The sequence below is a fragment of the Aotus nancymaae genome, unplaced genomic scaffold (assembly GCF_030222135.1).
Source record: "Aotus nancymaae isolate 86718 unplaced genomic scaffold, 86718_ANA_hifiasm-v0.15.2.pri h1tg000108l, whole genome shotgun sequence".
Taxonomy (NCBI): domain Eukaryota; kingdom Metazoa; phylum Chordata; class Mammalia; order Primates; family Aotidae; genus Aotus; species Aotus nancymaae.
The window spans coordinates 29,560,713-29,701,878 of record NW_026988523.1 but is presented as its reverse complement, the minus strand read 5'-3'; the positions used below and the strand labels follow the sequence as shown (position 1 = coordinate 29,701,878).

At 44.9% G+C, this 141,166-nt stretch overlaps 5 protein-coding genes and 1 non-coding gene across 15 annotated transcripts; 5 read left to right on the top strand and 1 right to left on the bottom strand.

The window, feature by feature from the left end:
- Positions 1-2,510: 2,510 nt before the first annotated feature.
- TRNAA-AGC (transfer RNA alanine (anticodon AGC)) lies at positions 2,511-2,582 on the top strand. The gene has a single exon. It is a non-coding gene; the product is annotated as a tRNA-Ala (tRNA).
- A 32,377-nt stretch (positions 2,583-34,959) lies between these two features.
- Positions 34,960-100,484, top strand: OTUD7B (OTU deubiquitinase 7B). 2 transcript variants are annotated; one of them, XM_064370626.1, is made up of 12 exons: positions 34,960-36,317; positions 68,985-69,135; positions 74,929-75,117; positions 78,997-79,224; positions 80,927-81,028; positions 82,407-82,534; positions 86,031-86,143; positions 88,367-88,494; positions 88,804-88,953; positions 89,506-89,620; positions 90,615-90,699; positions 92,871-100,484. In XM_064370626.1, the coding sequence occupies exons 2-12, from the start codon at positions 69,051-69,053 to the stop codon at positions 94,077-94,079; spliced, it is 2,532 nt and encodes an 843-aa protein (XP_064226696.1). In that variant the 5' UTR covers positions 34,960-36,317; positions 68,985-69,050; the 3' UTR covers positions 94,080-100,484. The 2 variants fall into 2 exon arrangements, with proteins under 2 accessions (XP_064226696.1, XP_012317976.1); XM_012462553.3 differs by lacking the exon at positions 34,960-36,317 and having other exon boundaries at positions 67,462-69,135.
- Positions 100,485-101,355: 871 nt separating this feature from the next.
- MTMR11 (myotubularin related protein 11) lies at positions 101,356-109,916 on the top strand. Its single transcript, XM_012462551.3, is given in 18 exon segments — positions 101,356-101,660; positions 101,989-102,079; positions 102,528-102,649; positions 102,875-102,935; positions 103,104-103,246; positions 103,709-103,787; positions 103,908-104,043; positions 104,593-104,680; positions 104,835-104,923; positions 105,008-105,132; positions 105,537-105,603; positions 105,839-105,909; positions 106,424-106,590; positions 107,029-107,202; positions 107,766-107,948; positions 108,386-108,679; positions 108,985-109,116; positions 109,118-109,916. Coding segments are annotated over 18 exon segments (2,148 nt in total). The 5' UTR covers positions 101,356-101,594; the 3' UTR covers positions 109,178-109,916.
- Positions 109,917-111,029: 1,113 nt separating this feature from the next.
- SF3B4 (splicing factor 3b subunit 4) lies at positions 111,030-116,734 on the top strand. The gene is made up of 6 exons (XM_012462552.2): positions 111,030-111,137; positions 111,570-111,698; positions 111,941-112,483; positions 112,816-113,022; positions 116,038-116,211; positions 116,323-116,734. The coding sequence occupies exons 1-6, from the start codon at positions 111,104-111,106 to the stop codon at positions 116,508-116,510; spliced, it is 1,275 nt and encodes a 424-aa protein (XP_012317975.1). The 5' UTR covers positions 111,030-111,103; the 3' UTR covers positions 116,511-116,734.
- Positions 116,735-120,342: 3,608 nt separating this feature from the next.
- SV2A (synaptic vesicle glycoprotein 2A) lies at positions 120,343-134,906 on the top strand. Of its 6 annotated transcripts, none has more exons than XM_012462549.3 (13): positions 120,343-120,448; positions 124,354-125,148; positions 126,382-126,562; positions 127,380-127,531; positions 127,654-127,787; positions 128,460-128,549; positions 128,778-128,888; positions 129,067-129,155; positions 129,827-129,991; positions 130,500-130,633; positions 131,470-131,676; positions 132,274-132,433; positions 133,084-134,906. In XM_012462549.3, exons 2-13 carry the CDS (start codon positions 124,527-124,529, stop codon positions 133,265-133,267), a joined length of 2,229 nt encoding a protein of 742 aa, XP_012317972.1. In that variant the 5' UTR covers positions 120,343-120,448; positions 124,354-124,526; the 3' UTR covers positions 133,268-134,906. The 6 variants fall into 6 exon arrangements, with proteins under 6 accessions (XP_012317972.1, XP_012317971.1, XP_012317970.1 ...); XM_012462548.3 differs by having other exon boundaries at positions 120,431-120,448; positions 124,177-125,148; XM_012462547.2 differs by lacking the exon at positions 120,343-120,448 and adding an exon at positions 121,537-123,751 and having other exon boundaries at positions 124,177-125,148.
- A 2,433-nt stretch (positions 134,907-137,339) lies between these two features.
- Positions 137,340-138,571, bottom strand: BOLA1 (bolA family member 1). Of its 4 annotated transcripts, none has more exons than XM_012462543.2 (2): positions 138,404-138,571; positions 137,340-138,131 (listed from the first exon to the last, which is right to left on the bottom strand). In XM_012462543.2, the coding sequence occupies exon 2, from the start codon at positions 138,079-138,081 to the stop codon at positions 137,668-137,670; it is 414 nt and encodes a 137-aa protein (XP_012317966.1). In that variant the 5' UTR covers positions 138,082-138,131; positions 138,404-138,571; the 3' UTR covers positions 137,340-137,667. The 4 variants fall into 4 exon arrangements, with proteins under 4 accessions (XP_012317966.1, XP_012317968.1, XP_064226982.1 ...); XM_012462545.2 differs by having other exon boundaries at positions 137,340-138,084; XM_064370912.1 differs by having other exon boundaries at positions 137,340-138,373; positions 138,473-138,571.
- Positions 138,572-141,166: the final 2,595 nt, after the last annotated feature.

Genomic DNA, 141,166 nt, shown 5'->3' with positions numbered 1-141,166 from the left:
GCTTGTTCTTCCTTCTTTAATTTTGGTTAAAGCATTTCTGAAAGTGGGAGGATGTATCTCCTTCTTTAACTCCTGGTGGAGGGGTATGGAATTTATCAAACTTTTGAGGAAGACTGCATAAATGTAGGGGCAGAGTATATTAACATGACCTTGCTTTCTTCTGTGGGATAGTTAGGAACTATTTTTTTTTTTTTCCTGGAAGTAGTGATGGCATCAAGGCTTAAGGTAGGAAATAAGTAAGGAGAATGTTTGTGTAGTTGTTATGTGAATGTTTAATTTAATGCTGCGATTTTAAATTAAGATGTTTAAATTAAATGAAGTTATTTTTCTATGCAGTTCTTAGAGGAAGCGTCTGGGTCACCTACATAGGCATGTAGTTCTGGACACTGGTTACTAGAGGATTTAGAGAGGATGTTCACATATTCGACAAGCATTTGTTGAACACCTACTACGTGATAGCCATGGAAATATAGGATTGAAGAAAACAGACAAAAATCCCTAATCTCAGGAACTTACAATCTAGTGAGGACAATCAGACAGTAAACAAAATAAGCAAAACATATGGTAATCTTGTGGTGGTAAGTTCTACGCAGCAAAAACAAGTTTAAAGAAGAAGGTTAGGGGGAGTGTGGAGATGCATAAGGTTTGCAGTTATAAATGTGGTTGTCAGGGAATCATTTGCTGAGAAATGAACATTGAGCAAAAACCTGAAGGATGTTAAAGGAATAAGATACATGGAATCTAGATGGAAACATTTTGGATAAAGGAATGAGCAGTTGCTAAATCCCTGAGGTGGGAGTGGCCGGTTCATAAAACAGCAAACCAGCCAGGGTAGCTGGAGCTGAGTCATTGAGAGAGAACGATGGAAAATGGGGAATAGTTGGTGTGGGACCCAGTTGTGAGGATATTGAGTTTTTGTTGTTGTGTGATGGAGTCTTGCTCTGTCACCCAGGCTGGAGTGCAGTGGCATGATCTTGGCTCACTGCAACCTCTGCCTCCTGGGTTCAAGCGATTCTCCTGCCTCAGCTTCCCTAGTAGCTGGGATTACAGGTGCCCACCATGCCCAGCTAATTTTTGTATTTTTACTAGAGATGGGGTTTCGCCATGTTGGCCAGGCTGGTCTCGAACTCCTGACCTCAAGTGATCCGCCTGCCTCAGCCTCCCAAAGTGCTGGAATTAGAGGCGTGAGCCACTGTGACCAGCCTTGGATATTGACTTGTATTTTGAATAAGAATGCCACTGGAGAGCTTTGAGGAGAGGATTAGGTCTGGCTATTGGGTTAAGAATTAGTCACAGAGGGCAAAGGCGCAAAAGAAGTGAGGTTAGTTAGGAGCCTTTACGACAACCCAGGTGAGAGATGGGACGTTTTAGCCAGGGAGATGGAGATGTTGAGGGAGTAGCTGGACTTGAGATTGTGACAGTAGACTGAGGGAAAAGCCGGTTTTGTGGGGAAGATTGCATTTCTCCCTTCAACTTCAGTTACGTAGATCACTCATATGCCATACAACTGCAACTCTGTAACAGTCAATTTTTAACTTCTTCCTTATCTAAGCCATCCTGTAGGCCACAGGAATTAAAACTAGGTTGGATGGAAGTAAAGTGAATCCTACATCCATACAAAACTATTTGGATATTTGCCTTTGTATTTTATTGTTTTGAAATTGTTTTTAATGGTTCAATATACTTTTTTTTTTTTTTTTTTTTTTTAAGTTTTGTTTTTGAGACAGAGTTTCACTCTTGTTACCCAGGCTGGAGTGCAATGGCGCGATCTCGGCTCACTGCAACCTCCGCCTCCTGGGTTCAGGCAATTCTCCTGCCTCAGCCTCCTGAGTAGCTGGGATTACAGGCACGCGCCACCATGCCCAGCTAATTTTTTGTATTTTTAGTAGAGATGGGATTTCACCATGTTGACCAGGATGGTCTCGATCTCTTGACCTCATGATCCACCCGCCTCGGCCTCCCAAAGTGCTGGGATTACAGGCCTGAGCCACCGCGCCCGGCACTCAATAAACTCTTAATAGAACTACAAGCAATACAATTATTTCCTCTGCTTTATTAGAAATGTTTTTGTAATCATGTTAATTATATTACTTTTAACTAGATAAGGCTTGCGTCTCTTTTTTTAAATTGATGTTTATACCCTCTGTAAGATAAATACAAAGCCTTTTTGTTCCCATGAGGATGTGTAATAAGATTGCAGGGAGTATAAAAATTGGCAGTGGAGTAGATGATGTGTATTACTAGTCTGATCTTATGTTGTAACATACTAATCATGCAAAATATATAATTAGTTTGTTTTTGTTATTTAAAATATGCAGGACTGTAACAAACACACTAGAGAGATGACATAAGGTACAAGAAAGCAAGTAAATTACTATCTAATTAACTAGCAAAGTTCTGTCTAGAAAATGAATTAACTTTCTCTATGCTTTTTTTGTCTCAATTTTCCAAAAATTTCCCTTAACTCTGATAGTGTCTGTTGAATAATATTTCTGATGTTAAGAATTAAAGGGGGTGTAGCTCAGTGGTAGAGCGCATGCTTAGCATGCATGAGGCCCTGGGTTCAATCCCCAGCACCTCCATGAAGGTTTTCTGGCTGAATGCGGGGGCTCACACTTATAATCTCAGCATTTTGGGAAGCCATACAAAAAATTAGCTGGTCACCGAGGCACACACCTGTAATCCTAGCTACTTGGGAGGCTGAGGCACAAGAATCACTTGAACCTGGAAGGTGGGGGTTGCAGCGAGCTGAGATCATGCCACTGCACTCCAGCCTGAGCGACAGAGTGAGAATCCATCTCAAGAAAAAAAAAATAATAATTTAGTTTAAGAACAAACAATGTTATTTATTTTCATATGGGATTTGAAATCTGAATCTAATCATTCTTGGTATTATTGCTAATTCCCTTGCACTACTGTACAATTTTCTGTTTAGGGACATTGGCTATAACAAGTATACAGACATAGTGATATATAATTTTTCTGTTTTAAAACTGAATTTCTTTTTTTTCCCCTGCCAACTTACAGGCACACAAGTGAAGAGTTATTTTCACAAGTAACTAACACATCTTATCTCTGCTTCATATTTTAAACTCTTATTTTTTACCCTTATGAAGTTGTGTTTATTTTATAGACAGATTATAATATTGGGTTGTTGTAAGTAATTTTCTTTGCTACATATCCTTCAACTTTATTATTTATTTATTTATTTATTTATTTTTGAGACAGAGAGCAGTGTCACAATCTTGGTTCACTGCAACATCCACCTCCTGGGTTCAAGTGATTCTCCTGCCTCAGCCTCCTGAGTAGCTGGGACTACAGATGTGCAACACCACACCTGGCTAATTTTTGTATTTTTAGTAGAGACGGGGGTTTCACCATGTTGGCCAGGCTGGTCTCAATCCCCTTACCTTACAATCTGCCCGCCTCAGTCTCTCCAAGTGCTGGGATTACAGGCATGAGCCACCATGGCCAGCTGAACTTTATTTTTATTTATTATTATTATTGAGACGGAGTCTTGCTCTGTTGCCTAGGCTGGAGTGCAGTGATGTGATCTCGGCTCACTGCAACCTCTGCCGTCGGGGTTCAAGTGATTCTCCTGCCTCAGCCTCCCAAGTAGCTGGAATTACAGGCATGCACCACCAACCCCAGTGGTGAGCTCATGCCTGTAATATAACAGATGGCTCATGCCTGTAATCCCAGAACTTTGGGAAGCTGAGGGGTGCGGCTCACCTGAGGTCAGGAGTTCAAGACCAGCCTGGTCAACATGGTAAAACCCCTTCTCTATAACAAATACAAAAATTAGCCAGGTGTGGTGGTGGGGACCTGTAATCCTAGCTACTTGGGAGACTGAAGCATGAGAATCACCTGAACCTGGGAGGTGGAGGTTGCAATGAGCTGAGATCATGCCACTGCACTCCAGCCTGGATGACAGAATGAGGCTCTGTCTCAAAAAAAAAATTATACTGTACAGAAAGTGGCATTCAAAAGAAAATGTATAGCTTTAGAAATGCACTCAAAAAATATAAAAGATTGAAAATCCATCTCAAATAAAGTGATTTCTGTGCTAGAAAGAAAAAGGAAAGAAAGAAAAGAAAATCAATGACCCAAACATTAAACTCAATAAGCTAGGCAAAGAACATCACAAACAACTCTTATAAAAGCTGGGAGATGGAATTAAAAGAGATTAAAAAAGCATAAATTAATGAAACAATAAAAAGCATACTCAATTGGTGTACTAAAAATCTGATTCTTTGATAACCAATAAAATAGACCAATCTTTGGCAAGTCTGATTAAAAAAAGAAAGAAAGATGGAGAAGGAGAGAAAATATAAAAACAGCACTGGGGCCAGGCACAGTAGCTCACGCCTGTTATCCAGAGGCCTGGAGTTCGAGACCAGCCTGGCCAACATGGTGAAACCCCGTGTCTACTAAAAATACAAAAATTAGCCAAGTGTGGTGGCATGTGCCTGTAATTCCAGCTACTCAGGAGGCTGAGCCAGGAAAATCACTTGAACCTGGGAGGCAGAGGTTGCAGTGAGCTGAGATGGCACCACTGCACTCCAGCCTGGACAACAGAGTGATATTGTTATCAAACAATAACAAAGCATTGGAATGAAAAGAAGATATAATCACAGAAATAGTGAAGATTTTAAAAGTATAATCATGTATTGCATATTACCTTATAGTAATAAATTTAAAATTTAGGTGAAACAGGAATTTCTAAGTAAATACAAACTAAAATTGACTCAAAAAGAGGTAGGGAATCTAATAGCCAATGACTATAGAAGCAATTGAAAAGATAGTGAAAAAAAATTGCTGGCCAAGTGCAGTGGCTCACGCCTGTAATCCCAGCACTTTGGGAGGCTGAGGCGGGCGGATCATGAGGTCAAGAGATCAAGATCATCCTGGCCAACATGGTGAAACCCCGTCTCTACTAAAAAAATACAAAATTTAGCTGGGCGTGATGGTGCGTGCCTGTAGTCCCAGCTACTCGAAAGGCTGAGGTGGGAGGATCACCTGAGCCTGGGGAGGTGGAGGCTGCAGTGAGCTATGATTGCATCACTGCACTCTAGCCTGGGTGACAGAATGAGACTCCATCTCAAAAAAACAAACAAAGCCTCCAGTTTATAATTACATTTATTTGTTAGATTTAAAAAGGGATATAAAATAAATATTTTATTTAAAAGATGGCAGAATGATTCAAAGTAAAAGTATAAGAAAAGACATAGCAGGAAAATACTAACTGAAAGAAAGGTATACAATGCTTTTTAAGGCAAAAAGAATTAAGACCTGAGGCCTGGTGCGGTGGCTCACACCTGTAATCCCAGCACTTTGAGAGGCCGAGGTGGATGAATCATGAGGTCAGAAGTTTGAGACCAGCCTGGTCAATATGGTGAAACCCCATCTCTACTAAAAATACAAAAATTAGCTAGGCATGGCAACGTGGGCCTGGAGTCCCAGCTGCTCGGGAGGCTGAGGCAGGAGAATCACTTGAACCCGGGAGACGGAGATTGCAGTGAGCTGAGATCGCACCACTGCACTCTAGCCTAGGTGATAGAGTGAGACTCTGTCTCAAAAAAAAGTATTAAGACCTGAATGGGGGAGAGGGACTTTGAAATTTGAATTCAAGATTGGGAAGACGTTCTTTTATTTTATTATTATTATTTTTTGAGTCTTGTTGCTCAGGCTGGAGTGCAGTGGTGCAATCTTGGCTCTTGGCAACCTCCACCTCCCGGATTCAAGCGATTCTCCTGCCTCAGCCTCCTGAGTAGCTGGGATTACAGAGGCATGTGCCATTACGCCCAACTCATTTTTTGGTAAAGGACCACAAGCTTAACTAGGAGTCAATAATGTGATCTGGCTTGCAAAAAAAAAGTAGAGGCTGGGCGCGGTGGCTCACACCTGTAATCCCAATACTTTGGGAGGCCGAGGTGGGTGGATCACTTGAAATCAGGAGTTCGAGACCAGCCTGGCCAACATGGTGAAACCCTGTCTCTACTAAAAATACAAAAATTAGCTGGGTATGGTAGCATGTACCTGTAATCCCAGCTATTCAGAAGGCTGAGGCAGGAGAATTGCTTGAACCTGGGAGGCAGAGGTTGCAGTGAGCTGAGATTACGCCATTGCACTCCATCCTGGGAGACAGAGTAAGACTCAGTCAAAAAAAAAAAAAAAAGAAAAGTAGATACACACTTCATTTGTTTTTGTTGTTGTTGTTGTTGTTTGTTTGTTTTGTTTTGATTTGTTTTTATAGAGATGGGCTTTCTCCATGCTGGCCAGGCTGGTCTCAAACTCCTGACCTCAGGTGATCCACCTACCTCGGCCTCCCAAAGTGTTGGGATTACAGATATGAGCCACCGCGCCCAGCCCACACTTCATTTGTAGTGAGAGAACGATGCTGTTCATATACCAGAGTCTTGAATTTTTTATAATTAGCAATTTTTATTAAAAATGGAAAATATATGAAGAGGCTTTAAATGTATATGATAAGGTGTCATCTGCTAAAATAGATACTTTTTTTTTTTTCGAGACAGAGTTTCGCTCTTGTTACCCAGGCTGGAGTACAATGGCGCGATCTCGGCTCATCGCAACCTCCGCTTCCCGGGTTCAGGCAATTCTCCTGCCTCAGCCTCCTGAGTAGCTGGGACTACAGGCACGCGCCACCATGCCCAGCTAATTTTTTGTATTTTTAGTAGAGACGGGGTTTCACCATGTTGACCAGGATGGTCTCGATTTCTTGACCTCGTGATCCACCCACCTCGGCCTCCCAAAGTGCTGGGATTACAGGCGTGAGCCACCGCGCCCGCTAAAATAGATACTTATTACCCAACTTTCATAATTTTATTCTTGTTGTATCTTTTCTCCCATTCTGTTTGTTTAGTGGGGTTTATACAAGGCAAATGCTTGCATTTGATCCACTGTCTATAAATAGTCCTTTTCTTCAGATTAAGGGATGGGCAATAAGATGAAAAGGTTGTACTTTAAAAAAACAAAAAGAGGGTGTTTTGTGCTGCTTCTTGAACATTTTGTGATCTCTCCTATCAAGGACAGTCAGCATGCTTTCTTAGGAATTGATCTTCAGCATCACTTCCATTAGATAGAATGCTGAGTTGACTGGACTGCATCTGATCTAATTTTTGCTAGCTCTTATTTTCTCATATATGCTTGAAAATGGCCATAAACAAAGGACAGGCCTTATTTAAGAATTAACAATTGTCTATAGGATGAACAGGAGCAGTAGGAGAGTAGTTTACCGTTATTTTTAAAGGCCTAGACAGTTGAGTTTCTATACATTGCTTCCATTTAGATCTTACCAAATGAATAATTCAATTATAAGAATGAGTTAATAACATACATGAGTTCACATTATTCAATTTTGTGTGTGTGTGTGTGTGTGTGTGTGTGTGTGTGTGTTATTGTTGTTAAGCTGTTGTGGAACAAATTTTTTTTTATTAAGATAAACTAATGGTTTTAATCAATATGGAAATGATCTTAAAGTATATCTTGATTTCATGATGTTTCTTTCTAGATTCACTCCCTTGTGGATCATCCTATTAAAATAAATTTTTTTATATTTGCAGTAGCTTTATTTATGATCATAAACATTTCAGCCAAGGGAAAATGATTGATCACATAATAATGATAGCTTCACTCTTTCTAATGTTGAACTTCAAAAAAGTTACAATGGGCCAAGGGTGGTGGCTTAGCCTGTAATCCCAGCACTTTGGGAAACTGAGGTGGGTGGGTCACTTGAGGCCAGGAGTTTGAGACCAGCCTGGCCAACATGGCGAAACCCCATCTTTACCAAAACTACAAAAATTAGTTGGATGTGGTGGCGCGTGCCTGTAATCCCAGCTACTTGAGAGGCTGAGGCAGGAGGACCACTTGAGCAGGGAGGTGGAGGTTGCAGTCAACCGAGATGACACCACTCTACTCCAGCCTGGGAGACAGAGCAAGACTGTCTCAAAAAAAAAAGAAAAGAAAAGAAAAGAGAAGTTACAATGAGCTGGGCCCAGTGGCTCTTGCCAGTAATCCCAGCACTTTGGGATACCCAAGAGGGAGGATTCCTTCAGCCCAGGAGTTCGAGACCAGCCTCGGCAACATGGCGACACCCCATCTCTACAAAAAATATAAAAATCAGGCCGGTGTGGTGGCACATGCCTGTGGTCCCAGCTGCTTGGAGGGCTGAGGTAGGATGATCGCTCAGGTTCGTCAAGCTGAGTTTGCACCATTGCACTCCAGTCTGGGTGACAAAGAGAGACTGTCTAAAAAAGAAAGAGAGAAAGTTACAATGTTAAAGTCTCACAAAAGAACAATGTATGAGTAAGTAGCAGGCAAAGATATTTTATGGGAGAGGCAGTGTCAGTGTGATGTTATTAAAAGATACTGACTTTGAACCCAAAGCAACCAGGGTCCCCATCTTAGCTTTACCCCCTCACCATACCTAAACCCTGTGTTCCCCTCTCAGGGCATCATTGTCCTCATCTGTCCCATGAGGATATTGTTAGCTACTCTGCAATTTTGGTGTGAAAATAAGAATTAACCCCCTACCTAGCACTGTCCTTGGCACATGGTGGTAATATTAACTGAGTACCTACGATTATTACAACTGTAAAAATGACTTCAACTTAAGGGAGACAATAGAAATATACATATATGGCAACCCTCGAATTAGGGATGCGGTCGGCATATTGTTTTTCTCTTTTCTAGAGGCTGGAACCCAGGCAGCTGACAGTTCTGTGTTACAGGACATCAGATGCTCTAAACAGCACTGTATTTTGTCAGTGAGGGTACCCATGCTACCCATATCTGAACCCTGTGTTCCCCTCTCTGTCTCTGAGGCTTAGGCCTCCCAGATTCAGACTGCCTTTTTCTCTCCTGCTGTTATGCCCACTCATTTCTTGGGCTCAATTTCTCCCAAGCCTAGCTCTGCACTGGAATACTCTTTTACCAATATATCACTCGTTAGAAAATATTTAAGTATTGGTAAGCTGTCAAGGGTTGGTCTTAGGAAAAAAGCTGTTAAAATGAGCTATGCAGTGCACTGTACTAGTACTCTAAATCATAATGACTTTTTTTTTTTTTTTGAGACGGAGTTTCGCTCTTGTTGCCCAAGCCAGAGTGCAATGGCACGATCTCGGCTCACTGCAACATCTGCCTCCTGGATTCAAGCGATTCTCTTGCCTCAGCCTCTGGAGTAGCTGGGATTACAAGTGAGCCACCACGCCTGGCTAATGTTTTGTATATTTAGTAGAAACGGGGTTTCACCATGTTAGCCAGGCTGGTCTTGAACCCTGACCACAGGTGATCCGCCCACCTCGGCCTCCCAAAGTACAGAGATTACAATCGTGAACCACTGCGCCTGGCCCATAATGACATTTTTAAAGGCCCATAAGTAAACATAAAATAATAAAGCTGCAATGTTCAAAATATGCTATTTTGAATAAATCAAAGCCTATGCGTATATTTGTATTTTTGCGCAAATCTAATGGTGGAACAACAGCAAAAAACAAAAACAAACAAACAAAAAAACCTAAAAATGCAGGCATTTTAATTCTAGCATCAGAAAACAGATTTCTAGATTATTCTGACAGAGTCCTATTCTGCGAAATGCCAGAGGGTTGAGCTGCTTCAAATGTTTGCAGAAATGATTTCTTTTTTTAAAGTAGCGCTGTCAGCTGGGTGCAGAAACAGAGAAAGAACAAGCTTGCTGAATGAGGATGGGTTGGAGTTGGCCAGAACTCCTGTCGTAATTCTGTCATTGGCATTCCTACTGCAGCTAGGAGAAACTATGGGTGTGGGATATCTATAGAGCTGTCATCTACATCTAACTTGAAGTATTTATGTGAGTAATTTTGAGTTCTAACTGCAGGTATCGTACTGATTACAACCCTAATAGGCAGCAATGGGCACGTGAGATTTTGTGTTTATTATTATATTGCAGTAGACTTTGCCTTAGTTCCCTATCTATGAATCGATCCTAATGCCTTTAATTTATATCCCACAGGCTTATTAGGGCCAAACTATGCATATGAAAGTCTGAGGAACTAAAATTGCTAAATGAAACAGATTTATTAGTAATAACATGCTTAGAGATATTCTGATGTCATGGTTTTGGAGTTAAACTAGCTTGGGCTTGAATCCTGGCTTTGCCATTTATCATGTAACTTTAAACAAATCTCCTTAACCTGGGTGAACCTCAGTGTTGTCCATTATAATTCTTAAAATATTATTAATATGTATACTACATACAAATATTGATAAAATGTCATAATATTAGTATGTATGATTGTGAGGATGAATGAAGGCAAAATGCTTGCTTCAGTGCTTAACGAGAGTAAAGTGAGCAGTAGATGATAACCGCTGCTGCTATTAACAACCACATGGCAGGGATCAGCAGAGACTAAAAATATCCCACATCCTACTCCTCCTTTTTACCACTGGCAAGTTCTTTGTGGCGTAAAGACGCTGGGTAATATTGAAGTGTTCATGTTAAGGATAATATCACTGATGGCTATAGCTAGGATTCTTGCCTTCCTCCAACTATTTCACTTAGTTGTCTGGGCAGCAGGGAAAAGAATGAGTTTGGGAGGTTGGAGGGAAGAATAATTTTGTCCTCAAAAAGCCATATTTAAAAGATGTGTATTATTTTATTTGTAGATTTTGGGGGGTAAAAGTTTTTTTTTGTTTGTTTGTTTTTAGTTTAGTTTTTTTTTTTTTTTGAGACAGGATTTTGCTCTGTTGCCCAGGCTGGAGTGCAGTGGCAAGATCATGGCTCACTGCAGCCTTAAACTCCTGGGCTCAAGCAATCCTCCCACCTCAATTTACCTAGTAGCTAGGACTATAGGCATGTGCCACCATACCTGGCCTTTTTTTTTTTTTTTTTGTAGGCAGGTTCTTGCTATGTTGCCCAAGCTAGTCTCAAACTCCTCGGCTCAAACAATCCTCCCACTTGAGCCTTCAAAAGTGCTGGGACTACAGGCTGAGCCACCATGCCTGGCCTCATGGTGTGCTTTTAAGTGACAAAAGCAATAAGAAAATACAGGTAAAGAATGATTCCAGGCCGGGCGCGGAGGCTCACACCTGTAATCCCAGCACTTTCGGAAGCCAAGGTAGGCGGATCACGAGGTCAAGAGATCGAGACCATCCTGGCCAACATGGTGAAACCTCGTCTCTACTAAAAATACAAAGATTAGCCAGGCATGGAGGCACGTGCCTGTGGTCCCAGCTACTTGGGAGGCTGAGGCGGAAGAATCGCTTGAACCCAGGAGGCAGAGGTTGCAGTGAGCCGAGATTGCACCACTACACTCCAGCTTGGCAACAGAGCAAGACTCCGTCTCAAAAAAAAAAAAAAAAAAGAATGATTCCAGTATTTTTAAAAGTACACGTGTTTATAGTTATATCTCTTCTCTGTTGGTCTGTCTTATCTATCTGGAAGGATAGCTGCCAAAACAATAATAGCAAATACCTAACATAGCTGGGTGTGGTGGCTCACGCCTGTAATCCCAGCACTTTGGGAGGCCAAGGCGGGTGGATCACAAGGTCAGGATTTCAAGACCAGCCTGGCCAAGACGGTGAAACACCGTCTCTACTAAAAATACAAAAATTAGCTGGGCGTGGTGGTGGATGCCTGTAATCCCAGCTACTCAGGAGGCTAAGGAAGAGAACTGCTTGAATCCGGAAGGCAGAGGTTACAGTGAGCTGAGATCGCACCACTGCACTGCAGCCTGGGCAACAGAGCGAGACTCTGTCTCAAAAAAAAGAAAAAGAAAAAAAAGGAAACAACTTAATCTAGACCTTATTATGTGCCAGAGATTGTTTTAAGGAACTCTACATATGTTAGCTCGTTTAAGTCTCATAGCAATAATAGGTACTATCACTATCTCTGTTTTATAGATGATAAAGCTGAGACATAGACAGGTTAAGAAACTTGCCCAAGGTCAAATAGCTAGAAGGTGGTAGAGGCGGGATTCAAGCTTAGACAGTGGAGTCTGGGCTCTTAACTAGTATGCTATGTTACAACCAAAATGTTATGACTCGTCTGAATTTTGTGTGTGTGCTTTTTATTTTCTATTTTTTGGTGCTTACAATTTTTTCTATAATAAAAAGTGTATTTTATAATTAGAAAAAGCACAGTGTTTTATTAAAAATACACATTTATTGCCTAGGCATGTGCTCCCTTTGGCTTCTCCAATTACTGTTCTCTATTAATGAAAATTAGTTTGTCTGACTTGCTGGCTGAAATCTTAGACCCTGAGGAAATAAAAAATAGGACAGGTAATTTTATGGCAGTTGAAGGGAAAGTAACAGGCTCTGTGGGACAGCAGAAGAGCACTGAGCCAGAAACAACAAGACGAGGTTAATGAGGACTATAATGCAGGTGGCTGTCACCAGAGAAAAGTTTTGTTTAGGCCAAGCCTTGTGCCTCATCTAAAATATGGTGGCATCCTGTTCTTTCATGTTACTTACATTTTTCTTTAACTTATTTAACAAATACTGATTAGATTTCTCCTTGCTAGGCACAATCAAGAATACAATGAAAGATAAGGAGATAAAAATAAAAATACAGCTGGGTGCGGTGGCTCACTCCTGTAATCCCAGCACTGTGGGAGGCCGAGGCAGGTGGATCACGAGGTCAAGAGATCGAGACCATCCTGGTCAACATGGTGAAACCCTGTCTCTACTAAAAATACAAAAAATTAGCTGGGCATGGTGGCACGTGCCTGTAATCCCAGCTACTCAGGAAGCTGAGGCAGGAGAATTGCCTGAACCCAGGAGGCGGAGGTTGCGGTGAGCCGAGATCGCGCCATTGCACTCCAGCCTGGGCAACAAGAGCGAAACTCTGTCTCAAAAAAAATAAATAAATAAAAATGAAAATAAAAATACAAGAGAGAGGCCAGGCACAGTGGCTCACGCCTGTAATCTCAGCACTTTGAGAGGCCAAGGCAGGTGGATTATCTGAGGTCAGGAGTTCGAGACCAGTCTGGCCAACATGGTAAAGCCCTGTCTCTACTAAAAATACAAAATTAGCCAGTGTCATGGCAGACACCTGTAGTCCCAGCTACTCTGGAGGCTGAGACAGGAGACTCGCTTGAACCTGGGAGGCATAGGCTGCACTGAGCCAAGATTGTGCCACTGCACTCCAGCCTGGGTGAGACAGAGAGAAACTCCATCTCAAAATAAATAAAAAATAAAAAATAAAAATCAGAAAATTTAGTAAAGAAGAAAGCACTAGAATATAATGATTACCTGTGAAAAGATACAATGCACCTTGAGAGGTCAAAGTGGGGAGAGCTTCATTCATTCAACATTTTTCTGTCCCCTGCCAGGTGTTATGCACTGTTCTAGATGCTGGAAAGATAGCACACAATGACACAAGCACAGTTCCTGCTCTCAGAGAGTTTACATTTCAACATTGGATACAGAGAAATAATTATAACTCAGCCTAGCATAAAGACAGAGAAAGAAAGAAAACAGTCCATCTCAGTTTATAACCTGGCAAAGCCAGCCTACCAAAACCATGTGAAATAGCACCAGAGGCTGGGCGTGGTGGCTCATGCCTATAATCCCAGCACTTTGGGAGGCTGAGGCAGGTGGATCATGAGGTCAAGAGATTGAAACCATCCTGGACAATATGGTGAAACCCCATCTCTACTAAAAGTATAAAATTAGCCGGGCATGGTGGCACGCGCCTGTAGTCCCAGCTACTTGGGAAGCTGAGGCTGGAGAATTGCTTGAACCTGGGAGGCAGAAGGTTGCAGTGAGCTGAGATTGCACCACTGCACTCCAGCCTGGCGGCTGGCGACAGATCTGTCTCAAAAAAAAAAAAAAGAAAAAAGAAAAGAAATAGCACCAGAAAAGAGAATTATAGGCCATTCTATTTATGAATACAAGTGCAAAGTCTTAAATATTAGTAAATGAAGCCAGAAGTGTATTTAAAGGATAATCCACCATGACCAAGTAGGATTTATTCCAGGCTTATTATGGTTTAATATTAGAAAGTCTTTAAATATAATTCACTAGATACTTTAGATACTAAAAGGGGAAATATATATGATCATTTCAACAGATAAATAAAAGGGATTTGATAAAATTTAACATCCATTCCTGAACAAACAATGAAAGTTCTTAGCAACCCAAATGCCCACCAATGATAGACTGTACAGGAAAAATGTGGCACATATACACCATGGAATACTATGCAGCCATCAAAAATGATGAGTTCATGTCCTTTGTAGGGACATGGATGAAACTGGAAACCATCATTCTCAGCAAACTGACACAAGAACAGAAAATCAAACACCACATGTTCTCACTCATAGGTGGGTGTTGAACAATGAGAACACATGGACACAGGGAGGGGAGCATCACACACTGGGGTCTGTCAGAGGGAAATAGGGGAGGGATAGCGGGGGATGGGGAGTTGGGGAGAAATGCCAGATATAGGTGATGGGGAGGAAGGCAGCAAATCACACTGCCATGTGTGTACCTATGCAACAATCTTGCATGTTCTTCACATGTACCCCAAAACCTAAAATGCAATTTAAAAAAGTTCTTAGCAAAAAAAAGGAAAGAAAATGTCTTAACTTGATAAACATTCATAATGTACAAGCAGACATTACAATTAATAATGCATCTTCAGAGGAAGTCCCAGACAAGGGGAGATTCATGCCACTATTCCACGTTTACAGAAGTCAAACCCACATAATAATATGGGAGCAAAAGGAGATGTGCTAATTGGAAAGAGAAAATTATCTTTATTTGAAGATGACACAATGACCTACATAGAAAAGAACTGACAAACTATTGAAACCAATAAGAGCAGGCTGACAAGATCAACATACAAAAATAATACGTGTTTTTCTATACCAGTAGCAACCACTTCAAAAATGAAATGGAAAAAAGCTTCTTTCACTTCAGAGATACAGGTATAATATAGTAGCCTAATCTAATAATCTAAATCTATATAATTTTTTTTTTTTTTTTGAGACGGAGTTTCACTCTTGTTACCGAGGCTGGAGTGCAATGGCACGATCTCGGCTCACCGCAACCTCCACCTTCTGGGTTCAGGCAATTCTCCTGCCTCAGCCTCCTGAGTAGCTGGGACTACAGGCACGCGCCACCATTCCCGGCTAATTTTTTTTACTTTTAGTAGAGACGGGGTTTCACCACGTTGACCAGGATGGTCTCGATCTCTTGACCTCGTGATCCACCCGCCTTGGCCTCCCAAAGTGCTGGGATTACAGGCATGAGCCACCGCGCCCGGCCCATCGGTAGGTCTTAACAGACACTTGTCTGAGGGTTCAAAGCCCTCCACAGAATCTTTCTTTGGAGCGGGTTTGGTTTGACCGTCATCCTTTTTCAAGGTGATAATAGATGGTTCCCAATGTCCAACACTTCTGGAAGAGTCTGGTCAGCATCGTCAGGAACTGCTCGTTCTCCAACAACACTGTGGCAAAGACGCTCTAAATCTTTATTTATTTATTTTCTTTCTTTCTTTCTTTTTTGTCTAAAGCTTGTTTTGTTTTGTTTTTGAAACGGAGTCCCACTCTGTCGCCAGGCTGGAGTGCAGCGGCGCCATCTCGGCTCACTGCAACCTCCGCCTACCGGGTTCCAGGGATTCTCCTGCCTTAGCCTCCTGAGTAGCTGGTACTACAGGCGTGAGCCACCACATCCGGCTAATTTTTTGTATTTTTAGTAGAGATGGGGTTTCACTGTGTTAGCCAGAATGGTCTCGATCTCCTGACCTTGTGATCTGCCCGTCTTGGCCTCCCAAAGTGCTGAGATTACAGGTGTGGGCCACCGCGCTCAGCCTGATGCTCTAAATTTATATAATTTAATGGCTAAGAAAACTGCAGCTGTCAGGAGTTTGAGACTAGCCTGCGCAACATGATGAAACCCCCGTCTCTACTAAAAATAAGAGACTTACCGGGCGTGGTGGCAGGTGCCTCTAATCCCAGTTACTCTGGAGGCTGAGGCGGGAGAATCGCTTGAACCCAGGAGGTGGAGGTTGCAGTGAGCCGAGATCGAGCCATTGCACTCCAGCCTAGGTGACAAGAGTGAAACTCTGTCTCCAAACAAACAAAAAACTGTGCAGTAACTGCATAGACAGAAATTTAAAGCTATATTCAATGAAAAAACAGAATGCATAGGTAAACAATAGGAATCATGAAAGGGGTGACAAGTGCAGCTGCTACAGACATTTGCTAGAACAGTTGCAGTGAACTGGTGGAAACGGAAGTCCAATTCAAGTGGTTTGAAGAGCAAATGGGAGTTGAGGAAGTAGAGAGGAGAGATTTGGTGTATAATTCAAGAAGCTCGTTTGTGGGGAAGCTCAGTTGCTTAAAGGAGATACGGGTTCCAAGGAAGGTTTTAGGAAGCTGGCTTTTGTTTTGTTTGTTTTAAAATAAGGGTACTGTGGGCTTCAGGGAGGAATCCAGGAGAGAAAGAGAAGTGGAAAATATAGAAGATAAATGAACATTAATGGCCCAAACTCCCTGAGGAAGCAGAAGGGGATGGAACTATGTACAATAATGGGGAAAATTAATCTTGAATAGAAGGGGCATTTCCTCTATGCCAGAGGGAAGGGCTTTTGTTCAGAAATGTGTGTGAGATAAGGATAGATTCAGCTATACACAGGCTTATGAATGCAGGGCCTGAAGGGTAAGGGAATTCCTTCCCATTTGTACCAAGGCCTCAATTTTCTAAGTGAACTGGGAGATTAGGCATCTTTTGAGAAGCAGCAAGTGTCCAGGTGTGGTGGCTCACGCCTGTAATCCCAGAACTTTGGAAGGCTGAGGCAGGTGGATCACCTGAGGTCAGGAGTTCAAAACCAGCCTGGGCAACATAGTGAGTCCCTGTCTCTACTAAAAATACAAAAATTATCCTGGCGTGGTGGCACGTGCCTGTAATCCCAGCTACTCGGGAGGCTGAAACAGGAGAATCGCTTGAGCCAGGGAGGCAGAGATTGCAGTGAGCCAAGATCGAGCCATTGCACTCCGGCCTGGGTAACAGAGTGAGACTCTGTCTCAAAATAAATAAATAAATAAAAATAAGGAGCAAGACAATGGTCATAAAGTAAGACGATGGTGAAAGTTTAGAAGAGTGACTGAAGGAATGAGAGAAGCATTTCCAAACTTAAATTTGATATTTAAAATTTTGTATTGTTATCAATCCACAGGTGTAATTTTCCCCAGCTGTACTTAGAATGTAGTGGCAGAGAAATCAGTCTGACTGATCCAGTATTTAGCACTTCATGGATTATGTATGTAAGGGCAAGAGAGAACCAGAGCTCCAACCGTTTGACTGGGACTTCGGCCCCCCTAGATATACTCAGGAAAAATTAAGACATATAGAACTTGAGCTGGCTGTGGTGCTAAAAGAGGGGTGTAGAGAGTATGAGGGGTAAACAGATGGAAGGATAGGAGATTGGTATAGGTTGTAGATGACGGGACTTTTTTTTTTTTTTTTTTTGAGACAGAGTCTTGCTTGGTTGCCAGGCACCAGGCTGGAGTACAGTGGCGCAATCTCGGCTCACTGCAATCTCTGCCTCCTGGGTTCAAGTAATTCTCCTGCCTCAGCCTCCCGAGTAGCTGGGACTACAGGCGTGCAACACCACGCTCAGCTAATTTTTATACTTTTAGTAGAGACGAGGTTTCACCATGTTGGCCAGGATGGTCTCAATCTCTTGACCTCATGATCCGCCCACCTCAGCCTCCCAAAGTGCTGCGATTACAGGCGTGAGCCACCGCGCCAGCCAGCTTTAGTCTTTTAAATTGCGGTCACCATATCTCAACTATAGCCTTAAGTAGCCATGGGCTTATATACTTATGACCTTATAACCCAAGAAAAATTCAGTTAGAAAATCCCAGGAAGGGGATCTGATAGGTCAAATTTGGACCTTTGCACAAATCACTGAGGTCAAGGCAGACGGGGGTATTATGCTTGAAACAAGCTGAGTTGGGAACTTTACCGTCAGGGAAGTGGAATACTGTTATTGGCAAGTCCCTGCAGTAGGAGACAACCATTCCCCACAAAGAAGAAGAGGTACTATTATGTTCAGACAAAATAATAAATGAATATACATTGCATAGTCTGTGACATATGTTGCCAGTGTTCTTCTAATTTCCATCTGGCCTTTCTTAGTAAAAGAATTTCTAATTTCAACTTGGCAAATGGCCACCCAGAATAAATAATACTTTAAATAAATAATAAATACTTTAAATAATAAATAAACACTTTAAATACTTTAAAATAATGAATACTTTAAATAAATAATAAATAACACTCAGCCTCCTTTGCAGATGAGTGTGGTCATGTGACCAAGTTCTGGCCAAGGGATGTAAGCAAAATGTTGTATGCACCTTCCAGGAAGTGTTCTTAAACTGAAGGGAAATGGACTTTCTCAGTCCTTCCTGCTCCCTTTAGCAAACACTGGAAGGTCGGCCGGGCGCAGTGGCTCAAGCCTGTAATCCCAGCACTTTGAGAGGCCAAGGGGGACGGATCATGAGGTCAAGAGATCGAGACCATCTTGGCCAACATGGTGAAACCCCGTCTCTACTGAAAATACGAAAATTAGCTGGGCATGGTGGTGCGTGCCTGTAATCCCAGCTACTCGGGAGGTTGAGGCAGGAGAATTGCTTGAACCCGGGAGGAGAAGGTTGCAGTGAGCCGAGATTGCGCCATTGCACTCCAGCCTGGCGCCTGGCGACAGAGTGAAACTCTGTCTCAAAAAAAAAAAAAAAAAAAAAAAAGAAAACACTGGAAGGCCTATTTCTCCATAAAATTCTAGGAATCTCCAAGAAATGGTTTTTCTTTTCTTTTCTTTCTTTCTTTCTTTTTTTTTAGACAGAGTCTCGCTCTATTGCCAGGCTGGAGTGCAGTGGCGCAGTCTCGACTCACTGCAACCTCCGACTTCCTGGTTCAAGTGATTCTCCTGCCTCAGCCTCCCGAGTAGCTGGGACTACAGGCGTGCACTACCCCACCCAGCTAATTTTTGTATTTTTAGTAGAGGCGGGTTTTCACCATGTTGTCCAGGCTCTGGAGTTGATAGTCCCTCTTGGGTGGAAGCAGTCAGTCTGTAGTGAGACAGAAAAATGCTCAAATGCAGAAAGAAATTATAATAGAGGCTGCAGAGAATTCTGGAAATATTTCAGCTCTAGGTTTCAGTCTTTCCTGAGGTCTGTCTTTTTTTTTTTTTTTGAAACGGAATTTCACTCTTGTTGTTCAGGCTGGAGTGCAATGGCACGATCTTGGCTCACTACAACCTACGCCTCCTGGGTTTAAGCGATTCTCCCGCCTCAGCTTCCCAAGTGGCTGGGATCACAGGCATGTGCCACCATACCCGGCTAATTTTGTTTGTTTGTTTGTTTTTTTGAGACGAAGTCTTGCTCTTGTCACCTAGGCTGGAGTGCAATGGCATGATCTCAGCTCACTGCAACCTCCGCCTCCCAGTTTCAAGTGATTCTCCTGGCTCAGTCTCCTGAGTAGCTGGGATTACAGGCACCTAACACCATGCCGGGCTAATTTTTGTATTTTTAGTAGAGATGGGGTTTCACCATGTTGGCTAGGCTGGTCTTGAACTCCTGACCTCAGGTGATCTGCCTGCCTCGGCCTCCCAAAAGGCTGAGATTACAGACATGAGCATCCGTGCCTGGCCCCTGAAGCCTATCTTGTACTTTATCTTCTCTAATTCAGTTCTGATAAGGTTGTGCTGGGTTTTTGTTGTTGTTGTTTTGTTTTGCTTTTGTTTTTGAGACAGTCTCACTCTGTCACCCACGCTGGAGTGCAGTGGTGTGATTTCAGCTCACTGAAACCTCTGCTTCCTGGATTCAAGTGATTCTTCTCACTCAGCCTTCCGAGTAGCTGGGATTACAGACATGCACCACCACATCATAATTTTTGTATTTTTAGTAGAGATGGGGTTTAACCATGTTGACCAGGCTGGTCTCGAACTCCTGACCTCAGGTCATACACCCGCCTTGGCCTCCCAAAAAGTGCTGGGATTATAGGTGTGACCCACCCTGCTGGCGGATTGTTGTGTTTTCTAAAACCTCACTGAAGACTTTTAAAGGAAGCATTGTTGAGAGGATTGAGTGAGAAATCATAAATTCTGTAGCTTTCCATGTGCTACACATATAGTACATTCTAAAATGGCAGCTGCTATTAGTTCTATTTATTGAAGCATTTGTTCTCCAATATCTGTATTTATATCTTTACAATTCTTGTCATATATCTTAGGCTAAACTCCTAAAATGTTAATTTCTCCAGTTTTTGAGAAGGACACTAAAAATAGCATGCAGATCAATATCTTTAACCCTATTTAACATTCTTCATCAAGCCATCTGTTCCTGGGCTTTATCACCTCCTACTCAAATCCCTTATCCTCTTTATTGTTCTCTTCCTAGTTAAGCTAATGCCCCGTCATAAGCCTGTGAGATCCCTCATTCCCGAGTGCAGTGGCAATAATGAGGAACAAGCTCCTGCCAGAAAAACTGTTACCTTGACATTATTATTTGCCCTGGTCTCATTCTTAACAAAAATGAAAATGGCTTGAACCCGGGAGGCGGAGGTTGCAGTGAGCCCAGATCGAGCCACTGCACTCCAGCCTGGCGCCTGGCGACAGAGTGAGACTCTGTCTCAAAAATAAAAAGAAAGAAAATGGTTTTATTGGAAAGGACTTAAGAGTTGGTGACCTAAAGCAGATCACGGGCTCTTAGGAAAGCTAAGCAGGAACTAGATTTAACTTGTGGAATGGAATACTTGTTCCACCTTGTGCAGATAAGCGCTCGGAAAGTGTTTTTGTTAATACGCTAAATAGTGGCACTCTATTGAGAAGTAATTGTCTCTCATATCCCTAGCACTGGCGGCTATCTGATGTGTCAAAACGAGGAAGGAAACAGTATTGCTGCCAATTAAAGTGCTCTTTCAATTGTGTCATCCTCATTAACGTGTGTAGGAGGAAGCTGGAATACCTTTAAACCTTTTTTAATTGACAAATAATGATTGTATACATTTATGAGGGTAAAATGGGATGTTTTTATATATGTATACATTGTAGAAAGATTAAATCAAGCTAACCAACATATCCATCACCTAGCCTACAAATGTGTAGCAAGAACATTTGAAATCTACTCTTTTAGCAATTTTGAGATACACAATACCTTATTATTAACTGTGGTCGCCATGCTGCACAACAGATCTCTAAAACTTACTCTTTTTGTGTAACTGAAAATCTGTATCCTTTGAACAACATCTCTGCTTTCTCTATGCTTGCACCACATCCTCTGGTAACCACCATTCTACTCTCTGTGTCTATGAATTCAACTTTTTTAGATTCAACAGATGAGTGAGATATTATCTGTCTTTCTGTACCTGACTTACTTCACTTAGCTTATGTCCTTCAGGTTCATCCATGTTGTAAACAAGATTACCTTCCTCTTCAAGGTTCTCTGATATTCCACTGTGTATACATGCCACATTTTCTGTATCTGTTTAGACACTGATGGACATTTAGGTTGTTCATATATTTTGCCTATTGTGAATAATGCTGCAATAAACATGGGAGTGCATATATCTCTTTGATGCACTCATTTTGATTTCTTTTTTTTATATATATATAGAGATGAGTGTCACCATGTTGGCCAGGCTGGTCTCAAACTCCTGACCTCAGGTGATCCACCCATCTCGGCCTCCCAAAGTGCTGGGATTACAGGCGTGAGCCATGGTGCCCAGCCCATTTTGATTTCTTTGAATATGTACCCAGAAGTTGAATTGCTGGATTTTATGGTAATTCTATATTTAATTTTTGAGGCACCTCCACACTGTTTTTCAAAATGGTTGTACAAATTTACATTCCCACCAACAGTGGGTTGGGTTCCCTTTTCTTTTTTTTTTTTTTTTGAGATGGAGTCTCGCTCTGTCACTAGGCTGGAGTGCAGTGGTGCAATCTCGGCTCAACTGCAACCTCTGCCTCCCGGGTTCAAGCAATTCTGCCTCAGCCTCCTGAGTAGCTGGGACTACAGGCATGCGCCTGTAGCTAATTTTTGTATTTTTTAGTAGAGACGGGGTTTCACCATGTTGGCCAGGATGGTCTCGATCTCTTGACCTCATGATCCGCCCGCCTCAGCCTCCCAAAGTGCTGGGATTACAGGCGTGAGCCACCGCGCCTGGCCGGGTTCGCTTTTCTCCACATTCTTGGAAACACTTACCTTTCATCTTTTTGATAAAAACCATTCTCTGTAGTCTAGTGACAGAGACTCACCCTTGTGCATTTGAAGCCAGTACTTCTTATGTCTGCTTTCAGAACATATACCAGGTGAGAGGGATTTCTGTCTTTTCTAGTACCCAGTTCCCCACTGCCAGCGATCATTTAATTGTGATAAACCTCTTGCCACCATGGTGACAAACACTACGACCTTACTGCATGCTAATGCTGTTTGTTGCTGTGGTTGCTGAGTAAAGAGACTCCTCGGGCTCTTTAGTAAATAGGGCACTTTGAGATGTTTCTTTTTTCTCTTGAATTCTTAAATACATACCATTGGATGTAAGATAAATCTGGTAGGATACTAAAGAGCTGAATCAAACTGAGAGTAAATGCAGAGTGACTCTTAACTGATCTACCCAGGTAGATTTCCAGCTGTCGAAACAGCTTGCAGAAGCCTGTTTTAGAGACATAGTGATAAGATGTCATTACACGGCCTGTGGTGTCTCTTTATGCCCACAAATCTCCTGTCTGCCTTTCCGGTGGACTCCCAGGTGAGGCACTACCGCTAGGCTGGGAAACACACTCTGAAACCATGACATGTGTGCTGTGCACATGCGATCACGTGTGGGTGTGGCTCTTTTCAGCAATCACAGTTACCAAGGGCTGGAGTTGCTCTCTCAGCTGGATCAGCTGCCACGGACCTTGAGCATGAAATTTTACAGTATTTGTCACAGGTGAAGACTGTGGAACTAACACTGACCTATTACTTCCATTGTAAGTTCAGAATCAGGCTGGGAAGCAGAAAGAATGATTAAGGAGAGAGAGAAAGAGAGAGTTTAGATTATTCTTCATTTTGGAATAAGTAGCTGTTTCCTAAATGACTGGATTAGATGTTGTTTTGGTGGCAAGAGGAAGTCTGGAGTAACCGCTGCATCTGTAGTGTTAGTGAATTTTAAATGTTAACATTCACATCTTTTATCTCTCTTCTGCCTCTCTTTAGGAAAGCTGCTAAATTTGCTGGTGATATGCACATTTTAATGAATCTTTTTTTTTTTTAAAAGACAGGGTTTCACCATGTTGGCCAGGCTGGTCTTGAACTCCTGACCTCAGGTGATCCACCTGCCTTGGCCTCCCAAAGTGCTGAGATTACAGGCGTGAGCCACCACGCCCGGCCTAATGAATCTTATATATGCTTCATAAATCTTGTTGACTTATTAGTAAACCCATATTCACTGAGCACTAGAACTTGGATTGCATTGAGCTGGTGCTGTCGTGTCTTCTCTCATTAAATCGACCTGGGCTTAGCTCAGGTTTGCTCATCCGGTAACAGGGAGTTCTGGGGCTCCGCCTGTTACACTCTGTAGCACTACTTCCTTTCACCTCATACCTGCTTTAACTATGGGACTTGGGTTTACTGATTTCCTGATCTATGACTTCATCTCCTATTTTTGGCTGTGAATCTGACCCTTGAACTTGGTAAAATGACAAGATCTCGTTTCTCCAGATTAATATTAACCTTTGCCACACCTTCCCAAATATAGTTTTACCTTCACCCTGTGGCTTTGTTTCCTCCCAGCTGCTGTGCATGAAAACCTGACTCCAGTCCTCCCAGCCTCTAGGACCCTGCCCAGACCTGGTCTGCCTTCTTCCTCCCACCACTGGAAAAAAAACAGACATGAAAAGCCTTAACAACATACTGTCTGACATAGCAAAGTAGAATACGTTTCCTACTAAAAGTATATGACCCGAAGGGGAAAAATCTGACTCATTTAAAAAATAATTGTTAGGGATGGGTGTGTCATGTGTGCATGTTTTGAGAGAAAGAAATATAAAAGGGCCAATTCATTTACTATTAAAAAAAAAAAAAAACTCGGCCGGATGGGGTGGTTCATGCCTGTAATCCCAGCACTTTGGGATGCCGAGGCGGGCGGATCATGAGGTCAGGAGATCGAGACCATCCTGGCCAATATGGTGAAACCCTGTCTCTACTAAAAATACAAAAATTAGCTGGGCGTGGTGGCCCGTGTCTGTAGTCCCAGCTACTTGGGAGGCTGAGGCAGGAGAATTGCTTGAACCCCGGAGGTGGAGGTTACAGTGAGCCAAGATCGGGTCACTGCACTCCAGCCTGGTGCCTGGCAATAGAGAGAGACTCTGTCTCAAAAAAAAAAAAGAAAAAAAAAAATTCAAAATAACAGAAAAAATTTAAAACTATGTACTCAAAAAATAAATTACTTTTGTTTTATTAGAAGTCTGGCCAATAGAAGTAGGGGGATGGAGACTGAACCAACCAGAGGAGAAGAGGTGGGAGGTGCTGCCCCAGCAGGGACCAGAACACGCCCAACCCACTATTCCCTCCTTCTTCCAATTCTATTAGGAAGCATAGTGAAGAATTCTTTCCTTGCTATATGAATGACATCACCTCCCTTAAAAGTAGGCAGCTACAGTTGGGGTTGATTTTGTTGTTGTTTTGTTTTTTTTTTGAGATGGAGTTTCGCTCTTGTTACCCAGGCTGGAGTGCAATGGCGCGATCTCAGCTCACCGCAACCTCCGCCTCCCGGGTTCAAGCAATTCTCTTGCCTCAGTCTCCCGAGTAGCTGGGACTACAGGCATGCGCCACCATGCCCAGCTAATTTTTGTATTTTTTTTTTAGTAGAGACGGGGTTTCACCTTGTTGACCAGGATGGTCTCGATCCCTTGACCTCGTGATCCACCCGCCTCGGTCTCCCAAAGTGCTGGGATTATAGGTGTGAGCCACCGCGCCCGGCCTGTTGTTTTGTTTTTGAGACAGGGTTTCACTCCGTCACCCAGGTTGGAATGTAGTGACACGATCTCAGCTCACTGCAGCCTCAAACTCCCTGGCTCAAGTGATTCACTTGCCTCAGCCTCCTGAGTAGCCAGGACTACTGGCACATGCCATGATATCTGGATAATTTTTAATTTTTTTGTAGAGACAGAGTCTCACTATGTTGCCCAGACTGGTCTTGAACTCCTAGGCTTAAGCAATCCTCCTGCCTCAGTTTCCCAAAGTGTTGGGATTATAGGTGTGAGCCACTGCACCCAGCCTGATTGGGTTCTAAATAACAAGATTTTCTCTCTCAGTTTCACAGTGATCCCAGAGCAATCTATGAGCTCTCTGAAATCATTAGTCCCCTAGGGATGGATCATGCCAACCACATGAATAGTGATGATAAAGATAATAATGTTTACTATTATTTTTATTATTGGCAGTAGATAAATTTCTCTTTAAGGATGATTGGGCTGGGTGCAGTGCTTTGGGAGGCGAAGGCGGTAAGGCGTTTGAGGTCAACGTGGCCAACATGGTGAAAAAATACAAAAATTAGCCAGGCATGGTGGCGCATTCCTGTAATTCCAGCTACTCAGTAGGCTGAAGCAGGAGAATCACTTGAACCTGAAAGGTGGAGGTTGCAGTGAGCAGAGATTGTGCCACTGCACTCCAGCACTCCAGCCTGGGCAACAGAGCGAGATCCTGTCTCAAAAAAAAAAAAAAAAAAAAAAAAAAAAAAGGACAATTGGAGGCTTTTGAGCTGGGAAATGATGTGACCAGATCTTAGTTTCAGGCAGGGTGTGAAGAGTAGATGGGAGAAGAGAGCCGTTAAAGGCAAGAGAGAGTTGTGGAGTTATTTTACAATAGTTTAGGTCAGAGGTAATGAGCTAGGGGATTGTGGCAATGAGAATTGAGACTGGAATAGATATAGTGATTCAATGTAGCGTTACGGACAATGGATCCAGACATGAAAACAAAAATGCTAACCTAGATTCTGAGCAGAGACACTAGTAACAACTGTGTCCACAGTGTAACCTAATTATTGTAGATGTGTGTAGGTCTAGTATTGGGGTATTCTGTAGGAATAGGCCAGAGCAACATCAACTCACAAGGCTGTGCATTAATTCTAAGAGTAGCCACCTACTCTCTTGCTGAGTGTTAGAAGCTGTTTGCTGCATAAAGGTCTGCAGATACTATTCACATAGAGAAAAAGGGGAGGAGGAAACCAAAGACCAAAAGGAAAGTCTCATAGGAAGCAGAAAACCAAGAACAGAATATGCTGTGGGGGCAGTAAGGCTCAGCCCTTTCAGTTCCTTTCAGGGATGAATGTTTGCAGTCAAAGCCTGCCTTGTCCTTTACACCTTTTGTCTTTTTTCCTGAATAAGATGAAAGTATATGTCAAGCAGAGACGGATCTGGACTTTTTTTTTTTGGAGACAGAGTCTCACTCTGTCGCCAGGCACCAGGCTGGAGTGCAGTGGAACCATCTCAGCTCACTGCAACCTCTGCCTCCTGGGTTCAAGCAATTCTTCTGCCTCAGCCTCCCGAGTAGCTGGGACTACAGGCACGCGCCACCACGCCCAGCTAATTTTTGTATTTTTAGTAGAGATGGGGTTTCACCATGTTGGCCAGGATGGTCTCGATCTCTTGACCTCGTGATCCGTCCGCCTCGGCCTCCCAAAGTGCTGGGATTACAGGTGTGAGCCATCGCGCCCGGCCAGATCTGGACTTCTAACTCCTAGTCTTGCTTATGAAAAATTCTTAAGGGCAATGATTGCATCTTTGCATGCTTTACACATAGCGGGTGCTAACATACATCAATAGAATTCATGTAATTGTCATTAATTCTCATTTTGTTGAGTATTTTTTTGCTCATGTAGAGAGTCTAGATAAGGAGGCAAGCAGGATGATGGTCGATGCAGCATCATTTGCTGGCCAAGAAGAGGAAAGCTGCCACTTGTGTGTGATTTGCAGCCCCGGGAAGGAGTGGAAGGGCACTGCCTGGGGCAGCTAGCCTGGTTAAAAGGTGTTGCAGGTCCAGCATCCTTGATCAGCACTTGGGCCCTCTTTCTACCAGTTTTCATTATTTGGCCCTTCAGTTTCCCTTCCTCTTTCCTGCTATAGGCAGTGTTTTCTTTTTAAATGTGCGTCAGTTCTTGTATTTTTCCCTTGGGTGCTTCTAGAGTAGTTTACTCGCATCCATGGATCCTTTCCTACCTTTTGGTCTTGTTTCACTGATTTCTTTGGACCTCAGGATTTTATCTCTTTTTAACCTAGGAAGGTTACTTATGTAATGGTGACACTTTTCGATTCTAATTTTTTTCCTAACTGAAAGAAATGACTTTTTCCAACTGGAAAAATTGATGTCTCTATGAATTATTGCTATGATCTGCAGATTTGTTCATAGACCATAAGCAACATGGGAATAGCCACAATGCTGATCAGTTCAGTAATATGGAGACAGAGGGCACATCAGTGAGAGATTCTAGTAGATACCAATTAGATATAGTCCTCAACCCCAAAGCTCCCTGATACAGAAAAAAAGCATGTCTCTATAATTTAGGAAACGTTAGTGTGTGGTACCTATTGGGGTCAACCTGGGCCATTATTCACATAGAAAAAAGGGGAGTTAATGAGAACGTCAAGTAAATGCCCCAAAGCAATAAGCAGAGCCTGATGTAGTCTCAATCTTCTATCCCCTGAATGCTCTGTCAGTTTCCAGTAGTCTGAGCTTGGCCTCCCTCCCAGCACTTACCTAGTCAGGGGACAGAGTGACTCAGTCCTTCCATTCCCAGGCCTCTCCTCATTGCCTCAGCTCAAGTGTTGGTAGTCTTAAGTACATGCTTCCTCCAAGTCTGGGGTGTGTCACCTGTGAGGTGGAGATGAAGCTGACCTACCTGACCTGCATTCCAATCAGCACAGCCTAAGGAACTGGCTTCTTTTCTTTACCTACCTGTTGCTAGACCTGTAATGGTCTTAGAAGCTCATTCTTACATCCTCAGGGGATTTGTCAGGACCAGACTAGAAACATACCCAATCTTGCCAAGGGTGATTTTTAGTGTCTTAACCCAGCTCTCCTGGGAACTGTTACTTGCAATAATTGAGAGCTGATAAATCTTATTTACCATAAAGTACCTTCAGTGATTTTAGGGCCTGGAGGCAGGGATTTTCTTTTTAGGAGTTTTCCTAATGCCTAATCCTAGGAATACTTTAGGAAGTGCAGGAAGGTAAGATGGTGTCACTAAACTCCTCTCTTTTGACATTTTTATTATTGTTAAGTTTTTTCATTCATTGATTAAGTGGTTCGCTTATGAGCAAATACTTATGAAAAGTAACAATTCAAGGCAATTGCTAAATTCCAATTAATTGATAAAGACATTTATGGGTTAGGATTTAACATGAAGTCTTTAAAAGGAGGTGATACAGATTGGGCCTTGATAGAGAGCCAGGGAGAAAACTTAGAGACGTGGGAGACAGTTGGGTGGTGGTGTGGTGGTTTGCTGGAGTTAGCTCAAGCTGTCTCTTACTCACTTGCTAGAGCCCAGTGCACATTTCCCAGCTCCTTGTTCAGCAACATCACATTGGTAGCAAGAAATTATCAGTGGTAGAAATATTTGCACGATGAAAATTAGTAAATGCTACAAATCAGGGCTTTTTCACCCTGGAGAACTGGTTGTTAATATTTACTAGCACACCACTGGTGGTCAAGGAAATGGAACACTAATGTAGAAATGGAAATTTAGATGTGGAGTTAGGACCAGGCTGGACTCCCTCTTACAAAGGAGATTAAGGAATTTTCACTTTATCCTATAGACATTGAGGTGTTGTTGATGACATTTTATTAGTAGAGATTACTTTGGTTACAGGTAATAGAAAAACTAAATTTGAAATGACTAAAAAAATAAGGAAGATGCACTTATCTCATATAACAAGAATTTCAAGTTGGACCACGCCGGCATTAGTTAATTTAGCAGGTCACCAAAGACCCAGATTCTTTTAATATTTTTGCTCTGTCATCCTTAGTATCTCAGTCTGGCCTCTGACCAGCACAACATTTCCAAATCCAACAACTTTCAGCAGCAGAAGAAAATAGTTTATTCTTTTTGTCTCTTTGTAAGAGCAAAGAAGTTTTTCCCAAAAGGCTCCAGCAGATTTTCTCACATCTCACCTTGGTCAGAACTCTATCACCTGCCTAGACCAAGCACTGGCAAGACCAAGGTGAATGGAGCCCCATGACCCATTAGTGTTTCACTCATGTTCCTCCCACTCAGCCCCCACCTCCTCTACTGAGGCCAGTCTACCCTGAAGCAGTGTAGAGCAGGATGGCGACCTGAACCTAATCAAGGTTCTGTTAGCAAGGAGAAAGAAGGAGGATGGACATTGGTTAAGCAACCAACATGTTTGCTAGAGTTTTTGAAAAGAGAGAAAACATCCATGAAATAATTTAGGAAGTGGCCAGGCGTGGTGGCTCAGGTCTGTAATCTCAGAACTTTGGGATGCTGAGGTGGGTGGATCACTTGAGGTCAGGAGTTTGAGACCAGCCTGGCCAACATCTCTACTAAAAATACAAAAGTTAACTGTGCATGGTGGTATGTACTTGTAATCCCAGCTACTCGGGAGGCTAAGGCACAAGAGTTGCTTTAACCCAGGAGGTGGAGGTTGCAGTGAGCTGAGTTTGCACCACTGTATTCCAGCCTGGGTGACAGAGCCAGACTTCATCTCAAAAAAAAAAAAAAAAAAAAAAAAAAATCTTAGCAATGGCATGCAAACAGATAAATGACTTGGGAACAGGGAAGCTCAGCTATACTGTTACAAGAGGCTAAATATGAAATGATAATCTACCAAAGCAGTGCTTTCAACTGCCAATTGGCTGACCATTCATTCATTCATTCACTTAATAGATATTGAATGAATGACTGCCATGGGTCAGATACTATGCTAGATACTATACATAAAATGGTAAACTTAGCTAATGGAGCTTCAGAATCTAATGGATGAAGCAAATATCAATCAAATAATCCACAAGTAAATGTAAATGTAAGTGTTTAACCTGGTTAAATGTCATCCAGAAATCCTGGATTTTTTTAAACTGAGGTAAAATTAACATATAGTGATACAATTTGATGTGTGTGTGTAACAGCCATCCTTATCAAGATATAGAACATTCTGATAACCTCAGAAAGTTCTGTCATGTCCCTTTCTATTTGATCGTCACCTCCCCCTAATTAACCGCAGTTCTGATTTTTATCTTCAAGATTACGTTTGCGGGGCCGGGAGCGGTGGCTCACGCCTGTAATCCCAGCACTTTGGGAGGCCGAGGCGGGTGGATCACGAGGTCAAGAGATCGAGACCATCCTGGTCAATGTGGTGAAACCCCGTCTCTACTAAAAATACAAAAAATTAGCCGGGCATGGTGGCGCATGCCTGTAATCCCAGCTACTCAGGGAGGCTGAGGTAGGAGAATTGCCTGAACCCAGGAGGCGGAGGTTGCGGTGAGCCCAGATCGCGCCATTGCACTCCAGCCTGGGTAACAAGAGCGAAACTCCGTCTCAAAAAAAAAAAAAAAAAAAAAAAAAAAAGATTACGTTTGCCCGTTCTTTAATTTCACACAAATGGCTTTTTTTTGCAGCACAAATGAGTCCGAGACTCGTTCATATTGTTGAGTTTAATGGTCATTTATCTTTTAAAATCATATTCCATTGTAGAAACAATACAAGTAACAAATTTCCTGTTGATGAATGTTTGAAATGTTTCTAGTTTGGAGCTATTACGAATAAAGCTATAGTGAATATTCACACGTAAGTTTTTTGTGGACACATATATTTCATTTCTGTTGGGTAAATTCCAAGGGAGTGGAATTACTAGGTGTTTAATCTTATGAAACCTCCCCACCCACCCAGGATTCTTTCTTTCTTGTTTTTTTTTAAGATACATCTCGCTCTGTCACCCAGCCTGGAGTGCAGTGGTGCAATTCTGGCTCCCTGAGCCTCCATCTCCCAGGCCCAAGTGATCCTCCAACATCAGCCTCCCTAGTAGCTGGGACCACAGGCATGTACCACTATGCTCGACTAATGTTTTTATTTTTGTAGAAATGCAGTCTCCCTATGTTGCCCAGGCTGGTCTCAAACTCCTGAGCTCAAGCCATTCTCCTGCCTCTCAAAGTGCTGGGATTTCAGGCAGGAGCCACCATGCCTGGCTGAGCCCCATATGTATATGTATATCTATATATCTATATCTATATCTATTTTTAAATATGGATTCATGGTCTTTAGTCCCAAGAATTCTGAGTCAGTTCCTAGGCATGTGTAGTATGCAGTTTTTTCAAACTCCCCAGAACCAATGGTCTAAATTATATTGGTGGCAGTGGAAAGGAAGTTATTTTACTTTGGTTTTCTTTTCCACCACAAAAGCATATAAATGTAAATAATCTGTTTCCCCCGCCTAGCTACAAGCTTTCTCTGAACGTTTTCACCAACTCTAGCCATTAGCCCCAGTATTGAAATAGTTTCTCTTTTTTTTTTTTTTTTGAGACGGAGTTTCACTCTCCTTACCCAGGCTGGAGTGCAATGGCGCGATCTCGGCTCACCGCAACCTCCGCCTCCTGGGTTCAGGCAATTCTCCTGCCTCAGCCTCCTGAGTAGCTGGGACTACAGGCACGCGCCACCATGCCCAGCTAATTTTTTTGTATTTTTAGTAGAGACGGGGTTTCACCATGTTGACCAGGATGGTCTCAATCTCTTGACCTCGTGATCCACCCGCCTCGGCCTCCCAAAGTGCTGGGATTACAGGCGTGAGCCACCGTACCTGGCCAAATAGTCTCTTTTTTTAGTTTCTCTGGTGAAATGCAAAGCTCTGGTTTTTCTGCTCTTGCTTAAAGTGATGTAAAAGCTCAGGGAGCTTCTTGAAGCAGCCCTTAGAATAAGTGAACAAAAACAGATCTCTAGAGTGGAAGAGAACTTTGGACAGAATAGCAGTTGAGGGTGTGCGGCCCTGCGTATACTGGTAGGATTTTCTCTGCTGCCTTTACCTTTTTTCCCTTACTATTCTACCTGGCAGCAAAATATAGTCAACCGTGTTCTGGCTGCTGCCAATGTCTATGTCAGACAGCTGCCTCTGAGCATCCAACCTAGTGCCAGCCTAAATGGCTGCATATCACTAGAGAAGAAGCCTCTAGTTTCTAGGCAGAGAAACTGACACATAGGAATGAGAAGGGAGTCACTTAATGGATTAGAGGCTGGCTGAGCTGGGACCAGAACACAGGTGGCCTGGCTTCCAGCCCAGCTGACCACACTGCTACCCACACAGCCTGGGCTGACCAAAGACAAGCAGCCCATTGAGCAACTGCATAAACAACAATGAATGATGCATGGTCAGAGCAAGAAACAGGCACAAAGCAACTGCGACCCCATCACTTCCTGGCCCCTAAATTTCCAGGCAAGCCTATAAAGTGTGGTCACTTGAATGACTTTGACCAGCAACTTGGCCCAGCTCTCAAATCCAGAGACTTTTTATGGTCACTGCCAAAAGAAAAAGCCTGTCTTAGATTGAGAGTAGAGAGTTCTGATAAGTCTGTGGCAGTGGCATTAAGACTAGAAAGACATACTTCTATGGGTATGACCTGGTTCTGGATAGCTGTGGTGAAACAAGGCAACTTTCAGATTGTGAGGCTCCTCTTCTACAGATCTGTGCTCCCACCTCAGATTTATCTAGCAAAGGGTAGGTGTGATCAGTGATTGTTGTCACAATCATTCCAGAATGATTATGTAGAGTTACTAGAATTTCAGTCCTTTCATTCTAAAGTATTTTCATCCCTCTCACCTTTCTAGAACTACACCCCTTTCAGCTCCTTCCCAACAGCTGTAGCCAACTGATTCTACCCAGAGTCCTAAGAGTCCACCCTGTACCCCTCCAGTTCAGTTCTGTTAGAGTCAATTTAGGTGACCAAATCTCATCCTGCTCTTCTCCTCAAATTTGCCACTAAATGGCAGCTAAAATTTGTGGTCCCCAAATGCTTGAAGCCCAAGCCAAATGACTTTACTTGTCAACCTGTATTGTAGGTCCCGGATATGACCCCATGCAAGGCACTCGGACCTGTTTGGCTTTGTCAGCTTAGTATGTATGGACGCCCTTGGGCCCAGCCCTAAATTTTCAATTCCAAACCCAGGTGTATCCCTAAGAGATACAGATGTTTAGGAAATTTCCTGTTTCAGGTGTTAGTTTCCTATTCTGAGCTAGACAATTCTAAAATGTGTATTCCCCACGCCTCCCCTTTAGAAACTGAGGCAGAAGTGAGGGGAAAGAAAAGTTGACTAGAATATTTATTTTTACATAGGAATAATGGGCCCAATTAGACAATAAACATTATTTTGAATATGCAGACCAGGTGCTACAATGTTAGGAATCTGAATTAAAATTTCAGATGTCTTTGGCATCGTTTTGTGTTTCTCATAAAGACGTATTTATTAAATGGCCTTTCTTTCTAGAAACAGTCCAACCAGGCCTAATATTTATTCATTTCACAAATAGGGAAGGTCTACTATGTGGCAGGGATGGCTTATGTTCTCATAGCCACAGCTCATTGTCGCTTACATAGGACACATACAAGTTCTGCTACATCTAATATAGTTTTATGTATTTTACTAAATTGTAAAACCTTGATGTCTGGGACTCTGCTTGTTAATTTTCGCATCCCCGTATATCACTGAGCACAATGATACACATCACAGGGACACAATACATATTTGAATGATGCCACAATGTTTTAAAAGACATTACAAACACACTATGTAACTTTTTTTTTTTTTTACTGTGTTAGCAAGTCTAAAGCAAATGCATCAACGGGATCATTATTATGCAAGTAAATAAGTGTGTTTACAGAGAAGGGTATGTTCACTTCAAGAGTGAAGGAACAAGAGAAATACATAACTGGGTGGAGACTGGTCTGGAAGAAGCGAATTTTCCTCCGGTCGTTCCAGAATGATTGTGTAGTTACTAGAATTTCAGTCTTTTCATTCTGAGGTATGTTCATCCCTCTCACCTTTCTACAACTACTCCACCCCTTTCAGCTGCTTCCCAACGGCTGTAGCCAACTGATTCTACTCCAGAGTCCTAAGAGTTTACCCTGTACCCCTCCAGCTCCGGTTCAAGAATGCTCCAGACCAGGAGCTTTAGGAACGCGGGTCAGGAAAACAAGGGGTCACGCAAACAAGGGGTCACGCGCGGGGCAAGCGCCAAACTGGCCGCAGCCGGGGGAGCGGCGCTAAGGGCGGGGCTGCGACGGGGCGGGGCGGGGCGGGGCGGGAGGAGGCCCGGGGGCGGCCTGGGTGTCACCACCAACCCGCTCCGGCCGGAAACTGGCGCTTGTTTCCGGCCGGACAGCCGAAAGCCACCGATCCTGAACCAGCCGCCGGAGCCGGAGGGGCGACCGGGTGTGGAGCGGGCAAAAAGCCGCTGGGGGAGGCCAGTCCCGATCAGTCCCTTCTGGCTCCAGCTCCAGATCCTGTGCGGAGCAACAGCTGCGGTCGCAGTCTCCACCACCGCCTCCGCCTCCATCGCTGTCGGGGGAGGGGCCGGCCGGACCCCGGGGTCACTGCCGAGGAATGAGGAGAGGCGGCCGGGCCCCGCGCTCCGCCCCGGCCTAGGGCCTTGCCCCGGGAGCCGCGAGGGTAACGGAGCCCCCCGCCCTGACACCGTCCCCCGTCTGCTCCCGCCCCTCCCGGCTTCTCAGACTCCCAAACTCTGCTCCTCTGATCGCCACTGCCCCCGTTCTCCTTTCTGAATCTATTTCAGCCGAAGCCATCTCCCCTCGGCACTCCCTCCTCGCCCTGACTGCTCCTTGCTTCGTCCCAACCTTTCCTCCGTTTCCTCCTCCCTTTCACCTGCGTCCTGCGTTCCTACCCCGCGCTCTCCAGTTCCTGGCCTCCCTGAGCTGTGCTGGGCAGTTTGGACTCTCCCCGCTTGTCGGCTAGACTTTTGGGAGGGATGGTGGAATTTTAAGGTGATTAAGATGCAGTTTACTACCCCTACAGTAGGATGAAGTTCATTTAAAAATCTCAATATAAAACTAAAATGAAAAGCAAACAAGCTTATTCTCCCTATTGATAGCCATACTAAGGTGCATAGGGTAATGGAGGAAAGGCGAGAAAAAGGTGTGTGTGTGTGTTTGTGTGTGTGAGAGAGTGAGAGACTGAGGCTGACGTATTCTAGGGCAGTCTTAAGAACTTTAGAAAAAAGAAAAGTTGCCATGAACCGATGGAAACTTTAGAAGCTGATGATGAGTAAGCCGGGGGCTGCGTGATCTCACTCTTCTCATAATTACTAGGTTAACGGTGTGGCTCTGGTCGGGATGGAATGGGATTTGTTTACTGGGCCGGCGTATTTTTAGCTTGTCGGCTCACAAGGACCAGCGCTCAGAGCCTCTCTCTCCCTCCTCGTGGTAGTCTTTCTGTCTAACCTAGGTGGCTTCTCTGGGTACAATACAGATGTAAAAATTTGAAAGTAGAAAGAAGCTGACTGATGGAATTTTATGGAAGAGGTTCCCCACAAACTTTTCAGGCAGCTTTTCGTGAATGCAAAGTCAAGAATTAGCAGTACGTTGACTTTTATTTTCCTTATCTTTTTATACGTCCTACGTAACGCTTTCCTTAGAAATTCACAGGCTGCTAATTTTTCAGTCTTTGGCCTCTAGTACTGTATATTTAGGAGATTTTCGAGGCGGCTGGATCCCTTTGTCTTTCAGAATCTAGTTCAAAGGTGGAAAAGAACAGAGTAAAGAAAGAGGTGGTGGTAAGACTGGTCCAAAAGAGTAGCTAAGCCCTAAATATTTAAAGAATAGCTTCTATACTATGTAACGTTTTTTCCCCCTCCCTACCCGCTATGTAACTTTCGAAAACATTTAGAACATTTTCTTCCTAGTAAATGAGATTGCATTTCTGATGGGGAGAAGACTTCAGGGACGGAAGCTGGGTGGCTAGGGAGAATCAGAGGTAGTTAAACATTTGCTGTGCATAATTTACAAATGAATACATTATGCGCAAACAATGAAGAATTAATTATACTCTCTGTCTTCATTGTTTTTCAAGTAGTTCTTTTAAAGTTTAGTAACCAACCTGCTGTGCTAGTCTATCGATATTTTGAAGGCCGAACAAAACTGTAAAATAAATGAACTTGATGTTGTTCCTCCGCAGGCTGAATACCCGACCGCTCTAATTTCCACTATTGACCCAGCTTGCCTCAGAGCACCTCCCTGACAAAGTGGCCAGTTACTATGTACTTAGAGATTGCAAGCGAATGCAAATATTAGCTCATACTAGGAATAATTAAGAAGGTAAATATGCTGAAAACATATATTCCAAAACCAAAATAGGTTTTTTTCGATTTTACCCCATTTTTTATTATCAGCACCTTTCTGCCAATACTTATCCATTAACATGAATAATTTAGAATTGAACCGATATCTGCTTTGGACATTACACATTCAAGATGGAAAGAAAGATGGAAGGAAGATAGTTTCCAAACTAATTTTTTATTGTTGTTGCCTTATTTGACTTATTCCTTGCTTTTAGTACCGAAGGCTTCCTCAGAAAAAAATGTAAAACTTTGCCAATGCAAGAGCTAGCTATCTGATAACTTGTATAAGACAGGGTGAGCAGTAATGAATGCTAATCGTTAGGTAGCCTTTAGTGGCCTTTTGTTGTCAACAACTTGGAAAATTTCCCAAAACTTTGTTTCATCTCTTTCTTTTGAGACTCCTATTTTAAAAAAAGATTTAATTTGGAGATGAAAATCTAATCTTTAAAAACCACATGAGCCTTCCCAGAATCTGCTATCAATAATTGTTTTGATCTATGTGAGTTGGTTGCTGCCAATATTAGTGATGATTATCTGGGTAAATTCTATTTATATCTGCATCTAGCAACTCCCCAGAGTTGAACTGCGTACTTGATTCCAGGGCATGGGGATCGAAGGGGTTGAATAAGCCTGGGAGTGAGTGGAGAAGTGCCTGGTAGTCCACCAATATTCCTAGTTCTCAGAAGGTTTTATTTGCAATTTTGAGATTCAGTGTATGTAACCAAGTGAACTACAGTTGAATAATTCAGTATTAAAAATAAGTTTTCTGGGCTGGGCGCGGTGGCTCAAGCCTGTAATCCCAGCACTTTGGGAGGCCGAGGCGGGTGGATCACGAGGTCAAGAGATCGAGACCATCCTGGTCAACATTGTGAAACCCCGTCTCTACTAATACAAAAAAAATTAGCTGGGCATGGTGGCGCGTGCCTGTAATCCCAGCTACTCAGGAAGCTGAGGCAGGAGAATTGCCTGAACCCGGGAGGCGGAGGTTGCGGTGAGCCGAGATCGCGCCATTGCACTCCAGCCTGGGTAACAAGAGCGAAACTCCGACTCAAAAAAAAAAAAAAAAAAAAAAAAAAAAATAAGTTTTCTGATTGTTATGAGGGCACTAAGTTCCACTTGTCAAAGTTTTGGAGCTCCTCAGTATCTTAAGCATGTTGTAAGATACTGGCCATTTTAGTGTGTGTGTGTGTGTGTGTGTGTGTGTGTGTATGCGTGTGTATGCGTGTATGAGTAGGCCTCTCCTTACCCTAAACACTCATCCCACCAAAGGGAAAAATCCTTAAACAATGCTTTGATATGTGACCTCAGCAGTATCTTCCCTATGGGAACTTAGGACCTGTGAAAGAGCAGACTGTGGACTCTTTTGTAGCCTTTGATAAATTCAGGTAATTAAAAATTTGTGTAAGTGGAATATAGATGCAGGGCAGTTTTCACATGAATGCCTGAATTCAGCTGACTTCTTAATATAATAGAAGGGAGTTGTTTGGTTGTTTTTAAATAAGACATCCTTGCTGAGTATTGATTGAACACTTCTGTGGATAAAGCAGTCTCCATGCTCCAAGTGACAGGCTTTAGGGAGGTATAAAAGATGTAAAGACGTGTGTCCTTGATCTTGGGGTTGAGGGTGGAAGGGAAAGGTGGTATATAAATGGGAAGACAGACTATTGTAAGCTTTAACATTTAGGAAACATGGACAAAAGCAAATTTAATGTGCTGAGAAATATGTAAAGGCTGAGAAGACTTGAAGTAATAAAGTAAGAATCAGTGAAATAAATTAGGAGTGGTTTCTGAATCAGTAAACTTTGAAATGAACTTGGGAGGCTATGGATTAGTCATGAAGAGGTATGGGTTATTGAGTTAGATGGGCCTTCATTCAAACCTTGGGTCTACTTTTTACCATGTGACCTTGGACAAGTTACTTCTCTTATCTGTAAAATGTGGGCATTCAAGTAAATGAAATAGTTATTGTGTTGGGAATAAAAGAAAAGAAAGGATCTTCCAAACAGAAAGTATAGAATGTACAGTGTGCAATGATGGTATGAATGACTAAGTTGTGTGTGGGGGGAATATATGAGAGTGACTGTAGAGAATGTGGGTTGGGCAAGTCATGGGTAGAGCAGGCAAGAGGGTGGAGGGGACTCAGAAGCTAGACTCTGTTGGGTGTTGATAGAAGGGTCAATAGAGTTATTGTAGGTCCTTGAACAAAGGATGGATTTAATGAGAAATATCGAGCCCTGTGGTTCAGGAACTCAGGGACAAGGAGTCAGGCAGGCACCCGTACATTGTGACTCTTCTTTTCTGTATGATCTAGCCTAAGGGGATACAGCCAGGAGACATAAAATTCCTTGCAGAAGGTTTTGTGTTTACACACCTTACTTTGCTGAGCCTGCTTGTGCCTGTCTCATAGTGCACCAACCTGTGGGGACGTCTCAGGACTATGGCTGGATTCTCCTCAAGAGCTTATAGTAAGGACAGCATTATGTTTCAAGTGCATTTAACTCTCAGTTATCTCTGCTAACGTAGGAGCGCTGTTGTAAGTAATTCAGAACTTCATAAAGACATTTCTTGGTTTGAAAATACATTATTTTTCAAACCAGATTTATTTTCATGTTTGGTGATCATACTGATATTGAAACAAATTTGCATTTCTAAACTTGTATTACCTGATGGTGGGGAGAGAGTACACTGATGATGAAGAACAGTCAATCTTGTATTAAAGATTTGGCCTCAGAAATCCATAAATGAATAATCCATTTGTGGATAATTAAGACTAGACTACACTGAATATGTTGATAGACCAATTTCTTTTCAAAATCTGTACGGATCCGTCCGGGCATGGTGGCTCATGCCTGTAATCCCAGCACTTTGGGAGGCTGAGGTGGGCGGATCACCTGAGGTCAGGAGTTCGAGACTAGCCTGGCCATCATGGTGAAAACCTATCTCTACTAAAAATACAAAAATTAGCTGGGTGTGGTGGTGGGCCTGTAATCCCAGCTATTTGGGAGGCTGAGGCAAGAGGATCGCTTGAACCTAGGAGGTGGAGGTTGCAGTGAGCCAAGACTTCGCCATTACACTCCAGCCTGGGCAACAAGAGCGAAACTCTTGTTTAAAAAAAAAAAAATCTGTATGGATCCAATGTGTCCTCAGGCTGTCTGTCTTATGTCTGAGAATGACTGGTAGGTGATGCTTATGTTCCAGCCAGAATGAGCCTTCATTCACAGTATCTGGAAGAATCCCACTGCATTATGTTGCATTGTTGAAGATTAAGCTGGCTTTCTCAAAGGACTTGTGCTTTGTAGAGGTTCTTCCAGATACCAGCTTCACTGAAAATCTGTCAGATTTTTCCTCCTGTAGAAAAGTCATTTGAAAATATATCCAATTAAAAAAAAAATGGGCAGAAGTATCCACATTTAAGAAGTAAACAAAATCACATGCCATTCTTTCATCCTTTTTTTTCTAGTTTACTTGCTTTCCTCCATCCCTGCCACCCTCTGCCACCTCTTTATAATCATTACCAAACTGTTTGCGATGTCACCAGCACAGGATTACTTACTTCTTGAGTCAGGAGATTATAGTATTTCTGAGGGTGTGTGAAGTGATAAGTCCCCGAGTTAGAGTTTTGGAGGTTAGGTTAATGAGAGGAAAGAGTGAAAAAGAGACTGTGAAGGCAAAATTGAAATTAATGGGGACTGGATGTGGGAGATGAAGAGAGCTGATGAGTCAAGTATGATTATGACACATTAAGCCTGGGTGTGTGAGACACTGACTGAAATAAAGAAGTTAGGAAGCTTTCCTCATTTTAGGGAAATATGAGTGTAATTTGGGATGTGTTGGATTTAAAGTGGCAATGAAATGTCCAAGTGAAAGCTGTTCTGGGTGTGAGCTGGGGTAGTGATGAGGGTAGGTTCGGAAATGCAGTTTGCAGTTCATGGCTAGACATGGTAGCTGTAGCCAAAAGAATTAAACTCTCTGGGGACTAGAGTTTAGGAAAGAGCAGAAGGGCAAAGAAAATGGTACTGATAAACCTAAACATGAACATTCCCTGCATTCCAGTCGTGGTAATTGGTTCTTCCTTCTCCTTTCCTGTTTTTTGTTTTGTTTTGTTTTTTTGCTTATTTGTTTGTTTTTTCTACTCCTTACTACATTCAATATATGTTGAATGTCTCCTATCTTGTAAATACTGTCCTAGGCACTGAGATGGAGGTAAGTCAGACAAGGAACCCACAGGAGGGTATGGGTTTAGTGGGAGGAGACAGATGTGTAAATATATAGATGGAATGAAGTGTGATAGATACTGTGATAGAAGTATGTGGAGGGGAGAGTGGGAGCCCAAAGGTCAGTTCCGCCTTGGGCATGCAGAGGTTGGAAAGAGCCTCCCAGAGGAGGTAGCATTTGAGCTGAGTCTTGAAAGATGAAGTAACGATATACTCTACAGATGACAGGGAGGATTACATTCTAGTCTGAGAAAACGCTATGAACAAAAGCTTAAAGGAATGAAAGCCAGACTTCTTCAGGTAACTTTTACTTAACCAATATGGCTGGAGGATGGGATGGAGGGCAGGCTGAAGAGGTAGGGAAGGCTGAATAATACAGAGCTTTACCTTATACTACGGTATAGGATGAGGCATTTAAGGATTTTAAGCATTGGGTGGTAAAAAAAAAGTTTCACATCCTAGAAAGATTATGTCAGTGGTGTGTAGGGTGGATTGGAGATGAAGAAAGCAAAAGGCCTTTCAGTAACTTCATTATGCTGAACTATAACACGTTTATTGAGAGTGATCATATTTATAGAATCATGGAATCAGACAACTAGAGGGACAGTTATGCTTTCTTAGTTTTCCTCATTCATTTTCAAATAGAATACCTGAGGTTTACTCAGGACCACAGTAGTTTAGTGATAGTTTGGTCTAGAATTCAGTCTTCAGTGGCTGGTTATGTACTAGGTGATTAATAAAGGTGAGTTCACCTCTTGTTCTCCCCCGAGTCCCATTCCAGTGTTTGCGTCATTCTGCCACATTGCATTGTACTAGAAGGCAGAAGGACTTAATATTATTCCATCCCACTGTCTTTTTTTGAATCCGTCCAGTGTGAAGAGTGGTATTTTCCTAGGTCTGACCGAGAAGATGTGCCCTCAGAGTGCTATTGGGAAGAGGGGCAGTTTGGTGCCCTGAATTGGGATGAATAAGGCGTTAGGATTTTTCAGCTGTAATGATTCAGTTGTAGAAGAATGTCAAGGTATTTGTTTTGTTGAGTGTCTTTATCTCTGCCACTAAGTTCCCTTTAAGTTGTTTTCTTTTAAACTTAGTTTCAAATTGTGCCAATGAAACTTGTTAAATAAGCTGTGATAAATTGGGCACTGATTAAAAGAATATTTATCTAAAAAAACATATTTATTAAAACAAAATTTAGAAAAGTTCAGGGAAAAAACCCAGACAATTTTGAGCCTATGACCCAAATTCGATGCACATTAACATTTTGTCATATTTGTTTTAGATGTCTTATTCTCTTTAAAATATTAAATACTCAGATTCTGTATCTTCCCTGCATTTTAATTTTCATTGGATTTTTTTGTGGAGAGAAATTGTTTGGTTTGAAAATGCTAAGCAAGAGTTTGGACTTTGTGTTTTAGTCATTTTTGCTGGAGGAGAATAGAACAGAATAGAGGGCATCCTCTAAGTCCTGAGATTCCCCTGGGAGAAGTTGGGACTTAAGGACATGTGGAAGGATGGATACGTTCCATCGATAGGCCTTCCTCAAAACTTGTCCGAGTTGTGATTTTTAAATTCTTTTCTCTGGGCTCTGTCAGCATCTTCCGCAGAGAAGGGCCTTAGTTTGTTTGGAAGCTGTCCACTTTAACAGAGCTGCCAAGTCTTAATTCTTTCTCAAGTGGGCAAGGGTACATTTTGTTTTTGTTTGTGAGTATTTGGGAAAGGGGAGGGGTGGGAAGAGAGGAGACACAGTGAGTGCTTATCTGAATTCCTGTGTAACTGGAAGTTTCTTTGGCAGTTTTAGGGGAGATAACTTGGTTACACTGGCATTTAAGTTATGTGGGAAGGTGATTTTTCACTCCCCTTTGCTATCTGATTTGAGATGGCAATAAATCTTCTTGTCCATTATTGTCACTCTACCCTGTTCTAAGCACCTCTTGTGCAGACTGAGGGATGTGAAGGCTCCTCTTCAGTCTAAAACTGAACCAAGTCAAACATCTCCTTAGAGTTTCAGGCAACCATTGTGCTCCTGACTGTTTCTCTGTTGACTCCTCTATCCTTCCAGTCACCTGGTCCTTTTCATTAATTTTAAAAGTTTGCCTAATGAGGTATTTCAAACATTTAGAAAAACTCAGTGAAAAACCCAAACAGCCAATTTTGAGTCTACAACCCAAATTTGATGAACGTTAACATTTTGTCATTTTTGTTTTAGATGTCTTACTCTCTTTAAAATATTAAATGTTACAAATATAGCTGAAGTTCTGCCCTGCATCCTTTCCTCCTTCCTCTTTCTCAGGAAATGACTACTGGCCTGAATTGATGTGTATCATTCCTTCATGTTTTATACTCCTGCCCCCACATCTTTATTTATTTATTTATTTATTTATTTATTTATTTTTGAGATGGAGTCTTACTCTGTTACCTAGGCTGGAGTGCAGTGATGGGACCTTGGCTCACTGCAACCTTCGCCTCCCGGGTTCACGTTATTCTCCTGCCTCATCATCCTGAGTAGCTGGGATTACAGATGCGTGCCACAATGCCCAGCTAATTTTTGTATTTTTAGTAGAGATGGAGTTTTGCCCATTGGCCAGGCTGGTCTCGAACTCCGGACCTCAAGTGATCTGCCTGTTCTTAGCCTCCCAAAGTGCTGGGATTACAGGCATGAGCTACTGCGCCCAGCCCCACATATGTATTCATAGACAACATATAGTTTTGTTTTGAAATCTTACATAAATAGAATCACGTATCCTTTTGCAACTTTTTTTCTCAACATTGCTTTTCAGATGTATCTGCAGGTAGATCTAGTTCATTCAATCACCTAAGTTTTAAACTTGTTTTCTCCATTGCCCTCCCCACTTGCCCTGTTTTTTTTGTTTTGTTTTTGTTTTCTTTTTTTGAGACAGAGTCTTGCCCTGTAACCCAGGCTGGAGTGCAGTGGCGCCATCTTGGCTCACTGCAGCATCTACCTGCTGGGTTCAAGTGATTGTCTTGCCTCAGCCTCCCAATAGCTGAGACTATGTGTCCCATGTGAAGCATTAAGTTCGAGTCAGCACACCCGGCTAATTTTTTTATTTTATTTTATTTTTTGAGACGGAGTTTCACTCTTGTTACCCAGGCTGGAGTGCAATGGCGCGATCTCGGCTCACCGCAACCTCCGCCTCCTGGGTTCAGGCAATTCTCCTGCCTCAGCCTCCCGAGTAGCTGGGATTACAGGCGCGTGCCACCATGCCCAGCTAATTTTTTCTATTTTTAGTAGAGACGGGGTTTCACCAGGTTGACCAGGATGGTCTCGATCTCTTGACCTCGTGATCCACCCGCCTCAGCCTCCCAAAGTGCTGGAATTACAGGTGTGAGCCACCGCGCCCGGCTGCGATGGGGTTTCTGAATGTTGGCCAGGCTGGTCTTGAACTGCTGACCTCAAGGGATCTGCCCACCTCAGCCTTCCAAAGTGCTGGGATTACAAGTGTGAGCCACTGTGCCTAGCCCCACCTCCCCTTTTTTTTTTTTTTAAACACCTACCCGTTCTTAAAGTCCTAGTGTAAACTATCTCTTTTACAAAAATGTTGCTGATATTTTTTTTCTTCAGCAGGATATGATCTTTCCCACAACTGAATCTTCCTCTCATTTTGCTGGTACTTGTCATGTGGTAGCTGTGTATTCTTATATTTTGGTTTATTTATGCCCTTGGCATGCCTCTTACTATACTGTAAGCTCTTTGAGAGCAGATAAGTAGTCTCTTTTTCTTTGTATCCCTTATGAGGCATGCCATAGAAACTTACACATAGTAGGCATTTAGACACTGTTCGTGACTAAATAGACTATGACCAAGAACAACAAAAGACCATCCTTTACGTTGGTGAACTATTAATTTGGCTATTGGGGTGGACCCCCTGAAAAATAAAGCTTATAAACAAACACTTGGCACTGAAAATTACATTAAAATGTGCATAAATAGTAAAAGTAATCAAGACTAACTTCCTGCAGGGATGAGGGCAAACATTACTTGGAAAATGAAATGGGAATTGATAGGTGATAGCATCTCAATTGGATAACTCCTGAGAATCGATCCTGGTGGCCTTTTAGGCAGTGTGTTCCTGCAGCCAGACTCATTTCACTAGCTATCAGATTCTGCTTTTGTCATCAAGGTCTTGACACCTTCACTGGAGATGGAGATAGGCTCTAAGAAAAGGCAGCCTGTCTGTTTAGTTACTAAACACTGTTGAGGACCAACGTGTATATCCCCACTTGGATACACACATTCTCACATAGATACATACATGTACTTTTAACCATACTCCTTTTTTTATGATGAGGTCAGGTTGTGTATCAGCATATTTTGTGTTTAATTCTGTAACATATAGTTCCGATATAACATTGTTTTTGCCTGTGGAAGCTCCTCCCACCCCAAGTAAGAGATTAATACTAAGTTAAACTATATGAAATTGCCATTTTGAAGGTAAAAAGCGATCAACTCTTGATAGTTTGGTTAAACCGTCAGGTTGTGATTTCCTCTTGGCGTTCTGAAAAGCAATATCATGGATCTTTTTGAAGTAGATAATCCCAAATCCATTTTTTTTTTTCTTGAGCCAAGTTCTCACTTTGTCACCCAGGTTGGATTGCAGTGGCATAATCACAGCTCACTGCAGCCTTGACCTTCTGGGCTCAGGTGATTCTCTCACCTCAGCCTCCCAAGAAGCTGGAATCCACAAGTTTTTGACACCACACCTAGCTAATTTTTTATATTTTTTGTAGAGATGGGGTTTTGCTGTGTTGTCCAGGCTGGTCTCGAACTCCTCCTGCCACTTCGCAAAGTGTTGGGATTACAGGTGTGATCCACCACGCCCGGCCCATTTAAACATCTAAAATGCATTTCTGAACATTAATTTGCAGGACATTTTCTTTTGCAGTTATCTTTAGCTTAGATTTTTAATGAATGCGTTTCTGAGCACACGTTTAGTATATTTGAGAAGGTGGATGGGAAATGTATGAGAGTTGTAGGCCACAATAGGCTCTGGGAAATAAGCCTGAGATAAACATTTTGCTGTAAATATCTCCGTGTAATTGATTGAGTTGTCTTTAATGAGTATAGTTCCTATGAGTAAATGACTTATTTCCCTCCTTTACCTGCTACCCCCACGTCTCCCCTCTGATCTTGATAAGAAGATCTGGTTGGGGGGCAAAAATCACGGAAAGAGAAAATTGCCTGTGTCTCTTTGATGTTATTTGGGGACTTAAAAGGGTAGAGGGCAAGAGCCCTAGTTCCTAGCACCAGATTGTTTACCTTGTGGCTCCCAGAGCTGTTCTTAGGGTAGGAGGGAGGGGAATGCAGAAGACGGGAAAACAGAGTAGGTAAGAGTTAGCAGATGTTATAAAATAGGCTTGAGGAATAGGAGCAGAAAGGGGATAGGTATAAACATTTAAAGGGCTTCTGTTTCCTCTCATTCTTCAAAATCTGGCTTAGATTTCTTTATAAACCTTTTACCTTAACTATATCAAAGTTGTATCCAGGCTACGCTCTAAAGATACCTACTTGGAGAATATTATATATAGAATGGAGCTTTGAAAGTACCAGTGCTGTGTTCTAAAATAGTTCTTTGAAAAGTCAGGGTCATTTTAAATGAGTTGGTCTACTAGTGCCTTTTGAATCATTTCTAACATCAAAAGAAAAGGAGGATTGAATTCCTCTGAAACTTTAGTGTTAATAAATGTTGACATTTACATGAAGGTTGTTGCATGTGAAGAATTAAGGCAAGACAATGGGAAAATACAATGCTGCTAGCTAACAAAAATGTAGTTTGTTTATTTATTTAGTAGAGACACGGTCGTACTATGTTGCCCAGGCTGGTCTTTTTTTATTTTAGTTATTTTGTTTTTGTTTTTGTTTTTAATCTCTGCCCAGGCTGGTCTTGAACTCCTGGGCTCAAGCCATCCTCCCACCCCAGCCTCCTGAGCAGCTGGGACTATAGACGTGTGCCATCGTGCCTGGCTCTAACAAAAATGTATTTTAGAAACTTATCTCCTCTTATGTGTTCCATTGTGAACATCTGCTTTTGCTTCCCTTGAACTGGTAGCTCACCTGGCTAAGTGTTAAACCATCCATTTCCTGAAATATTCTATCAGTTCTAAGGGACAGGATTCTTTGACATGAAGAATACTTGGTCCCTGTTGTTTACTGACCAAGGTCAGAGACTTTCCATACCCCTTCTTAGAACACTGAACATAGAATTTGAGAGTTAGACTTAAGAGTTGCTGTGTTCTAGCTTCTTTGCTTGCCTAAAATAAATTCCTAGCTATTTGGCACAAGGTGTCCTGTCATCTTAACAACTTTAAGTTCCTTCTTTCTCACATCTTTGTAATTTTTTATAATATACTAGTTCATTATGAAAATTGAGATTTAAATGATCTATGCAGATTTCCCTTGATGTTTGCTGCCTGATTGAAACTACAAATTCCTTTCCACCGAACACCTGTTGTGCACTGGAATCTGGGCAAAATGCACTAAGGAGATTCCAAGGAGGTGTTACCCAGTAAATAAATAAGCAGTAGGAGAATTGGCCCCTTGGAAATATATATTCTGGGTTACATAGGATGTGGTTACATGTAGATAAATGCGTATACAGAAGAAAAAGAAACGTGAGAAATACAGGCAATATAGCAATATATATATAGTATATCACATTTTAGAACTGAAAAGAGATTTACATATCATTTTCTAGGTGAGCAAAATCAGACCCAGAAAATGTAAATGTCTTGTCTAAGGTACTAATTACTATCAACAGTTTATTGGCTATCTGCTCTCTGAAAAATTAGGCCTCCAGTATATTGTAGAAACAGTTGAAGTCATTAAGAACTCACAAATTATTTATGAACACTGAATATTTTGCTGAAGAGATAAATAGTAATACAAAGTCCTAGGCACTACATACCAAGTGAGGAGTATGGTTACATAGCTATATAGAAGTTTAAAAGGAATAGATAGGGAAACATTTTACTTTTATGGTAATCTAGATGTTAGAGAAGAGAAGAATACAGCGGGGAAACATTCAAGGCAGAGGACTAGTGAGCTGAGCTCACCTTGTTTTGGGGGCAGAACAAGTAGTTTGTAGCACAGTATTTTACCTAGGAGGGCAATAAGATCAGTAAAATTAGTAAAGTTAGAGAGTTAGATAAATTGGAGTGAGACTTAAATCTCAGCCAAAGGAATTTGGTTTTTATACTTATAGTGAAAAATCTCTGGGCAGGGAATTGTATGAATTAGTACTTTAGGACAACTGATTCAGATTCGTGGTATAAAATATAGGAAAGGATACCAGTTAGAGGATTGTTACAATAGTCCAGGAAAAAGACTGTCTACAAGGCTGATGGTAATGCAGGAAGGGGGAGAGAGTTGAGTAATCTGAAGAGAGATAAATAGAATTTGGTAACTGATTATCGTGAAAAAAGGATACATAAGAATGATGCACACACATTTTCAGTCTGGGTAATAGCAATAGGGGGAGCTGGGTTTGGTGGGTTTCTCATTTCTCTCCAAAGTGGGGTACCTTGGTAGACAACTTTGAAAAGTACTGAGTCTGGCTCAGCATTCTCAGTGAATATTGAATTCAGGGTTTAAGTAACTGATTTATGTTTGCATGCCTAGTAGGTAGTAGGACTTGGTGTATACAGCCCATTCTTTTGATTGTTGTTTAGTGCTCTTTCTACTAGATCATATTGCTTGAGAGGAGGTGGGTCAAGTGGTTAAAAACACAGAACGATGCCTGGAAAACGAAATGGGAAGTTGAAGACCACATTATGATGAGGTTTAACCACAAGCTGTTTCAGTTCTGTGTCGGTTTTCCTTATATTTATACACAAAATGTGTGTACTATGTCTATTAGGCTCTTAATGCAACAGTGGCATGGATTTCTTAGAGCTCTCTTCTGAGATTCAATTCTTCATATTCAAGGGGAAAGATTTCTTCAGATTTTGGATTTAAGTGCATATTCTCTCTGACTCCCAATTTGAAGATACAATAGTTTCCCCCCACTCTCCCCTACAAGAAGATAGGCTTGCCTGAGTTGAAAGCTGTGGGAGAAGTAAAGCCTCAAAGGCCCATTAGTTTTTTTTTTTTGTTGTTTGTTTGTTTGTTTTTAGTAAAAGGAAGAGAGCTTTAGACCCAAATCTTTCAGGCTTATTTACCCTGTCAGCAGTTAAAAACAATTTACTTACATAGATCTTATTACCTGAAAGGGAGAGTAAATACTATAAATCAATTGAGTGTTTTTGCTATTAGGAGATTTTTTTCGGGGTTGAATAGCCTTAAATCTTTTGTATTTGCTTTTAAAATACTTAGTCATGTATATTTAAGGTGTGACTCATTCCTACCCCTTCTTGTTTTCTTCTTTTGCCAGATTTTTATCTATGTGATAAAGATACCTGAGGATTCAAAATATAATTTTCTCAATCAGCTAACATTTGTTATTCACCTACCATAAGGGACTGAGACTGATATTTAATTTGACTGACACTGTTATTTAATTTCATCTTCCAAGACTAAATGTTCTCAGATTTTCTGACTAGCAACTCAGCTGCTTCCTGGAACTCAGCTCCTTGCTCTCACAGTCTTAAGCATTTTTAAATACTTTCTACTAGGTAATGCTCACAAGAAATCCTTGTACCTGTTCTTAAGCTGCTAACTCCAGAATAAGCACCACTCATCTTAGGTATGGCACATGGTGATAGTAGTAAACATCTTCTAATGCTTGGCTTCTACCATGTTTATCCTGTCTTATTCCTTGCCACAGCTCTTCTGTCATAACTTCTGACCTGGCTGGAGAATAAAGGGAAGTAAACTTTACTGTTTAATAGCGAGATCCTAGCCTGAGTTGTATTAAACACTTTATATAACATCTCATTTATACTCATAAAAATTCCATAAAACAGATACTCTTATGCTCCCTTACAGATTAATTCATCCAAAATATGTATTAGTGTGATTTAGGCACTGTTTAAGTTTCTGAGGATACTATTGTGAATGTCAGCTGAAGTCTCTGCTAAGCAGTAGATTAAATAATTTACCCAAGGTCACAAATCAAGAAAGTAACAGATAGAATTTAGGTATAGCTCTGATGGATTCCAAAAGGAATGTCTGCAGCCATTATTACATTGTGCCACCATTTACATATATTGGATTGTTCTCTGTGAATATATAAAGTCATAAAAATAGTGGAACCCCAGTTTTTTGTTGTTGTTAAAAATGTTCTTGATGAATCCAAGAAAGAAACGTGTTTTGAGGCTGTAAAGCACACCTGCTCAATAATGCTTTTCCTCTCTTCCCCTTGCCTCTCCCTTCTCCCTCTCCACCCACTTATACATGGGTATAAACTGGACAGTGTGACCTGCTTTGGCATTTGAGGACTAGGAGAATTTTGTTTGTTTCTTTGGCTTCCTGAAAGTTCCTGCCTACTTGCAGGTTCTTTCTTGTAGCACAATGGTGAGTAATGTGTTGTTAACATTGTAATGTGGTCATGCTAGTTGGAATATTTTTTGTTTTCCCCTAGTTCTCTCTGATGAGTATGCAGGTAGGGACCCTTGAGTCAAACTTACCTGCTCAGTTCATTCAAATAGAAAAAGCTTTCTGTATTCAGAGGACTAGAAAAGGGTTTTGAGGCTGGGAATAATACCAACATCTAGTGTCTTTCACCCAACTGAAATTCAGTTTTGTTAGCATTCTAGGTTTATTCTTTAGCTTGTGCTGTCTAAGAGAGGACTTATAGATATGGGCACTATCACCATGTGCCCTACCTGGGATGAGTGATCTTTACTCTGGAGTTAGTATCTTCAGAACAGGCACAAGGATTTATTTTGAGCAATATCTAGTAGAAAGCATAAAAAAAATTGTTTAAGACTTAGAGCAAGTAGTTGAGTTCCAGTAGGAGCTGAGTTCCAAGGATTAACTAGGTGGGATCAAGGTTGCCAGTATTTTTTATTTTTTTTGAGTCAGAGGTTTGCTCTGTCACTCAGGCAGGAGTGCAGTGGCGTGATCTCTGCTCACTGCAGCCCCTGCCTCCCAGGTTCAAGCGATTCTTCTGCCTCAGCCTCCCAAGAAGCTGACAGGTGTATGCCACCATGCCCAGCTAATTTTTGTATTTGTAGTAGAGACGGGATTTCACCATGTTGGCTGGGCTAGTCTCAAACTCCTGTCCTCAGGTGATCCACCCATCTCAGCCTCCCTAAGTGCTGGGATTACAGACATGAGCTACCCTGCCCAGCCAAAGTTGCTAGTATTAGAACCATCTGGTATTTGAGATCTAATCAGTTTAGTACTGGGAATCCAAGAGGATCTGGTCATGGTTCATGAGGTTAGTGAGATGATTTATGTAGATGCATCTAACCCACAAGTAATGCATGGTACTTGAATTAAGTGCACAGTAAATGTTAGCTAAATCTTCAAACGGTACTTGAGTGCTGGATGTTGTGAGTTTGTCTTCATAGAGCAGCTTCTTCACTGTTAGTATTCCTTCTGTAGAAGAATATTTATTAAGCATTTAACTGTGGGTAAAGCATTTGGGAAAGAGATTGAGGTAAACAAAGATTTATAGTGTCAAATTCTTGCTGAGACTGTAATCTTAACATTTATACATTGAATCAATTAGACCTAGCATTTAAGGGGAATTTTTTTTTTAAATTTGTATTGCTAGAGTCAGTCTAATGCTTTTTTGATAGAAATAAGTTCTTGAATTGAAAATGCTTGTTCTTCAGTTTCAGTGAAATTGAGTTTGATTAGCCAGGCATGGTGGCATTCGCCTGTAGTCCTAGCTACTCAGAAGGTTAAGGCAGGAGGATTGCCTGAGCTCAGGAGTTTGAGGTTACAGTGAGCTATGATTGTGCCACTGCACTCCAGCCTGGGTAATAGAGCAAGACTCTGTCCCTTAAAAAAAAAAAAAATTGGTGGTTGGTTTTTGATGGTTGAGATAATTGCCTTTGATATTTCCTTTTATCCCTTCTTCATTATTTTCAGTGAATGAGATAATATATTTGAAAGTATTTTATGAACTGCAAAGTTAGCACTTGTTATCACCACCACTACTACCAATAATAGTGTTAAAAATGATAATGGGGGCTAGGCGCAGTGGCTCATGCCTGTAATCCCAGCACTTTGGGAGGCTGAGGCAGATGGATCATCCGAGGTCAGGTGTTCCAGACCAGCCTGGCCAACATGGTGATACCCTGTCTCTACTAAAAATACAAAAAATTCACTGGGCGTAGTGGCAGGCGCCTGTAATCCCAGCTACTTGGAAGGCTGAGGCAGGGAGAATCACTTGAATCTGGAAAGTGGAGGTTGCCGTGAACTGATATGGTGCCATTGCACTTCAGCCTGGGCAACAGAGCGAGACTCCATCTCAAAAAAAAAAAAAAATAATAATAATAATAATAATGGGATAGGACTCACTCTTAGAAAGGTTGGTTTCTTGTATTAATTTCAAGAAGGCTCAGAACACGTTTACCAGGCGGCTTGTGTACTAATTGATAGCTTTTGTAGTTTTTGTGGAAAGGAGAAGTAAAAGCAGAAACCTTCACTCCGAGAACTTGGCCTATGTAATTGTGAAATCCCATCTCTGCGAAACCCCATCTCTAGAATTGCTTGAACCCAGGAGGTATTAATTGTGAAGGGTTGCCTATACTACTTGTACTCACTCAGTATGGGGCAAGAAAGTTTAACAGGATTTATAATTTATGTGTTTGACCCTAGAGTCTTAGAGTACATTCTATTGGAAGCTTCTGTCTACACAGGAAACAACTCATCCCAGTTTTGGTAATATCAACCACATTCGTGCAATATAGATATTATATAATAGATATTTTAAAATGTTTCAATGTAGATCCGTATCTAATTGGTTTCTCAGATTAGTAAGATTAAGGAAATAGTGCCTTTGACCAAACTATTTGGTTAGATATTATCATACATAAAAAACCTTTACAGTCAATTTCTGATGATTGACATCCTTGAAGAGGAGCATACGACTTTAATACTCTTAGGAGCAAGTTATTTCGTAAATTTGTTTAGTAAATTGAAAAATCCTCTCACCTTTTAAAATTTCCTCTTCACCTTTTTCTGTCTATGGTCTGGCACTTAGTAAACCTTTTATTAAATAAAGGAAGTTGGCTGGTCTCTATCTTGGGGTTTTCTCTGGAACCAGTCCATTAGATGAACTTTTGGAAAGCAGAGATGATGACTTACTGGCTGATGCATCCTCTTCACTTAGCAGCCTGCCTGGCATTAAGAGTGAGTCCTTATTAAGTGCTTTTTGAATGATTGAGTCAGGATGTTAAGGTTTTCATCAGGAGAGAATTGGGCATTACTGTACTGATGGTGGGCCTTCCTCAGGGGAAGAAGAAATGTTGCCTTCCTGCAAATCAACTTGAATAAATATGAATGTGAGGAAAGTTACTGCTTTGATGCTTTCAGGCTGTATACTTTTTTTTTTTTTTTTTTTTTTTAAATTGAGACAGTGCCTTACTCTGTTGCCCAGGCTGGGGTACAGTGGCGCAGTTTCAGCTCACTGCAACCTTTGCCTCCCTAGTTCAAGTGATTCTCTTGCCTCAGCCTCCCTTGTAGTGGGGATTATAGGCGGGTGCCACCATGCCTGGCTAATTTTTGTATTTTTAGTAGAGACGGGGTTTCCCCATGTTGGCCAGACTGGTCTTGAACTCCTGACCTCAGGTGATTCACCCATCTCAGCCTCCCAAAGTGCTGGGATTACAGGCGTGAGCCACCATGCCTGACCAACACTTTTGGGTAAGAAATAATACAGTATGTTAAAAGTTGCTGGTTTATTTCTCTCTTGGTTTTATGTTTTGTCCTGTTCAAAATTGAGCTATAGGCTAGGCCTGGTGGTCACAATTGTAATCCCAGGACTTTGGGAGACCGAGGCAGGTGGATCATTTGAGGCCAGGAGTTTGAGACCAGCCTGGCCAACATGGTGAAACCCCATCTCTATGATACAAAAATTAGCCAGGTGTGGTGGTACATGCCTATAATCCCAGCTACTTAGAAGGCTGAGACATGAGAATTGCTTGAACCCAGGAGGCGGAGGTTGCAGTGAGCCAAGATAGTACTATTGCACTCCAGCCTGGGTGACAGAGTGAGACAGTAAAAAAAAAAAAAAAAAAAAAAAAAAAAAAAAAAAAATAGGTATAGCTGTGATTTCTGAATGGTGTATAAGAAGTAGCTTCAAACTATCAGTAGAAGAGAAAAATTATCCCGATGTCATACATAATTTTGTCCTACTGTCTTGGTACAAAATAGTTATAACATTAGAATACTTCCAAATTCAGTTATATCTTTAGTGGTGATGAGCAAAACATAAATGGAGTCTTGCTCTGTCTCGAGGCTGGAGTGCAGTGACGAGATCTTGGCTCACTGCAACCTGTGCCTCCCAGGTTCAGGCGATTTTCCTGCATCAGCCTCCCGAGTAGCTGGGACTACAGGTGTGTGCCACCATGCCCAGCTAATTTTTGTATTTTTAGTAGATATGGGGTTTCACCATATTGGCCAGGATGGTTTTGATCTTCGTGATCCACCCACCTCAGCCTCCCAAAGTGCTGGGATTACAGGTGTAAGCCACCATACCCAGTTCCATGATTTTCTTTATAGATGATTTCCTTCCCTAAATATGATTTGCTTAAGTGATTAAATTTCCTAGGTACATACCTTTTTCTTTGGTATGCATCTGCAGGAGTAAGAGATTTAGCTGAGTGGCCAAAGAAAGGCAGTTTTTGCTAATAAATCCACAAAGTAGATCCCATGGAAAATTGAGGGCTAGTGATACATGTGAAGTCAAGGAAAGATTACTGGAATGGGAGTAAGTAGATTTATACAGTGTGCTCATTTTGACCAGAGCTAGCTCTTTGAATATGGACAAGTCACTTAATCTCACTCTCCTGGTTTTCTGTTTTGTCATCTGTAACTTGAGGGTATGGAATAAAAATAATCTCTGATGTTCTAGTTCTAAAAGTTTATGATTCTGAAGTGCCAATCAGGAAAACAGACTGACTTTCTGAACTTCACCACCAGTTCCATGTAAGACCCAATTGTGAAAAGTTAATTATATAAATGAAATATATATTCTACATTCCCAGGTAAACTAGAACTATCAGATTGTGTTATATGCTTGTAACTAATTTTATGTGCATAAATAAAAGAGACTTGGTTTCTTCTAAAAGAAAAATTATTATTACAAAAGGTACAACCAGTAGAAATGAGAAACCAAAACAGTGCCCAGGATATACTGGGTTAGAGTTTCTGCTTCTTCACACCAACTTGGAAATGTGTGTGTGTTTGTGGAGTTGGTGGTGGGTAGGGAGGATGGTAGTGGCTAGGAGACAATGTGTTGAATAGGGATAGTATTTTAAAAAACAAAATAGTAAGAGTTATTTAGGGCTGTGGAGTTTGCATGTCTAGACTGATCTGGTTTTGGTATAAATCCCTAGAAAACTGATATGAGCCCCACATTCTGAGTCAGAATGCATAGGCCCAACCTCTGTGCTATCCAGGTATCATTTAAGCTCTGTAAACTTTTCTATGTGTATGTGTTTTCCATCAGAATATGGGATTAAAAACCTAAAAAAGTATTTAATTTAAAAATGTTTATTATGAGGTTATATTTATGAAAGTGCTTTAAAAACAAAAATCTAGGGCTCTTAAGTAACACGGAAATGAGTTTGATGGAAAATATCAGTTTTTAAAAATAAAAACAATAACAGAATAGAAGCTATTAGTGAGCAGACAGCTGTACAAATACAAGTTACATTTATTCATATAGATCTATTTGTTTATCTTGATAGGGCAAATTTGAAACCAGTATATAACTCACAAGCCTATTTCAGGTATAGATAACTCTCAGTTATCCACACATATGGACTAGCATGAATAGTTCAGAACCACAAATATTTGCTAGGCATCTACTATGTGCTAAGCAATGTGTTAGGCCTGTTTAGAATGTTTTCAAGTACAAAAGAAAGGTGCAGACTTCAAGAATCTTAATTCTGTCTTGAATATACTCTTGTCCTCCATCTTGGTGAGCTTTTACATGTCCTTAAAGACTTGGCTAAAAGTTTGAGAAGCTTCCCTGACCCACCTGGGTAAACTGGTTGCTTCTATACCTCTTCTTACCCCAGTGGCACTAATAACATGTTTATATTTCTCCCATCAGATCAGAGTGCCTTGAAGGTAGGACTAGGGTATCTCCAGGCCCCATAGCAGTACCTGGTAGATGGTAGACCAACTTTGTAAATTTTGAATGAATGACTCAGTCAAATTGGAGAGTTAGGATGTGAGTTTCTGGAAGGTCAACTAGTGTTACAAGACAGTAAATGATAACAGCAGATGTGAGGTGGATGTTTTGAATACTGGGCCTATAGATCAAATGAGATTTAGGTATGGCCAGGAAAGATGGAACTATGGAACTTAAAGATGGAGAATTTTTAAAAACGACAATAATAATAAGTATTCTTCTTTTAACTGAATTATATAATTTTATAAAAGACAAATTTCCTTCATTCCCTCCCTTCTTTTTTTTTTTTTTAGACAGGGTCTCACCCTGTCACCCAGGCCAAAGTGCAGTGGCACTATCATAGCTCACTGCAGTTTTGAATGCCTGGTCTCAAGTGATCCTCTTGCCTCAGCCTCTTGAGTAGCTGGGTCTACAGTGTATGCCAACATGCCCAGCTAATTTTTGTGGGGGTTTGTTTTGTTTTGTTTTTTGTAGAGATGGGGGTCTCACTGTGTTGTACAGACTGGTCTCAAGCATTCCTGCCACCTTGGCCTGACAAAGCACTGGGATTACAGGCATGTGCCACTGTGCCTGGCCCAAAATTTCAAATTGTTTTGAGGCTTTTTAAGAAATTAGTTAGTACTTGTATGCTGAGGGAAATTGATTTACCAGAAGAAATTTATGAAGTGGATTAATTTCCTGTGGATAACCAAGAGCGCATAATATAGTAATTTGAACCTTTCTTCTGTTTCTCCCCTTGAATGGAATTTACAGTGAAATGACTAAAGAAATCAAGAAAGGAAGAGAAGATTGTCAGCTACTGAATGTTTGAGAATTGATTCTAGAGAGTGTGTTTTGCTATTAGCTCGTCTCTTGATTTGTAGTGTTTTTTTCCTCTGTGTCAAAAATTCAGTAATTAGAATCTTTAAAGGGTCAAGTAGAACTTTTGTTTTTGCAGATTATTCTTTTAAAAGTTGAATTTGTTGAGAACCCAAACCTTGGACTATCCTTGGCCTTAGTTGAAAGGAAGAAAACAATTCATTGTGTGTGGTAAATAGACATGCTGGTCTGGGATCTAAAAAAATAAACATTAACATGATTCTTGTTTCTATTTAAGCTACTATTATTGTGCCAATATTATAATAACAGATTTTCTGTATGACTCTCCCTGCCCCCATTTTCCCAAAGATCACTTCCCTTCTGCAAGCCTTCCAAATTATTACATTTCCCAAAATAACTGTAATTTAAGGAGCCTTTATCAGTAGCACTGAAGAGACAAATGGCAGTTTCCAAGTTCTCTGTTCACTAGCCGCTGATCTTTTTATTACCCTTTGGTTGTTAATGGGATTTGTCTGATGGAGTTTTTTTTTTTTTTTTTTGGCTCTGTCGCTGAGGCTGGAGTACAGTGTGTGATCTTGGCTCACTGCAACCTCCGCCTCCTGGGTTCAAGCAATTCTCCTGCCTCAGCCTCCTGAGTAGCTAGGATTACAGGCATGCACTACCACACCCAGCTAATTTTTGTATTTTTAATGGAGACGGGGTTTCACCATGTTGGCCAGTGTGGTGGCCAACATGGGCTCTGACCTTATGATCTGCCCGCCTCGGCCTCCCAAAGTGCTAGGATTACAGGCATGAGGCACCATACCTGGCCATCTGATGGAGTTTTATGTCAGGCCTGCTATTTGTAGGCGTGTTATAAAACTAGAAATTCTTTAAAAAATAGTTAAATTTTGTTCTGACACACACATACTAGTGGTGGTAATGAAACCATAGGGCTAGCTCCTGAGACCTTAATGTTGTGTACCCACAAGAGCATATGATAAATACATTGTTTCAGGTGTGATTATATGATTGAGTTTGTTTAACTCCATGTTTGACTTAGGAGGAGAAAGTGATGTTCCCCAAGTATATCCTGCATTAGAGGTGGAAAACAACCCAGCAGTATGCAGGGTGAGTAGGTGATGCAAACATTTCCTTCCAATAATCAAAAAAATAGGCAATATACATGAGATTAAGACACTATTACAAAATCTTTGAACCTGGAATGAGTAAAAGTAATAAGAGGTAGGTACAGGTTGGGGAGGTAGGATTGGTAGATTAAGACATTGGGATTCCAGTAAATATGTAAATCTGTTCCTGGAGATTTGGGAATGAATGAGCTATGTAGCTATGTCTGCACATCTAGGAAAGGACAGACACTTTTCTTTTGCTGTTATTTTTGAGGGACCATCTAGTGGAAGGTACAACTAAGGGACCCCTTTTACGATATTTTCTTGAAGGCCTGAGTTGAAAGACACTGGATTGGGAATGATAGACTGGGCACTGTGTGTATGTGTCATGACTCTGTTTTAGAAATGGTCGTGGGACTGAAGGGTTGGTTTGGGAGGAGTAGAGGAAGCTTTTAAAGGAAAGATATAGGGAGGGGGCTGTGTTGGGCACCAGTGAAGTGACACAGAGTGTGTGGGAGGGAATTGGGCACAAAGAAGGCAACACAATTTTTGAAGATTTATTCTGTGTCAGTAAGCTTCTCTAAGGCTTTACATATGTTACTTAATCCTAACAGGTGGGCTGAAATGCATACATTTCCCCCATTTTATACATGAAGAATCTGAGGCACAAAATGGTTCTATTACTTACCTGTGATTACACAGCCCTTAGGTAGTAGCTCTGGGTTTGGAACCTAGATCTGTCTGAATCCAGAGCCAGTTCTTTCTTTTGATGTGGCATTGAGAGGAGTTGAAGCAGTGAGAGTGGACTTCCACGTGGGTGGACTGCCCATGTTTTCTTGTCCCTGGACGAAATGTGGCATTGTTTAAGTGTATGGTCTCTGGAGTCAGCTGGGGTGGGTTCATAAAAATCCTGGGTCTGCCACTTTCACCTGTGTTGCTTTGGGCATTTTACCTAACCTGTGTGAGCTTTAGTATCTTCATCTATGATGTGGAGTAACAATACAGACCTCTTAGAGTTGTTTGGAAGTTTAAACAAAATAATATCTAAAGCTTTAAAACTGTTTCTTTCACTTCTTTCCGACTCATCTTGTTACCTCTGGATTGTAACATTTAGTGTTGCATAGGTCCTTTTAGAGTAGGGGTGGTCTGGATTCAGGACTAGATTTACAAATAAAAGAAAAAAAAAGAGTATAATTGGTCATATTTTCTTTCTAAAAAGGTTATATTTTGTTTCTTTGACTTGAAGGATCCATATTAATAAAAAACAATCCGCCAAGACAGTCATTCATTTCTCCCTCCCACCTAATCAAGAATTATGTGAAAGTTCTAAGTGTCTCTGTCTCTCCTCTTTCTCCCTGCCTGGATTCCTTGGGACTGACATCATAGATGTGGAGGAGTCTCTGACTTTTGAAAATTTTTGACAATCTTGAATGTTGTGGTTTTGGGAAGAGTGAGAGAGGACTCAAATGCAGCTCTAATGCTTCATTGGAATCAAGGGATAGGTAGAGAGTGAAAATGTGGAAGCTTTTGGGGACGTTGTAAATGAAAGAATGTAGGGCCAGTGGTTTCTCTGGCATTTTAATAGAGCTTTATTATCCATGGTCTTTAATTTTGAGTCATTTTTCTCTGTTATTAAGTAATTTGGACACTTGGAGCATGCAGATTGATTTTAATATTATTCTGAACTAAACAATAGGAAGAGAAATTTGCTGCATATAGTCATATAACAATCTTCAGCAGATGTCTTTGAGATGAGTTACTGCTTTAGACTTGTCTGTGTACAGCACTGGTAAGACTATCAACAGTACTGTGTGTGTGTGTGCGTTATGGGGTACCATACAAACATACTCCAGTTTATCTGAACAAAAATTGAGTGCCTGCTGGGTGCTTGGGTGCTAGGGAATATCAGATGAACAAGCCAAGATTCTGCCCTCAAATCGTTCCAGGTTTAGTGGGGAGACAAACATGTGAATAAACACAACTACCATGCAGGGTGATAAACATTATGATAGAAGTATAGAGTCCAGGGTGCAGCAAGGGTACAAAGAAAGAAGTGGGCAATTTAGGAAGTCAGAGAAGTTTTGCAAATGAGGTCGTATTTAAGTTAGTTTTAAAGAAGAGGTAAGAATTCACCTGCTACACCTAGGAGTTACTCCAGGTAGAGGGAACAATATGTGCAAAGGGACTGAAATTTGAAGAACATAGTACACTTGGGGGAATCCCAGTACAAGGAAGGGCATGATGGGAGGTAGGTAAGGCTGGAGAGATCGGTAGAGCCAGATCGTGAAGGGCCTCGTTTGTCCTGTATAGAATTATTATTATTATTATTTTAATAAAGGGTCTCACTGTCCCTCAGGCTGAGTGCAGTGGTGCCATGGTAGCTTACTGCAGCATCAACCTCCTGTGCTCAAGCAATCCTCCCACCTCAGCCTCCTGAGTAGCTGGGACTACAGGTGTGCACCTCCACACCCAGCTAATTAAGTTAATTAATTAATTGATTTTTTTGTAGAGATGAGTTCTCACTACATTGCCCAGGCTGGTCTTAAACTCCTGGACTCAAGTGATCCTCCCTCCTTGGCCTTCCAAAGTGCTAAGATTACAGGCTCAAGCCACCGTGCCCAACCCTATATAGGAATTTATTTTTGTGTGTTTGTTTTGAGACACAGTCTCACTCTGTTGCCCAAGCTGGAATGCAGTGGCACGATCTTGGCTCACTGTAACCTCTACCTCCCAGATTCAAGCGATTTTCCTGCCTCAGCCTCCTGAGTAGCTAGGATTAAAGGTGCATGCTGTAAGGTTTGTTCTTGCCGAATTTAAAAGGAAGAAACAGGCCAGCACAAGAAGATCAATGCGAAGGGTTTATTCAGGCTCCCGGGTGAGGTTCTGCAGTCTGACAGGAGGGGCCGGAGAAGTCGCACGGACTCCTCTCAGACATGGGTGTTTATAGGGCGTGAAGGCGTTCGATTGGTTGTAGGAGAGCAGGGTGTGGACAAAGCAGGACTACTATTAGGTATGGTTACAAGCCTTTGTTTGAAGGCCAGGCTGTGCGAGAAGGCAAAGGGGAACATGTCCGGGCATGTCCGAGCTTGCCCGAGTTTGTCCGAGCTTGTCCGAGCTTTCAGAAAAAAGGGGTGGGGGTGTGCGTCCGAGCTCCCGGTGAGGCAGCCGGCCTTACACATGCCACCACACCATACCTGGCTAATTTTTGTATTTTCAGTAGAGATGGGGTTTCACCATGTTGGCCAGGCTGGTCTTGAACTCCTGACCTCAAGTGATCTGCCCACCTCAGCCTCCCAAAGTGCTGGGATTACAGGCGTAAGCCACTGTGCCTGGCTTCTGTATAGGAATTTGAATCTTAGGCTTTAGCCATTGAAAATCCATTGAAGAAGAAGAAAAAAAATCCATTGAAGAATTTAGAGCAGTGGGATATAATAATATCATATTTGCATTTTAAATTGTTCATAGTGTTTGCCTGTGGAGGCCAATCAATGGATGGAGAGGGAGAGAGGGGTTAGGGAGCTATTTCCTGGGGTCCAGGTTGTGAAAACCTGAGGGTAGAATAAAAGAGCTTTAGCCTGTGGAAGGTTTTAGATGGATTTGAGAGATATTTAAGGTAAAACTTAGTGAAAGATTATTTGTGAGGATAAGGCAAGAGAGAAGTCCAGGACGGCTCCCTGGCTTGTGACTTGGGTGATTAGGGAAATGGTAGGACTATTTGCTACAACAGGCAATATTGGAAGAGGAATAGTTTGAAAGGGTGGGAGACAGAGATGAGAGAATAAGCTCATGTTTTTATGTATTGAGTTTGAAGTGCCTGTATGATTCCCAGGTGAGGTGGAAAGAATTTGGGGCTGCAGATACATTTGGAGTCATGAAAATTTGGGTGCTTAAGTCTGTGAATGAAGTTTCAATGAGAAGATGGAAGGCCTAAGGCTAGAATGGTGGGTGCACTAAGTTTGATTCAGGCACGGAAATGGGAGTCCACAAAGGTGACCAAGACACAGGGCTAGAGAAGCAGGAAGAGTAGTCAGTGAGTATCAAATGCTACAAAGAGATCAGAAGTGAGGATGATTGTGGTGATCTTATGTATAAGCCAGTGCCATTCTGTTTCTGCAGAAGCCTGCTTTTGTAGGTTGAGGATGAGGAGTTTTGCAGGGAAGAGTCGAGTAATAACTAATAAGTGGGAGGAGCGGAGGAAACCTAAAGGAACCCCTCTTGCTTTGTTTTGTAATTTTTGTGTGTGTGTGTGTGTGAAGTAGAAGTCAAGTAAGGAGTAAGGAGAGGTGATGTGAATTGGGTGGGAGGCTCAAGGAGCATGGTGAAGGTATGGGATAGTAGCTCAGAAGATTGATTGAAGTACTAAAGTCAAGCAAAAGACAGCAGTGTTTCAGTAAAAGGAAGGTGACCAAATAACATATTTAGTAGTCATATTGCTCTGCAAGGTTAGCAGGGAAGTTAGAATGTGGGATCTATCCAAGTTGGACAGATGAAATGGATAAGGGACCTAAATTTTCACAGGAAAGTAAGTTAGGTGATCCATTATTGGTTTTACTTTGTTAGGCAAGAAGAAATAAAGTGGAATCTATCAATTTTTCTCAATCTTCACTGCTATTATCCTGGTTTAGTTCACCATCATCTATTTTGCAACAATTTTCTAATCAGTTCTCTCCCTAAATCCACTGTGCTTCTTCCAAACTCTTCTCACTGTAATCAGGGTGACTTTTAACAATTCAAATCTGATTATGTTCTACCTCTACATGCAACCCTTCAGTGGCTTCTATGATGTTTAAGATCTCAAATCTTTAACAGGGTCCACTAGGCCCTTTCTTCATCCTCCTGTAGCACCATTTTCACCTTTATGCTCCTTCCTGCCTTAGAACTTTGGTGTACGTTTCCTCTGCTTGGAGCATTCTTCCTTTCCCAATTTGTCTCTCCAATTGCTGCTTAATCTTAATTAATCTTAATTCATAGATGGACCATAATTTCCTTGGGGAAGCTTTTCTTGAATCTCTGTAGGAGATAACACCCTTCTATAACATTTCTTTATTATAATTGTGAAATTATTTGAAGAGATATGAAACTAAGGCAGAAATGTTAGATGAATTGTGCAGGTGGATGCTGAAATTGCTCAGGAAGATGGTAGGATATTGTGGGTTTTTTCCTCCCTGCTGGAAGCTTTTGAGGATAGGGATTGTGTGTAGTTCACTGTTGTGTTTTTAGTCCTAAGCATAGTGCCTCACACAGAGACACTCCAAATACTTTTGTTGAATTAATGAATAAGGTGGGTAAGAGACTAGATGTCTTAGTGAGCAGGGAGGTTTAAAAGTAGAGAGGAAAAGCTGGAAGGTGGTGAGGTTGTGGCCAGAGTAAAATGTTTGAGTTTAAGATTTAGAGGTGGAATGGTTTCAGGAAATGGCAGGGTCCGGGTTTGAGTTGTTGTTATGGAGATGGAGGTGTTAGTATTAGAAGAGATTATGAAATTCTAAAGCAGAAATGTTAGGTGAGTTGTGCAGATGGCCTAAAATTGCTCAGGAAGATGGTAGGATTTAAAGTCATATAAGTGCCTTTGGTCCCAGCTACTCGGGAGGCTGAGGTGGGAGGATTGCCTGGGCCTGGGGGGTGGACGTTGCAGTGAGCTGAAGATCGCGCCATTGCACTCCAGCCTAGGCGACAGATCGAGACGCCATCTCAGGGAAAAAAAAAAGTTAAAAAAGGCAGGTGTTTAAGTCTTTGATAAATATGAGGAATAGGCACAACATTTTCCTATGGTGAACGAATTAAATGAGTAAGAATCAGGGCAGTTTCACGGATCAGTAATGCCCTAGTGTGGTACAGTGAAAGAGCATGAGTTCAGACTATCTAGGTTCAGACTTTGGGCCACCTACCTGACTTTTCAGGTCTTTTTTGTTTCTGTTTGTAAATTGGGAATAACGAGACCTGCTGCAAGAGTTTTGTCATTAATGAGTAAGAGTGTTTTTAGAAGTGCTTACCTAATATTAACTTCTTCGTTTTTAATCTTGACTGCTGTCATTCAAGATGGTATGGAAGTAGGGGTGATAGGCACAGATAGCAGAAGCCAAATTTGAAAAAGATAATTTATTCAGCATGTTAAGTTTATATGATGGGGTCAGCACAAATATTTATGAATGAATGTAGGTACAAGCAAGTACTGATGTAAGAAAGGATTTTGTAAAATAAAGGCCACTGTTTGGCTTATAACACCATCATGATATTGTTGATCTACAACAAATGTTTATGTAAAGAAATGCTTTGTCTAATAGTTTTCCGTGAAAATTCCATCATGCATGGGAAGTAGGTTTTATTTTCCTGGAGAACAGAATAAAGATCGTTATGTGAAAGTTACGGTGGGGGTGGGGGACTGGTGATAGCTTTTGCTTTAGTTTAGAAAAGCATTTTCTAACAGTTCAAGCTGTCTAACAATAAAGTGGACATTATGGCAAAGTAATGAGGTCCTTATCAGACCTTGTATTCAAGTGGAGACTACATGATTTGTGTCAGAGATGTAATAGAAGGATTCTTGCATGGGAGCAGGTATTTGGATTAAGAAATTGCTAAAGCCCCTTTCAGTTGGAATATTTTGATGCCAGATGAGAATTGTCTTTTACACCATTCAATTAAATAGTTGAGAGCCTCCTGTGTTTTATTTGAAAGGTTGAAAGCCACTGTTTTTTTTCTTCTTCTTCCTCCTGTGTGCTAAGACAGAGCCAGAGACTGTGTGTGTGTATGTTTTTTTTTGTAACAGGGTCTCACTCTGTCACCCAGATTGGAGAGAAGGGGCATGATTGTTGCTCACATAGCCTTGATCTCCCAGGCTCAAGCAGTCTTCCCACCTCAGCCACTTGAGTAGCTGGGACTATAGGCACACACCACCATGCTTAACTAGTTAAAAACATTTTTTAGAGACAGGGTCCCACTATGTTGTCCAGGCTGGTCTCAAACTCCTGGGCTCAAGTAATCCTCCTGCCTCAACTTCTCAAAGTGCTGGGATTACAGGCAGGAGCCACCGTGCCCAGCCCAAACTTTTTCTTTTTTTTTTTTTTTTTAAAACAGAGTCTTGTTCTGTTGCCCAGGCTGGAGTGCAGTGGTGCCATCTCAGCTCACTGCAACCTCCACCTCCGTAGTTTAAGTGATCCTTCTGCCTGAGCCTCCCTAGAAGCTGGGACTAGCCACCACACCCAGCTAATTTTTGTATTTTTAGTAGAGACAGGGTTATACCATGTTGGCCAGGCTGGTCTCAAACTCCTGACCTCAGGTGATCTGCCTGCCTCGGCCTCAAAGTGCTGGAATTACAGGCGTGAGCCACCATGCCTAACCAAACACTGTGTTTTAATCATTGGCTTTGATATCTCCATTTGGAATTTGAAAAGCTTAAGCCAGGTCTTAGTGGTGATGTAACAAAAGCTGTTGTTCTCACTTGTTGGGGTTAGGTCAGGGTCCACAGTGTACACCTGGAGACATCAAATATAAGAATGTGCTGTTAAGAAGTTTGGCTTAGTGCCTCAAATTTTTGCTAAAGAGCAGGGCATTCTAGAGAATGTTTAACCTGTAAATTATTTTGTTGAAATGTTTTTTGAAAAGAATGGCCTGTGTGCTATGTTGACATGTAAGCTCTATGATGCCATAACACTGGTTTTCATTCACTTCTCTCACTCAGAAGTCTGTGTCTGGCTGTGAAATTGCCTACATGCCTATGGCTTAGTCAACTCTTTTCCTTTCTGCTGAGCACCTGTTTGTGATTGCTATTTTGTGTACTTATTGTATATTTCTCACACTCTCTCAGAACGTTATTAAAATGGCTTTACAGTTGCATTACTTGTTTTTTTTTTTTTTTTTTTTGGACAAGAGTCTTGCTCTGTCACCCAGGCTAGAGTGCATTGGCGTGATCTCGGCTCACTGTAACCTTCACCTCCCGTGTTCAAGCGATTCTCCTGCCTCAGCCGCCTGAGTAGCTGGGACTACAGGCATGCACCACTACCCCCAGCCAATTTTTTGTAGTTTTAGTAGAGACAGAGTTTCACCATGTTAGCCAGGATGGTCTCCATCTCCTGACTCCACTTCATGATCCGTGCGCCTCAGCCTCCCAAAGTGCTGGGACTACAAGCGTGAGTCACCACGCCTGGTCGCATTACTTTTTTTTTAAAGAAAGAAGATTAGTGAGATCACGCCACTGCACTCCAGCAAAAAAAAAAAAAAAAAAAAGAAAGAAGATTAGGCCGGGCGCACTGGCTCACGCCTGTAATCCCAGCACTTTAGGAGGCCGAGGCAGGTGGATCACGTGGTCAAGAGATTGAGACCATTCTGGTCAACATGGTAAAACCTCGTCTCTACTAAAAACACAAAAATTAGCTGGGCATGGTGGCAGGCGCCTGTAGTCCCAGCTACTCGGAAGGCTGAGGCAGGAGAATTGCTTGAACCCAGGAGGCGGAGGTTGCGGTGAGCCAAGATTATGCCATGGCACTCCGGCCTGGGTAACAAGAGCAAAATTCCGTCTCAAAAAAAACAAAGAAGATTAAAATTTATTTTGCAGCTATGCACTTGGTTTTGAATTATTCATGTGTATAAGTTATTTGAGCTACTACCACTTCCTGTAACCTAAGGCTGTGGCTAAAATGGGTTTGGAGAAGAAATTCTTGCCTGTATTGGGGAGGGGGGAATTTATTCATCTATTAATTCTGAAGGTATTTAATTTCTAATTCCTGAAGGTAAAGGACTAATTTACTTTGTATCTTGACATTTTGAATTTGAAGAATCTTAGACCAAAAATTCTTTATGTATTAGTAGTTCTTTCTGATAATTATGGTATTGAAACTCTGGTAAATTTAACATTAATAATATCTAGACTGATAGTCAAAGATAATAGATTATGAGGCTGTACTGAACTGAAGAAGTTTATTTTTTAAACCTTGAAAGTATCTTAGGAGTCATCTAATCCAAGTCTAGGTTATAGAAGAGGCAACTGAAACCCTGTAGGTAATTTGACCAAAGTCACCTAGTTAATACATATAGGTGTATGTAGGTAAACTCACATAATGTGAGGGTGGTGAGAGTAATGACAGCATGGTTGACGTCCCTTTAGAAAGGAGAGTTTTTAAAGCTTAGAAATAGAAGGGTGATAAGAAGCGCCCTAGAATTCCTGATCTGGTAAGCTTCAAATTGGTTGGTTTTTTGGTAGCTGATGTGGAGGTTGGCTTAGTTATTGAATCATTTATTCATCAGGCATTTGACTACCTACTATATTATAGATGCTACACTAGATGTTGGAGCTACAAAAATGAAGAAATCGTGTCCCTGCACTCACGGATCTGTTGTACTACTAGAACAGGACAAGAGAGAATACTTTCTATTTTGCCATCTCTCTCTCTCTCAAAAAAAAAAAATCCAGTTTTAGCAAGTTACTGACCTGCTGATTTTATAACCCACAAATCTTTTTTATTTGCCTTGTCACTTAGTGCCTTCAAGAATTATACTTTGACCTTTCCCAAAAGGCAGGGGATTGGTGGGTAGGGTAGGGTAGGGCAAGTGTACCTGGCAACTTTATGAATGACTCTTCTATAGAAAGCTGAAAACCTGGCAGGATTTGGTCAGAGATTTTTCTTCACTCTATTATTGCTTCCCCAGTTGGGACTTTTAACCTCAGAGGAATGTTGGATTGGTGCCAGGCTGTCAGGTCAGGGACATAGTTCTACCAGAGTCTGAAAGAGGAGATCTTGCTTGGCAGTCATCTGTCTCACATGGAGAAAGACGTGTTTTGGAGTAGACATGTTTCCTAGATTCATAAGGTTAATAGAGATTGACTCTTGTTATGAACCTTTGGGGTCCCCACTCTGCTTTGTGGAATAGCTTATTTTATTTTATTTATTTATTTATTTATTTTTTTGAGATGAAGAGTCGCTCTTTCACCCAGGCTGGAGTGAAGTGTCACAATCTTGGCTCACTGCAACCTCTGCCTGCTGCAGGTTCAAGTGATTCTCCTGGCTCAGCCTCCCGAGTAGCTGGAATTACAGGGGCACGTGACCCAGCTAATTTTTGTAGTTTTAGTAGATACGGGGTTTTGCCATGTTGGCCAGGCCGGTCTCGAACTTCTGACCTCAGGTGATCGACCTGCCTCAGCCTCGCATAGGACTGAGATCAAAGGTGTGAGCCACTGCGCCTGGCCTATTCATGTATTTTGAATAGTTTTAGCTATCAATTTACTCCTCTGCTAGCATCAAAACACTAGTTAACTCTGAAATTATCCAGTGTATAGTAATTGTTCATTCATTCAAGAAATATCTACTGACGGCCAGTGTGCCTCGCACTGTGCCAGGTGATACATGCAGAGGATACATTAGTGAAGGAGACATACAAGTTTCCTGCCTTCAAGAAACTTATATATTAGAGGAGATGGCTAGACAGCAACTAATTAAAATGATTTGAGAGTATTCAAGTGCCAGGAAGGAAATAAACAAGGTACCTACCATGTTAGAGACTATTGCAGGTGGGGGGTTCTTTTTATTTTTATTTTTAATTTTTTTTGTTTTCCTTTTTTAAATTAATTTCTGCCTTTATTCCATGGTTAAGTGGGAGTTCTTTAGGGTTGGTAGCCTGTTGCTTCCTTCCTTTACTTTGGATAAGCAAACTCATGGTAGAAAAGCAGTACTCAGGAAAAGTACAGGGAAAGCATTATTCAGAGTGGCATTATAGGTTACTGGTTAATGCAGGCTTTAAGATATTAATGTTGCCCGGGTGCAGTGGCTCACGGCATGGTAATCCCAGCACTTTGGGAGGCTGAGGTGGGTAGATCATGAGGTCAGGTGATCGAGACCATTCTGGCCAACATAGTGAAACCCCGTCTCTACTAAAAATACAAAATATAAGCTGGGTGTGGTGGCGCATGCTTGTAGTCCCAGCTACTCTGGAGGCTGAGGCAGGAGAATTGCTTGAGTCCAGGAGGCGGAGGCTGCAGTGAGCCGAGATTACATCACTGCTCTATGGCCTGGCCCCTGACAAAAGAGCGAGACTCTGTCTCAAACAAACAAACTAACAATCAAAACCAGATACTAATGTTAATGAAGAGTTAGGAAATAAAATGTTACTCTTCGTAATTTTAAACTATCAACTGAAATGAATGCGCTAGGATAGTTTCTCCATTTGATTAGAAAGCTGCTGACATGGGGCTGTGATTATCCTGTTCCAGTGCAATTTGAGCCTTATGTATTTATTTCTTCCTCAGGTAGAGGCCTGAATTTTGATCTTTGTTCTACCTACATCCAGCTGCCTGAAAGTACTTAATGATCACATGACCCTGGACATGGATGCTGTCCTGTCGGATTTTGTCCGTTCCACAGGAGCAGAGCCAGGGCTGGCTCGAGATCTCCTAGAAGGTGAGGAGTCGTAGGGGAGAATGAGAAAAGAATAAGTAAAATGTGGTATTTATCATTAGGATGATTTGGAACATTTAAGGTGATTAGAAAGATACCCTGTGTATGGTAGGCCTTACAGTTAATTCTAATGATGTACTTTGTGTATAACCCGTCATAATTTTAAATTTTAAAATCCCTTTTTCACATTGAACTTCCTGGGGTAGCTTTTTCCACTTGATGCTCAGGCAATGCAAGTGAAAATTTATATTAGTCCATTACAAACATTATTTTATTTTATTTATTTATTTTTTTGACACAGAGTCTTGCTCTGTTGCCCAGACTGGAGTGCAGTGGCGTGATCTTGGCTCACTGCAACCTCTGCCTTCCAGGTTCAAGCAATTCTCCTGTCTCAGCCTCCCGAGTAGCTGGGATTACAGGTGCCCACTACCACACATGGCTGATTTTTGTATTTTTTAGGAGAGACAAGGGTTCACCATATTGGCCAGGCTGGTCTTGAACTCCATACCTTAAGTGATCTGCCTGCCTTGGCCTCCCAAATTGCTGGGATTACAGGCGTGAGCCACGGTACTCGGCCTAAAAACATAATTTTAGATCAGTAAGACTTCCTCTTTATATATAAGTGACTTTAGGTTTTCATGCTTGGGATCATCCATGGTTTTGTTCTTTCTTTATGTAACATATATTACGGGTAATTCTATGTTAAGTGAATCAATTTAATGTTTTCATTTTGCTGCTTTTGTTTACTTATATCTTTATATACGTAAGTTTGAATGTTCTAAACTTTAAGGTCCTAAAGTGTTAGAATCATGTCCCTAGGCTTCTTCGTTTAGAGTCACAAATAATAGATGAAAATGTGAAAATATATAATGACACAAAGAGGCAGGCCTATGGAGAAGGGGCAGGTTCTTAGCATACATAGGTAATATTTTAAATTGTCAGCCCTTAGCAAGATGTCACAATTTGACATTTGCTTGGCTACCTGTGAGAAGAGCATGAATTTGGAAACAGAAGATCAGGGTTTACATTCCAGTTTACTAATTCAGTACAACTTTGCCCTTAATTTGCATTTTCAGTTTCATCTCCTACTACTTTTCCCTGTACTTCCTGTGCTCCAGCCAGGCCCGACTTGTGACTTCTCGGTGATCATGTCAGGTTACTTCCTCAGTCTGCAACATTTCTTTCCTCTATTATTCTCCTCATCCTTCAACATTCAGCTCAAATGTTTCCTCTTTCATAAAATCCTTAACCTTTCTGCATTCCTCTTACAAGATATGTTGAACACTTAAGACTGTTCAATATGTGCATAGTACTTGAAGATACTTTATTCTCACAACCACCCTAAAATAAAGTTTTATTATCCTGGAGTTATAATTTTAAAACCTGAGGCTCAGTGAAATTAAGTAGGATTTGAACCTAGGCAATCTAGTTTTGGAGTATGACTCTAAACAATTACATTACAAATTATTGCTAGCATGCAGGCGCGTGCGCGTGCACTCTCTCTCTCTCTCTCTCTCTCTCTCTCTCATGCTGTGAAAGAAATGTTGAGGATGCTCTGAGAGTGAAGCAAGAACGCTAACTTAGATCTAGAGTGCAGGAAAGCCTTTTCTGAGGAGTGATTTTTAAGCCAAGCCCTGAAGGACAAGTAGGAGTAGCAAGACAAAGGGATGTAGAAGAGAGTGTTTATGTGGAATAAACAGCTTATGCAAGGGCCCTAAGTTGCAAGAGAGTTTGGCTCATTGGAAAAACTATTAATAATTGTGAGATAGTAAGAATAGTGCAAGAGGCTGGGCACAGTGGTTCATGCCTGTGATCCCAGAACTTTGGGAGGGTGAGATAGACAGATCACCTGAGGTTGGGAGTTTGAGACCAGCCTGACCAACATGGAGAAATCCTGTCTCTACTAAAAATACAAAATTAGCCAGACGTGGTGGTGCATGCCTGTAATCCCAGCTACTTGAGAGGCTGAGTCAAGAGAATTGCTTGAACCCAGGAGGCGGAGTTTGCAGTAAGCTAAGATTGCACCATTGCACTCCAGCCTGGGCAACAAGAGCAAAACTCCATCTCAAAAAAAAAAAAAAAAAAAAAGAATGGTGCAAGAGCGGTAGGCAGCTGGTTAGACAGGCAGGAAGCAGAAAATAGGGGCTCTAGCCAGGTGTGGTGGCATTCACTGTAATCCCAGCTACCTGGGGGGCTGAGATGGGAGGATTGCTTGAACCCAGGAATTTGAGACCAGCCTGGGCAACATAGCAAGACCTCGTCTCTTAAGAAAGAAAAAAAGAGGCCGGGTGTGGTGGCTCATGCCTGTAATCAAAGCACTTTAGGGGCTGAGAGGCAGGTGATCACCTGAGGTCAGGAGTTTGAAACCAGCCTGGCCAACATGGTGAAACCCCGTCTCTACTAAAACTATAAAAATTAGCTGGGCGTGGTGACGGTACCTGTCATCCCAGCTGTTCGGGAGGCTGAGGCAGGAGAATCGCTTGAACCCAGGAAGCAGAGGCTGCAGTGAGCTGAGATTGTACCACTGTACTCCAGCCTGGGTGACAGAGTGAGACTCTGTCTCAAAAAAAAAAAAGAAAAGAAAAGAAAAGAAAAGGGCTGGGTGCAGTGGCTCACACCTGTAATCCCAGCACTTTGGGAGGCCTAGGTGGGTAGATCACGAGGGCAGGAGTTCAAGACCAGCCTGGCCAAGATGGCGAAACTCCATCTCTACTAAAAATACAAAAATTGACCAGGTGCGGTGGTAGATGCCTGTAATTCCAGTCGAGATCATGCCACTGCACTCTAGCCTGGCAACAGAGCAAGACTCCATCTCACAAAAGAAAAAAAAAAAAAGAGGCTGGGCATGGTGGTTTATGCCTGTAATCCCAGCACTTTGGGAGGCGAGTTCAAGAGATCGAGACCATCCTGGCTAACACGGTGAAACCCCGTCTCCACTAAAAATACAAAAAGTTAGCTGGGCATGGTGGCATGGGCCTGTAGTCCTAGCTACTCGGGAGGCTGAGGCAGGAGAATTGCTTGAACCTGGGAGGCAGAGGTTGCAGTGAGCTGAGATCGCACCACTGCACTCCAGCCTGGCTACAGAGCAAGACTCCGTCTCAAAAAAAAAAAAAAGTTAAAAAAAAAAAAGAAAAGAAAAAAGAGAATGCAGGGCTTTTGTAGGCCATGATGAGGAGTTTTATTCTAGGTTCACTAGGAAACTGGTGAAGGATTTTAATCAGGGGAGTGACATGATTGGTTTTGAGTTTTTAACAGTACTTGTAGAGAACTCTGTGGCCAGAGAAGAAGTGATTAAAACAGGAATATTGGCTGGGCATGGTGGCTCATGCCTGTAATCCCAGCACTTTGGGAGGCTGAGGTGGGCGGATCACCTGAGGTCAGGAGTTCGAGACCAGCCTGGCCAACATGGTGAAACCCCATCTCTACTAAAAATACAAAAATTAGCTGGGCGTGGTGGCACACGCCTGTTATTCCAGTTACTTGAGAGACTGAGAGAGGGGAATCGCTTGAACCCAGGAGGCAAAGGTTGCAGTGAGCCAAGATGGTGCCACTGCACTCCAGCCTGGGCAACAGAGCAAGACTGGGTCTCAAAAAAAAGAAAAAAAAAGTTAACTAATTGTATTGCAGTAGGACTGGCTTTTGTTTTGTTTTGTTTGAGATAGGGTCTCACTTTGTCATCCAGGCTGAGTGCAGTTGTGTGATCTCAGCTCACTGCAACCTTCGCCTCCTAGGTTCGAGTGATCCTCCCACCTCAGCTTTCTGAGTAGCTAAGACCACAAGTGCACACCACCACACCTGGCTAATAGGACTGTTCAATACTGATAATTGAAAAGAAGAGAAAGAAATCAAAAGCTAACTGATTGTAGAGCAAAGAGATTAGAAGCAGAGAGACCAGATAGAGAGTTCCTTCCTAAAAGACCAAAGTCTAAGTAAAGATTATGAGGACCTCAAGTAGGGCAGTGGCAACAAAAATGGATAATAAGAAATGGATTCGAGAGATGTTTTAGGGGTACAAACAACCATGAAGATTGTGCAATCTGAGGAAATGTGAGGAGCTGAAAATGACTGAAGTTTCAGGGCCTGGAGGGATTGTGATGCCATTACTGATTTAGGAAACATAGGAAGAGGAGAAGCAGCAAGCTTTGGGAAGGAAACTGATGGATATTCAATTTGGACCTGTGGATTGTTAGGAGGACCTGATTTTTAGGAGATTTGCAGACAGTGGAAATACAGATTTGATCCTCAAGGCAGATGTCACTCATTCATGCATTGATTCAGAAGAAGAGTTCTCCATTAATTCAGCAAATATTTATTGAGTGACTACTATGTGCCAGGTACTGTTCTAGATGCCTAAAACAAAATAAACAAAATGTTCTAGCAGGAGAGAGAGTCAATAAACAACAAACATGATAACTAACTAAATTATAAAGCATATTATAAGCTGTCAAGTGCTATGGAAGAGAGTAAAGAGAATGATGAAGTGGGTTGTGATTTTTAATTGGGTAGTCAGGGTAGACCTTACTAACAATGTGATGTTTAAGCAAATACCTAAAGCTGATGAGGAGTTGTCTGTGTGGATATATTGGGGAAAGAGCCTTCTAGGTAGAGGGAATAGACAGTGGAAAGGCCCTAGAGCGGGAGTGGACTTAGCATGTTCTAGGAACAGCAAGGTCAGTGGTGACTGGAACAGAGTGAGCAAAGGGAGTCAGAACAATTGGCTAACATAATGATTTAGAAGGAAAATCATCAGTAATGATTTAGAAGTAAAATTTTAAGTAAACCAAGCACTACTCTAAGTGCTTTCAACTTACTTAATCTTCGTAACTACTCTGTCAGGTAGGCACTGTTACTGTCACCTGCATTTTCACAGATAAGGAAATTGAAGCACAGCGAAGAGGCAGAAAAGTAGGCCAGAACATAGAAAGCCTTGAGTTTCAGGCAAAAGAGACTAAGTTTTATTCTGTAGGCAGTGGTAAGCCATTAAAAATCTTGATTATTGAACTAAAATGATCACAACTGTGCTTTAGAAAGATTAATCTCATGGGATTCTTTGGAATGGATTGGAGGTAGGACAGTAGGTGACAGGATTGAATTAAGGTGGTAGCAGATGGAATAGAACAAGAAAGAAGTGTGAGTAATTATACAATGCTTATTTATTGAATAATTTAACTGGAGAAAGCATCAGAAAAATCCATTATGACAAATCTATTGTCAAAGGTCATTTCTTTAGTAGAATGGTGATTCTTAAATTTGGGGGAAATATAGTTTCCTTTGATAAGCGGATGACAGCTATAAACTCACTAGAAAATGCACAAGCCCATGATCTTCTATGCAGGTTCAGTGTTTAGGACACACTAGAGTACATGTGGGCTAAGAACCTCGTTGGATCTCAGAATTAGGGACCTGGGCTTGAGTCCTGCTGGGTCTAGTGTAAATTAGCTGACTTTGGGCAAATAATTTACTTCTCTAGGCTTTGTTTTCTTTATCTGTAAAAGGAAGTTTTAATTTTAGGTTACTAGATCTTTAAGGGCTCTTTTATTTCAGAGGGACAAAGTTTCTATCTTCATGGAGCTTACTTACAAAATAGACAACAAATAAGTAAGTAAAGGCATTAGATAAAGTAGATTGAAGTGTTAAAAAAAATTAAAACAGGGTAAGGAAAAGAACAATGATTGAAATGTGCATGTGTATATGCTTGCTGGTTTTGATGGGATAGTAGTGTGATCTTTGTGTCTCTCCCCCCAGTTTCTCTATACTCTGGGTGCACAGTTCCCTTTTTGCTTTGTCTCCTGACAGGAAAGAATTGGGATGTGAGTGCTGCCCTCAGTGATTTTGAACAGCTACGTCAAGTCCATGCTGGGAACCTACCTCCATCCTTTAGTGAAGGAAGTGGTGGCTCCAGGACCCCTGAAAAAGGGTTTTCTGACAGAGAGCCTACTCGCCCTCCCCGACCCATCCTGCAACGGCAGGATGACATCGTTCAAGGTACTAGGGTGACTGGGGAATGTTTCTGTATTTGGAGTAGGAAGGGAGCGGACTGTTAAATGGAGTCATAAAGTCTAGTGATCCATTGGAAGTGATTCCATTTTTTTCCCCTCCTCCCAGCTGAACCCAGATTGAGGTGGCCTCAGTCTGCCCAGGTGCTGCAGTCCCTCACTGTGTCTCTGCATCTTTAGTGTTACCCTGTATAAAAGTCTTCCTCAGATTCTGTGAAAGAAATAGAGGAAGGAGGATAACAATGTGCTTGTTGATGTAAAGTTCACATAAAGGTAGAACTGAAAGAGTTACTACCTCTTTGGGGGGTAATTTGTTAATATTTCCCAATAGCTTATCAAAATTAAAATGCACACTCTTTGACTCAGCAATTTCATATCTAGGAATTTATCATATATGTGTATGTGCACATATATATTCTTTAAATAAAGAAACACATAGGCTGGGCGTGGTGGCTCACTCCTGTAATCCCAGCACTTTGGGACACCGGGGTGGGCAGATCACCTGAGGTCTGAGACCAGCCTGGTCAACATGGTGAAATCTCATCTGTATTAAAAATAGAAACATTAGCTGGGCATGGTGGTGCAGTCCTGTAATCCCAGCTACTCGGGAGGCTGAGGCAGAAGAATCACTTGAACCTGGGAGGCAGACGTTGCCGTGAGCTGAGATTGTGCCACTGCACTCCAGCCTGGCGACAGAGCAAGACTTCATCTCAAAATAAATAAGCAAATAAATAAATAAAAATTTAAAAAGATACATAACTGCAGTAGATAAGGATATTCACAGCAGCATTATTTTACAGTAATTAAATCTTGAAACTTTTTTTTTTTCTCAAGGCAATCCATCTGCCTCGGCCCCCTGAAGTGCTGGGATTACAAGTATGAGCCACCGCGCCTGGCTCTGAAAACATTTAATGTCCATTAGTAAAGGAGTGGTTAAGTAAATTGTAATCCATATTGTGTACTACTCTGCAGTCATTAGAAAGAATTAGGTAGAACTTGGTGCACTGTTTTGGAAAAATTTCCAAAACCAATTCCGAAAGGGACTGGTTGTGGTGGCTTATGCCTGTAATCCCAGTACTTTGGGAGGTCAAGGCTGGTGGACCATCTGAGGTCAGGAGTTCAAGACCAGCCTGGCCAACATGGTGAAACCCTGTCTCTGCTAAAATTACAAAAATTATTACACATCTGTAATCCCAGCTACTTGGGAGGCTGAGGCAGGAGAATTGCTTGAGCCAGGCAGCAGAGGTTGCAGTGAGCTGAGATTGCGCCACTGCCCTCCAGCCTGGGTGACAAAGACACTACATGAAAAAACAAAAGTTTTCTGAAAGGTAAGACACAATGCAATATATGTAGTATACAGTGTACTCTCATTTGTGTTTTAAAAGATGATTTTAGCTGGGCACAGTGGCTCACACCTGTAATCCCAGCACTTTGGGGGGCTGAGGCTGGCAGATTACCTGAGGTCAGCAGTTCGAGACCAGCCTGACCAACATGGAGAAACCCCATCTCTACTAAAAACACAAAATTAGCTGGGCGTGGTGGTGCATGCCTGTAATCCCAGTTACTCAGGAGGCTGAGTCAGGAGAACTGCTTGAACCCAGGAGGCAGAGGTTTCGGTGAGCCAAGATTGCGCCATTTTACTCCAGCCTGGGCAACAAGAGCGAAACTCCATCTCAAAAAAAAAAAGATTTTGAAAGCTATATATGCACAAAAATTTCTAGAAGGATACAAAAGGTTGCCTCTAGGGAAGGGATCAGAAATTTTGAATGAAAAGAAGACTTCCTTGTGAAATCATTTTATACCTTTTGATAGTATATTGATTTTTTTAAATCATAGGCACGTGGTACTTTTTTTAAGGCAGGGTCTTGCTCTGTTTCCCAAGGCTGGAGTGAGGCTGGTGGAACACAGCTTCCAAGTAGCTGGGACCATGGGCGTGCACCACCTCGCCTAGCTAAATTTTTGATTCTTTGTAGAAATGAGGTCTCACTCTGTTGCCCAGGCTGATCTAGAACTCCTGGGCTCAAGTGATCCCGCCACCTTGGCTTTCCAAAGTTTTGGGATTACAGGTGTAAGCCACCATGCCCAGCCTACGTGGTAGTTTCAGAATACCTAAAAAATATTTTTAAGGTGGGCATGGTGGCTCACGCCTGTAATCTCAGCACTTTGGGAGGCCAAGACTGGCAAGTCACTTGAGGCCAGGAGTTTGAGGAGACCAGCATGGCCAACATGGAGAAACTCCATCTCTACTAAAAATACAAAAAAAATTAGCTGGGCGTGTTGGCACATGCCTGTAATTCTGGCTACTCAGGAGGCTGAGGCAGGAGAATCGCTTGAACCTGGGAGGCAGAGGTTGCAGTGAGTCAAGATTGCAGCACTGCACTCTAGCCTGAGTGACAGAGCCAGACTCCATCTCAAAGAACAAAAACAAGGCCAGCGCAGTGGCTCACACCTGTAATCCCAACACTGTGGGAGGCCGAGGCGGGTGGATCACCTGAGTTAAAGACCAGCCTGGCCAACATAGTGAAACCCCACCTCTACTAAAAATTCAAAAATTAGCTGGGCGTGGTGGTGGGCACCTGTAATCCCAGGTACTCGGGAGGCTGAGGCAGGAGAGTTGCTTGAACCCTGGAGGCGGAGGTTGCAGTGAGTCGAGATCATGCCATTCATTGCACTCCAGCCTGTGCAACAAGCGCAAAGCTCCGTCTCAAAAAGAAAAACAAAAAACAAAACTAAAAAATATTTTAAAAATAAGTTTAGACAACTCAGTTTATTTTGTGCATCATCTCTGGCAAATACTGTATTAAGAGGCTACCCAACATGCTTTTGAAATTTTTCCCCCCGTGGATCATCATTAAATCATTACATAACTGAAGCCATGCAAATGAACTGTAATACTACATTGAACAAATTATAATAACAGTGGAATATCTGCTTGGGAATTACAAGTGTCATGTGTTCGAAACAAATTAAATGATATGGGGTACTGTCTACATTATTGTTCTCCTCTATAGACTGTTTAAGAACTGACTGTCCCTATAAATTTCTGGTAAATATGAGTATTGAGAAAAGTTTTAGTAAGCAATATAAATAAATGTTATTGATGTAGGAAGAAAGTTCCCAAATGTGTAAGATATGTTGTTTATTTTATTTTATTTTATTTTGAGATGGGGGTCTCCCTCTATCGTCCAGGCTGGAGTACAGTGGCACAATCTCGGGTCACTGCAGACTCCACCTCTCAGGTTTAAGCACTTCTCCCACCTCAGCCTCCCAAGGGATTACAGGGGTATACCACCACACCGGCTAATTTTTGTATTTTTAGTAGACACTGGGTTTTACCATGTTGGCCAGGCGAGTCTCGAACTCCTGACCTCAGGTGATCCACCCACCTCAGCCTCCCAGAGGATTTTCTTTTCTACAATGGAAAAAGATTTCCATTGTAGAAAAGGTGCTTTCCAAGACCTTGAGAATTACCAGAGAGATTATTTGACTAACTCCAGTGAAACCTCACTTCCGTTATTCCCTTCTCCTCTCACCAAACAATGACCAACTTGGTAAATGAATGAGTCCCTATCATGTTGGAAAATGGAAGTGGAGGAAGACGAGTCAGAGGGAGAGGAAGACGAGGCAAATTCCAGACAAGAGTAGAAAGAGAAATGGATATTTGGTGCTAATGTGAGTGCCTGCAAAATATTTTCTATATTTCTCCAAACAATTGGCTTCAGAAAAAGGGTTGTGAAATTCACCAGTCAGTTAGACTTAGTTTTTCTCTGACTATAAACCCTGTTGAGAGGTAACTATCAGCACATCAACTGGAGAGTTCTCCAAGTGGGCTGTGTATGTTCTAAGGTGACTCCATTTCTCATTGCAGAAAAACGCCTGTCTAGGGGCATCTCTCACGCCAGCTCCAGCATTGTTTCCCTGGCCCGGTCCCATGTCTCCTCCAATGGTGGGGGTGGGGGGAGCAATGAGCACCCCCTGGAAATGCCCATCTGTGCCTTCCAGCTTCCAGATCTTACTGTGTATAATGAAGACTTCCGCAGCTTCATAGAGAGAGATCTCATTGAGCAGTCCATGCTGGTTGCCTTGGAACAGGCAGGTCAGTGAGTGCTTCCTTTCCCATGCTTTTCCCCCTCTACTCTCCACCTACAGGCAGCCATGTGGACGGTCTGGGCTTGATCAGTAGCTTCCAGTTGTGGATCAGTAGATCCAGTGTGTGATCTGATTGCAGTCAAAGTCAGGAGTCAGTGGGATGAACTTGTGCTGAGGTTAAAGAAAGGATACAGATTAGATACTTTACTCTGGAAATTCCCTGGAACACCCTTGTGAACAGAAATGGCTAATGCTGTAGATGATGCACAGTAGTGAACCTGTCCCCCCAAATTTATTTACCTTTGTAATTGTGTTTATCTTAAATTATTATTAAAATTAATTCTTGTCATAGGGTGAGGCAGCTGGAAGTTCTGGAAAAGCTTATCAGGCATTAAAATGCTTGCATGGGAGAAGAACTGGAGTTAGATGGGGACATGAAAGGAAGCTTTTATTTTTCATTTTGTAACCTTCTAACCACATACATCTATTTGTAATTTTTTTTCTTTTTTCTTTTTTTTTTCTGATAAGAAAGCTTTGTTGTTACTAGAAATTTGTAACTTTTTTTTTTTTTGAGACGGAGTTTCGCTCTCGTTACCCAGGCTGGAGTGCAATGGCGCGATCTCGGCTCACTGCAACCTCCGCCTCCTGGGTTCAGGCAATTCTCCTGCCTCAGCTTCCTGAGTAGCTGGGATTACAGGCACGCGCCACCATGCCCAGCTAATTTTTTTGTATTAGTAGAGACGGGGTTTCACAATGTTGACCAGGATGGTCTCGATCTCTTGACCTCGTGATCCACCCGCCTCGGCCTCCCAAAGTGCTGGGATTACAGGCTTGAGCCACTGCGCCCGGCCGAAATTTGTAACTTTTTTTTAAGTTAATAAATTATCACGGCTGGGGAGATTATAAGCCACTTTTTCTTTAAGTAGTTCAAGAAACTAGGCTCCACAGTAGTTCAAGAAAACTTATGCATCACTCATAAAATATTTTCCTCATGTAAATAATGGGTTGGCAACTGTGGGATGACTGTATGGAATTACGACTTATTTTCTTGGGTATTTTATGTCCTTTGTCTTATTGCTGATGCTTTTTAAAGTCACACCCCACACATGCTGACATGCTGTCATATATGCAGATGGTACTCATAAGACACTTTAAATACATGCTTTGAGTTGTTTTTGTTTTGTTCATGATGGATTTTTGCTGAGCTTTGTTGCTGTAATATATACTGGTCTCCTGAGTGGAGGGAAGGAATCAGAGCCAGTCCAAGCAGTCAACAGTTTCAACTTATGTCCTTGGCCTCGCCATTTAACCCAGGGTTTCTCAACCTTAGCAGTATCGACATTTTGGTCTAGATAATTCTTTGTTTTGCAGGCTGCCTTGTGCATTATATCATGGTTACCAGTATCCTTGGCCTCTACCCATTGGATGCCAGTAGGATTCCCCTAGCAGTTGTGACATGCATACATATCTTCAGTCATTGCCAGTGTCCTTTTGGGACAAAATTGATCTACTCACTGATCTAACCAATTGTGCTCACAAGTTTCTGACTGACTAAATATAAGTGAAGAAGATGTAAAGAGTAATCCAGTGATGGTTTTATTCTTGGTAGGCCTCCTAGAGGAGGCTGCTTTGGAGTCTGTTTTAGAAATATGGTGGGAAGGGCTTCATGGATAATCTACTCCTTTTTCTCCACTATCTTCTTTCTACAGGGCGTTTGAACTGGTGGGTGAGTGTGGACCCCACCTGTCAGAGGCTGCTTCCTTTGGCAACAACTGGAGATGGGAACTGCCTCTTGCATGCAGCCTCCCTTGGTGAGTCTTGAAAGCAGTACTCCATTCCCCTGCAGAAAGGAAGCAATTGAGTCAAATCTCATGTGTAGGACTCCATCCAGACAACCTTGATCTTAGACAGAAGTGATGGTTCAGATCAAGATTGTGTGTGCTTGCGTGTGTGTGTGTGTGTTTATGTATTTATGATGGCGCAAGAGGAAATGGGAGTGAACCGTATTTTTGCTAGGTACATAGTGAAGGAAGCACAGGTATTGGCTTGGGCCGGCTCTGAGAGCTGACCCAGGGAGTAATGAGTAGGAGCAAGCCAGCAATGTATAGCTAGATGTGTGTATGTGTTTAGTTCTACTTAATATTCATTCTTTTGGTGTATTAAAAAGATATGGTTTTAGCAGTCTTTTGTGACACACACTTACTTTATTTATTTACATATTTAGAGACCAAGTCTCGCTCTGTCAGAGTCTCGCTCTGTCACTAGGCTGGAATGCAGTGGTGCATCTTGGCTCGCTGCAACCTCTGCTTCTCAGGTTCAAGGGATTCTCCTGCCTCAGCCTTCCGAGTAGCAGGGACTGCAGGTGTGCACCACCACGCCCAGCTAATTTTGTATTTATAGTAGAGAAGGGTTTCACCATGTTGGCCAGGATGGTCTTGATCTCTTGACCTTGTGATCCACCTGCCTCGGCCTCCCAAAGTGCTGGGATTATGGGCATGAGCCACTGTGCCCGGCCCATTTAGTTTTGAGACAGAGTCTCACTCTGTTGCCCAGGCTGGACCTCTGCCCCTGGGTTCAAGCGATTCTCCTGCCTCAGCCTCTCAGGTATCTGGGATTACAGGTGGGAGCCACTGTGCTATCCTGTAAATAGGCTTAATAATTTAAAGTAAGGGCTAGGCACAATGGCTAGTGGCTCACACCTGTAATCCCAACACTATGGGAGGCCAAGGTGGGCAGATCACTTGAGGCTAGGAGTTCGAGACCAGCCTAGCCAACACGGTAAAACCCTGTCTCTACTAAAAGTAAAAAAATTAGTGGGGCATGGTGGCGGGCACCTGTAATACAAGCTACTAGGGAGGCTGAGGCAGGAGAACCACTGAATCCAGGAGGCGCGGAGGTTGCGGTGAGCCGAGATCACTGCACTCCAGCCTGGGTGATAGAGCAAGACTCTGTCTCAAAAAAAAAAAAAAAAAAATTAAGCCAATTTACAACTCAGTATATTATTTGCAGTCAGGTGCCATGATTCACACCTGTAATCCCAACACTTTGGGAGGGTGAGGCGGGTGAGTCACTTGAGGCCAGGAGTTCGAGACCAGCCTGGCCAACATGGTGAAACCCCATCTGTACTAAAAATACAAAAATTAGCAGAGTCAAGCTGAGGTATCTTACCATTATGCTTTCTTGCTACAGGGATGTGGGGTTTCCATGATCGGGACTTGATGCTGCGAAAAGCTTTGTATGCACTGATGGAGAAGGGAGCTGAGAAGGAAGCATTGAAAAGGCGCTGGAGGTGGCAGCAGACACAGCAGAATAAAGAGGTGGGAGAGCTTGGGTGGGAACACCTTGTTTCCTAAAGTTACCTAGCTGCCAAAGTCACCTGGTGCCTGCCAGCAGAAAGTATTTCCAGGTGCTTAGGTCAGTGTGACTCCCCTTATGATCCTGAAAATTGGAGAAAATGCAGTTAACACCATGGGGTAAATGCCTTCTTATATGGTCATGAGAACTGGTGATGGGCATAAAACCTACAGAGAGGTATCTAACATTTTGCTTCTCCCCCTGATAGGTGCTTTACAACTTTAGTGGCAGTATTTTGCACAATGAGTTACGACAATTCCATAGGATTTATATATATATATGTTTTTTGCTTGTAATAAGGCTAGATCAATTTTTAAAGACTTGTGTTTCCAGCCCTTATAGGAATGTGAATGCTTAAAAATCTTCTTGGACATATATACCGTTTGTTTTTTATATACTCAGTTTTAGTTTATTTTAAATTTTAAAAAGCATAAGGAGGCAGCATTCTAGTCACACACAAAAAACATACCTGTTTCATTGAGTTTGAACAGTAATTCTTAGGAGTTTGACAAATGTTCAGGCTGCTTTTACATAAGGCAGTAACAGTGGATTGTTTGTACTTGCCCTCTCCATAACAGTGGTTGGGCAAACTATGGCTGTTCTGTTAAAAAAAAAAAAGCTGGGCATGGTGGCTCGTGCCTGTAATCCTAGCACTTTGGGAGGCCGAGGTGGGTGGATCCCCTGAGGTCAGGAGTTCAAGACCAGCCTGACCATCACGGTGAAACCCCATCTTAAAAAAAAGTTTTATCAGAACACAGCCCTGTGCATTTCTTGGATGTTTACACCTGTAACTGCTTTCTTCCTCTAACAGCAGAGTAGTAACATGTGGCCTGCAAAGCCTACACTTATTGACTATCTAGCCCTTTACAGAAAAAGTTTGCTGATTACTTCCCTTCAATGATGGTATTATGCCTTTACATAAAAATAATGAGGCTCCCTATTTCCTTTCCCTCTGATTCTGTGTACTGCGTTTATATCTCCTGCTCTTCATGTATATATATATTTTTTGCCATGTTATGACTTGATCTTGCTGGCATTGAATATGGTAATGTCTCTTTAGAAGCTTTCCTTTTTTGTCCACCTTTCTTTTTTTCTCATTTTATTGCTCTGTCATAACTGACAATAATATAGAAGAGGGTTTTTTTTTGTTTGTTTTAGTTATTTAGAATTTTATGTCCTAAAGATGTAATATGTCAGTAGAACACGCTATGTTTCTTCCTCAAAAACAAATAAGCCAGCTGTTAAAAGTAGGAGATATTAAGATCAGAATCCTCTCCCTGAGCAGCCAATCTTCCCCAGAAGATTTCTAAGGGAAATCAATCCCCAGGGGCAAGCCCACTTCTAACAAAGAAGTGACATTCTTTGTTAGCACCAAAAGCTTAGCTGGGTGTTGTGGAAAGCTTTTGCCTGAGCTAGAGCTAGCCTGGAATTTAGAACCCAAAGCAAATCAGTAGTCAGCTTTGTAGTAGTCAGCTTTGGCTTCTTCACTGTTAAGTTCAGATCATAGTGGAACCTTAACCACTGCAGAGGCAGGAAAAGGCCAAACCAGAGCATGCCAACTACTAAGTAGAAATGACAGCGACAGCCAGAGCATAAATGTGCCCTATTCCAGTTATTAAAGGAATTATAGTTATTATTCTCAAGATGGGATTAGATTATAATGGTATTTAGCCAGGAGACCCAGAAATAACCAAGTTCTATCCTTGGCCAGCCGGGCTTTCTGTCTCAAAGTCCTCAATATGCATAGAGAATAGTGGCTAGTAACGGAGCAATCCTTTTACTCCTTTTGCTCAGCACAGTTGAAGATGTGGCCTTCGTAATTGTCTTAGCTTAAGCCATTCATAGCATTATACCCACCTTGGGAGTGGGGATGGGAGATGGGGGTGATGAACTGCGGAAGCTTCCTTTAGCTTCCCCAGTACCAAAACCACACTAAATAAGTTTTGATTTCCTGAGCTTCCTTGTTTTGTGTTGAAATTGGTCGTGAGGCTCAGTAATAGTTTCTTAAATGTTAAGGCTAGAAGTGTACGCCACCTAGTGGCTATGTACGTTAAAACAAGAAGCAGAAACGCGCGGAAGAGGGAACCGGATCCCTCTGGATGTATCCATCGGAGTGACTGCAGCACTCCATATAGAACCTGGGCATTATTCTCTTTATTTTTAATTGAAGTAAAATTTGTGATAGCATTTTACAAATTGAAAATAGCTGTGTCATTTTAAAAATTCCCATTAAATTTGTTCCCAGTGCCCCTCATGTTTCCAGAGATTCCTTCTACTCTTGAGCAGTGTAGACTCATTTTAATACTAATGCCAGCCAAATAAAATTAATAAGGTAAACTTATTTTCCATATCATTATATACATCCTAAAGCCAATATATTTTAAAATTGCTTGTATATTTTAAAATTTTAGTTTCACTTAATACATATTTATTGATTTCAGTCACAAAATAGGCCCTGGACGTATTGCATAAAACATGATCCTAGAGTAGAGGAAGGAGATGGACATGTAAATACATAATTGCAACAGGTTATAACATGTATGACTGTTACGACAGAAGTCTCTATAGCAGTTAATGCCAGCCCAGTGCGGTGGCTCACACCTGTAATCCCAGCACTTTGGGAGGCTGAGGAAGGGAGATCATGAGGTCAGGTGTTTGAGACCAGCCTGGCCAACATGGGGAAACCCTGTCTCTACTAAATATACCAAAAATTAGCTGGGCGTGGTGATGGGTGCCTATGATCCCAGCTACTCGGGAGGCTGAGGCAGGAGAATTGTTTGAACCCAGGAGGTGAAAGTTGTAGCGAGTGGAGATTAGGCAAAGGTTGCAGTGAGCCATTGCACTCCAGCCTGGGCAACTCCGTCTAAAAAAAGAAATTAAGAAGTCTGGGCTGGAGAGGGAGATTTTGGAGTCATGAGCCATATATATGGTAGTGAGTGAGATTATGGCAGTAGAAGAGATCACCCAGAGGGAACCAGGGTGAAAATCATTAATACACCACTAGTATTTTGGAGGTACACGGAGTTCAGAGAAATAAAAAGTAATTTTATGGAAGCTAAAGGCAAAGAAAATTTAAAGAGGAAAATAAGCCACGTGAAGGCTAAAGAAGATGAGAACCAGGTTTCACTGAATTTGGCAATTAGAAGGTCATTATTCTTTGCCAAAATCAGGTAGGTGAAATGGTATGTGGAGGGTGGTTAAGCAGGATGGAGGGCAGAAACAGAGGTCAGATTGCAATAGGTCAAAACAGAATAGGTGGTAAGTGTAAAAAAGATCATGGACTATTCTTTCATAGATCTTGACTATGAAAGAGGGAAGAGATTTGACTTGGTAGTACAATTTGTAGACCAAGTGCTAAGCGATGAGACAGTGGAGTAACAGTGAATAAGGTAGAATGGATATTGCCTCTTAAAACCCAGCCTCTGATTGCTCAGTGTCTCCTGCCTGTCCTTCACACAGTCAGGGCTGGTATACACAGAGGATGAATGGCAGAAGGAGTGGAATGAACTCATCAAGCTTGCCTCCAGTGAACCCCGAATGCATCTCGGTACCAATGGAGCCAACTGTGGTGGGTAAGTAGGGCTAAGTGGGGGAGCAGGAAATCTTAAGTCCTCATTGGGCTTCCACAGCCTAGTGTTTAGAGAGCTCTGTGCTAAGAGGATATTAGAAGGAAAGAGAGGAGCTATGCTAAGGGCACAAAAGTGTGTAACAAAAGTGTGATATGTTTAGGAACTACAGGTAGTTCACTATTGAACTGGAATACAAAGTAGCCCATCTAGATTTTGGAAACTTCAGGACAAATGACCCAGTATTTTCAGTAAGTAAACTACAAGGAAAATAAAAAGGGACAAGGAACTTACAGGTTTAAATGCACTAAAAAGATATGTCAGGCTGGGTGCGGTATCTCATGCCTGTAATCTCAGCACTTTGAGAGGCTGAGGCAGGAGGATTACTTGAGCCCAGGAGTTCGAAACCAGCCTGGGTAACATGGTGAGACTCCATCTCTCACTCTTTCTCTCTCTCTCTTTTTTTTTTTTTGGTAGACAGAGTCTCACTGTGGCGTGGGTTGGAGTGCAGTGGTGTGATCTAAGCTCACTGCAATCTCTGCCTCCTGGGTTCAAGCGATTTTCTGCTTCAGCCTCCCAAGCAGCTGGGACTACAGGTGTGTGTCACCACGCCCAGCTAATTTTCATATTTTTGGTAGAGATGGGGTTTCACCATTTTGGCCAGGCTGGTCTCGAACTCCTGGCCTCAAGTGATACACCCACCTCGACTTCCCAAAGTGCTGGATTACAGGTGTGAGCCACCATGCCTGGCCAGTGAGACCCCATCTTTAAAAAAAAATAAAGAAAAAAAAAATTAGCCAGGCATGGTGGTGCATGCCTATAGTCCCAGCTACTTGGGAGGCTGAGGTGGGAGGATTGCCTGAGCTGGGGTGGTCGAGGCTGCACTAAGTTGTGACGGCACTGCTGCACTCCAGCCTGGGCAACAAAGAGAGACCCCTGTCTCTAAAAGAAAAAAAAAAGACATCAACTAGTTGGGATGTATGGAGATTATAAGACAGTTAAGGAAATGTGAATAATGTCTGTGTGTTTAATTATTGTTAACATTTTAAAGTATGATATTAATGGTATAGTGGTTGTTTATAAATGCAGTCCTTTATTTTTTCAGAGATACAAACTGAAATACAATGGGTGAGATTATATAATCTCCAGGATTTGCTTCAAAATAGTCTGGCAAGAGCCCTGTAGTGGGGGAGATAGGAAAATAGACTGAGTGTAGGTGAAACAAGGTTGAAGCTGGGTGGTGGAAACATGACTGTTGAGTATGTTATCATTTCTAGTATCGAACATGTTTACAATTTTGAAATTTTCCATAGTAGTTAAAAATTCTAAACTACCCAGATTTTATTGTACATACGAATAACCTGGGAGAATTATTTAAAATGCTGATTTCTGGATCTCCACCCCAGAAAAGTCCAGTTCAGTTGGACAGAGCTAAGGCCCAGAAATCCTCATTTGTAATAAGCATCCAATGTTGAATAACATTGCTTTAGGGGGTGGAAGCCATTGAATATTGAGTATGTGAATGACAGGAGTAAATTTGTCACTCCATATGTGAACACACTGACACCAGTGGATAATGAGTGGAAGGGAGTGAGATAAGAGGCAGTTGTAGTCATGGATGTGAACAGCGTGGTGGACTGAAAATAAGCCAGGGGAGTTGGGAAAGAAACACATAGGAGATGGCATTGGTCAAACGAGGTGATTACTGGAAGGTGAGAGATAAAGCACAGGAAATCGTTCACAGATTTCTGATTAGGCTACTGGGTAGATGGTGAGGTTGTTCTTTAAATGAGGGAACATAGGAAAGGAATTGTATTTGGCCTTTTTTGTAAGACATGAGCGTGATGTGTGGGTGGTTGTAGTAATATAAAGTAAGTAGGATGAAGTTATGCAGTTGTATCTTGAGCTACTGGATAAAGAAAATGGAGAGAGGTTATTGAACAGGAGGAATATTAAGAGATAGGGATTACCTCAAAATTCCTAACACTGCTTTAACCCCAGAGCCTTCAAATCTCTTTTCTTGGATTTCCCCATCTGTGAGACGGAAGTAGAAACAGCCATGGTAGCACAAAATAATCAGCTGTATCAGTGCAGCCTTAAGACTGGCTGGAAAACCAGGAAAGGACATTCTCCTTTTCCCTTTCTGCAGAACTGGTCTTCAGGGTCTCCTGTTTCTGCTCTCTCACTTCTACCACACCCCTTCTACTCTCTCCCCTCCCGCCATTCCAGGGTGGAGAGTTCTGAGGAGCCTGTATATGAGAGCCTTGAAGAGTTTCACGTCTTTGTCCTGGCTCATGTGCTTAGAAGGCCCATAGTCGTCGTGGCAGACACCATGCTGAGGGACTCTGGAGGGGAAGGTGAGTCAGCCAGTCAGTCCTCACTCCATCCTGAGCAATCCCTTTTGCAAAGCCTTAGGCTAAGCACTGGAAGGAAGAGGGGAAATGGGATATATAGACCCTTGGGGAAAAAGCAAGGTATCAATTGAATAGTGCAAAATTCTCAAGAGGTTCTGAGTAAAGCAGTTGGGATTAATTCACAGGGGTTCCTAGGAAAGAATTATTAAACATGTTGGAATGAAAGCAGGGACTCAGTTGGCAGAGTGGGGTGAAGGATTGTCCACTAGGCAGAAACACAGCCTTCACAATAATCTTCATGGTTTCCTGCAGCGTTTGCCCCTATTCCCTTCGGAGGAATCTATCTGCCCTTGGAGGTCCCAGCCAGCCAGTGTCACCGCTCCCCTCTGGTGCTCGCCTATGATCAGGCCCACTTTTCTGCACTAGTGTCCATGGAGCAGAAGGAGAATACCAAGGAACAAGGTGCTGAGTGACGTGTCTTTCGGTCTGCATTATTTTCACTTGGAAGAAATGGAATGAGATCTATGTGGGAGGAAAGAATTCAGTGACCTGCAAGCCCAGACAGCTCGTGTTGATACTGTTTTATTAAGCTATAAGTTATGGCAGAGTTTTCAAATTAAAAAAAAAAAAGGTTTGGGAGAAAAGCAAGACTTATATTCCCTCTTCTGGAGTAAAGGCTTATGATTAAGGTGGTGGGACCTTCTAAATGATGGTTTGCTATGTTTGTCTTAAATTGTGACTGAATTCTCTGAATATACATTAACTGGAAAGAACCTCATGAGAGTTATTTGACTGACTGGTGGGAACTCAGGGAGATTTGTGGCCTAAAGAGTATGCTGCATGGTAGGGGGAAAACTAGCCAATTGGTGTTAATGTCAGGGTAATTCACGTGTAAGAATTGAGAAGTGACCACAATTAAAGACCTTAGTATGATTTTAGTGAAGTAAGTCTGTGTTCAGTTGCCTTTCTCTCTCCTCAAGGAGACTCCTTGACGATATGTTTCTTCCTCCCCAGCTGTGATCCCACTTACAGATTCAGAGTATAAGCTGCTGCCCTTGCACTTTGCTGTGGACCCTGGAAAGGGCTGGGAGTGGGGCAAAGATGACAGTGACAATGTCCGATTGGCCAGGTAAGCCAGGTCTTTTCATCTACTTTGTAGCTGGGATCTCTTCCACATGCAGCATCCCATATGCCAGGGATTTTTTTCTCAGCTCAGGCAAGACAGTCACAAGCTAACGCCAGTTTCTTTGGGAAGATGGAGAGATGGAAGACAGGTTGGGCACCAGGACTCTTTCATCGTGAAGCTGCTTTTTCTGCCTCGAAAGAGATGGGAATCCTGGGATCTCAACTTGTTCTTTTTTACAATAGGAAAAGTATTCTTACACTGATATGTCCCTAAAACAGTGATTAGAAAATCAGGATAATCAAGTCACATGTCTTATCTCAGTGCAAGTGAGAGGGGTTTTAAAGAGTTGATCAAAAAAGTTTGCTTTGAGTTTTTGCCTCTCTGAAATTTAAACTAATAGCAAGAAAAATATGTTCCCTCCCTGACCAGCCCCCAGTCTACCTCCCTGTGGCTTGTTAAGCCTTCCTTCTGCCTCCTGCCTCAGCTTCCTGCTGGAGAGTGTATGAATGCGAAAGCTCCTCCGTTAACACTTTACCCAGCGCTTCCTTCTCTGGGCTCCTGCCACTAGGTCACAGCTAAGAGAGTTTGATTTTCAAATCCAGAGTTTATGGCTTTTTAAAAATAAGCTCTCACCTATTTATCAAAAGCTCCTTCTAAATAATGTTTACAACAACAACAATATAATGGCTACTGTCTAGTATTTCCCGTTTTCCAGACACGGTGCTGGGCTCTTTCCAAACACTGTTTTATCTTTACAACAAGCCCACAGGATAGATACTATCTATACCATTCTCAGCTGCAACTGAGTTTCAGGGAGTTTAAAGTGACTTGCTCAAGGTCATAAAGCTTAGTAATTGCTGGAGAAATAGTTCAAACCCAGCCCTACTTGAGTCCCAAGCCATGTGGCCCTCTCCCACCCTTCCTCCCAACTGTAGCACATTGCTTTGCTTTTAAAAGGTCGAAGTAATTTTTTATTTTCTTTTTCTCTTTTTCATAGTGTAATTCTGTCTCTAGAGGTCAAATTACATCTGCTACATAGCTACATGAATGTGAAGTGGATCCCACTGTCCTCTGATGCACAGGTGAAGACTTATCCCACATCTACCCTGGTGTGTCCTCATTTTCAGTGACAGAACAGATCTGGGGCCATTTCCTTCTGAATCTGTTCTGAGTGGTAGCTTATAATTCAAGGTTAGAAGTAACCAGAAGATGTCAAATAAGTTTCAAAGACACTTTTTCCTGCCCTTTTTTTTTTGAGATGGAGTCTTGTTCTGTCACCCAGACTGGAGTGCAATGGCATGATCTCAGCTTACTGCAACCTCTGCCTCCTGGGTTCAAGCAGTTCTCCTGTCTCAGCCTCTGGAGTAGCTGGGATTACAGGCATGCGCCACCACACCTGGCTAATTTTTGTATTTTTAGTAAAGGAGGGGTTTCACCATGTTGGCCAGGCTGGTCTTGAATGCCTGACCTCAGGTGATCTACCTGCCTCGGCTTCCCACAGTGCTGGGATTACAGGTGTGAGCCACTGTGCCCGGCCGTTCCTTCGTTGTTTTTTTTTTCTTTTTTTTTTTGGAGAGGGAGTCTTGTTCTGTCATTCAGGCTGAAGTGCAGTGGCACAATCTTGGCTCATAGCAACCTCTGCTTCCTGGGTTCAAGCGATTCTCCTGCCTCAGCCTCCCAAGTAGCTGGGATTACAGATGTGCGCCACAATACCCAGCTGATTTTTGTATTTTTAGTAGAGACAGGGTTTCACCATGTTGGCCAGGCTGGTCTCGAACTCCTGACCTCAGGTAATCCACCTGCCTCAGACTCCCAAAGTGCTAGGATTATAGGTGTGAGCCACTGTGCCTGGCCCTTTCCTGCTTTTTAAAAACCATTAGTCTCCTGTTTTCCACATCTCCTCTCCAACCAGGCTCTGTGATCTAATACTAAAACATTCTTTTTATTATTATTATTTTTTGAGACGGAGTCTTGCTTGCCTAGGCTAGAGTGCAATGGCATGATCTTGGCTCACTGCGACTTCTGCCCCCCGGGTTCAAGCAATTCTCCTGCCTCAGCCTCCCTAGTAGCTGGGATTACAGGCACCTGCCACCACTCCCAGCTCATTTTTGTATTTTTAGTAGAGATGGTGTTTCAACATGTTGGTGAGGCTGGTCTCTAACTCCTGACCTCATGATCCGCCTGCCTTGGCCTCTGAAAGTGCTGGGATTATAGGTGTGAGCCATTGTGCCCAACCTAAAACATATTCTTTAAGAAACGTTTTCTGGACTGTTTGTTGAACTTGAGATGATCATTATTTTGTCCCGAGCCTTCTGTAGATAGACCTCTGTTTTGGGTACTAGGAAACAGAGTAGCTTAAAGAGCTCCTAATTCAGTGAGTTCTGAGTTAGAACGGGAGTACAGGAGTAAGGGCGAATTGATGAAGTCCAATGCAGAATGTATAAAAGTTGAGGGAATGCAGGCTGGGCGTGGTGGCTCACGCCTATATAATCCCAGCACTTTGGGAGGCCGAGGCAGGCAGATCACGAGGTCAAGAGATCGAGACCATCCTGGCCAACATAGTGAAACCCTGTCTCTACTAAAATACAAAAATTAGCTGGATGTGGTGGCGCGCATCTGTAGTCCCAGCTACTCGGGAGGCTGAGGCAGGAGAATTGCTTAAACCCTGGAGGTGGAGGTTGCAGTGAGCTGAGATCGCACCACTGCACTCCAGCCTGGTGCCTGGCTACAGAGCGAGACTCTGTCTCAAAAAAAAAAAAAAAGTTGAGAGGCTATAAAGTGGCTAGACTTGGTTGGTTCTGATTAGTCAAGACTTTCTTGAGATTAGTTTCGAGCAGAATTTGACAGAGAAATTTATAATAACATTCTAGTGTTTGGGCCTCTCACCCAGAAGCCACGTATCATATGGTTGCTCATTGTTCTAAATCAGCAGAAATGTTTTATTCTGCTATGTCCTTATTATAGAAGGGAGTCAGATTGCAGTGGGTGAGAAAGCTGACTGACTGGAACGCAGAAAGGACAGTGCCATCCTGGGTGACCCTTCCCTTATCATGACAGCAGTCCTTCTCTGGAGCTAGGCAGTCACTTCAAGGACAGAGTTCATAGGGGTCCACCCTTCTTCCTGGCTAATTTCTATAGGCTCGGCTGCAGGGAGCTCCCTGAGTGAGCCAGATGGATGGGCTAGAGGTCCCTGCGGGATTCCCCCACCCCAGGCTGCTGGGATAACTGTCAACAGTGTTCTTGTCTCTTACAGGCTCCTCTGGCCCAGCCTGAGTCCCCCACCGCCTCAGCGGGAGATGAGCCCCGGTCCACTCCGGAGTCTGGAGACTCAGATAAGGAGTCAGTTGGCAGCAGCTCCACCAGCAATGAGGGCGGCTGGCGAAAGGAGAAGTCAAAGCGAGATCGGGAGAAGGACAAGAAGAGAGCAGACTCCGTGGCTAACAAACTGGGCAGCTTTGGCAAAACCTTGGGCAGCAAGCTCAAAAAGAACATGGGGGGCCTGATGCACGGCAAGGGTTCGAAACCTGGAGGGGTGGGGACAGGGTCCGGGGGAAGCAGTGGCACTGAGACACTGGAGAAGAAGAAGAAAAACGCACTGAAGAGCTGGAAGGGTGGCAAGGAGGAGGCAGCTGGGGATGGGCCTGTGTCTGAGAAGCCCCCAGCTGAGTCTGTTGGTAACGGAGGGAGCAAGTATAGCCAGGAGGTGATGCAGAGCCTAAGCATTCTGAGGACTGCCATGCAAGGGGAGGGGAAGTTTATTTTTGTTGGAACCCTGAAGATGGGTCACCGTCACCAGTATCAGGAGGAGATGATCCAGCGCTACCTATCTGATGCTGAGGAGAGATTCCTGGCAGAACAGAAGCAGAAGGAGGCAGAGAGGAAGATCATGAATGGAGGCATAGCGGGTGGCCCTCCTCCGGCCAAAAAGCCAGAGCCAGATGCTGGGGAGGAGCAGCTGACTGGCCCCCCAGCAGAGTCCAAGGCAATGGCATTTTCTACTGGCTACCCTGGGGGCTTTACTATCCCTCGGCCTTCTGGGGGTGGAGTCCACTGCCAGGAACCCCGGAGGCAGTTGGCAGGGGGTCCATGTATCGGGGGCCTACCACCATATGCCACCTTCCCCAGACAGTGCCCTCCTGGGCGACCCTACCCCCACCAGGACAGCATCCCTTCTCTGGAGCCAGGCAGTCAGTCTAAGGATGGAGTTCACAGGGGTGCATTGTTACCACCCTCCTACCGAGTGGCTGATTCCTATAGCAATGGCTACAGAGAGCCCCCTGAGCCAGATGGATGGGCTGGAGGTCTCCGGGGGCTTCCCCCGACCCAGACCAAATGCAAACAACCGAACTGCAGCTTCTATGGACACCCTGAGACAAACAACTTCTGTTCCTGTTGTTACAGGGAAGAACTGAGGCGGAGGGAACGGGAGCCGGGTGGGGAGCTCCTGGTGCACAGGTTCTGAACAGTTGGAACACTGAAGGGCAAGGAGGCTAAACAAAGTTAAGCTCAACTAATTGGCTCATCAGGAACAGTCCCCATGCTGATGGGGCAAATGCAGTAATGTTTGTGGGAGCCTGGCTGGAAACTTTTAAATATGTGCGCACAGGAGTGCTGCCAGGCTGGCAGGAGCAGGTTGGGGCTGGATGGTGCCTCAAGGGCTGCACTATTTCTCTGCAGAGCTTGACTTTATGGGACTGAGGTACAAGGGGGAAAGATGGCGATTCTGTCTTATAACCTCCTGGGTCCCACCCAAGGACCTAAGAGAAAGTAGCATGAGAAGGTTTGGTGTGTGGGGGTGGGAGGTGGGCAGAAGTCTTGGGGAGAAATGGGCAAAGGAAGTTCTCAGTCAATAAAAAATAGACCAAAGTTCTTTAGGTTGGGGAAAGCACATGGTGGTGGAGTGGCAAGTGTGGAGGGGAAGCAGGAAATTGGACACATTTGCTATTGATTTGAATTAAGGTAGAAATTAGGGTTGGATAAATTCTTCCCCTTGAAGGATCTGGAAAGACAAGGCAGTAACGTGTGCTCATGGGTGCCTGTTAGGAGGTGGGGGTAGTTTACAGCCGTTGGTTGAGATGGGAAAGGGAGGAACTTAAAAGGGAAATCCTTTCCCTGTTAAGCTTTATTTCCTTCCGGTCATGTGTCATCTGTTACAGTTTGAGAAGAGTTGAGAAGAGATTGCTGAGATTACCCCCCATCTTTTCCTCATCTAAATCTTTAATTGTATTTTTTTAAGTTCCCTGTGGGAAAGGGAAGAGCATGGTGAGAAGAGCAGTCATGTGTGTTGCATTTTCTCCAGGTGAATTGGGGCAGAGGTGATCTATTTTTTAACCATAGCAATAACCATACATTGGGGTTTGAGCACACCTTGGGAGGGGTGGGAGGACAGACATTTTAGCCAGATTGTTTCAAACAAAACCAAAAACCTAAATAGAGCACTACCATCCTCTGTGGCTGCTGCATTTCTGTAGAAAGAACTTATTTTATTAACTTTTTTTTTTAAGGAAAAGAAACAAAAAGACCCCAACAAGCAAAAACATTTAAAAAAATGATTTTTTTCTCCTACTTAAGTGGTTCCTTCTCCTTTTTCTCTACTTTTGGAGAATGAACTTTAATGTCCCGGCTTCTTTTGTTAAGCCATAGCTGACCTTAATCTGTGGTTAGTTTATTAAAATAATAAAAAATACTTTGTAAGAAGAGATATTTTTGATATTAGGACTGATGTTGAAATATGGGGTGGGGATTAGGGGCAATTTATAAAAAGGTAGTTAGAGAAATATATTTTAGTGAACTATAACCACAGAGCACAGATAACTCCCAATGAGCTGATCTGTCTTTAGATTTCTCCCTCTCCTTGACCCATCCCTGTTCTCCAGGGGCTGGGAGTGGGGATGTGGACACAGTAGGGGGAGCTCCTTTGCATTTTGCACAAAGCACAAGTCTGGACAGCCTAATGCTCTGGCCAGAGCCATTTCTAAGAGCTTTAAACCGGAAGACCCATCCTGGGCCAAGTTTCCTTTTTCTTTATATTTTTTTCCGGGAAAAAAAAGTCAACTATGCAATTGTATACACTCCCGGGTGCATGTGAGGAAGGGGAATAAGTGTACTTAACGTGTCCAGAGTATTAACGGGCTGTTTTTCTATGTTTGGATTTCTCTTTTGAGGTATGTACTCGTAACTCATCCCATGGAACGTAATCCCCACATTTGATCTAAAGCAGTTGCACGTGCATGTGCGTGTGTGCGTGCGTGCATGCGTGTCTTCCTTCTTGGTAGCCAGTCAAGACTGTCCTTGTTGGAAATGCTCACGGTTTAGAAAGGTTCTGTTCTCCTCACAATCTCAGAAGTCACCTATTTAATTTCCTATGGCTATTCATTCTTAGGGTTTTCTTTGAAAATAGGTTTGTTTTAAGGAAGCAGTGAGATTCCAAAGGAAGGGATGTGTATATATCTGGGCAGGTCTGGAACCCGGTATGAGATGAGCACCCCCCTAAGGTGCCAAATTTAAGGGGCTGCCGTAAAACTCATTCAGCAACATACTTAAAAAAAAAATGCAGTATTTAAAAAAATTATTGCAAAAAATTTATGTTGAATAAAGTACGAAATCTTACAGGATCTGACAGGACTGGGATTAGGAGGAGGGAAGTGAGGCTGAGTTGAATAAGTATGGGGATGAATCCTCTTTATTAAATATTTGATACATTGTCCATCATAGTTTTTTTACATTAATTTTGATTTTTTTCCCGATGGATATTTAAGATAAAGTGATGAATTAATTTTGATTTTTAAAAAATGTTGCATTGAAGTAGTATTCATCTTGGTTACTGGGTTTTTTGGCACTCTTTAAATTTTCTGCCCAAGGCGACTGCCTTGCTCACCTCACCCTAGTTACATCCCTATTTCTGTGATTTGAACAACACTAGTGAGAACACCACTGTGTGCGCCTCCACCCCCATCACACGCCAAACAACGGGTGGCTCAAACACCCTAAATTTGCACAATTCACCTAACTTTCCTAATTTAGGCCCTCATACCATAGGATGCTGGCCTGGACCAATAGAAATTAAAACAGACCAGGGGTTTTCCCAGAGAATAAAGCCAGAAAAGTTTTGATTCGCCCCTGGACTGCTGTGTTTGGATTTGATCTGTTATTAGATTCTAGTTAAAACTTTTGTTTTTAAAAACTGAGGACAAATGAACAAAAACAAAACCTTGTATCATGTTTGTTTTTGTTTCTATTTATAAATTAGCCAATCCCAATTCCTTTTGCCTTCTTTTCAAATAAAAGATGGAAATTTTGAAGGGTGGTCTAGGGATTAATATGGTAAAATGGGGCTTTAGGCCTTATAGCTTTTTATTAAGAAATAAATTATTTTTTATTTGGGAAGGTAACTATTTATTGAGGCATTGAAAAAGCTCTCCATTCTAAGGATGAAAGACCCTGAGACAATGGATGTAATTTTATAGGAGACAGCGAAGTTTGTTTTGCTTCATTATTAGGGGGAAGGGCTCAGTGGGATGTTGGGGAGGTGAAGGAATAATGCCTGGGAAATTAATATAGACTCAGCTTGGTTTGTAGTATTTGGGGAAGAGGAGGGAATAGAAGAGGCAAGCCCATGCCTTTACTGGATTGGGGAGAAGAAAAGAAGGGGCGTATGACATGCACTCAAAATGGGCAGAAAATTCCTTAGTTACAGAGCGGTATGTGAGTGAAGAGAGAAGGCAGACCCTTTAACCGTAGGTGAGGGATGATATCATCTCTCAGACTTAAATTTAAGTGCACTTATTTCCTTTAATCCAGGGCAACTGGGGTACCTACTTTTTTTAATGGAGGGAGCTTTTCAGGGTTCTTGTTTTTCCCCTTTTGATGTTAGTGCTACTCCCTCCCTGCCACGCTCTGCCCCGTCTCCAGTGGAGTATTACTGTAGGATAGGCCTCCACATCTCCCTTAACCTATGCTGCGTTTATTGAACGTTACGAGATTTAACCAGAAGTTTTTCCCCCATACTGGTTTTTATCAACAAAATAAAAAGTTATATCAAAAGATTTTTTAAAGATTCAGTCTTTTTAAGGAGTGGGGATGGTATTAAACTCAGTGCTGTAGAGGGCCTTGGAAGGAAAGTACCTTCCCTCTATGAGCTCAGTTGTTTTTTTTTTCCTCAAGCAAAACTAAAGCCCACAGACAAGAACTGGCAGTGACTTCATGTTATATATCTGTGGGGTGATACTGAGCCCGCAAGAATGAAGCTGGTTTTGAATGTGTTCTGAGAACCTAACTTTTGCCATTCTTACTCCTTTTACTCATGTGTCCAAGGTTCCAGTCACATTTTTTCTTTCTCAGTAAAGGAGTATTTTCAGAGATGATTGTCCTTGAATTACTCAGACACCTCTGGACTCTGTGTCTTTTTTTATTTTTTTATTTTTTTATTTGGAGACAGTCCTGCTCAGCCGCCCAGACTGGAGTGCAGTGGTGTAATCTTGGCTCGCTGCAACCACCGTCTCCCGGGTTCAAGCGATTCTCCTGTCTCTGCCTCCTGAGTAGCTGGGATTACAGGCACCTCCCATCATGCCCGGCTAACATTTGTATTTTAGTAGAGACGGTGTTTCACTATGTTGGCCAGGTGGTCTTGAACTCCTGACCTCAGGTGATCCACCTGCCTAGGCCTCCCAAAGTGCCAGGGTTACAGGTATGAGCCACCGCATCCGGCCTCTGTGTCTTTCTCCAATGAGTGAGTGCCCCAGACATACAGCCACAGGTGAGAAGAAGACAGACTTAGAAACACCTTCCCAGCCTGGAATCACCTGCACTCCAGATTTTTCTAATATCCTTCTTTCCCACCAGGACTTTCAACTGTAGATTTGGATGAGTCATGTAGGCATTCTGTCTCTTTTACTTTGCAGACATCCAGTCTGCAAATCACAGGGTGTCTTGCCCCCATACGTCAATTGGGTAACAAAGTATTTATTTCGATGTCCCCATGTAGACTTTGTCCGTGCCACCTCCTGCATTGGCCATGTGGATAAGGGGCAGTAGAAAAGAGCAACGGAAGCTGGCTGGCAGTAGTTAAGAGGAGTGGGGGTGGGAAGGACCTTGGCCTCCTTCTGTGCTTATAACTGGATATGTGACTCATCTTGTGAGTCATTCAACTCCACCTCCCTCCTCCCGCTGCCCCTCCCAGCAGCCTTCACTCCTGGCACAAACCTGCAGCCAGACCAAGATTCTGAAAATGGAAAAATCTGATACAGCGCCTTGCCTTTCCACCCTCCCCTTTATCTAGTACTTCTACTGGGGATGTGTGGGGTGGTGAGAGGAGTCTTAACCCTCAGCTCCTGCCCATTCCATTCCTGGTTAGGTGCTAATTCAAATGCAAATTGCCCAATTCTTTTCTCCCCTGATTTCCCCGATTTTTTTTTTTTTTTTTAGACGGGAGTTTTGCTCTTGTTGCCCAGGATGAAGTGCAATGGCGCTCACTGCAACCTCTGCCTCCTAGGTTCAAGCAATTCTGCCTCAGCCTCCTGGGTAGCTGGGAATACAGGCACCCACCCCCACGCCTGGCTAATTTTTATAGTTTTTCTTTTTAGTAGAGATAGGGTTTCATCATGTTGGCTAGGCTGGTCTCAAACTCCTAACCTCAGGTGATCTGCCCACCTCGGCCCCCAAGGTGCTGGGACTATAGGCGTGAGCCACCCCCCACCCCCCGATTTTTCTCTCTGTGTTCCTCCACTGTCTCCACACTGCAAAGTGCTAAAGAATAGAATGAGGCTCTTAAATGAAGGATGGTGGTGAGAAGGAACGTGGATAATGGGATTTAAAAGTTGTAGTACACACTTCTTCCTGGTTTTTTTTTTTTTTTTTTTTTTTTTTGAGGGTGTCTTGCTTGCTCTGTCGCCCAGGCTGGAGTATAATCATGAGATCTTGGCTCACTGGAAGCTCCACTCAGCGATTCTCCTGCCTCAGCCTCTGGAGTAGCTGGGATTACAGGTGTGAGCCACCATTCCCAGCTAATTTTTTTTTTTTTTTTTTTTTTTTTTTTGAGACAGAGTCTGGCTCTGTTGCCCAGGCTGGAGTGCAGTGGCACGATCTCGGCTCACTGCAACCTCCGCCTCCTGGGTTCAAGACATTCTGCCTCAGCTTCCTGAGTAGCTGGGACTACAGACATGCACCACCACGCCCAGCTTATTTTTGTATTTTTAGTAGAGATGGGGTTTCACCATGTTGGTCAGGCTGGTATCAAACTCCTGACCTCGTGATCCACCCACCTCTGCCTCCCAAAGTGCTGGGACTACAGATGTGTGCCACTGAGCCCGGTTAATTTTTGTTTGTTTAGTAGAGATGGGGTTTCACCGTGTTGTCCAGGCTGGTCCTGAACTCCAGATCTCAAGTGATCCGCCCGCCTCGGCCTCCTAAAGTGCTGGGATTACAGGCGTGAGTCACTGTGCCTGGCCCCTATTTTCTTATTACAACAGACCTTGGGAAGTATTTTCTTCCCCCAAGAGATTGAGGCCCGTGGAATGCATGGGAGTGATATGGGGTGGGTGCTCTGTAGCCTTTAGGACTTCTAGACTCAGACTTCTGGGCCACCTTCCCAGCAGGTGTATTCCTCTTTGTTCCAGACTGACTTCCTGGCTCACAATATCTTCACTGTTTCCACAGTTGCAGCCAAGACAGGAAACTGAAAGCTGAGGCCAGAAGGGTGGTGTACCAGGGGAGGAGAAAATTGAGTGTGACTTTGGAAAACTGGGGCCCCCACCTAAGGATTGCTGCCTCTGTAGATTCAAAAGCAATAAAACAGCAGCTCATTAACTCTTATTTTGTATTTTATTTTCTGTCTTTTTCATGTCTAAATAAAGATTTTTGCTTTGCTGTCCCCAAGTCCCCTTCCTTTAAAGGAGCTGCAGCTCCTTGACTTCTGTCCTTGTTCCCAGCCTTCCTTACTCATCTTTGCTTCTTGGGTTGCAGATGGGAGGGACGGGAGATGGACTGTTGAGCTGAAGAGGTTTCCAGCCCTCACCTGGAAAGTCCTGAACATGAATCATTCATTTGGAGATCTGGTGTCTGGGTTGGAGGGGTGGAGTCACATACGGGAATCGGCACTTACTGACAATTGGTTGTGTGGCTGCGTGATGGGCAGGGTTAACTGCTAAGATGCTTTCCTTGCACCTCCCACCCTCACTCCCAGGACTCGCACACAAACATACCTGTACTTGTCACTGCATCTTGGACACATTTCCATCTCTTTTCACACTTCTCCACTGCGCACTTCACATGATGTCTGTTTCACGCCCTCTACAGAAAGATATGCAAAAACACTGTAACCAGTTTCCCTGCGTCCCCACCTAATGCTTGGGCCTCTCCTGACAAAAATCACCCCAGGTCTAATTTTCATTTTTTCCGGAAGAGGTGGCAAGGAGGCTTGAACCACCTTCACATTCCTACCCCTCCCTGCCCCAAGCCCCTGTGAGAAGACAAAAGAACTGGGCTTCTAAGGGAAGTCATCAATGAGACACTCCAGAGAGGTAGCCCATTATTCCAGTTTCATCATCAATAGAACTGCTCCCCTCAAACGATCTCTGGGACTCATGAACAGGAAGAGAACAGGGTCTGGGATTGGGGTAAAGAAGGGAGTAGGTATTTCTCTCTCAGGCCCCATTTCTCCCCCACCATCTGTCTCAGACCCCACTGTTTCCACTTTTCCAGAATTGTGTGTATTCTCCTTTAAGGGGCTGGGCATCTCTCCCGCCCTCTCCAGAGTCGACTGAAGTTTCCGAGGAGACTTCACAGGCTGGGCTGGACACACCTTTCCAAAGACCTCCAAACTCTGCTCTGTGCACCTCAAATGCTCCTCTCCCTTGTGTCCAACCCCCTCCCGCTCTCCCTAACTCCCCTCTTCTCAGCAAGACTCGCCTCTCCCCAGTGGGGTGAGCATCCTTGAGGTTTCCCACCCTTAACTGCTCCGTCCCCGGATGGAGCCAGAGAAATGTGGTGGGGGGGCCGGGGCCAGAGTTTCAACATTGCCCCCCAGAAGGAGGAGCCAGAGATGGGGGTAAGGAGAAAGAATTTGGGGAGGTCGGCAAGAGGGTGAGAATGGGGATGAGGTGGAGATAAAAGGGGGAAGCAAAGGCTCTGGAGGAGGAGGAGGGTGTGTCTGTGCTATCAGCTTCTGTTGATGGAGCCTGGTCTGCCTTTTTCATAGTCTCAAGTTCGTTGTCTCATTACCCATTAACCAGCCCCTCCCTTGACTGTCTGCCAGCCCTGGTCTGTCTGGAGCTCCCCATAGACACTGATCTCAGTTTCCCCCGGAGTGTGAGTGTAGGCCTCTGAAGGCAGCTGCCTTTGGGGAGGCCTAGGGGTTAACTTTATGCCCCCCTCAGCTCTCTGGACCAAAATCCGTCCAGGAAAGCAGGATGCCGGAGCCCCGGAGTCGTCAGCTTAGCAGTTGCCTGGCCTCCGGATGCCTCCCAGGTAATAATGCCCTGTCACTCTCCAAACACTCCTCCAAATTCCATCCTGCAGCACTGTTGTTTCATGCCCTCACCAAAGATACTCCTGTGTTCCTCTCCTGCCTCAAAGTGCTTCTGCCTGAGGCTCGCTGTCCTCCCCGGCAGCTTCTGGAGCTGGCTGATGGTTGGATGGTGACATTCCTTCTGTTTCCTTGACCCTGTTACCCCTTTTGAAATTTACTTATTTAATACATATTTAGTGCCTGGTATGAGCCAGGTCCTGTTCTAGACTCTTTTCTAGTTACATAAATTTTTAAAAATGTATCTTTCCTCAGAAGCTTACATTCTAGAGGGCTTAGAGGAGGAGTTTCATCGTCCGCATTTAGATCTCCCTGTCTCAGAGGAGTGGATGTTTCCAAGTGGGCAACACTTGGAATAGTCATAACGGGGCTTCCCTTCTTTCCCTTTAGGGGAGCAGATCCTAGCATGGGCCCCAGGGGTGAGGAAGGGGCTGGAACCAGAATTGTCTGGAACCCTGATCTGTACCAACTTGAGGGTCACCTTCCAGCCCTGTGGATGGCAGCGGAATCAGGTGAGATGGTTGGGGCACCAGAAACGACAGCTAGTGGGAAATGGGTAGGGGATTCTAGCAGAATTTAGGCAAACATTATGGGTTCAGGGCTGTCTTGTATGTATCACTGAGAATCAATGGGAACTCTCTCTAGGGTGGTTGCCCCCTAGAGGGGTTGGGGCTGCCAGGGTAGGAAAATGAGGGCTATTTCAGATGTCTGTACCATCAGTCACATGCTTCTTTTAGGACACTCCCTTGAGCAGTGAATATGATTTTGCCCTGGTCAACATTGGGCGATTGGAGGCTGGTAAGTTGGGGGCTTTTGGTGAAGGAGTTCGCTGGGGGTGTTGGAACTCCCTCCTCCTCATCCTTCCTCTATTCTCAGAAAACAGCCAGGGATGGAGTGGGACGGGCTGGAAGAGTCCCTTCTGGAGGGACCCTGGTCCATACACTGCTCTGTACCTCTTGACTTCAGTGAGCGGCTTGTCCCGAGTCCAGCTCCTCCGTCCAGGGTCCCTGCTTAAATTTATCCCTGAGGAGATTCTGATTCATGGCCGAGACTTCCGGCTGCTCAGAGTTGCTTTTGAGGCTGGAGGCCTAGAGCCTCAGGCTTTTCAGGTAAGAGGCCCCTAACCTGAGGCTTCCTCCTCTCCCCAGAACCTTGGGATCCTCTCCCTGACAATTTCTGAGACTCCTCCAGCCCCCCGGGATCCTCATATCATTCCCCCTGCTTCTCTCAAGGAAAGGCTAAAAGGCTGGGATAAATGATCTCGTGGTAATGAGAGTAAGGAGCTTGCCCTCTAGCCTGACTCTGCCAATTACCAGCAGTGTGACTGTGGGCGAGTTTCCTCCTCTCGAAAACCAGGATTCCTCTCAGAATGATCATTCTAGGATTCTGTGGTTCTAGATTTGTCCTCCCGACCCCAGTCCCCACGGCCTGAGGAAGCCCCCTTCTCTAGAGACTGTCTTCACTGTTCTTCTTTGTTCTTGCAAAGAGAGTAGAGCAACACATGGGCTCCGTTTCCTTCTTTTCACTTACTCAGTCTAAGCCAAAAGGATGGAATGTCCTTTCCTCCACAGGTGACCATGGCCATTGTCCAAGCCAGAGCTCGGAGCAGTCAAGCCCGACAGTATTTGGGGATAACCCCGAGCAAGGCTGGTGAGTGAGGGGGCTTTAGGGTGAGGAAGAGTCTGAAAAAGCAGAGATGGCCTAGGACAAAATGCTGAGAAGCTGTCTCTGGTTTTCTCCTTCCTCCTGTATGTCTCCCTCCTGTTCTAGGCCAGGGTTCTGGCTCCAGAAAACCACCAATTCCTCTCATGGAGACAGCAGAAGACTGGGAGACTGAGCGGAAGAAGCAGGGAGCCAGAGGCTGGAGGGTCAGCACGGTCAACGAGAGGTTCGACGTAGCCACCAGGTGATTGCCCAGTGCCCCCCAACCCTGCTGCTCTCCCAGTCTTCCCTTAGTTCCTTGATCCCCTAAAGCTAGGGCTTCCCACAATCTCCAGCCTCCTAGGATGTCCACAAAGCTATCTCCCAGGCTGGGCGCGGTGGCTCACGCCTGTAATCCCAGCACTTAGGGAGGCCGAGGTGAGAGGATCACCTGAGCTCAGCAGTTTGAGACCAGCCTGACCAACGAGGAGAAACCCCGGCTCTACTAAAAATACAAACAATTAGCTGGGCGTGGTGGTGCATGCCTGTAATCCCAGCTACTCAGAAGGCTGAGGCAGGAGAACCCGGGAGGCGGAGGTTGTGGTGAGCCGAGATTGTGCCATTGCACTCCAGCCTCGGTAATAAGAGTGAAACTCCAAAAAAAAAAAAAAAAAAAAGGTATCTCCCTTACCTCCTAGATCCCTTAACCTGAGATCCCTTGGAATGATCCCTCTGACGCAGCTTCCTTGTAATAACAGCTTTACATTATAATGAAGTCGCTGAGCCAAACTGTAACCCCACTCTCATTTCCCAGCCTCCCTCGTTACTTCTGGGTCCCTAACCGAATTCTGGACAGTGAGATCAGGAGAGCATTTGGCCACTTTCATCAGGGCCGTGGACCGGTCAGTGTGAGGGTCAGGGTCATGGCTGTGGATTAGAGGGTCATGGGAGGCTGGGGACCTGTGGAGGGAGGAACCTCTGTGAAGTCAGCATGGGGGCAAGGGTAGCGTGGCTAGGCGTTTCTCCCACAGTGACCCTCTTCTGCCCCATCTGAAGCGCTTGTCCTGGCATCACCCTGGGGGCAGTGATCTTCTCCGCTGCGGAGGCTTCTATACAGCCAGCGACCCTAACAAGGAGGATATCAGGTGAGGGAGGCTTGATGAGAAGAATCAAGGGTTAGGTGCTCGGGACAGATTCCTTCTCTTACTTCCTGACTCCCTCCCCTCCAGAGCGGTGGAGTCGATGCTCCAGGCTGGGCATTCGGATGTTGTCCTGGTGGACAGTATGGATGAGCTGCCCAGCCTTGCCGATGTCCAACTTGCCCACCTGAGGCTCAGAGCCCTCTGCCTGCCTGGTGAGAATAACCTTTGAACCCTCACCCTCACCTGCAGGTCTGCTGCCCCTAACCTGGTCAACCCTTTGCTTGCTGTAGCTGAGTAGCTCTTTAGCCTCTCACCTCCCATCTCTCCCGCAGACTCACTGATTTCCTGTCTTCTTGACCCCAATTTATTCTTTTCTAAACAGCTTTATTGAGACATAATGTACGTATCATAAAATTTACCCTTCACTGAAGTATACAATTCAGTGAGTTTTATTATATTTACAATGTTGTACAACCATCACCACAGTTTAATTTTAGAAAACCATCCTGGCCATTTACGATTATTTTTCATTCCTATTTTTAACCCAGCAGGCTATCAACCTGAATCTTGAGTTCTCCTAATCTCTTTGCCCTCTGCTCTCTCTGCCCTCTAACAGATTCATCTGTGGCTGAGGATAAATGGCTTTCAGCCCTGGAAGGAACACGATGGCTGGACCACGTCAGGTACTCCCTCGCTTCTTCTAGCCATCATTAATAATTCAGCCTTCCTCAACCTTCTGTTAACCTGGACTCCTAAACGGCCTTTCATTAATTCTTCTCTTCGGTTTCCCAAGAAGACTGCCATTTGCTGCTCTTTAGAAGGAGGAGGGGCAGGATTTGGAGTCGGCCTCATTCCATCCCATGACCCATTCCCCTAGGCTTATCATTCTTCCTCCCTCTTCCTCACCTGCTCCTCCAGGGCTTGCCTTCGAAAGGCCAGTGACATTTCAGTGTTAGTGACATCCAGGGTTCGTTCTGTAATACTTCAAGGTGAGTTCCTTGGGTAAGCCCATTCCATTCTTTGCCTCTTTTCTTCACCCACCTGACCGGATTACATTCAGGGAGGGAGGACCATAAGGCATCCTCCTCTCCTGTTCCTGGGAACTGCCCACAAGCTCTACTCTCTACCTTCAGTGCTACCTCGGCCCCCTACAACGTGTGGTCCCTGACACTAGGATGGTCTTGGCCCCTTTGTTCCTTTCCTTCCATCAGTGGATGGGGACTGGGGTTGGGGTGGGAAGGGCAGTTTGGAAGCTGGTTTGAGAATTGTGATTCTGCCCCTTACATGTCAAACTGGGTATTTCTATCCGGGTGGAGTCTAGGAAGTGAATCATTCAAGGTCTTTGTTTTCTCTTCACTTCTATGTGCTCTCTGAATCCTGCCTACCCCAAACCTTTCCCCGCTGTGCCTCTCACTTCTCCTTGCCGTGTTTCTCTTCTCATTCTCTCCCGCCCTAGTTTCTTGGACCCCTCTTCTTTGTCCCTTCTTCCTCTTTATCACCCAGAGCGCGGTGATCGTGATCTCAATGGCCTCCTCTCTTCACTCGTCCAGCTGCTTTCAGCTCCTGAAGCCCGAACGCTGTTTGGCTTCCAATCACTAGTGCAGCGAGAGTGGGTGGCAGCTGGACACCCCTTCCTGACTCGGCTTGGGGGAACTGGGGCCAGTGAAGAGGTGAGAACAATTCGGGACGGCATTGGAGGGATATTACTAAAGAAGTAAGAGAGCCGGGCGCGGTGGCTCACGCCTGTAATCCAAGCACTTTGGAGGCCAAGGCGGGCGGATCACCTGAGGTCGGGAGTTCAAGACCAGCCTGACCAATATGGTGAAACCCCATCTTAAAAAAAAAAAAAAAAAGAAGTAAGAGAATGAGAATATTCTTTCGTATAATCCACTGGAGGTGAATCAGGTCAGAAGGGCCCCAAGGTTAGGCTGAGATGAAGATCCAGATGAGTGAGGCCCCACAACCCCTTCTACTCTCCATTCAGATTTTCATTCCCTGACTTCCATAGTGCCCCCTGTTCCCCGTGTTCCCCATTCCCCTATCATTTCATCATCCTCCCTCTTGGAGTCCCAATAATCCCTTCCAATCTCTCAATTTCTCCTTCTCAGTCCCCAGTGTTTCTCCTCTTCCTCGATTGCGTCTGGCAGCTTCTCCAGCAGTTTCCAGCTGATTTTGAATTCTCTGAGTTTTTCCTTCTTGCTCTTCATGACAGTGTCAGGGTTCCTGACACCCTCACCTTCCTGAGAAACACCCCCTGGGAGCGCGGAAAGCAGAGTGGACAGGTCAGTCACCTCGATTTTTGACTTGTGTATGTATGTGTGTTGTTGTTTTTTTTTTCCATTGGGAAGTTTGGTCTTCATTTGTTTTTTTTTTTTTTTTTTTTTTTTTTAATTGAGACGGAGTTTCGCTCTTGTTACCCAGGCTGGAGTGCACAATGGCGCAATCTCGGCTCACCGCAACCTCCACCTCCTGGGTTCAGGCAATTCTCCTGCCTCAGCCTCCCGAGTAGCTGGAATTACAGGCACGCGCCACCATGCCCAGCTAATTTTTTGTATTTTTTTTAGTAGAGACGGGGTTTCACCGTGTTGACCAGGATGGTCTTGATCTCTTGACCTCGTGATCCACCCGCCTCGGCCTCCCAAAGTGCTGGGATTACAGGCGTGAGGTCTTCATTTGTTTTATGAGAAGTGAGGTCTGTGGGTGGGGAGGGGGAGATTTATTCTCACTTTCAGGATGGGGCTTTTGCCCTACGTCGTTCCTAGGATAAGAGGGGAGGGTGTCACGATTTGTCTCTAGATGTTGGAGGATTGTGGTAACCATCCTTTTCCTTGCTTCCTCTGTCCAGTTAAACTCATATACACAAGTCTACACTCCAGGATACTCCCAGCCCCCAGCTGGGAACTCTTTTAACCAGCAGCTGTCTGTCTGGGACTGGGATTTACGCTACAATAGTGCACAGATACTACAATTCCAGAATCCTGGCTATGATCTGGAACACTGCCCAGATTCCTGGCTCCCTAGACCGCAGGTGAAGTGTCTAAATTTCCTAAATTCCCTTGACTTTCCCACAGGCTCATGCCGCCAGACAGGGAGAAGTGAAAGACACAATGTCTTGAGTGCCTTAGGGAAAGGTCCCCATTACTCTTCTGCAGCTGTCACTTATAGTCCCTGGCTGTCCCTAGGAAGACAGATGTCCTAGAATAGCACAGAGGGCATCCTTTTTGTCCTTACTCCAGTCTGTTTACTCGTCTTCCTGTCTCATGCACACATACGTTTCCCTAAAATCAACCTTAATCAGTCCTGAGGCCTAGATGCGGAAGGTAGAAGAGTTCTCATGGGGAGGCTTGGAGTTCTAGTCACCAGTGCAGTGAGCGGGTGGCCGCAGGATACCCCATCCTGGTTCAGACCGGGGTAACTAGGGTTATCTGGTCTCTCAGTTGCCAATTGATTTCCTTTTCCCTTTAGCCGAGTTTCCTGGTTCCTGGACCCCCCAGTTCTGTGTGGCTCTTCTCTAGAGGGGCGTTGACCCCCTTGAATCAGCTTTGTCCTTGGCGGGACAGTCCCTCCCTGCTGGCAGTCTCTTCTCGTTGGCTCCCTCGACCTGCTATCTCCTCTGAAAGCCTGGCTGACCAGGAATGGGGGCTCCCCTCACATTGGGGAGCTTGCCCTTTACCTCCAGGGCTGCTGCTGCCTGGATATCTGGGACCTCAGATCAGGCTCTGGAGACGTTGCTACCTGAGGGGAAGGCCTGAGGTCCAGGTAAGAAGGGAAAACGGACTGGAAGTGGGAGAAAGAACTTGACTGCTGAACCAGATGAACAGGAGATGGAAAGGCAAGGAGCTGGAGGATGGGGGCACTGGGACAGTTCCACTCCTGTTGGCATCAAACAGGGTTTGGGAGTGTAGGAGGTAGGGGAAAGTGCTTGTGGCTTAGATTAAGTGGAATTTAGGGCATAGCTGGCAGGGGAAACAGCGTTAAAGACACCAGAGGTAGCAGACAGAAATTAGAAGCAGAGGGCCAGAGCTGCAACAGTATTCCTCTGTTCCTCTTTGCCTCCTCCCCAGACTGGCCTCTCAGCTCCCATAATCTCTGGCCTCCAGGATGAGCTATCCCATCTTCAGGAGCTATTACAGAAATGGACACCAAGAATATCTCCTGAGGATCACTCCAAGAAAAGAGATCCAAATACCATTCCCTCTCAATCCCATGGAAATTGCTGGCATTCTCAAAGGCAGGGCAGAAGAGGATCTGGGGTAGAGGAGGGTTCTGTTTAATCCTTCCATTTTTGGGGCAGGGAGATGGAGTTTTGCTCTGTCACCAGGCTAGAGTGCAGTGGCACGATCTCGGCGGATTCTCCTGCCTCAGCCTCCCGAGTAGCTGGGACTACAGGCACTCACCACCACACCCAGCTTATTTTTGTATTTTTAGTAGAGACGGGATTTCACCATGTTGGCCACGATGGTTTCGATCTCTTGACCTTGTGATCCGCTTGCCTCGGCCTCCGAAAGTGCTGGGATTACAGCCACTGTGCCAGGCCTTAATCCTTTTTTTTTTTTTTTTTTTTTTGTATCTGGACTTGCAGCTTTCACACACCAGCCGTTAAACAGGTTCACTAAGAAGATGTGAGTTTCTGTTGCAGATGGCGGTGTTAACCGCTCCGACTCTTGTCCTGTCTTGTTTGGTTCCTGCAGATATTTTTGTTTCTTGTGATTTGAAGAATTAAGAAACAAAAACAATCCAGAAAATGATCGGTTCTTTTAAGCCAATTCCATCCCTTCTGGATAACCAGATGTTAAATTGTGAGATTAGAGATGCTGTTCATTAGTTCCAACAAGACGGCCCTGCCTTGCTGCTGCTTTAATTCCAACTTCTGTTTCTTTCCTTACAGTTTTCTATGAGAATGAGGTGGATACAGGAAACACCCTGTCTCCTCTGGGTATTTTTGTAGTGGAATTTCTATTTAAGGGGTTCATTAAAGCATAATATTTATACACATTGCTGGCATTGTTTCTTGTGTTTGAATAAAGGATTCTCCTAGGTAGCAAAGAGTGGTGGGTAAAAGGTGGGTGTGACCCAAGAGAGGAGGGCATCCACCATAATATTGCTAAACAGAGGAACTGGGTCTGGTGAGGCGCTGCAGAATTAAAGTGCGGTTTGGGGAAAGGGTCAGATGGGGCACGAGCATGTAAAGATGTTGTTGGGCGCGGTGGCTCACGCCTGTAATCCCAGCACTTTGGGAGGCTGATGCGGGCGGATCACGAGGTAAAGAGCTCGAGACCATCCTGGCCAACATGGTGAAACCCTGTCTCTACTAAAAATACAAAAATTAGCTGGGCGTGGTGGCGCATGCCTGCAGTCCCAGCTACTCGGGAGGCTGAGGCAGGAGAATTGCTTGAACCCGGGAGGCGGAGGTTGCAGTGAGCTGAGATCGTGCCACTGCACTCCAGCCTGGCGACGGAGTGAGACTCTGTATCAAAAAAAAAAAAAAAAAAAAGATATCGCTGGGGCCAGAGTGTTCTAGAAATCCAGACTGAAGTCTCTGAGCCCATCCACCCATCCATCAGCTGTGGTCACACACCCTCGGAGCAGCCTGATTCCCACCACCCTCCCCCTCCCCATGTTATTACGAGGTGAGCACAGACGTCACTGCAGCTCAGACATTCCGCAGTCTCCTCCCCAGGGGGAAAACCAGTACCTCCAGCCCAAATCAGGGCTGTGAGGCCAAATCTGCAAGAAGGCTGCAGGCGAGATGTAAGGTTCCCTCTCGCCTGAAAGCAGCCGAGTCCTCCGACTGGGGGACTCTTCAGCACATTCTTCTCTGGGCAACAAAAGAATCAGTGGCCACAAAATATAGCAAAAGTAAAGCCTTGTTCTTTTAGCTTTCGAATTTACATTTTTGGAGCAATGTGATTCTTTCAAGTCTAGCAGTGCATTAAGAGGGTCTGAGCGTTTCCGTTTAGCTCTCCTCGCTTAAACCACTAGCAGCGGCACAGCTGCGTAGAAGCCAACGACTCGGCCGACCGGGGTAAAGTCCGGGAGGCTCCTAAGATGGCTGCGCTGCTTCCAGGCACCTCCTCTTCCGCGGCCCCGCCCACCATACGTCAGCCTTCGCCCCGGAAGTGGAAGTTGGGCTGAGGTCAGAGAGCGGAACCGCTGCTGGGAGACGGCGGGAGCTCCTTCGCCATGGCTGCTGGGCCGATCTCCGAGCGGAACCAGGGTAACTGGAGGGGGAGAATCTGGAATGCGCTCAGCGTGGCGAGGAGGTCCCGACTAGGGCCAGCAGTGCCTCTGCAGGGGTGGGAAACTGAATTCCTCGGTTCCCCAGAGGGCGCGAAACCGGCCCCATGCCTGCTGGGGGCGGGGTGGCTGGGTGCTGGCTGAGGCCTGTGGGTGTGATACTTTTATGTCCAATCCCCTGCTGCCTTTCCACTCAAAAAAACAAAAAAATCCACCCAGAATACTAAATTAGGCTTGAGAAGATTTCCTAAGTCTTGGGAAGAAAGAGGTTTAAGGGTTAAACGTATTTTTTTTTTCTCCTACCCTACCCCCGTCCCCAGTTCCCCTAGTTGGGTTCCATCTTCATGTTTCCATCACCTCCTTTCCTGTTATACTCTCACTGTTGCCCTAACTTTCTGCTCCCTCCCTTCAGATGCCACTGTATACGTCGGGGGCCTGGATGAGAAGGTTAGTGAACCGCTGCTGTGGGAACTGTTTCTCCAGGCTGGACCAGTAGTCAACACCCACATGCCAAAGGATAGAGTCACTGGCCAGCACCAAGGTGAGTACTTGGCAAGGGGCAGATTGCTCCTGGAGGGTCCCAGCAGTATTCACAACTGTTTTGGAATGAGATGAGCAACCTAAAGATTTCTTTCTTTTAAGCCTCAGTTCAGTTTATTTCTGGAGCTATTCTCAAGTAAAGTGAGGTTATTTCTTGTTCTTTGTGATTAGAGGGTAGGTGAGTTTTACCCCATTTTGAATCTCTTCACTTAGGTTGTTAACCTGCACTTCTCCCTTCTCCAGGCTATGGCTTTGTGGAATTCTTGAGTGAGGAAGATGCTGACTATGCCATTAAGATCATGAACATGATCAAACTCTATGGAAAGCCAATACGGGTGAACAAGGCATCAGCCCACAACAAAAACCTGGATGTAGGGGCCAACATTTTCATTGGCAACCTGGACCCTGAGATTGATGAGAAGTTGCTTTATGATACTTTCAGCGCCTTTGGGGTCATCTTACAAACTCCTAAGATTATGCGGGACCCTGACACAGGCAACTCCAAAGGTTATGCCTTTATTAATTTTGCTTCATTTGATGCTTCGGATGCAGCAATTGAAGCCATGAATGGGCAGTACCTCTGTAACCGCCCTATCACTGTATCTTATGCCTTCAAGAAGGACTCCAAGGGTGAGCGCCATGGCTCAGCAGCCGAACGACTTTTGGCAGCTCAGAACCCACTCTCCCAGGCTGACCGTCCTCATCAGCTGTTTGCAGATGCACCTCCTCCACCCTCTGCCCCCAATCCTGTGGTATCATCACTGGGGTCTGGGCTTCCTCCACCTGGTAAGGCTTTTGGTTAAAATATGTTTGTCCTTAAGGTTGGGGGAGTGGGGCAGGGGAAGAAAAAAAGAGTCTGAAAGAGGGACAGTGAGTCAATGAGTGATGGGAAGAGTGATGGGAAGTCAGTGAGTGATGGGAAGTGGTGGAGGAGAATGTTGTTGGGTATCTTTGGGAAGCTGAAGTTGTTTGACTATTCTAACATTGCTTTTGATTTTAGAGCACTGGGAGGAGGGGCAAAGAACTCACCCTGGCTGGAGAGGCCAAATATGGTCAGCTCTTTAAAGACATTTTCTCCTCACTACCATTAACTCTTCCTTCTTCCATTTCCTCTACAGGCATGCCACCTCCTGGCTCCTTCCCACCCCCAGTGCCGCCTCCTGGAGCCCTCCCACCTGGGATACCCCCAGCCATGCCCCCACCACCTATGCCTCCTGGGGCTGCAGGACATGGCCCCCCGTCGGCAGGAACCCCAGGGGCAGGACATCCTGGTCATGGACACTCACATCCTCATCCATTCCCACCAGGTGGGATGCCCCATCCAGGTAGGTGTGCTTTGTTGGGAAAGGGTGGGAAGAGCTTGGTAGAGCATCTCTGTCACCACTCACCCTGCTGCTCTTTGTTCCTCAACAGTAACGATTTCAGAGTTTTCCTTTCCTTCAGACATTCTCTTATAAAAACATACAAAATACTCTCTAACAGCTACCAGTCTGAAATCATTTCTTCTTTTTCTTTCTCTTTTTTTTTTTTTTTGAGACGGAGTTTTGCTCTTGTTACCCAGGCTGGAGTGCAATGGCGCGATCTCGGCTCACCGCAACCTCCGCCTCCTGGGTTCAGGCAACTCTCCTGCCTCAGCCTCCTGAGTAGATGGGATTACAGGCACGCACCACCGTGCCCAGCTAATTTTTTTGTATTTTTAGTAGAGATGAGGTTTCACCATGTTGACCAGGATGGTCTCGATCTCTTGACCTCGTGATCCACCCTCCTCGGCCTCCCAAAGTGCTGGGATTACAGGCGTGAGCCACTGCACCCGGCCTGTTTTTTGTTTCTTTAACTTTTAGTTCCATTCTCTCCTCTAACTCCACCTCAAAGTGGTAACTTAATTGCCAAATCTCGGGGACAGTTCTCCTTATCTGGTTTGACCTCTGATGTACTTGAAACGAGTCGTGTCTTCCTGTTTGAAATTCCTATCTCGGCTGGGCACGGTGGCTCATGCCTGTAATCCCTGCACTTTCGGAGGCTAAGCTGGATGGATCACCTGAGGTCAGCAGTTTGAGACCAGTCTGGCCAACATGATAAAACCCCATCTGTACTAAAATACAAAAGATTAGGTGGGCGTGATGACACGCTCCAGTAATCCCAGCTACTGAGGAGGCTGAGGCAGGACAATCCCTTGAACCTGGGCAGCGGAGGTTGCAGTGAACTGAGATTGTGCCACTGCACTCCAGCCTGGGCAACAAGAGCAAAACTCCGTCTCAAAAAAAAAAAAGAAAGAAAAAAGGAAAATAAATTCTTGGCTGGGTGCGGTGGCTCATGCCTGTAATCCCAGCACTTTGGGAGGCTGAGGCGGGTGGATCACCTGAGGTTGGGAGTTCAAGGCCAGCCTGACCAACATGGAGAAACCCCATCTCTACTAAAAATACAAAAAATTAGCCAGGTACGGTGGCACTTGCCTGTAAGCCCAGCTACTTGGGAGTCTGAGGCAGGAGAATCACTTGAACCCAGGAGGCGGAGGTTGCGGTGAGCTGAGAGCATGCCATTGCACTCCAGACTGGGCAACAAAAGCGAAACTCTGTCTCAAAAAAAAAAACAACAACAACAACAGAAATTCTTGTCTCTTTGCTTCTGCTTTTTTAGATCCTCCCCCTCTTTCTCTGACTCCTTAAGCTTAGCTACCACGATAGACTTCTGTCAACTTGTGCGTAGATCTTTGTGCTTGTTTCTCTTTTCTGCATATATGTATAGTTTTAATTGGCATATATGCTGATGCCTCCTAGCTCTGTATCTCTAGTTCATAGCTTTAACATTCCAGATCGTTAATGCTGCTGCTTAATAGATAGTGCCACTTTTCTGTCCCTCTCCTTCAGGCCTGTTCTTCCTCTAGTATTCGTGTTTTTCAGGTGCTTAATTCATGAATCCGAGAGCTATGTTTGACTGTGCCGTATTACCCCACTCTTAATACCAAGTCTTATTTAGGTCAGTGGCAACTCTCCCCATGGCCAGTGCCCTAGTTGAGTCTCTCATTCCTTCATTTTACACTTGATTTATTGTAGTAGTATCCGGCCACTTTGACTCCAGTTTTCACTAACTTTGATCTACTTTCACAGAGTAAGTTTTGTAAAACACAGATGTGCACACACATGCTCAAAATTCCTCCGTTGCTCCCTTTTATCTACAGAGTAAAACCCAAACTCACTACCGTAGCATTCACAGCTCTTTACGGTTTGGCCCCTGCCCCGTCATTTCCATAACTGCATTTTGCTCCTGGTACTGAGTTACTGGCATTTCCCGGAACATACGGTGCTGTTTGAGACACCTGTGATTTGTACATGGTAGTCTTTCTGCTTGGGAGGCTCTCTTTACATGATCTTATCCTCCTGAAATATTCATGCTTTATAATCAGATCTTTGCTTAGACAGTATGTCCTCTGCTACTTTCTCAAATCCTATCAACAGAGTTATCACTCTGCTTGTTACATACTTCAGCATTACCATTACAGTGCCTAAGTCATGGAAGAAGCAAGCAAAGAGGGTAAGGCGTTGAGCGATTGGTTGGTTTGTGCTGTTGGAATGGGGTCAAGGATAGGGAGCACTTTTTACTACCCTTTTCTTTCTTTTTTTTTTTTTGAGATGGAGTCTGGCTCTGTAGCCCAGGTTGGAGGCAACCTTTGCCTCCCGGGTCCTGGTTCAAGCAATTCTCCTGCCTCAGCCTCCTGAGTAGCTGGGATTACAGGCATGCACCACCATGCCTAGCTAATTTTTGTATTTGTAGTAGAGACGAGATTTCACCATGTTGGCCAGTCTGGTCTTGAACTCCTAACCTTGTGATCTGCCTGCCTCGGCCTCCCAAAGTGCTGGAATTACAGGCATGAGCCACTGCACCTGGCCGTGTTTTTGTTGTTGTTATTTTTTTGGTGACAGGGTCTTACTCTGTCACCCAGGCTGGAGTGCAGTGGCATAGTCATGGCTCACTGTAACCTTGACCTCCGAGCCCAAGTGATCCTCCCACCTCAGGCTCATGAGTAGCTGGGACTATAGGCACTCACCACCATTCCTCGCTAATTAAAAAAATTTTTTTTGATAGATATGGGGTGTCACTATGTTGCTCAGGCTGGTCTCAAACTCCTAGGCCCAAGTGATCTTCCCACCTAGGCCTCCCAAAGTGCTGGGATTATTGGCATGAGCCACTGTGCGCAGCCAGCCTTATTTTCTAGACCCTTTTTTCTATATAGTCCTCTTTCTGATGTCACTGCCTTTCTAATTTTCTTCTCTTCCTTTCTCCATTTTCTTTGCCCTCTTCTCTTTGTCTCTTTTCTTTTTGTGTCTGTTTTATTTTCATAGGGATGTCTCAGATGCAGCTGGCACACCATGGCCCTCATGGCTTAGGACATCCCCATGCTGGACCCCCAGGCTCTGGGGGGCAGCCACCGCCCCGACCACCACCTGGAATGCCTCATCCTGGACCTCCTCCAATGGGCATGCCCCCCCGAGGGCCTCCATTCGGATCTCCCATGGGTAAGTCGGCTCTAGCCACCTCCTTCACCTGCACCTATCATGTTCTAACAACTTCCTGTAGGTACACCCCTTGTCCCATGCCCTTACTAACTTTTCTTTCACTTCTTGCAGGTCACCCAGGTCCTATGCCTCCACATGGTATGCGTGGACCTCCTCCACTGATGCCCCCCCATGGATACACTGGCCCTCCACGACCCCCACCCTATGGCTACCAGCGGGGGCCTCTCCCTCCACCCAGACCCACTCCCCGGCCACCAGTTCCCCCTCGAGGCCCGCTTCGGGGTCCTCTCCCTCAGTAAATTCACATTTTCCTTCCTCCTGTTACATCATCCCAATATCTTTTCAATTCCTTGGACCAGTCAGAGATGCTCTAGCTCCTTGGGGCTAAGGCACTAATCTCTTTCAGCACCCCACCCCATTCCCCTTTTTAATGTAACTTTTTCCACAGGAGGTATTACTTTTTTATGTTGGTCCTGAGTATTTTGCAGATGCACAGAGAAAATAAAACTGAACTCCTTGTTTAGTTGTGCTGTTTTCCTTGACAACAGTACCTTTTCTCGTTTTCTTTAAGAAGAGATGTCATTAGCCAGGTGTGGTGGCACACGCCTGTAGTCCCAACTACTCTGGAGGCTGAGGCAGGAGGATTGCTTGAACCCGGGAAGCAGAGGTTGCAGTGAGTTGAGATTGTGCCACTATACTCCAGCCTGGGCGACAGAGCGAGACTCTGTCTCAAAAGAAAAAAAAAAAGATGTCAGAGTATCATGAAAAGAATGGTAAGGAGGAGTAGGAGCGAGGGTGCTTACTCCACATTTTTTTTGTTTTTTGAGACTGAGTCTCACGCTGTCACCAAGACTGGAGTGTACAGGTGCGATCACAGCTCACTATGGCCTTACCTCTCAGGCTCAGGTGATCCTCCCACCTCAGCCTCTCAAGTAGCTGGGACCACAGGCGTGTGCCACCACACCCAGCTAATTTTTGTATTTTTTGTACAGATGAGGTTTCGCCATGTTGCCCAGGCTGATCTTGAACTCCTGGGCTCAAGCGATCCCTCTGCCTCAGCCTCCCAAAGTGCTGGGATTACAGGCGTGAGCCACCTTGCCCAGCCGGATTATTGTTTTAAAGTGAGAACAGATATACCTGGAGATAGCCTGGCAAAAATGAGATAACATGCACTAAGCAATTCATTGCAGCACCATTTGTAATGGCAGTAGATGGGAAACAACGCACCTCTCCATCAGTAAAGGGACTGGTTGAATAAACTTTTTGATGTTTATACAATAGAGTACCGTGCAGTCGTAAAAAGGAATGAGGAAGATCTCTACATATTGCTGTGGAGAAATCTCCAAGTGAAGAAAATAACGTGTATAGTATGTATGTACAGTGTGCTACCTTCTCTAAGGGTGGCATATATGTGTGTGTTTAACGTTTTTAAAAATGGATAAAGCAGATACTAATGGAAATTGATAATATTGGGGAGGGAGGGAATATTGAGGGAAGTTGGATGTCTCTGAATATACTGTGTTCATGTGTTTTTCATTTGGAACAATATAGATGTCTTAGATAATTACGAAACAAAGTTAAAATGAGTAAATGGAGACAGTAAGTGTTCCATATGTGTTCCATTTGCTTCTGTTTCACAGATGTCTAAGCAGTCAGATAAGGAGTTTGTATTTCAGTTTTTTTTTCTCATTCTCAGTCCTTCCAAACCTGATTTTCATCACATTCAAATCTGAGTTTAAAGACTTCAGTAGATTCAATCCAATGGCTTTTTCCTCCCCCACGTTCTTTGCCACATTTAATCCTGTTAAGTTACTCCTCTTCTCCCCTCACATCCCCTCCTTTTCTTTTTCTTTTTCTTCTTTTTTTGAGATAGAGTCTCACTTTGTTGCCCAGGCGGAGTGCAATGGCACACACAGCTCACTGCAACCTCCGCCTCCTGGGTTCAAGTGATTCTCCTGCCTCAGCCTCTCGAGTAGCTGGGATTACAGGTGCGTGGCAGCACACCTGGCTAATTTTTTGTACTTCTAGTAGGGATGGGGTTTCACCATGTTGGTCAGGCTGGAAGTCACCCCTTTCTTGAAGTGCCCTCTTTGGCTTATGTAACCATGAACTTAACTAAATTCTAGGCAAGAAAAGTGAGCCTGGCCCTAGGCAAAGTCACCTTAAAGGGAAGAGATGTCTCCCTGCCAGCAGGACTTGGCTATAACCTAATTGAAAATGTTAACATATTTAAAGAATGTTGTCAGCCTGGCTGTGTGTGGTGGCTCACGCCTGTAATCCCAACACTTTGGGAGGCAGAGGTGGGTGGATCACTTGGGATCAGGAGTTCAAGACCAGCCTGCACCCTGTCTCTGTTAAAAATACAAAAATTAGCTGGGTGTGGTGGCGTGTGCTTTTGGTCCCAGCTGCTTGGGAGGCTGAGGCAGGAGAATCGCTTGAATCCAGGAGGTGAAGGTTACAGTGAGCCAAGATCCGCCACTGCACTCCAGCCTGGGTGGCAGAGGGAGACTCCATGTAAACAAACAAAAACAAAACCTGAAGAGGGGTCAGCAATGAAAGCCTAGTAAAGGGAGCGTCCCAGAGGCCAGTCTAAGCACCATCCTGGAAAGTGTGATTCAGCCATCAGATTCAGAGTAGTCCAGGAGTGCTGGCAAGGCTGCCCGTAGCAAAGGGGCGGGGGTAGAAGATTGTTGCCAAGAAGAGTTTTCTGGACCCATTGGCATGGCTCTTATTGGAGATGGCCAGATGCCATTAAAGATACAAATCCTCCAGTTACGTTGTGCATTCATACATTGATATTATGATTCTGATTTGGCTTCAGGGAGAGAATGTACTAGACATGTAGACATGAGTTTTCAGTCTGAGTGACAGTTAAATATTTATGATAAATCGATATTTATGTATTAGGGCTTTGTAGTTCAGAAGATTGTGAACTCTGTTGGCACGAATGATTATTTCCACGATCCAGCTTTGGAGCCTGCAAAGCCCAGGCCCGCATCCCTGTGATTCTTCTCCATGTGTATCTCAGCATTCTGAAACCTCCACATTTAGTAAGGTAGAGTCACATGCTGTTAGATCTGAAAGGGACCTGATGCAGCATCTAGCCCAAGCCCCCCTTTTCCAGATGAGAAAGCTGAGGTTCACAGATGTGGAGAACTTTAGACTAGCAGTTGACAGCTTGTTAGCGGTGAGAGCCCGGGTCTGAGCCCAGGTCAGTGCTGCCCAGAATGTCCTGACCTTATCTGGCATAGACACATTCAGGATGTATTTCCCCAAATCATCGCATTCTCCTACAGTGGGGATGGTAATCAGGTGTCACCAGGTGGTATGTCTTGGATCTCTGAGTCCAGTTTATTGGTGCAGGAGCAAAGGAAAGATGAAAGGAAAAGCTGAAATCAATTTACTCCTTCCTGCCTGGGAAGTGCAAGTGTGTAGGGGTGGAGAAGGGTTTTGAGAGGGATCCTGTTTGAGTCATTGGAGCAAATTAATGAAGGGGAAATGTCGGGGTGGTCAGGTCTGTGAGGAGCCCCTTAGCTTCCCCAGTACTCCTGCTACCACCAGCTGAATGGACAAATGAGGAGGTCTGCACTGTAAATAGTAACCTGGACTGATTTTTGAGGAAAGAGATGGAAGGAATCCAGGGGTCTCTGTGGCAGTTCAGGATAGAAACCACACCTTGTTATCTCTGCTTTCTCTAAAATGACCAGGTAAACTTGGAGTCTCTGAGAGACTGTTGTGAAAAAGGAGTTTGAGAACAGTGGAGAAGGCCAAGGGAGGTGTTTTGAAGGCAGCAAAAGCCCCTGAAATTCTTGGGTCCTGCCATCCTGAGACTGGGGTGCAAAGGAAGGGGCTGCCACATTCCCCATCTCCCTGTCTTACCACTTGTCTTCCTAACATCACTGTTTCTTTCTTTAGTTCCTTTTATCTTTTACTAGGAAGGGCCTGGGAAGGGCTGTGTGCCGTGTCCAGCTGTTATTGTGACAACCCCCAGCCCCTTTCATCATTTCTTCCCGTGCCTTGACTCCCTCCCCATCCTCTTTTCTCCCCCCGCCCAACAATGGTCTCTCCCGATGCTCAGTGGCGCGGGGTTTGGGGGGGGCGGAGGCGGGGCTGGAGTGGGGGGGCAGGTCTGCATTGCCGCTTCTCTGGTACCCGAAGCAGTCGCCGCTGCCGCCTCCGCCCGCGGCCGGGACCCCCGTCCTCGCCCGGGACTCCTTACAGGGGGATCCCAGCCCAGGTGAGACCCCTCTCTTAGTCTCTCACCTCTACCCCGCCCCTGGCAGAAGCATCTTCGCCTTGCCTTGCAGCCATTTTATACTCCGATGCTTTGCTTATGGGGAGGGTGACGGTCCCCTCTCGGGGTGAGGGGGGTTGGTGGTGGGTTTGGGTTGGACATTTATTTCAGTTGTGCTCTTCAGGTGACACACACACACACATACACACGTATGTATAATACTGGTGAATGGGGAGGAGGGGTGTTTTTCTCTACCTTAACCAAGTCCCCAGTATCCTCTTCGGAGATTAACGTGGTGGTGGGGGGGTTTGTGAGGTGGGATGGGGTTCCCTCAGACTCTTATACCCTCCTCACCTTGACGTCCCCCCGCCACCAGGATGAATGATAAATGACCTTGGCTGGGGCTGAAGAATGGATGCTGCCCCAGTGTGCGCGCCTGGACTTGGGTGGGTGGGGGGGCCGGGGAAGAAGGGCAGGTGAAGGATGGAGGGAAGGGGAGTGAAGAATGGAAATACTGGGGAGACAGATCGAGAGCAGCCAGGTGTTGGATGCATGGGTGGCGGGGGCTGGCAGCAGTTGCTCCAGGGTGGGGGGAAGGGGTGTTGAAGGTGGGCACTTGTCTAGCAGCAGGACCAAGGGTGGGGGAGGTGCTCAGAGCAGCGATTTAGTCACTTCTGGGGGCTTTTCCCTTATTGCGGAGCGAGGCGAGATGGAGTGTGGGGGGTCGTTGCAAATGCTGATGGGGGCGGTCTCTGTGCTGTGCGTGCGGAGGTCTCTCCCTGCGTCCCCCTCCCTGCCTCTTCGTATTCCTCACTGTGCATTCTCAGGTGACACCTTCATTTTTATCCCTCGGAACTGTGGGTGCTCCCATCTTCCTAACCCTGGGTAGGATGTGGGGAGGGGAGGTGCAGCCTTGGTGGCCCTGGGTGGGGGCTGAGGTTCAGTGACCCGGCTGTCATGGGGAAGGGGTGCTCCCACACTTCCCACATTCTACCCCGCCCCCACTGACGTTTTGATAAGTGACAGCTTCTTAATGACCCTGTCACCTGTGAGCTAGGAGGGCCTGGGGATCTGGGTGGGCCCCCAAAGTCAGGGGCTTTTACTGGGAGGAGGTTGGGGGGTTCTGGACCCTCCTCTGATCCAGGGCCGGATAAGCTGTTCTGAAAGGAAGCATTTGCTCTGGAGTCCCCTGCCTGTCTCCACCCTCTGCAGAAAATCTCCTGGGCACATTTTTTCCTGTCAGGTGAAGTCAGCTAGCCTTAAAGGACCTTGTAACCCTGAACCCTGTCTCCTTTAACCTCCTCCTCTCCAAGTCCTGTCTCTCTCCCACAGGCTTAGCCACCCTGTGCTGTTTTTGGGGCTAAAAATAGCACCACTTCCTCACCAGGTCAAAGAATTTGTCTTCTTTCTCTGTCTCCTGACCTCCTGGGCTTGCTGGCCCTGGGGGAGCTGGCTGTGGAGCCCTCACATCCCGCTCTGGCTGTGGAAACCTTCTCCGCCCTACACGCCCCTCTCAGGGGGAAACAGGGTCGGCAAACAGGATCTGGCTCCTGGTGGGTCCTGCCTCCTTCAGGGCCGGAGGGGAGATTCTGGTTAGGAAAGAGGGGAAAGCTAGCAAATTGCCATGCGCTGAGGGGATCCCGCAGTGCCAGCTCTTTCACGGGGGTTGGTTGGGCTCTGAACCATGAAGAAAAGGTGACATAGGGGTCACCGTGGTCCACTGCTTACATCTGTCCTGAGGGGGTAAGGCCCTGCTCGCCAGGGCTGCTCTCTGAGCCACACAGCATCGCTCACCCTCTTCTACCAGGGTGTGTGTGTGCGCGTGTGTGCGAGTGTGTGCGTGTGTGTGCGAGTGTGTGTGACATTTAATGAAGGCCCTGGATGGGTGGGAGCACTGGAGGCAGGATATTTTTAGGGGGATGATTTCTGATCAGAATCCAGGTCTGCTTCCTCTGCTCCTGTGAAGGAAGCAGGGCTATCCTATGCCTTCCTCTGGTGAATGTCTTTTTTGGGGGGACACCCAAACCCCCTTTATTCTACATCTGCCTCCTACGCAATGCGGTGTTTGTGGACTCCTTCCTTGACTCCTGGAGGAGGAGCGGAAAGGATTAAGGGGGATTAGGAAGGGAGGCCCTGGAGGGATGAGATGCAACTGTGGGCCTGAGACCCTCGCGTTGGAAATGTGTGCGCTGTACCAGTCATTTCCATTCTCACCCCCATCAGTGGAAGGGGGCCCATCTATGTCCTTCTGAGGCGAGGTGGCAGCAGACTGTCGTCGCCTCTTTCCATCTTTCTTCCACTTTACTTGGGTTCCAGGTCCTCCTTTTCTGGGTCTTTCCTTGTTTTTCTGGAGGTAGCTAATGTGGGTCCAGCTGTTGGAATTAGTTGACACATAGACAGAGAGGTCTTAGGACTCTGTTTTGCAAGGATGCTGGGCAACCGCCTCTAAGTACGACCCCCTGTGGTCCCTTGCTGCTTCCTGCTACTTTCCTATTTTCAACATAACGGGAAGGAAGGAAACTAACACAGAGTATCTACTGTGAGATTACATTCTCACATCAACTCCAAGAAACAATCTCCCAATTTAATTATCTCCAGTTAAAATATATGGACACTGAGGCTTGGGGGGTTACCTACCCTGACCGAGATCAGTTAGTAAGCGGCAGAGTTGGGATTTCAACTTAGGTCACCTCTAACGGGCACGTGCTTTGCCCTGAACCAGCACTCTCCTCGTCGGTATCCCTTTCTGCTCCTCATTCTAAAGAGCATCCCAGACGGCTTTCGTTTGGGGACCTCATGAGGTAGTATAGGGCATTTCACTATATTACCGTCACTACAAAAGTAATCGCTAATATTTATTCATCACTTTTATGTGGCAGGTGACTTGTGGTAAGGAGCGTAGATACATTATATCATTCAATCCTTACTTTCCTCTTTTAAAACAAGGAGAGAGTCCGGACGCGGTGGCTCACGCCTGTAATCCAAGCACTTTGGAGGCCAAGGCGGGTGGATCACCTGAGATCGGGAGTTCAAGACCAGCCTGACCAACATGATGAAACCCCGTCTTTTAAAAATAAATAAATAAAATAAATAAATAAAACAAGGAGAAACTGAGGCTTGGTCCCTTAGCTAGTATCTGCCAAAACAGGAAGTCATACCCATGTTTGTGACTCTGGAAGCTGAGCTTTTACCCATTAGGTTATGTTGAGAGAAATCCCTCCTTGTTGAGGCCTGTAATCATGGAACCTGAGGGAAGGACAGTGGAAGCCCCACCTTCAGATGCCAGCAGCGGACTGACGGCCACAGGTTGGAGGGCTTGTCCTCTAACACATTCTCCTCAACTCCACCCCCAGTAAGAAACCCAGGCAAGACTAAAGAAGGGAATTCTGGTTTCTCATATTTCCTGTTTAGTTCTTTGCAGGTTGGTGATGAAAAGGGCAGGGGTGGGCTCAGGGGTTAGGAGGAGGGAGGGCTCAGGGTAGGTGACTGTGACTCTGGAGCAAATTCCACAGGCCAGGCCTCCAAGGTCAAAGTAAGGGGACTTCTATGCAAGTGACCCAGTTGGCCCAGATAGCCATCCCGTTTTAGTGTGTGGATGGGAGCCTAAAGCAAGAAGACCGTCTCTGAACCACATGGTCCAGACGGGGCTCTGGGCTGAGAGGCTTTATATTGACCTTCTTCACCATCTTAGGACTCACAACTTCCTTTTTCTCTCTGTTATTTTTTTCTAGAATCTCCAGAGGCTTGTGGAAGAGAAGCAGGCGATCCTTCCTGACTTATCCCGGCTTAGCCCCCCAACCTGGCTCCCCTTCCCCTTCCCATTCCCCGGCTCCCCATCTCCCTTCCCCATCCACGCAACTGAACTGGGTGTAGGGATCAAAGCTCCTCTCCCTCCTTTTCTCTCCTAGGCACTCATTGGCTAGGACCTGTTTGCTCTTCTTTTTGTGCCTAAAGATACTGGATCACACTTCATCTAAGTAACTGGGGGAGGGGTCTTTTCAACTCTACCAGTCGGTGAACAAAAAGCTGAAAAAGAAACAGGAAGTCGAGGAGACCCGGTGAAGTGCCCCAGAGCCCCATCATGGAAGAGGGCTTCCGAGACCGAGCAGCTTTCATCCGTGGGGCCAAAGACATTGCTAAGGAAGTCAAGAAGCACGCGGCCAAGAAGGTGGTGAAGGGCCTGGACAGAGTCCAGGACGAATATTCCCGAAGATCCTACTCCCGCTTTGAGGAGGAGGATGATGATGACGACTTCCCTGCCCCCACTGATGGCTATTACCGGGGCGAAGGAACCCAGGACGAGGAGGAAGGTGGCGCGTCCAGTGATGCTACTGAGGGCCATGACGAGGATGATGAGATCTATGAAGGGGAATATCAGGGCATCCCCCGGGCAGAGTCTGGCGGCAAAGGCGAGCGGATGGCAGATGGGGCGCCCCTGGCTGGAGTAAGGGGGGGCTTGAGCGATGGGGAGGGTCCCCCTGGGGGCCGGGGGGAGGCACAACGACGGAAAGAACGAGAAGAACTGGCCCAGCAGTATGAAGCCATCCTGCGGGAGTGTGGCCACGGCCGCTTCCAGTGGACGCTGTATTTTGTGCTTGGTCTGGCGCTGATGGCTGATGGTGTGGAGGTCTTCGTGGTGGGCTTCGTGCTGCCCAGCGCTGAGAAAGACATGTGCCTGTCCGACTCCAACAAAGGCATGCTAGGTGAGACATGGGAGGTGCCAGTCCTATCCCCTCAAACTCTGGAAACCTCCTTGCTCCTGAAAATTGCTCTTATCCTTACCACTGGGTTCCCTGGGACCCTGCACCCAAGATGTTCCCAGAGGGATCAAGGTTCCTCTGCAGTCTCCCCTCACACACTCCCTCTTCTTGGCCTTGAATGTGAAAGACGGGCTTGTGGGAGGGCAGCTGGGGCTTGGGTCGGTGGTGGGCGGTGGTCTGCTTCATCCTGCAGGAGGTGGCTGTGGTGGGATGGTCCCTAACGTTTAATGTTTCTTCATAGCTTTCCCTTTTGGTATCCGTTCCCTTTCCTTGATTGAGAAAGAAGAAGCCAGCATCCAAACGCCCCGGTATAAGTGAGGAGCGTCAGTTTGGGGTGGTCGGGGGAGGGAGAGGTCCTGGATCTTCTATGGCAGAAAAGCTGGTTAGACTTTCTCTCACTCAGACGAGAGTTTCCAGGGACAGGATGTGGTCTTTGACGGCCCTCCCTGACAGGGACCCTGAGAAGGGAACGCATAGACTCACAGAGAAAGAACCCAGGCCTTACTCTGCCAGCAAATTGCTGTGGGGTCTCGGACAGGTCTCTTCTGGGGCTTGGTCTGGGCATGGGAAAATGCAAAGTTTGCAGTAGATGATTTTAAAGATTAACTCCAGCTCTGGTTTTAGGAAGGAAGTTAAAAACAAGAGAGTTTTTGGACCAGAGATGTTGAGGCTGGAAGGAGTAAAAGATGGATTTTGTGTGGGGGGATTTCCTGGGAAGATGAAAGGAACTGGAGCCCCTTTTCCAAGGAACAAATGAGAGCTCTCCTGTTGCTTCGAGGGCATGAAAGCAGGGACCCTGGGGTGGTCTGGGATCCTAGGCAGACCCATTCCTCCTTCAAAGTGAGCCGGGGTAAGGGTGTCACTGTGTGCGTGTGTGTGTGTGCGCGCGCGCGCGCGTGTCAGAGTGAGGCAGAGTGAGAAATGAGACAGAGAGAGGAGAGAGTGGAGAGTTGCAGGTTCTCCCATATCTTCATTCCTGCCTTTGAACCCCTGGCCTGCAGAGATGACCTTGTATCTTTGCTCACATGATTCCTTTTCTCTCATTTGCTCTAATCTCTGGGTAGACTTAGCTTCTAGAAGTTCTTCCGATGCTTCAGCTCCTGCAGTGCTTGTCTCCTGGGAGAAGGGAGTGTGTCTGCTCACGCCCCTCCGCCTCTGTTCTCCTCCTCCTTCCAGGCCTCATCGTCTACCTGGGCATGATGGTGGGAGCCTTCCTCTGGGGAGGTCTGGCTGACCGGCTGGGTCGGAGGCAGTGTCTGCTTATCTCACTCTCCGTCAACAGTGTCTTCGCCTTCTTCTCATCTTTTGTTCAGGGTTATGGCACTTTCCTCTTCTGCCGCCTCCTTTCTGGGGTTGGGTGAGTGTCCACTTCCTAAGCCCCTCGAGGGCAGGACTGTGCCTTGGTCAATGTTGTACGTTTAGGGTGCAGCACAGTGCCAGGCACACCGAATGCATCTTCAATGTGCGTGAGTTGATGGATGAATGAGTTCCTTCCTCCCCCAACCATCTTCAGGCCAGCTTCTCCCTGCCCAGGACATGTCTGCTGCTGTCCAGAATGCTGTTCCACGTCAGCCCACTCCTGAGTCCTCCACCCCACCTCTAGTTCCATTTTTGAGCCTGCCTCCACGAAGAGGCCTAGAGGGCCTCAGCCCCGCCCCTGGGCTCCTGTGGACCTAGAGTTACCCCCTACCGGAGTCTACACATTTCCTGCTTTCCACAACAAACCTTGCTAACACCCACACCTGCCAGAACCCTGATGCCTTGCCTGCACCGCCCCTTCACTATTGCAAGCATGGCAGGCACGCTTTCTCTGCCTCAACTCCAAGCTCCTTTCTGGCCACTCCCACAACCTCTGCCCTTAGAGTCCTTTTGCTTGCCTTTTTCTCTGGAGATTTCTCCTTTTTTCTGCAATTATCTTCCCTCCCTTCCAACTCCGTAAGTCATTTTCAAGACTTAAGATTTGCTCCTTCCTTTTCCATGAGACCTGCTTGCCTGTTTCCCATGGTCCCAAGGATGGGTCTTGGTGGCTGGCCCAGAGGGGAGCTTGTAGGGCTTTCTGTGTGAGATGGAGTCTCTTCAAAGCCTGGAGGACGAAAGGGCCTCGAACCCAGAGCAGTGGGGCAGGGATCAGGACTCTGGTCATTTGCTGATACTGATTCTTGAAATGCACCCAGGATTGGAGGGTCCATCCCCATCGTCTTCTCCTATTTCTCCGAGTTTCTGGCCCAGGAGAAACGAGGGGAGCATTTGAGCTGGCTCTGCATGTTTTGGATGATTGGTGGCGTGTACGCAGCTGCTATGGCCTGGGCCATCATCCCCCACTACGGTGAGCAGCCCCCCAGAATCCACCCCAGGTTATCTCCCTCCTCCCTCGCCTGCCGTGCCCCCTATGGTGGGCTCCCCCAGCCTCTGGCCTCTTTGCTGACGCTGTCACTCTCTCTCCGCCAGGGTGGAGTTTTCAGATGGGTTCTGCCTACCAGTTCCACAGCTGGAGGGTCTTCGTTCTCGTCTGCGCGTTTCCTTCTGTGTTTGCCATTGGGGCTCTGACCACACAGCCTGAGAGCCCCCGTTTCTTCCTGGAGGTGATGGGGCTGAGCTGTGTGGGGTGGGGTTGGGTGCGGGCTGGGGAGTGGAGGGCAGCAAGGGCTCCTGTGTTCAGACACCCACTGGGGCTTGATTTGATCCTGTTCGGCTGCCTGCCTTCCTCACAGAGTCCACTCTCTAGGGGACTTCATCTTGCTTCCTTTGCCTTGGAATGCATCTCCGGAGGGGTTCTGTGGGTGGAGAAACCAGGGGACCTGCTCACCCACGGGTGACTTAAGATTTTGCCGGGATGGGCCTTGGGCCTGTCCTGCATTTATAGCTCAAGAGACATTCCCACCCCTTACACCTGCGCTTCCTAACCCCAGCAGGATTAGGTCTCTGACTGCATGCTTGCCCATCATTTCCCTTACCTTTGGTTTTCACTTTCCTCTGTACCCTGGAATTCCCAGGACCTGTGCCTGCCATTTTTCTCTGGACAACACTCCCCATGCCCAGCCCCCAGCTCTTGCCAAAATCTGATTGTCTCGCTGTACCTCAGCTTGGTGCTCTTTCAGAGTGGGCAATGCATGCCCGTCACTTAGGGCTTGGTGGTGGTGGAGGGCCGCGAACCATTGTCCTGTGACTCCAGAAGCCAGGTGGGAGGGAGGGGTCTGTAACTCTGGGTCAGGTAGGGGCTGACTTGGATGTGGGGATTGTGTCTTTGGCTCTAGAATGGGAAGCATGATGAGGCCTGGATGGTGCTGAAGCAGGTCCATGATACCAACATGCGAGCCAAGGGGCATCCTGAGCGGGTGTTCTCAGTAAGCCACGCCCTCCCCACTCACAGCTCCGAGCCCTGCAGCCCCCATCCCTACCTGGCCCTTCTCGGAATATCCCCCACCTCAGACCACACTCTACTGTAAGGAGATTTTCAGGGTATCATATCCACCCCCTGCCTCCCATTTTGCTAATGCAGGGGAAACTGAGGCACCTGGCAGAGGTTGGGAAACACAGAGTGTGTGACTGCCCACCCCTTCTCTTGACTCCAGGTAACCCACATTAAGACAATTCATCAGGAGGATGAATTGATTGAGATCCAGTCGGACACAGGGACCTGGTACCAGCGCTGGGGGGTCCGAGCCTTGAGCCTAGGGGGGCAGGTAATGGTGGATGGGGTGGTAGAGAGAAGGGAGTGGGAGAGGTGGAGAAGAAGGCAGGACTGAAGTCTGTGTGTGTGGGTGATGGGTGAGCTGAAGGGAGGTGGGAGGCCAGAAAAGTGGGGATCTGTGGGTGCTAGAAGTTAGTAGGGCCAAGGTCTGACTTTGCCTGTCCCTGTAGGTTTGGGCGAATTTCCTCTCCTGTTTTGGTCCTGAATATCGACGAATCACTCTGATGATGATGGGTGTGTGGTTCACCATGTCATTCAGGTGAGGAGATGGGTGGCTGGGTGGTATGTGGTGGTTGTGGTGGTGTGTGGGCTGGGAGAGGGGAGAAAATGGAAATGCCGGCGACGAGCGATGAGGGAAGCTGCTGTGCAGTCCCCTCTGATCCTGCAGCCAGCTCCTCCGCTAGTACCCTCCACAAACTTGTACTGTAGGCTGGCCAGGATGCAGTTTCTACTCTGTGCTGGGATGAAACAGACATGGGTCCCAGGTCCTCCTGGAGTCTGTTTTGGTCAGGAAGTGGGATGAAACTTGCTATGAAGCAGGGTGTCAAGAAGGGTGGGGGAAGGGCAATGGGCGCACCTGGGGACCTGGGCTGGGGTGGGGACCTAAGTCCTAAAGGGCGAATGGGAGTCAGACAGGTGGAGTGGGGGTTGTCGGGGTGGAGAAGAGCGTCTGAGGCAGAGGGAAAAGCAAATGGCCAGGAGGTGAGAAAAAGTATGGTGGGTGCTGTGCGAGACCCTAAAGTCCCCAGAAGCACAGCAACCGGTGAAGGGAGGAGTGGGGAGAAGCTGGTGAGGCTGGAGAGGAGCAAGGTCCTAACGGAGGTTGACTCCATTTCTCCCTCGTTCTGGAGAGGATACACATGTCTGTTTTCTCCTCTGCCTGCTTCTAATCTCTGAGCTGTTGTGTTTCTACTGTCCTTGACTCTTCAGCTACTATGGCCTCACCATCTGGTTTCCTGACATGATTCGCCATCTCCAGGCGGTGGACTATGCATCCCGCACCAAAGTGTTCCCCGGGGAGCGTGTAGAGCATGTGACTTTTAACTTCACACTGGAGAATCAGATCCACCGAGGCGGGCAGTACTTCAATGACAAGTATGTGGGGACCTTTACATTTCACTTCTTCCCTGTCCCTTCTACCCCTTGTCTCCTTTTTTTTATTTTTTTTTGAGACGGAGTTTCGCTCTTGTTACCCAGGCTGGAGTGCAGTGGCGCGATCTCGGCTCACTGCAACCTCCGCCTCCTGGGTTCAGGCAATTCTCCTGCCTCAGCCTCCTGAGTAGCTGGGATTACAGACACACGCCACCATGCCCAGCTAATTTTTTGTATTTTTAGTAGAGACGGGGTTTCACCATGTTGACAGGATGGTCTCGATCTCTTGATCTCATGATCCACCCGCCTCGGCCTCCCAAAGTGCTGGGATTACAGGCGTGAGCCACCGCGCCCGGTGTCTCTTTCTTGAGTCTGTGGGTTCAAGACATTTGGGGGCAAACACTTGTGGTTTCTCCTCAATGCCCAGCTTCCCATTACTTCACTAAAGAGTGAGACTTGGAGGGGGCAGGAGGATGGGGGGAAAGTGTCTTTCATCACCCTGGCCTTACAGGTTCATTGGGCTGCGTCTGAAGTCAGTGTCCTTTGAGGATTCCCTGTTTGAGGAGTGTTATTTCGAGGATGTCACATCCAGCAACACGTTTTTCCGTAACTGCACATTCATCAACACTGTATTCTATAACACTGGTAAGGCGGCTTGCCGGTGGCTGTCAGACCAGAGGGCTGGGTGGACCTTGATGAGAAGGAACTTTTTTCATGCACTATTTTAGGGTTCTCAAGCTGAGATCCCTGGACCCCTGTGGGAAGGTGGTAGAGGGGCCTGATTGCTACCACCAATAATCCTGAAAATCTAATGGAAGTTGGACATTTTCTTGTAATAGAATAGCTGACAAAAACATCAATATTCTTTGCCTTTGGCTGAAATTATAACTTAGTGAGGCAAAATTAATGCACCTTTGAAGGAGGTAAAAATCATCCAAAATAGTGTTCTTGGGAAAATGAAAAACAATAAAAGGGGTATTTGGTGGTGATCATGGCATGAATCCACTCCTTTTTAATAGTGATTCTCCAACTTCAGTATGTGCACATGAAATGCGGGTTTTGTGAGCTACACTGAAGCTTCCCACCTCATACTGGGGGAGCTTTCCCCGTCTTGCAAGAAAACAACAGTGATAGGACTTTTTATTATTTTAAATGTTTTTCTCAGAAAAATGTCCTAAGCCCACAGCATTGCTGCTGCTTATAGTCAGCTAGCATGGACAGAAAGAATTAATAAGCTGCTAAGACTCTTAATGGGAGGACTTGACAAAGTCACACTGTTGGACAGATGATGGTCATTTTCTGCTCTAAAGATTCCCAGTTCCCATGGTGATATGATTTGATGTTTTTCGATGAGCACTGTGAATAATTTAGAGAGCCCCTCCTGCTAAGTTCCATGCATGCAGAGCCCTGAGCCATACACAGTGGCAGCCTCCGTTTCCCATCTGCTGTGACAGCCTGCTTGTCTTGGCCTTCGCCCGCAGACCTGTTTGAGTACAAGTTTGTGAACAGCCGTCTGGTAAACAGCACATTCCTGCACAACAAGGAGGGCTGCCCGCTAGACGTGACGGGGACGGGCGAAGGTGCCTACATGGTATACTTTGTGAGCTTCCTGGGGACACTGGCAGTGCTTCCTGGGAATATCGTTTCTGCCCTGCTCATGGACAAGATCGGTAGGCTCAGAATGCTAGGTAAGGAGGAGAGGCTGCGTCAGATCTGATAGGAGGGGCCAGGGGCTGCAGGGGGCAGTCAACAGGCTTCATGTCTTGGGCTGTGGAAGAGATTGGCCAGAGAGTTCCTCTCTTTCGTGTTTTCTGTTTAGAGGGTGCTGCAGGATGGGGTGGGGACTGGCACTGAAGCTTCTCTGGGGGTAAAGGAGGTAGGCAGAATTGCAAGTAACAGGCACAGGCTTTGAGGTTACGGGTTTTGAATCTCAGCTCCACCACCTGCCTCTGGCCTCTGGCAAGTTACCTGTATGAGCCTGGTTGTTTCCTCTGCAAAATCGGGGTGATAATAGTACCTGTGTCATAGGGTTGATGTGCTAGATTAATGCACGTAAAGCATCATTTGGGTTGGCCCGTGGCTGGCATTGAATAAATGATGGTTACTGATATTATTAATAAACAGAGTTATAAGGGAGGTTGAGGAGGAGTGAAAGCCTTCCTTTGGGATACCTTGGGAACGTGTCTCATCCTGGGCTGTCTGAAGCCCCCTGATGGGACAGGCCGGATTGTGGATGGGTCTCACTGTGGCCAGACTCATCGTGCTCTCTCCTCTCCTGGCTCCAGCTGGCTCCAGCGTGATGTCCTGTGTCTCCTGCTTCTTCCTGTCTTTTGGGAACAGCGAGTCAGCCATGATTGCTCTGCTCTGCCTTTTTGGTGGGGTCAGCATTGCATCCTGGAACGCGCTGGATGTGTTGACTGTTGAACTCTACCCCTCAGACAAGAGGTAGGTGGAGTGTGGTGGCGGCAGGGCAGCAGATTCAGGGGAGGGGTGGGGCGAGGAAAGAGGGCTGAGTGGAGAAGAGCGTACTTATGGGTGGGTGAGAGGACACACATTTCCATTTTCTCTTCTAAAATCTGGTAGCTTTGGCCGGGCGTGGTGGATCACGCCCGTAATCCCAGTAATTTGGGAGGCTGAGGCAGGTGAATCACGAGGTCAGGAGTTCGAGACCAGCCTGGTCAACATGGTGAAACCCCGTCTCTACTAAAAATACAAAAAATTAGCCGGGTGTGGTGGTGCACGCCTGTAATCCCAGTTACTTGGGAGGCTAAGGTCGGAGAATCACTTGAACCCAGGAGGCGGAGGTTGTAGTGAACCGAGACCATGCCACTGCACTCCAGCCTGGGCAACAGAAAAAAAAAAATCTGCTATCCACTCCTTGACATCCTAACCTCAATTTTTGGTGTCCTTTCCCCTTGCCTCTCCATTTATCTGCATTCCTGGTGTCCATCCCTTACCTCTCTGATCTCTCCAACCTTCCCTCTCCCTCTTGGACACTGCCTGCATCTTCCTGGCCTTCACTTCCCTGCCCTCCACGCTTCATTTGCCTCCCTCCTGGACCTTGCGCTGTGCTGCACTGGGGGACTCCTGAGCAGGACCACAGCTTTCGGCTTCCTGAATGCCCTGTGTAAGCTGGCGGCTGTGCTGGGGATCAGCATCTTCACATCCTTCGTGGGAATCACCAAGGCTGCCCCCATCCTCTTTGCCTCAGCTGCCCTTGCCCTTGGCAGCTCTCTGGCCCTGAAGCTGCCTGAGACCCGGGGGCAGGTGCTGCAGTGAGGGGGTCTCTGGGGTTTTGGGATTGGCAGGCACACTGTGAGACCAACAACTCCTTCCTTCCCCTCCCTGCCCTGCCATCCTGGCCTCCAGAGCCCTCACTCCCCACTCCCCGTGTTTGGTGTCTTAGCTGTGTGTGTGTGTGCGCGTGTGCATGTGTGTGACCCCCGTGGGCAGGGACTACAGGGAAGGCTCCTTCATCCCGGTTTTGAGATGAAGCTCTACTCCCCACTTCCCACTACCCTTGACTTTGCACAAGAGAAGGCTGAGCCCTGTTCTTCTCCCCCTGTGTTAGAGAGGGGGCCTTGCTTCCCTGTTCCAGGGGTTCCAGAAGAGGCTTCCTGCCTTCCCTGTCATTCCCTCTGCCTAGGCCCTGGTGAAACCACAGGTATGCAATTATGCTGGGGGCTGGCGCTTTGGTGTAGACCATGGACCAAAAGAACTTCTCAGAGTCTGAAGGAAGGGCCTCGGGTGCCCTCTCACACCTCCTGTTGGATGCTGGGGGAGAAGCAATAAAACTCAGCCCTCTGGCCTCCACTTCCCTCTCAATTTGGGCTGCAGATAAGAAGCCTGAATTTTATGAAATTAACTTTCTGATTCTTATTTATTGATAGATTAAGCTCTGAGGCAGCTCAGCAGGACTGTGTGTGAATGCGTGTGTATACTTATGTATGTGTGTGCATGTGCCGTGGGGCGGGGGGGGTATCACTATACTGTCCTCAAATATAAGCCAAGGGTGATTTCAGCCGACGCACACACAACCCTGCCTCCCACAGTACCTCCCCTAATCTTGTTTCTGTGTTGAGCCTGGGATGGAGGAGCCCTAGGCCGGCCTGGAGTAAGAGTCCCACAGTCTAGAGAGATCCGAGGGCACCTGACAAGGCCCATCTCCTTCCCTCCTCAAGGACAGGCCTCCTCTGGGGTGAGAGGTTCCACCCACCACAGCACAGATGGGAACAGCACAGCTGCCCTCCCACGCCCCTGACCTGTCCCCTCCCAGACAGGGGAGCAGGGGAGGGAAAGAACCAGGCATATGGTCAAACCAGCAGATCAAAAGCACAAGGAGCTGGGGCAGAGGCAGGAAGCAGGGGCCCTCCCGGCAACTCCTCTGAGTGGGGAGAGGTTGGGCAGTGAGTGAGGGACCCCTAATGCAGGGACTAGAAGCCTCAGTTTCCCCATTTCACCCTTCCACACGATAGCCTCTGTAGGTTAGGCTGCCCCGTCCCACCCGACTCTGTGTGGCTGCTTTCTTCAGTACCCTCCCCTCACCCCACTGTAGCCGTGATGTGTTGTAGTTTTTAGATGTTTGTAAAATGTTTAAAAAAAAGTTAAAAGGAAAAATGAAAATAACTAAAAAAGAAAATCAAAATTCACCTTCCTCATGCTGCGTCTGGTGCCCCAGCCCTGTGGTCACTCCCCTCATTTTGTAACACTGAACCAGGTGGTGACTGTTTAACTCTTTGGTGTCTGTGCTCAAAAGACTGCCTTCTCCTCCAGTGCCCAGTGTACGAGTGTGTGCCCTGTGCCCTTGTCCCTCCTCACCTACTGGACGCAGCCCTCTTCCTTGCACCCCTAGGAGGGACACATCCATCTCCCTTGCTCTCCTGGGGAACCCTAAAGCCAACTCCGTTGATGTGAAAAATGCAATGAAAAATACTGATGAAAAATAAAACGGAAACAAATCCTCAAAATACAAAATGGCTATACCTGCTTCTGTGACTCTCCACCTACATCCAATTCTCCTAACAGCCTTGGAGGGTAAAATGGTGAAATGGAAAAACAACTTTCCAAACTGAAGGTCAGAATAACATGGTGTAACAGATTTACTTCCTAAACTGGCCTCTCTACCCTGACCTTTCCTCTACAGATGGAGGGCCCTGTAAGTCTCCCAGATTTGAAAAATTTGGGAGTAATATTTCTTAAGAATAGAACTAACTTTCCTCTAAATATTCTGGTACACTTTAAAAAAAATAGACTCTAGACTCCACTCTTGACTTGTGGAATCAGAACCCTTTTTCTTCTTGGTTTGGAAAGATGGGGACCCCTGACAAACTGCCAGCATGATTAAAATTATGAAAAGGAAAAAAAAAAAAGATGGGGACCTTGAATCTACATTTTTTTCTTTTTTTGAGATGGAGTCTCACTCTGTTGCCCAACTGGAGTGCAATGGCACGATCTTGGCTCACTGCAGCCTTTGCCTCCTGGGTTAAAGCGACTCTCCTGCCTCGGCTTCCTGAGTGGCTGGGATCACAGGTGCCTGCCACCACACCCGGCTAATTTTTGTATTTTTAGTAGACATGGGGTTCACCATGCTGGCCAGGCTGGTCTCGAACTCTCAACCTCAGGTGATCTGCCTGCCTCAGCCTCCCAAAATGCTGGGATTACAGGTGTGAGCCACCAGGCCCGGTCTGAATCTACATTTTAAACAATCTCCCTTGGGATTTCTTACCCAAGAGAAAATGTGAAAACCACTGCCTTTGGGTTACTCTTCGCTCCCCTCTTACCCTAATCCATTTCTGTTCTAATCAAGCCATATTCTGATTTTATGGTAGCTCTCAAAGAAACTCCTTCCTTTCCATTCCCACGCTGACCTCTAAGTCAGGGTTCTACCTTCACTCTGGACTGACCTCTGTTCCTCCAGTCTCATGCCAACCCACTTATGCATCACTGCCAGGTCCATCTGCTGCCACACGCTGTCTGGCATGTAAAAAGACATTTCAGGCCGGGCTCACTAGCACTTTGGGAAGCCGAGGTGGGCGGATCACAAGGTCAGGAGTTCGAGGCCAAGCTGGCCAACATGGTGAAACCCCATCTCTTTAAAGAAAAAAAAAATTTTTTTAAAAGAAAAAGAAAAAAAAAAAAGACATTTCAAAATTCCTCAGATTCCCTACTGCCCAACCACATGCACCCTAAATTCTTTAGGTAGAAATGGTAAAGATATACGTTAACCAAGTTTTGTTCTCTAATAATTTCCACAATGAGATTATTGGAAAGTTGCTTTTGTACACATTACTTGAGCTCCCCTCAGAAATCTGACAACATCTGGAATGCTCAAAAAGGGCTACATCGCAGGGCACGGTGACTCACGCCTGTATTCCCAGCACTTTAGGAGGCTGAGTGTTTGAGCTCAGGAGTCCGAGACCAGCCTGGGCAACATGGTGAAACACTGTCTCTACTAAAATACAAACACTTAACCAGGTGTGGTGGCACAAGCCTCTAGTCTCAGCTACTTGGGAGGCTGAGGCAGGAGAATTGCTTGAACCCGGGAGGAAGAGGTTGCAGTGAGCTGAGATTGCACCATTGCACTCCAGCCTGGGCGACAGAGCGGGGTGGGGGGTAGAATAAAGGAAAAAAAGAAAAAGGGCTACATAAAGGTTTCTCCATCATCTGTAATCATTTTCCTTATCCTCTTCCACTGCTTTAGTGGTTTTTTAAAGAAGTTTTTCTTGGCCGGGCGCGATGGCTCACCCCTATAATCCCAGCACTTTGGGAGGCCGAGGGGAGTGGAATCACGAGGTCAAGAGATCGAGACCATCCTGGTCAATATGGTGAAACCCCGTCTCTACTAAAAATACAAAAATTAGCTGGACATGGTGGCGCGCGCCTGTAGTGCCAGCTACTCGGGAGGCTGAGGCAGGAGAATTGCTTGAACTCGGGAGGCGGAGGTTGCAGTGAGCCGAGATCGCGCCACTGCACTCCAGCCTGGGTAACAAGAGCGAAACTCCGTCTCAAAAAAAAAAGTTTTTCTTTTAAACAATACAAGTACCACTTTTTCGAAATGGACAGGCTGTAAAAAAGCGAAACATTCCCCCAAGATGAAATTCAAATATGTCCCTGACTATATCGCCTGTCTTGTCCAATAACTCATGCTCGGTTTAGTGTCTATGTATGCCTTTGCTCAGGGTCTTCTCCCTGTCTGCAGCACCTATCCTCTCCTTTCCGGTTTTTTGCTTTCTTTTAAAGATCCAACTAGATCACTTCCCTCATAAAGCCCTTCCTGACTCGTCTACAGGGATCCTTCTGAGAACACCTGTAGCACTGATTCAGCAGTCCATTAAGAACACAGAAATGCACCTCACAGTGTAATTTCTCTTTTAATGTATAGGATTGTTTCCAACTCATCAGGTCTGGTGCAGTTCTGTTACGATTTAACATGGAACACCCGGACTGCCCTTCCTGAATAGTCCAGGGCAACAGCAGCAGTGAGTGATTCTTCGCTTTCCTTGGGTTCACTTTGACCTGAAACAAGTTGCTATCTTCTGAGAATATCTATGGACCCCAAGAGAACGGGGCCCAGGGGTCTTCATCCCGTACAAATCCTGGACTGTATCAAGGGGAAAGCGTCAGTAGTTCGTGCTCACCCAGCCCATTAGGATCCTGGTCTTCCCCTCCTCTCTTGGGGTTCAGGGGGTTCCTCGAGTCTTCTTGTTCCCACCCAGGCAGGGGGGGCTAGCGTCCAGCTGAGGGTTCTCTCTCCACTGTGCGGGGGTCCGCGCCTGGATGGCCAGGGCATGGACTGGCCCAGCCAGCTCCTCGGCCAGCGCCGCATGGACCAGCCGGTGTCGTTGTAGGGGGCTAAGCCCCTCGAAACGAGAGCTTACCACAGCCACGCGGAAGTGCGTCTCACTGCCAGGCGGAACCGCGTGGCCACCGCTCTCGTTGTGAAGCTCCAGCACCTCAGGGCTCAGGGCCTGCTCCAACTTCGTGCGAATGGCGGCCTCCACCGGCCCCATGGCTCCGGATCCCGCGCTGCCCTGGGACAAACAGACGCGGCCAGCCACGAAGACCAGGCCCGGGACCAGCCGCCCAGTCAGCATCGGCTACGGCAGAGACGCAGAGGCCAGGAGTGAGGGCCAGGGCGATCCGCCTGGTGAGAGCGCAGTGTCAACAACCCAGCCCGCGATCCCCGCATCCGCGCTAACCCCACGCCCGGCCACCCACACCAGCTCCTGTAGGGAGCCCTCCTTGACGCCACACTGGGAGACCCGAGGCACCGCCCCTTTCGTCTACGTGACGTGGTGAATTCGACCTCCAGCTGTGGGAGTGGAGGAACCAGCGGCGATTAGAAAGGCCCGCACGCGAGGCACGTTCGTTCCTAAGGGGATTTGCCTAGAGTGGGGAAAAGTAGGGCATATGCACCTGCTACTCGTCGTTGGGCCGAAGCCCCTGGGTTCCCTGTGAAGCCCAAGAGGAGCACCTTCTACCTGCCTGCCGCTCAGCCTCAGCTACTGCGATTCCCGCTCAGGGCTAGGACCCTGGACGCTCCCGGAGCAAAACGCACACCTGCTGCCCTTCCTGAGGCACGCTGGGAAATGGAGTCCTCGCTGTGCGTTGCTAGGACCGGCAGGCGCCACGTGGTGCCTTGAGGGCTCATGGGAACTGTAGTCTCGGATTCTCTCTGCTGGTAAGGTCGTCAGAAATTCGGAACCCAACAATGCAAAGAAAAAGGGATTTCATGTGCAGTTAGGGTTGGGATTATTAGATCTATTTTATTGCCAATAGATTTTGTAAATCATCCAGCCCAACTCCTTTATTTTACCTACAAGAAAATGGAAGTCTTATTGAATACATGATTACTGTGCCCCAGACAGTGCTGGGGACTGGGGAGTCAAGTCAGGCCCTGTCTTGAAGGAGTTTGCAGAGAACTGAGGACTAACAAGTGAGGGGACAATTGCAATACTGGGTACTAAGTGCTACGATGAGACTAAACAGGATGCTAATGAGGCCAGTTATCCAGACTTGGGCTGGTCAGGTAGAATGGGGGGCCGGCAGAGAAAATTTCCGAGAAGATTTAGGGGAACAATCCCGTAGAAACAGCATGCAAATCCGTTTCTCAGTCCCTCATAATGAAGTTTTGGCTGTGGTAGCCGCATGTGTAAAGGACAGGAGGAGAGAGAACTTTGAGGGAGTATTTTCTTCTTGTGTAGTTAGGGTGGGGCTATGTGTGGTCTGAGCCTAGGGGCGGATGGTGGTGATGAGTAGGGCACCGGGAGAAGAGGAAGGGGCCAGGCCACTCCAGTCCTTGTAGCCTTTCTTAAACCATTTTGTCTTTACTCTAGAAGTAGTGGGAAGCTACTGAGGCTTGTTTTTTTTTTTTTTTTTTTTTTTTTTTGAGACTGAGTTTCGCTCTTGTTACCCAGGCTGGAGTGCAGTGGCATGATCTCGGCTCACCGCAACCTCCGCCTCCCGTGTTCAAGCAATTCTCCTGCCTCAGACTCCCCAGTAGCTGGGACTACAGGTGTGTGCCACCACGCCCAGCTAATTTTTTTTTGTATTTTTAATAGAGACGGGGTTTCACCATGTTGACCAGGATGGTCTCGATCTCTTGACCTCGTGATCCACCCACCTCGGCCTCCCAAAGTGGGATCTTTAAAAGAAAGCAAAAAACCAGAAAGGATCTTTAAAAGAAAGCAAAAAACCATAGGCGTGAGCCACCACGCCCGGCCCACTTTTGAGGTTTTAAGCAGGGATGTAACAGGATGTCATTTTTTCAGGATGATTCTTAACTTTTAAATTTAATTTTGTATCCTTAATATATTACATATTTAAATATTTCTAAGTATTTTTTCACAACTTCTCATTTTGAAAAATGTCAAAAGCCACAGAAAAGTTGAATAGTTCAAAGCTTGAATTCGGGAGGTGAAGGTTGCAGTGAGCCGAGATTGCGTCATTGCACTTCAGCTTGGGCAACAGGAGGGAAACGCCATCTCAAAATTCACCACTTTTTACATTTATATTTATTACATACTTGTACATATATACTCATGTATTTAAGTACTTTATGAATACTTTAAAATGTATTTATATACTTTTTTGGATGAATCACTTGAAAAAAAGTTGCAGGCTGGGTGTGGTGGCTCACACCTATAATCCCAGCCCTTTGGGAGGCCGAGGCGGGTGGATCATCTGAGGTCGGGAGTTCAAAACCAGCCTCACCAACATGGAGAAACCCCGTCTCTACTAAAAATACAAAATTAGCTGGGCATGGTGGCGCATGCCTGTAATCCCAGCTACTTGGGAGGCTGAGGCAGGAGAATCGCTTAAACCAGGGAGATGGAGGTTGCAGTGAGGTGAGACTGCGTCACTGCACTCCAGTTTGGGCAACAAGAGCACAACTCCATCTAAAAAAAAAAAAAAGAAGAAGAAGAAGAAAAGAAGTTGCAGATAGCATGACATTTCACCCCTAACTACTCCAACATGTATCTCCTAAGAACAAAGATCTTCTCCTACATGACCACAGTACCCTTATCACACTCAAGAAATGGAACATATGACATACACTGCTTTCCGTAGCCTTTAGAAAAAATTTAAAACTTCCAGAAAAGTTGCAAGATTAATACAATGAGCATCCCGTTTCCCCAGCCTTCACCTATATTCACTGATAACATTTTGCCAGACTTGGCTTTGTATCTCTCTTTTAATGTGCATATGTATAATAACAATAAGGAAATAATAACAATTATTTTTGCGAATCACTTGAGTTAGGTACAAAATTGTTTTTTTTAATAAAACAGAGTCTCACTCTGTTGCTCAGGCTGGAGTGCAGTGGCATCATCTCAGCCCACTGCAACCTCCACCTCTCAGGTTTAAGTGATTCTCCTGCCTCAGCCTCCCAAGTAACTGGGACTACAGGCTTGTGCCACCACACCTGGCTAAATTTTTTTGTATTTCTAGTAGAGATGGAGTTTCACCACGTTGCCCAGGCTGGTCTGGAACTCCTGACCTCAAGTGATCCACCTATCTTGGCCTCCCAAACTGCTGGGATTACAGGCGTGATCCACTGCACCCAGCCACAAAATTATTTACACTTATTTGCTATGTACTTTCAATGTATATCTCCCAAGAACAAGGACATTTTCATACATATCCATAATACCATTACCACATCCAAGACATTTAACA

Coding starts and splice junctions, on each gene's coding strand:
- OTUD7B (XM_064370626.1), top strand. CDS start 69,051: ATGACCCTGGACATGGATGCTGTCCTGTCGGATTTTGTCCGTTCCACA. Junction 75,118..78,996: donor GCAGGATGACATCGTTCAAG/GTACTAGGGTGA, acceptor TTCTCATTGCAG/AAAAACGCCTGTCTAGGGGC. Junction 82,535..86,030: donor AGACACAGCAGAATAAAGAG/GTGGGAGAGCTT, acceptor TCCTTCACACAG/TCAGGGCTGGTATACACAGA.
- SF3B4 (XM_012462552.2), top strand. CDS start 111,104: ATGGCTGCTGGGCCGATCTCCGAGCGGAACCAGG. Junction 111,699..111,940: donor AGTCACTGGCCAGCACCAAG/GTGAGTACTTGG, acceptor TCCCTTCTCCAG/GCTATGGCTTTGTGGAATTC. Junction 113,023..116,037: donor AGGTGGGATGCCCCATCCAG/GTAGGTGTGCTT, acceptor TTATTTTCATAG/GGATGTCTCAGATGCAGCTG.
- SV2A (XM_012462549.3), top strand. CDS start 124,527: ATGGAAGAGGGCTTCCGAGACCGAGCAGCTTTCATCCGTGGGGCCAAA. Junction 127,532..127,653: donor GGCCATCATCCCCCACTACG/GTGAGCAGCCCC, acceptor TCTCTCCGCCAG/GGTGGAGTTTTCAGATGGGT. Junction 129,156..129,826: donor TGGTTCACCATGTCATTCAG/GTGAGGAGATGG, acceptor TTGACTCTTCAG/CTACTATGGCCTCACCATCT.
- BOLA1 (XM_012462543.2), bottom strand. CDS start 138,081: ATGCTGACTGGGCGGCTGGTCCCGGGCCTGGTCTTCGTGGCTGGCCGC.